The following is a 105,238-nucleotide window of genomic DNA, read 5'->3' on the forward strand; positions in this document are numbered from 1 at the left end:
TGCCCCCCCTCTGGCTCCCATTTTCCCGACACGGGAGTCCTTCAACCTAACTCAGTACCCAAATACACATCAGGGGCTAGCACTATGTGAAGTGTGACTAAAACACAGACCTTGCCCTCAAAGGCTCGGGCACAAGAGTCCTTTCTTGTCACTCTTTACAGGGACCTCTTGTTGGGGTCAGGAGGTAGCTGTTCTGTGAAGACAGGGCCTGCCTGCTCCCGTTGAATTTTCACCTGTTTCCCGCCACTCTGCCCTGAACTGTCAGCCCTGGCATTAGAAAAAGAAAGCTAGCTGTAGTAGTTCTGATATCATGCTGTGCCCTCTGCCTCGTTTCTTCCCGGTCTGCCTGGCCACCCCACTGAGACTCTCTACCTAGCTTCCAGGCTCTATGCCCATTTCTACTCATCTTTGCCACATTATGCTGTGATCTGTTCACATATCTTCTTCCTGTTTCTTTCCTTCTAAGCTTAGACTCAGGTGGCAGTCGGTTTCGGGCCCTGTGTGCCAGGACCCCTTGGTAGTGGCCGTGTTGAGGGGTCTAGGGCCCTGAGGGTTCAGAGGGGGTGGGGCAATGTCTGCGGCTGGACGAACTGGCCATTTGCAGATTCCCAGGGCCCTCAAGGACGCCTGGTGGATTTAGATGCCTCTTCCCGCTCCCCCAGAAGATCGAAAGCCTTGAATAGTGTCTACCTCCTTTCCTGCCGTTCATGTGAATGAATCAAAGGTGAATTCTTGTACTTTAAGTAAAAAAAAGAGAAGCCAGGCATTCTGGCCTCCCACCTACAGGTGTCGCCGCACAAGTGGCCATCTGCCTCGGTTGCTGCTGACACTATGGCTGAGGACTAAAACACATCCTGTACCCTTGCCTTCTGCGACTGTCCTCTCCCCTGGGCTGGGGAGTCTCTGCCCCTGTGGGCTGCAGCACTCTGAGGGGTCTTTCTGTACTCTCTGTCCTTCTGTACCCTCCACTGGTGACCTCACGCCCTGACCCTCAAATCCTGACTTCCTGGGTTTCAGAGCATCTGGCCAGCCCCCAGGCAACTTCAGCTCAACATCTGTTAGAGGCTGAATTGTGCCCCCACAAAATTCATATGCTGAAATACCTCCCAGTGGTACCGTATTTGGAGATAGGATTTTTTAAAAAAAATGTTTATTTATTTTTGAGAGAGACAGAGTGCAAGTTGTGGAGGGACAGAGAGAAAGGGAGACACGGAATCCGAAGCTGGTTCCAGGGCTCCAAGCTGTCAGCACAGAGCCCGATGTGGGGTTCAAATCGCGAGATCCACAACCTGAGCCGAAGTCGGACACTTAACCAACTGAGCCACCCAGGCACCCCTGGAGATAGGACCTTTAAAGAGGTAATTAAGATAAAGGCGTAGGGGTGAGTCCTATATGACTGGTGTCCTTGTAAGAGAAAATTAGGACACAGACAGGCACAGAGGGAAGACCATGTGAAAACGCCGGGAGAGGACAGCCATCTATAAAGCAAGGAGAGGAGCTTCAGAAGAAACCAATCCTGCTGAGAACTTTGATCTCGGACTTCCAGCCTCCAGAATCCTGAGAAAATGCATTTCTGTCGTGGAAGCCCCACCCCCAGTCTGTGGTACTTTGTATATGGCGGCCTTAGAAGACTAATTCAGTGTCGAAAGCGGAGTTCATCTCCAAATCTAAATGGAATAACGCGGAAGGACAGCATCTCATGCGGTCCAAGGCAGAAATCCAGTCATCCACAACTCTCTCCACGTGCCTCATCAACTGATCACTAAGTACTGGGATTCTGACCCCTTCTCTTCCCTGTCTCATTGCTCTGGTTGAGGCATTAACCACCACCTGGATTACAACAAACGCCTCTCTCCCTCCACCACGCTGTGCGTGGTAACCCGCCCCTCTCAGCACTAGTGACTTTCGGGCGAGACAATTCTTTGTTGAGGGGAGGTCTGTCCTGTGCTTTGTAGGATGTTGAGCAGCAGCCCTGCTGTCTACCCACGGCACGCCACAACCCCCCACCCCCAACCCCCCAGCTGGGACAGCCATAAAGGTCTTGCAACATCACCCCAGGTTGAGAACCACCGCTTTCAGGACAGCTTATCCCTGGGTGCTGGCCCTTGAGAGCCACCGAAGATTTTATACAGGAGAAAATTCAAACTCCTTTGCTGCCTGATGGGTTCCCTATAGCATCTAGAGTAATCCATGCTGTGTAGTGGGCGCTCAATACATATTCAAGAAAGAAAGGTAAAATCAAGGTCATTTACCGCCATCTTTTTTTCTAGCTTCCCCTTCTTCCGTCTCAAGTTTCAGCTACAAACTACTCAGTCCCTTGAATCTAATGTACCTGTGTTAACCCATAGCTTTTCTCCCTGTCTCTGCCTTGAACATCCCGCCCTCTCTCTATACCCCAACCCACCTTCAGTATCTGGCTCAAGTGCCAGTCCTTCCGGAAGCCTCCCCTTGGTGGAGCTGGGGCTTCCTGGCTCCTCTGGGCACACCGTGCACATTTCTCACCCCAATTGGACGGCTTTGGGCAAGAGGGAAGACTTCGAGAGGCAGCGGATGGGTAAGCAGGAGGACTAGTGCATTAACACCGAATGCCTACAAGAGGACTCGCGTCACGAACTCCAAAGGAACTAGAAGCCCTGGGAAGGTTCGCAGGTGAAGATGCAGGAAAGAGGCAAGAGTAACGAGCCTGGTCAAAAATCCCCAGGATCCTGCCTTCCACCTTAAAACTGGCAGACACATCAAAAAGGAAACAAAGTTACACCCCAGAGCAGTTGAATCTAAAAGGCTCTGGTGCCCAGTGGTTCAGGCCCAGTTCAGGGAATATGCAGGAACAGCATGGAAACCAGGCATTAGTGAGTAACAGCACCAGAGAGAGAGAGAGAGAAACAGCCAAGGCCTCCCTCCTGTCCCCTCTATACTTTCTTGAGGGCAGGTATTTTTTGTTAAACTTCTGATATGAGCTAGCTGCTTTGGAGGTGCTCTAAACTTCCCTGTCACTCAGGCTAATTCCTTTTAGCGTTGTTCTGGATCACCAGCAGGATAACCACCCTGCTCTCCAAGGACTCCACTTTCCACAGGGCTCCCGGGTTCTGGGTCAGTCACAAACGGAAGGTGGTGGTACCTGCCGGTGTAGACCCTGTGATGGCCAGGACCGGAGTCCATCTGCCGTGAGCTCCAGTAAAAATGCCTTCGAGAAAATCCCAGCTGAGTAAGGGGAATGCTTACTTTAGGCTCATGCTTTAAGTAGAGTACTTGTGAAGACTCTAAGTGCCTAGGGCACTTGGCTGGCTCAGTTGGTTGAGCATCTAACTCTTGATTTGGGCTCGGGTCATGGTCAGTCTCGGTTTGTGGGTTTGAGCCCCATGTTGGGCTCCATGCCGACAGTGCGGAGTCTGCTCGGGATTCTCTTTCTCTCTCTCTCTCTCTACCCTGCTCGCACGCCCTCTCAGGCTCTCAAAATAAATAAATTTAAAAAAAGACTCTTAAGTGCCTTTAAATTTCAGACCACAACTCCCCAGGCAAGAATTTCTCTACTTCTCCATCCTTAACCCACCAAGGACTCCCTAATTTGAAAGGAACCCAGGCAAGGTTCTCTCTGGGGACCCAGGGAAATGACTGTTTGGGGGTCGGTGGTGGGTGTTGGGGGAGGGGCATTGAATCCAGACACAGACTGAACAAAGATTCTTCCTGCATATTTTGAAAATCTACACAGAAAAGGGATATAGGAAGTGGGAAGAGAGAATGTGACTTACACTTATTCCAGTTTGGGGCCATGAGAGAAGGTAATGGCAGCTGCAGGTTTATCCAAATAAATTATCTAGTTTGTTCCGCCCACTTGTAACTGACTCACTTTATCTGGTCTCTCATCACAGGAGAGCCTCAGGGTTAGGTGTCCAACCCTCATTGGCCATTCTCCTTCCCAACGCCTGGGGCACTTGTAGGGGAAGAGAGGTCTCTCAACATGGTGGTTTGAACCAACAGAGGAAGAAGTGCCAGTATGTGTGAATTCATGTGTCCAGTGAGGGAAAAAGCAGGGAAAGAGTTAAAATATCTGCTCTTGGTTTCTGGATGAAGACACCGGCAGAGCAGGCTGGATGTACTTGCTGAACACAGACAGATCCAGGTCCTTGAATGGGCACTGGCCAGGTTTTTCTAACCTCCTTCCCTTCCTTCTATACCTTAACTTCACCTCTAACCCAAGCCCTTAAGTCCTTGAGGACCTTCACAAACAGACCCATTGCCTGGGACTGGTAATTTGCATAGGTCCACAGCCCCTATTAAGTACATGCAGCTTCACTGTAGGGGTCAAAGTCTTCCGGATCTGAGCACTGTGCTAACGAGTTGTAGGATACTAAACCGCTCCCAGGGATCAATCAAGCAAGGCTCATTGATGTTGGGGATTAGTTCCTAGGTTAACATTAATAAACTTGTCCCCTGAACCCAGAGCAAGGTCACTAAGTGACCCATTCAGGTAGCCCCAAGGCTCACTGGTGCCTAAAAAAAGCAGAGACACATCTGAGTGAAATGCTAGAAGTAAATGTTTGAAAATCAAAGCAGTTAGATTTAGGCCAAAAACACAGGTCCTACCCATCTGGGTGTGGGGGGGGCGGGGGCGGGGGGGGGGGTTGGGGACCGGGCTGGGTTCTCCTCAACGGTCTTGCCAGGGGCAGAACCTGGCCCCATGGAGATATCCCTCCTCTTCAGAGAATACATTTCTGCCTGGCTGAGATTTGTTAAGCACATTAAAGAGAAACCTCCTTGAACCTGGGCTGTGCTAGAAGGGTCCATCCAGTTTACTGCTTAGCTCCTGCCAGGCCCTTCTCCTGACTGATGCACTGATCTCTAAGACTTTATGTGGCTAGATCCTAGAACAATAAATAGTCCCTTTCTCAGCAGGGACCCCTTTGAAAATAAAAAATACAGTTTTTGCCTTAAAAGGCTCATAATCACTTTAAAAATTATTTCAGATGTTCACAGCCCCAGGCTAAAGACCCCCGTCTTTTGGAATGCTGGTTCTTGGACCCAGTGCCCTTATATGGCATCGGGGTAGAGCCCTAAATTGTAAGATGGCTGCTGCAGAATGGCCTGTGAATTCATGTGGATTCAACCTCTACTGCCCTCTGTTGGCCATGAGGAGGGAGGATAGGTTAAAACGCTGGATTCCTTCCTGGCATTGAGATGGAGACAGACGTTCTGCCCCAGAATGGCAGGGGGCACGGGTAAAGTTTCAGCAGCTTTCACCAGAACCTCTACAAGGCTTACCTTTCCTTGCGGTGGGCTGGGGATAAGGGGATACACAGGGAACCACCACATGAAGTCAAAGCACCACAGCACGGGTCCTGAGCCCCTGAACATTAGTCAGGTGGTCTGATTGCACGGGACAGCACCATCGTTCCTCCATTAGGCATTCCCCTGGCTGCAATCCCTAGAGGCAGAGGCCACCCTGGCCCTTAACTTAGAAGGGCAACAAGGCAGTTGGGAAAGTTAGTGAAGGCCCACAGCTGGGCAGAACTCCACATCACAGAGCTCCACATCACTTGAGACATTGATTGTATTTGTAGGGGGTTAGGGAAACAGTGGAACGAGAGACACAAAACCGGGGAGAGAGCCCAGGCGTTGCAGGTGCCGGGACCCCTAGAACTCCTCACTCTCGTCCTCGCCGTCCATAGACTCTGTTCCCACTTCTTCATAATCCTTCTCCAGGGCAGCCAGGTCTTCTCGGGCCTCAGAGAACTCTCCTTCCTCCATGCCCTCGCCCACGTACCAGTGCACAAATGCCCGTTTGGCATACATCAGGTCAAACTTGTGGTCGAGGCGGGCCCAGGCCTCGGCGATGGCCGTGGTGTTGCTCAGCATGCAGACTGCCCGCTGCACCTTGGCCAGGTCTCCCCCGGGCACCACGGTGGGCGGCTGGTAGTTAATGCCAACCTAAGAAGAAACAGCAAGTAGTGTAAGCCCTGGGTTCTGCGTTCCCTGGAAGGGGTTCCCATAACTGGGAAAGGGGCCGGTCAACCGGCGTGTGACATTTGCCAGGCTGCAAGAAGCACAGGGATAACGGAACAAGTTAACCACCACCAGAAAACAAATCCAGAATGTGGGACTTTCAAGATGGTAAGACTAGTCCCTTCAAAGTCAAAACATCAAGAAAAAGGGTGGATGTTTTACATTAAAAGATTTAAGAGATGGGGGTGCCTGTGTGGCTCAATTGGTTAAGCGTCCAACTTCGGCTCAGGTCGTGATCTCACAGTTTGTGAGTTCGAGCCCTGCGTCGGGCTCGGTGCTGACAGCTCAGAGCCTGGAGCACGCTTCAGATTCTGTGTTTCCCTTTCTCTCTGCCCCTTCCCTGCTTGTGCTCTGTCTCTCTCTCTCTCTCTCAAAAATAAACATTAAAAAAAAAAAAAAAAAAAAAGACTTAAGAGACAAATATAACGCCTAATCCTTGATTATACCCTGACTTTGAAACACTGACTATAGAGCACATTTGTGGAAATTGGGAAAGTTTGAATACTGACTAGGTATTCTTACTTTAGAGAAGTGTTATTAATTTTGTTAGACACAAAACAAACTTGTGTGTAATACCTATGAGTTTATATGGATCAGCAAAGCAAAAATAAAGGAAACCTAGCAGAGTCAGATGTTGAATCTAGGTAGTGGGTATATGGTTGTTAACTAATCTCTCCACTTTCCTATAGTTTAGAAAATAGTTTTAAAAAATAGAAAACCTTGGGAAAATCTACTTTAGACATTGCTCTATTCAGAACATATAAATACATTTCATATTCAGTGTTTGGGAAAAAAAAAAAAAAAAAAAAAAAAAAAGGTCAGCTTCCCCCTTAATGCCTCTAATGAGAGCAAGCTTACTATTTCCTGAAGGCGGTCTACTCTTCCTCTGAGTAGCTAAAGCTTTCCTAATATGGAGCTGGGAGAATCCGCCTCCCAGACTTCCTACCCCTGGTTTCTAGTTCTGAGCTATAGGACAGCTCTCAAAACTAGCAAGCAGCTATTATCTTTATGACCAGGAGTCCCTGCCTCGCCTCCAGTTGTGGTCACGTCTGCAACAGTGCAAGGAAGCTGTGTGTTTTTCTTAAATGCCTCAGCTGCCACCTTTAATCTTTCTAATCGCACACTGGAACAAAACCCATAAAACTTAAAACTAGGTCATATGCCCAGTACCCTCTGGGAATGTAGACTGACGAAAGAACGGGGCATATAAACAGATTCTTCCTCATTACTCCTCAAGAGATTGCATTCATAGACTTCTGACCCACGTCTTGCCCACTATCTCAATGGTAGGCTTTTCCGCGCTTCCAAAAGCACTCCCTTCCGAGGAGACGGATTCTGTGGGTATGTCCCTGGCACATGTCAACGACGGGTTCCCTGACCTGACTGGCAAACCTAGGGAGTGCCTATTTGCCAGGCTAAGAGACACGAAACCTACTTTTCCCTTTGTAAGGGCAAGCTTTCAAGTCAAATAAAAAAAGTCGTGATTTGCCCGATTCTCCCCATCCCTAGCACTTTTGTTTCCATGCTCTGGGGCTCTCTAGGAATCTCCCCTCTAGCAGGTACGCAGGCAGCATGTGAACCCCTCCTCCCCCGCTTCATTCCCGGCTTGCCTTGAAACCCGTGGGACACCAGTCCACAAACTGGATGGTGCGCTTGGTCTTGATCGTGGCAATAGCGGCGTTCACATCCTTGGGCACCACTTCTCCACGGTAGAGCATGCAGCAGGCCATGTATTTGCCGTGGCGAGGGTCACACTTGACCATCTGATTGGAGGGTTCAAAGCAGGCGTTGGTGATCTCTGCCACGGACAGCTGCTCGTGGTAGGCCTTCTCGGCTGAGACAATGGGGGAGTAGGTCACCAGGGGAAAGTGGATGCGGGGGTAGGGCACCAGGTTGGTCTGGAACTCTGTGAGGTCCACGTTGAGGGCACCATCGAAGCGCAGGGAAGCAGTGATGGAGGACACAATCTGGCCGATGAGCCGGTTGAGGTTGGTGTAGGTGGGGCGCTCGATGTCCAGGTTGCGGCGGCAGATGTCATAGATGGCCTCGTTGTCCACCATGAAGGCACAGTCTGAGTGCTCCAGGGTAGTGTGCGTGGTTAAAATAGAGTTGTAGGGTTCTACAACCGCTGTGGACACTTGGGGGGCGGGGTAGATGGCAAATTCCAACTTGGACTTCTTGCCATAGTCAACAGAAAGCCGCTCCATCAACAGGGAGGTGAAGCCTGAGCCAGTGCCACCCCCAAAGCTATGGAAGATCAGGAACCCCTGAAGCCCGGTGCACTGGTCTGTCTAGGGTAGGAGAGAACACTGTTAGGGTACAGACGGCCTATCACCCGCCCCCCCCCCCCTCCTTCTGACAACGCTCTTCTGTCTGCAAGGCTACTGTGATGCAACTACGACAGTATTCACTTCTATATTTAGAAGGAAAAAAAAAAACTCTGAAGCATAGCTTGTACTGAAGTGTATATATTTTATTGCATGTACAGTGAACGGTTTGACAAGTGTGTATACCTATACTACCAAACTAATCAAGATATAGAAATTTCCATGACTCCAGAAAGTTCTCTCATGCTCTTTTGCTTTGCCTCTGTAGAGGTGAGAAGAGAATACCTACAAGGGGTTTGGAGTTCGAGGGGACAGATGACCCAGAAGGACACTGCTGTGTGCATGTGGTGGCAAGTGAGGGGAGGGGGGAGGGGAGGCTCAGGTGGGACATAGGACTCGTAGTCAGAGAGCTGGGCCCTCTCAGCTCAGTAGCTCTGTCACCTGGCTGCAGGAGAGTGGGAGTTGGGGGCAGGCAGTGGTGGTATCCTGTTGAACATATAGGTTCCCAATCCCCTCACTTCCGAGTGGAACCCGGGAACCTGTAGGTTTAACAAGTACACACGGTAACTTCTGATATAGCTGGGCCTTGGACTAGAAGAGCATCAATCTATACCGGACACATGGGTATCGTAGCATAAAAAACTCTCCATTTATTTACAATATATACGTCTATCAGTTCATTACATAGTACACCTGAAACTAATGCTATGCCAATTACCTCTCAATAAAAATACATTAAAAGCAGGCTTTATGCAAACTGGTAACAAAAAACACCCCCCACCCCCACCCCGGAAAAACCCTTCAAGAAAATCCTAAGCCTAGGGAGTACTTTGCGTTAGAAAGCATGGAATCCCATTCCTCAAGTCAATGGAAGTCCTCAGTCTCGACTAGGGAGCAGCAGAGAGTATGTCTGAACAATCCCTCTAGAGGACCAGTGCCAAAGTGCTGGCTCCTAGTTGGCCTCACTCCTGGTTCTCAGTGCCTCAGGCAAGGGATGAGGTAAACTGGGAAGCGGTTAAAAACTAACCAGTAAGCAGGAGTCTCTCCCAGGCATAAAAGTACTGTTTAGGAATCTAAGAACAAGCCAGGCTGCCAAGGCAGCTTCCTCCTACCTGCTGGGGCTAGAGAGGGATCAAAGCTCAAAGAAGGCTTGGATTGGACAATTAGACCTGGCATAGCGAGGCACCAGCAGGCCGGAAGCCTGAGTCCACAGACTCAGGGTAGAACAGGTTATTCGGGCTGCTAGCCCTAGATCCACACCCAGGATACACAGCTCCCCCTAGGGGAAGCCAAGGTGACAGACAAGAGGAAGGAGCCGTAAGGACACGTGGGGTTCCTGTCAGAGCCACAGGCCTGTGGTTTCCGTTTCTTCCGCACACAGGCAGGCCTCCCAGGCCAGGAAGGGAGGGTAAAGACACATTGATCGCCTGCAGGTGCCAAGGGCACCTGGTCCGCTCACCAGTTTTCGGATTCGCTCCAGCACAAGATCGATGATCTCCTTCCCCACAGTGTAGTGGCCTCGGGCATAGTTGTTGGCAGCATCCTCCTTGCCAGATATCAGCTGCTCAGGGTGGAAGAGCTGCCTATAAATGCCAGTTCTTACCCCATCTTGAGGGGAAGAAAGAGGGCAAAGGTAAGAGATGCTGGTCTCATCCCCCACAAGGACACAGGCGCTAGGACCTAGGCTGCTAAGCTCCCCTGGGCGTAACCGCAAGACGGAGCGTGGACAGCAAACAGCCTTCCAGAGACCCACTTGCAAAGTCCTTACCTGGGCCTGTGAGGGGGTAGGTCAGGGGCGCCTTTAATAGTCCCTGCCCTCAGAGCAACTTGCACTTGCTGAGGGATCAGAGGATGTCTAAGAGAATCTCACCTTTTTTTTTTTTTTTTCTAAAGATTTATTTATCTTGAGAGAGAGCATGCAGAGGGGCAGAGAGAGAGAGGGAGGGAGAGAGAGAATCCCAAGCAGGCTCTGTGCTGTCAGCATAGAGCCCCGCGGAGAGGCGGGGAATGGACAGGAGATCGTGACCTGAGCTGAAACCAAGAGTGAGACGCTTAACCGACTGAGTCACCCTGGCGCCCCTCATTTGACTTTTGCTTGGGATAAGAACATAGACTAATGCAGAAAACCCAGTCCACAGTTTACCATCTACAAAGATGTCTTTAGAAAGATGGGAGGAGGGGGAAAGTTTTTAGGAATAGGAAACTGAGGAGATCCAGATGCAGAAAGGAAGAAGCAGAGAACCCCCTGGGAGCCAGCAACAGCCAAGTTCACATAGGTCCACATGCTATTAAGGGGCCCGGTTCAGTTAAAGTTTAGCAGGGGGCCATTAAGAATGTTCTCAGTGCCCAGTTCCTTAGGCAATATTATCCTCAAGAGTCTGTGGGTAGGAGAAAGGAAGTTTAAAGTTTCTGCTTTCATATCCACACTTTTCTGCAGTCTTCATTCTGGGTCTGGTCCCTGACTCAAACATCTGGCAGTCTCCGGGCAGAGAGAGAGAGGATTGACTGATATCCCCTCTCAGCACAGAAAGCCCCCAGGACCCCTCCTGAAGTCAGAGTCTAGACAAAAGCAACAGACTTCAGTGTTGTTCTTGGCAGGGCGTCGCCTGCATTTCAAGAGCTTTTCCCCCTAAGCAGAGCTCCCCACAGACTTTGGGGCTTGCAAAAAAAAACATGGGCCAGAGGAGGGGAACCCCCCACAGCACCCACTCACCTATGACAGCAGGCTCCAGGTCCACAAAGACAGCCCGGGGCACGTGCTTGCCAGCCCCTGTCTCACTGAAGAAGGTGTTGAAGGAGTCATCACCGCTGCCCAGTGCCTTGTCGCTGGGCATGGTGCCATTGGGCTGGATGTTGTGCTCCAGGCAGTAGAGCTCCCAGCAGGCATTGCCCATCTGCACCCCGGCCTGGCCCACATGGATGGAGATACACTCGCGCTGTTGGGGGAAGCAGAGCAGTGGTGTGAATGGAGGAGGGAGGGTGTGGGGTGGGGCTTGAAAAGGCCCTGGAAGCACCCTTTTATCTTTCCTCCCTGGAGACCGAGGCCTGGTCTGAAACCCAAAAGACTAGGTTCCCTTTCCAGACCTCCCCACACTGGGAGCCAAACTACCTCATTTTCTTTTCATTTTCTGAGGGCTTGAGAACAAAGGCAGCTAAGCCTAGGTCTTCAGGGGCAGGAACTAGAAAAAACTGATGCCAAGCAGCCAAATCCCACTGCCTCATGCCCTGTGTGCCGGCTGGGATGGCACAGGAAGGCCAGAGTCTCACACACCAAGATGGGCCCCCCCAGAAGCCTCTAGCGCTGGACCCCTAGGAGGAGGGGTCTCCCCCGGTGGGGACTCTGGGTCCTCCACACCCTGAAGGTGCTGAAGAGTATCAGGTCTGTTGTGGATTAACTGAGGAAGTGGCTCTGGAGTTACAGCCAATTTGAAAGTTTACCCAGAAACTCCCCTTTTGGGGGGCTATACCCCAACTCTGGACACTTGTCCTTGCCCACTGCAGTACAGAGTCCATCCAGAGAAGTACTGCTCAACAGTCACGGAGGCAGCTCACCCCACCTTTCAGCCCTCCTGAGATAACTCCTGCAAGGGACAGACTCTCCTGTCTTCTGGTCCTTCACCCCCAACCCTGCGTCTAGAGGATCTGTCTGAAAGGGCCACACACTTCCCAGACGCGGAGGGGGTCTTCTAAGACAGTCGGCAATAGTGTGGCAATTTCACCAGCTGTCCTGCAAGACGGCCCCAGGGCCTTTACACGGGCCCGGAACACAGGCGGGGATCAAGATTCCTGTGAGGCCCTGGGGCCTGTGTTCACACCCCGAGCTCTTCGATGTAACTGAGGGACTTCAGGGGCTTGGGCACCAGAAGCTCAGCAAAGGATTTTCCTCCTTAGGCACCAGAAGCTCACGGACACCCCCGGACAGGTCTGGGCCAAGGTCTGACTTCTGGCCGGAGTTGGGCCGCGCAAGACAAAGGCATTCAGGGAACAGTTCAGAACTGGAGAAACCTGCTGGAGTTTGCAGGTCCGCCCAGGTCCGGCCTCCAGCGCGGGAGTGTGACTTCACAGGTGGGCGGGGACTGCAGCTGGGGGCGGGCGCCTCTTTGTCCCGGGCCGCAGCGGGAGAAACCCGGGCGGGTCCAGGTTCCTGACTCCGCAGCGCGCTGCACCGCGGCGCCGGGGTTGGGGGCCCCAGGCTGAGCTCAGCGCGGGACGAGCCCCGCCCGCGCCCCGCCGACCCCGTGCCCCGGCGCCACCTCTCTCCGGTCCGCTGCTGGAGCGCGCACTTCTCCAGCTCGCATCCGCCTCTCCCGGGGAAGGGGGCGCAGAAAAGCAGCGCTTGGACGCCGCGGGCGTCCCGGGCTTTCCGCAGAGCCTCCACACCGTGGTCACCGTGAATCCCCGCCAAACTCTCCGAGAAGCCCCGCGCAGCCCCTCACATCCTGGGCTGCTTGGCGCCCCGGCCTCCCCTCTTTGCCGCACAGCCGGCCCCTACCGGGGACCCCCGGGCACCCCCAGCACGCTCTCCCGTGCAGTACCCCCTCACCGTGCACTCCGCGAGTGCCCCCAGCTCCCTCTCACCATGGTTGTTCCCGACAGGTGACCTTTGCGGAGGGTCGTTGACTGCGGACGCGTTACGAGTCTCCAGCAACACCACGAATCCCGGTGCGGAGCGGCTAGTGGGGGTCTTATATATCCCCGCCGAGCCGCCGGCCATGCCTCCCAGCGGCGCTCCCATTGGGCCGCGGCAGGACAGGGCCCGACTCCCTGCTCGTCTTTCATTGGGTCTTGTTCTCGCCGAGGCCCGCCCCCCTCTCCGTTATTGGGCGGGAGCTTATGAAATATCCCCGCCGCAGCCGGTCATTGGGCAGTTTGTAAAACCAAAGGGAGGGAAAGCCTCGGTCGTCCGAGTCCTCCAGGTCTGCTCGACCCTCTCTTTCTCTATGGGGCGTGTGCTGGATCTGAGAGGTTGGAGCTCTGGAGCAATACCCTTATTCCGTTGTTGCCTTAGGTCTTTACACGGGGAACGGGGCGGACCTAGTTCGAAAAGTGCATAAGCCTCGGACGGTGGCGCAGACTTGAGCTCAGCAACCGCTAGAGAAGGAAAGATGCTGTGATGAGAACCAGGTACGGGGAGGCTCTGAGGCGGGAGGAAATGCGGCTAGGGTGGGGGAGGGTTGGCCAGACAGGTGTGGGAGAGAACATTCCAGGCGCAGGTAATTGAAGTTTACTTCCCTTTGTGGCCAGCGCTCCAGGTCAGGTGACTCAGATTACCAAGAGAGCAAAGGGTCCAGGCTGGCTAAAGCAGATTGAGGAGGACTCGTGGGGGGAACATGGCAAAACAAGGTGGGGACTTGAATGTTACTCTGACGAGTTTGCACATAATTCCACTGGCTATGGGGTACCCTTGAGGATTATTGATCAGAGGGGTGATGTGATAAGCAGTATTTTAGGCAATACATAGATGTTACTGGTGTATTTCTTTTTTTCCTGGTGGTGGTTTCGTATGTTTCCCTGCTAAGGGGCATACACACAGTTTTTCCTCTCCCAAGCTGTTTCCTGGCTGTCTGAGATGGACGTTTTACTTCTAAATACCTGAGCAGAACAAATTAGTCCATTTCCTAGTTTGGGAGGATTAACTGGCATTCGGTTTTATCAAGTGACTGGACTCCCCGCAATGATTACCCTTAGTATATGTTCAGCACATTCCAGAGGAACCCGAAGCATCTATCATTTCCTATTCTCACCTCCCACTGGAAAAGTGACTGCACCCAGATTATGCCAGTCAGACCAGGAGACTCGAATTGTTGCTTTAGGAAAATCTGTAGCTGTAACGACTTTCTGTTGATAGAACCCAGAAAGACCCAAAGTTACTGTGTCACTCACCAGTGTGACATCAGATCAGCTGCCCCCTGGATTCCTGCACCTGTTTTTTTCCACAAGACTCTAGACATGTCATTCAGTACCCTGAAATATTTTGAAACTAAATGCTTGTTTAGGTGGCTTGGTGGTTTAAATCCTGGGTGCAAAGGTTAACTTCAAACTCTGAAGAGTGTTCTTTGATCTCAACCCTTGTGTTTTATGAGGCTGCCAGCTTTAGAGTGGATGTCTCTGGTCAAGGGATACAGTGAGTGTGGGTGAACATTCAAATAAGTACTTTGAAAATCCTTGTATATACAAAGCTAAGGCATGATTATTCATTGTCACTGCCCCAAGCAAAACAAGTCAAATGTTACATCCCACTGAATGTGGGCATATCAGTGATGAAAATGAAGCTATCTGGGCATAAACTCAAAAAAGTGATAAACTCAATACCATCTCTTCCTTGCCTTGCCCTACTAGGAATTCATTTCACCAGCTGGTCGTGTCTGCCAGTGAAAAATGCCCTTGGGGGCACCTGGGTGGCTCAGTCGGTTGGGCGTCTGACTTCAGCTCAGGTCATGATCTCATGGTTCGTGGGTTCGAGCTCCGGGTCTGGCTCTGTGCTGACAGCTCAGAGCCTGCACCCTGCTTCAGATTCTGTCTCCAGCTCTCTCTGCCCCTCCCCCACTTGTGCTCTGTCTCTAAAATAAATAAACATTAACAATAAATGAATAAATAAATGTCCTTGGAGGGGCACCTGGGTGGCTCAGTCAATTAAGTGTCTGACTCTTGATTTCCGCTCAGGTCATGATCTCACGGTCACATGACTGAGCCCTGAGTCAGGTTCCTCGCTGAGCATGGAGCCTGCTTGCTCTCCCTCTCTCTCTGCCCCTCCCCCGATCGTATGGTCTCTTGCTCTAAATAAATAAACACTTTTTTAAATGTCCATTTCTTTACTGAATAAAGTGGACTCTAACCCAAATATAAATATATTTGAAACAGTGATCCTCAGTGTTAATTGTGGAAATCACACAAACCAACGTTTCCTGGCAATATGCTTCTTTACAGTGCACAAATTAAAATTGGTCTCTTATAAGGTATTTGAATTTCTTTCATTTTAAATTTCTTTTCTTTTTTTTTTTTTTAATTTATTTTTGAGAGAGAGACAGAGATGGAGAGCGAATGGGGGAGGAGCAAAGAGAGAGAGAGGGAGACACAGAATCTGAAGCAGGCTCCAGGCTTTGAGCTGTCAGCACAGAGCCCGATGCAAGGCTCGAACCCACAAACCGTGAGATCACGACGGGAGCTGAAGTCGGAAGCTTAACCGACTGAGCCACCCAGTGACTCTCTCAGCAGTCACCCTGCTGATCTCAACTTTAGTGCCATTGCAGACACACCATTTTCACACAGTTCTTCAGGGATTTAAGATATTCTAACGTTTGGAGGGAAAGGCTATGGTCGCTTCTAGGTTTCAAGCCATCTAAAGATGCTTGATAAGCCTGCATTTTTCCCCATATGTACTCCCTCTGCCCTACCACGTAGAATCAAATGACAGTGAATTGAAAGGACAACTCCCGTCCGTCTGTGCAAGGGAGGGGCCGACAAGATGGAGAGGCTTTGTGGGAGCAAGAATGTCCTGTTCATGCAGTGGTGAAATCAGGGTAGACAGGAAGACACTAGGGCCATTCATTCTTGGGCTAGTGCCAATACCGTACAGGCAGTACCTGGCTTTCAAATGACTGAATTACTTAACAACTGATGGTCATGCTAGCAAAGTTGCTGAGGTTGGGTGCCTCCATGAGCTCAGTTTTTCCTCCCTATTATGTTGAAATTTACCTCCTCTTTGACTGGGGCAACAGCTCCCTAGGATGGAACCTCCATTTCCACCCAATCCCTATTTCACATCTCCTACCAGAAGCCATCCAGGACAAAGTGGGGAAGGGATAATGTATAAACCTACAGGAGTTGAGCATTCTCCCCTCACCTCCTTAGGACCGTAAGTGTTCCTAGCCCACATTGTCTCCTCACTGTTCCCCCAGGTCACGGCTCATCCTGGCCCCCAACCTGAAAAAAAGACTGTCTGGGGTCACCAGGTCTGGAATTTGGAGCACCCCGATCTAATCATAGCAGAGGACTTGTTCATGACATCCCAAATTAGAACTGCTTATTGAAATACTATGCTTTGGGTATGCATAGTTTTGTGTCACAGGCTACAAACTACTCATCGTGGATAACATTGTTTCTTTTTAAAAATTTTTAAATTTTATTATTTTTTATTTGAGAGCGAGAGCATGAGCTGCCGAGAGGGGCAGAGGGGGAGAATATCTTATTCAGTCTCCATGCTCAACATGGAGCCCAATGCGGGTCTCGATCTCATGACTCTGGGGTCATGACTGGAGCTGAAATCAAGAGTTGGAAGGTCAAACTCAAGAAGCTCAAGCTCAACCGACTGGGCCTCCCCCAGGTGCCTGGATGACATTGTTTCTATATGAGGCAAAGTGAATTCTAAGTTTGAATAGATTTGAAGTGAATTTGGTGGACCCTTACCACTTAACCTTAAATTCTGACATTAAAAAAAATGTTTTCTTAACGTTTATTTATTTTTTGAGAGACAGAGACAGAGCATGAGCTGGGGACAGAGAGAGGGGGAGTCACAGATTCTGAAGCAAGCTCCAGGCTCCGAGCTTTCAGCACAGAGCCCGACACGGGGCTCGAACTCATGAACCATGAGATTATGACCTGAGCCAAAGTCGGCCGCCTAACTGACTGAGCCACCCAGGCGCCCCATTAAATCCTGACATTTAGACACATATTCCAGGAATTTAATTCTCTAACCACTCTTGTGGTTAGAAAAGGATGACAAAAAATTAGAAAAAGAATCTAAACTTTGCAGCCTTCTAGATAATAGAAATAAATCCAAATACCTTACAAGAGAACCAGTTTTATTTTTATTTTTATTTTTTTAATTTTAATTTTTTTTAACGTTTATTTATTTTTGAGACAGAGAGAGACAGAGCATGAACGGGGGAGGGTCAGAGAGAGGGAGACACAGAATCTGAAACAGGCTCCAGGCTCTGAGCTGTCAGCACAGAGCCCGATGCGGGGCTCGAACTCACGGACCTCGAGATCATGACCTGAGCAGAAGTCGGCCGCTTAACCCACTGAGCCACCCAGGCACCCCCAAGAGAACCAATTTTAATTTGTGCGCGGGAAGGAAGCATATTGCCGAGAAAGGTTGGTTTGTGTAATTTCCACAAATAACACTGAAGATCACTATTTCAAATATATTTATATTTGGGTTAGAGTCCACTGTATTCAGTAAAGAAACCTTGGTCACAATGGACAGATTGGCACTACTGAAGTTAACACCTTTATTGTCTTACTCCATGCAGACTTAGACGAGGTCATGACCACGTAGATGTACTTACTCTGTACACGATCCTGTATCACATGTGTTTTCACGGTCTTTGTCAAAAAGCCTTGGAAAAAAGGCGCAGCACCTAATTTGTAATCCACTGTTATTCACTGCATCAGAAATATAATTCACTCTGATCCCTCCATTAAAAAACATCTGCATGAACCACTTTAAATTAGTCCCGCTAAAATGATATAGCATTTAGTGGAGTTTATTTTAAATTCCCTTAACGAGCATTCATCAAACTATTAAAATGTGGCAGACATGGGGCCAGGCACCGAGGGTAGAATAGTAAATAGGATATGCCTGGTCCCTACACTTCTAGAATTTATCTTCCTTAGAGGTAAGTAGAGTCAAGGGTTTCAGTATTACATGTGTATAGATCTAGGAGGTAACAGAAAAGAAATGCCATCCCATTCTGAAGGGAAGAACTAATGTTTAGGAAAGTAAGGGTTGGATAGGATCAGTTAGTTCCAATCTTTCAGAAGCTTTTTTGTTATGAGAATACAGCATATATTCAGAAAAGCTCACAAACGATGTATAGCTTACGAGTTCCTCACATAGCTGCCGTCCAGGTTAAAAGGAGATAGATAGAGCATTTCCAACATTGCAGGAGCCCTCCCCACACCACCCTGTAAGTCATCACCCCTGCCTTGGTCACAAATCAAGTAGCCACACGCACGGGTCTGTTTCTGAGCCTTTTTGTTCCGCTAGCCTGTTTGTTCATTCTTGTGACAAATAGAGGTCTATCCAGTAGAGAATTTCTCCCATTTTGTTTTTCTCCGTGACGGTCTTGGCTAGCCTCAGTCCTCTGCATTTTCATGTCACATTTAGAATCAGTTTGTTGAATTTCATGAAATGTTGGGTATTTCATTAGGATTTTATTAAACTTACACATCAGTTTGGAGAAAAGTTGGCGTCGTTACAAAATTAGTCAATACTTGGCAATCTTTTTTCTTTTAATTATTATTACTTTTTCATCTTTATTTATTTTTGAGAGAGAGAGAGAGAGAGAGAGAGAGAGAGAGAGAGAGAGAGAAAGCACGCACAGGGGAGGAACAGAGAGAGAGGGAGACATGGAATCCAAAGCAGTCTCTAGGCTCTGAGCTGTCAGCACAGAGCCCAATGCAGGACTCGAACCCATGAACTGAGAGATCATGACCTGAGCCAAAGTCGGACGTTTAACTGACTGAGCCACCCAGGTGCCCCTGGTAATCTTTTTTCTTAAAAGACTGGTTAATATTTTAGGCTTTGTGGGATAAGAAGTAAAATTGGGGATATTAGATAGATACTTATACAACCATTTAAAAAGGTAAAAAACATTCTTTTTTTAAAAAATTTTCTTTAATCTTCATTTATTTTTGAGAGAGAGGGACACAGAGCATGAGTGGGGGAGGGGCAGAGAGAGAGGGAGACACAGAATCCGAAGCAGGCTCCAGGCTCTGAGCTGTCAGCACAGAGCCCCATGTGAGGCTTGAACTCACGAGCTGTGAGATCATGACCTGAGCTGAAGTCAGCCACTTAACCCACTGAGCCACCCAGGTGCCCCGAAACCATTCTTAGGTGGCAGTCTCCTGACTGTCTATAAATCAGATGCTGTCTTGAGTGGACTTGGCCTGTGGGCTATAGTTTTCTGGCCCCTGTAAGTTTGTTTCCTTTTAGTATCTCTCAGTAATGTTGTATAACTGTGTTTAGGTCTTGCAGATCTGTTAGAAATATTCCGGGGTGCCTGGGTAGCTCAGTCAGTTTAGCATCCAACTTCGGCTCAGGGCATGATTTCGTGGTTCATGGGTTCGAGCCCCGCGTCGGGCTATGTGCTAACAGCCCAGCACGGATCCTGCTTTGGATTCTGTGTCTCCCTCTCTCTCTGCCCCTCCCTGCTCGTGCTCTGCCTCTCTCAAAAATAAATAAATGTTGAAAAGCAACAACAAATTATTCCTAGCTCCCAGTTTTCTAGTTCTCTCTTCGGCTGTGCATAATCTGCTGCTAAAAACTTCCACTGAATTCTTAATCTTGGTTATTGGATTTTTAAAAATTCTACAATTCGTATTTTTTCACGTGCCCAGGTATCTGTTGAAATTCCTCAAACTGGTTTATCTCCTCGAACAGAGTAAGCAATTATTTTATAGTGTTTGGTGGTTCCACTGTCTGCAGCCTCTGTGGGCCACTTTCCATGGTCTCTTATTTCACTGGTTTTCTTAATATCTTGACTCATATGCTTGGTTACATTTTATTGTGTTCAGGATATTGTATTAGCAAAATTACTTATAGAAACAAGTCGAAGTTTAGGATGATGGTATTTTCCTCCAGAGAGCGTTTTTGTTTGCTTATGCCAAGGGTGTGGGGAAACTACCACTTTGGGATCAACTTAATCTAATTTCAAGGATTGAGATCATTGGAAACCAAGCTGCAGTCCAGAGAGAGCCTTTCAATTTCCTCCTTCTGGTTCACTCCTATTCCTGGGGTGCAAAGGACTGAGGACCTCAACGCAAACTGAGGAACACTGACCGGGTCTACCACTCTTTGACCGGCACAGACCCCTACTTCCAAAAGCCGGTCACAATCACCCACCAGCCTCTGAAGTGCCCCCTTCACATTTGGCAAATGCCCCCAAGAGAGTGCTGGCCCTTAACACCAAGCCCACCTGCCAGGGTCACCTTCTTCTCAGTGGTCCTAGCCCAGTAATCCTTCAAACAAATGTTCTTTGATGCGTTTGGTTAGAGAGAGAGAGAGAGAGAGAGAGAGAAAACGAGCGAAGGAGAGGGGCAAAGGGAGAGAGCATGAGTGAGGGAGAAGGGCAGAGAGGGAAGGAGGGAGGGAGAAAGAGAGAGAGAGGGAGGGAGGGAGGGAGGGAGGGAGAATCTCAAGCAGGCTCCATGTTCAGTACAGAGCCCAACATGGGACTCAATCCCGTGACCCTGGGATCATGACCTGAGCTGAAATCAAGAGTCGGTCACTCAACCAACTGAACCACCCAGGCGCCCTGACTTTGGATGCTTTAAATATTTTGTCCAGCCTTTCTAACTGCCCTCGGTGGGATAGTGAGTCTAAATTACCTACCCACCAGGGGCACCTGGGTGGCTCAGTCAAGTGTCTGACTTGGTTTCAGTTCAGGTCACGATCTCACAGTTGCGTGGGTTGGAGCCCTGCATCGGGCTCTGCGCTGACAGCACAGAGTCTCCTCGGGAGGGATTCTCTCTGCCCCTCCCCCACTTGCTCTCTCTCAAAATAAATCAATAAATAAACTTAAAAAAATGTACCTGTCCACCATTATCGGGAACAAAAGTCCTCATTAGTTATATGTTAGAGTCACTTGAGTAGCCACATACGTGGCACAGGAACAATATGTAAAATGCCAGTACGCCACTGTCCAACTCTTTTGTTAGAAAAGAAATTTGTAGAAACAATTAGGCCTTGGAAAAATCCTTTGCTCTAACAGGAACTGCAGGTGTCTAAACTCCTAGCAGCAAGCATGGGTTACTTCCATCTACCTATGATAAAGCGATTAACGGATTTCCCAAGTCTTTACTGAGAGCCTATTATGTGTGAGGGACCAAAGAGATGACATTCCCATTTTATAGCAGACACTAAGTGATCAATTAATTAGTTGACAGACCTCACAATAAAGCCTGAGGTTCAGTTTTCAGCTCTCCTCTGCTTTTTCAAATTGTGTATTCTTCCCAAGGACATACAGGAATTTAATTTCTACTGTTTCAATGCCTTTATTCCTTTCAAATTATACCGAAAAGGCAGAATAACAATTTGATATTTTTGGCTACTGTGGTAACGTTTGACAATTTTCTAAAAAAAAAAAAAAAAAAAAAAAATACAAATGATCAGTATCTAAAAATTTCATTAAAAATACAAGAAATGCAAATTAAAACATGAGATACTACTTTTTCTGTTAAAGTGGCAAAATATCTTTTTCATAATACCCCGTGTTAGGAAGGTTTCAGAGAAATGAGTGCTCTTTTACACTGCTGGAGGGGGGTGAATTACAGCTGTTTCTGAAGAGTATGTGTCAACAGACACATACTCTTGAAAACATGCATACCTTGCAATTCTGCTTCTAATAATGTATGCCAAGGAAATAATTACGAATGTGTATACAGATTTAACTTTAAAGTTGTATGTTGTATCACACCGTTTATAAGAAACTGGAGACAATCTAATAGGGGATTGTTTAAATAGATTACAGAAATGACAATGGAATACTAAAAACAAGGGTGGCCATGGACGGTTATCTGTTAAAATGGGAAGTCAGTATTTTGTTAAATGGAAAAGGCAAGTTATAAAAGAGCACAGTATGATCTCATATCTGTTTTTAAAAACCATACATGTTTATATATACATATAGAAAAACACTGAGGATATATACCACATTACCACAGGCAATCTCTGGATGGTGGAAATAGGAGTGATTAAAAAAATCTTTATACCCATTTTTGTATTTATCTGCAACAAATGTGTACTATTTCTGTGATTAAAAAAAGGAAAGAAAAGTGAAAGCCTAATTTAAAAAACTGCCTTGCTTAGGTTTTGGCTTGTGGCAGGAGGGGCGACATGCCCCAGAGGCATCTACCTGGTTTTGTTCCTTCGGACCTGAGTGGGTAATTCTCACAGTTGTTTTTCTGCACATGCCGTAATCATGGACCTTTGACTGTCTAGAAAATTGTTCTCTCATTTTCAACTAGATCTCACCGAGGCTATGACTGGGGAAGGAAGCCACCTTTCTAGAGGAGTAGGTTGGTTGCAAAACCATGCCCAAGGCCCACACTTTAGTTGGGGAGCCCTTAGAAAAGTTCTGGGGAGAAAGAAGGCGGAAGCAAGCAGAAAACAGATACAGAAGGATGGGCTCTAAACTGGAAGGTTTCCGTTTAGTCCTTATGTCGATTCTAGGGTCTCCTCCATCTTCCAGGTAGGGCTGATGGGAGGATGCCCGAGATCTGGTCAGAGAGACTCCTTCTAAAGTTGAGTCACTTCAGAAGAGAGAGGACAGAACTGACAATCATATTGAAGAGTTAAACAAGTCTGCTAACACTGAACTATTAGAGCAACGCTACAGCTATAGAGATAGTGGCATTTGGATGGAAAGTTTGTTCTGGGTTGGTACAGACATTCCAAATGAACCAAAACTCTGTGAGGACCATGCTTAGTAGGTTCGGTAAATGACGACACTACCCATTAGATAGATGGATTCCTTTGCTAACAACAAAGGAAAAGTTACTTGTCCAAATAAGGCAAACCTATAAAGTCATGTATAATATGGCAAAGGCCTGTCCCTCCTATATCCCACATCCTCCACTGTGATTCTAAGCCAGGGCTGAGTTTTCCTTGGGGTGGCTGCCAGATAGGGTTGAAAATCTGATTCTCAACTCACAGGCTAATATAAAGAGAAACCATATCAAGATTTGAGGGGAAGAGGGGCCATATTCATCTTCACAATAAAAAGTCACTATCGGCCTAGAGGCTCAGCTGTCAAACATGGTATTAGAGGGGTGTCCAAAGTAACGTGTTTCTGATTAGTAGTTTAAATACTAATGTCTGTAAATGCTACACTTTTAAAAAGAATAAATTACTGTAGATACAGTTAGCCATACAACCAAGTCACTCGCAGACACTTGTATGCTTTCTTGAATGAGAGAGAAAAAGGTGGAGTTTCAGCTATCAGCACGGGCATCAGCTGTCATGTGTCATCTTGGACAACAGGATGAATGCTGCTGTTACAGAACACGAAACAAGGGAGCCCAGGGTCAGGGAGCCCGGGGCAGGACGCCAGGGATGAGAGCACATTTGTGGCCGTGTCCCAGTGTCCTGCAACTGGGGGAAAAGGAAGGTTAGGAGATGTTGGGATGCAGGATGAGTGATGCATGAGGCATGCACTTGAGGCTTTAAGGAAGCAGGATTAGCCCTCTGTTCAACCGGACATGTTGATACTCATAATTTACATTAGTACCGAGAAGGCGGCAGCAGGGCAATTACATCAGGTTAAATGCCAGTTCTTGAGGGGAGGAGCCTTTAGAGCTGGGGGTGGAGCTGAGTCCCCCTCCCCTCAGTTACTCATGGGAAACCCGTTCCAAGGCCACATAGAAACTGTTCTTGTCATCTAGGCAATGCCAGCCAATTGGTCCGATTTCACAGTCTGCGCACACCAGAAACTTGATGTTGCCCACGTCCTTGGTGAAGCCCACGTTCTCAAAGATGAACATGTCATCAACCAGCCAGTGCTCCTGGAGAAGCTCGCCGTCAGGATTGCTGCCATCAGCCAGAGCTGGTTTCTTTCTCATGGAGGGAAGGAAAAGCTGCAGTGGAAAAGAACACAAAGAATGCAAGAGCTGACTGGCCAGTCACGTCATCACCCCCATTCCACTCACACATTACACTGCTCCCTAGCACTTTCTCGGAATGAAAACAAAATGAGGAGCCCGATCATTGACGGATGAGGATGCTGGGCGGCTCCTCTGTTGCCTCTAGTCCGTGCCCTGATTCTTATGAGGCGTTAAAGAGGTAACATGCCGTTTTCAACTGGCTTCACTGCTATCCTTACCATGATCCATAAGGCCCTGCCTGTTCCTAATCTCCCTCCAGCCACACTGGCCTTGCCTTCTTCAAACAGGGTAAGTGTGCTCTGCCCTCAGATCCTGGCAAGGCCGGTTCCTTCGTGATATTCAGCTCAAACGTAACCTCTTCGGGAGGTCTTCTCTAACCAAACAATCTGAATTAGCTTCCCATACTGCCCACTATGTTTTATTTTATACTTTTCAAAGTTTACTTAACTATTTTGAGAGCGAGATCGAGTGGGAGAGGGCGGGAGAAGAGAGAGAATCTCAAGCAGGCTCCACACTGTCAGCATGGAGACCAATCGTGGGGCTTGAACTCACAAAGCGTGAGATGATGACCTAAGCTGAAACCAAGAGCTGGTCACTTAACCAACGGAGCCACCCAAGCGTCCCTATATTTTTTTATATGGCTTTACTGAGGTATAGTTGACACATATACTGCACAATACTTAAAGTATACAATTTGAAACATTTTGGCCCAGACATCTACCCATAAATCATTACCAGCAAGACACCAAGCATATTCATCACCCCCAAAGTCTCCTTATGCCACTACCTCTTTATTTTCTACTTACCATTCCCTGAACTTAATGTATTGGCTTATTTACCGTGGGTCTCCCTCCACTAAAATGTAAGCCCCAGGAAAGGAAGGAGCTTACCTTTCCTGTTCACTACTCTATCCCCAGTGCCTAGAGTAATAACTGGTATAGAGCAGGAACTCAAATATTTGTCAAAAGAATAAGTACAGGATACCTGGCTTTGCTCTATTCCATCACTGTAAGGTATGTGCTGGATTTATCTTACAAAAGAACATTAACAAGGAAAATCTAGTTCTAGAATTCGGAATAGCATCCCAAGGATCCTTGTACCCACAAATCAACATGCCTTCCCAATCACTACGAGAAAGCCTCTGGCACACGCGCATGTATGTACACACACACACACACACACACACACACCCCCTTTAATTTCTTCCATATGGTTAGTTCACACACCTTTAGCAGCCCCACAGTACTGCAAGATACATACAGCAAAGCTCGTTACTCCTCTGCTCTCATCGTCATGGCTACTGCCAATACACTTATTTTCCACCCTATGAAACACTTTTCAGTTCTTACTTTATTATGACTATGAAAATATTTGCTACAAAGCCAAGTAGTAGTCTATGGCTGTTTCTTTCTGGTAAGTTTTTTCTTCATAGGTAACAATTTACTTTTTTTTCCCCTCTTGCGTTAACTTTCAACGTACCTACTATCATTTTTTTTTAAATTTAAATCCAAGTTTGTTAACATATAGCGTATTAATGGTTTTAGGAATAGAATCTAGTGATTTATCACTTATACATAAAACCAAGTGCTCATCCCAACAAGTGCATTCCTTAATACCTATTGTCCATTTAACCCATCCCCCCCCCACCTGACACCCCACCAGCAACCCTCAGTTGTTCTCTGTATTTAAGAGTCTCTTATGGTTTGTCTCCCTGTTTTTATCTTTTCACTTCCCTTCCCCCATGTTCATCTGTTTTGTTTCTTAAATTCCACACATGTGTGAAATCATATGATATTTGTCTTTCTCTGACTAACTTATCTCACTTAGCACAATGCATTCTAGTTCCATCTACATTGTTGCAAATGGCAAGATTTCATTCTTTTTGATTGCTCAGTAATATTCCACACACACACACACACACACACACACACACACACACACACACCCCACACCCCCCACACCCCCCACATCTTCTTTATCCATTTGTCAGTCAATGGACATCTGGGATCTTTCCATAATTTGGCTATTGTGATAGTGCTGCTATAAACATTGGGGTGCAAGTGCCCCTTTGAATCAGCATTTTTGTATCCTTTGAATAAATGCCTAGTAGTGCAATTGCTGGGTAATAGGGTAGTTCTATTTTTAATTTTTGGAGAAACCTCCATACTGTTTTCCAGACTGGCTGCACCAGTTTACATTCCCACCAGCAGTGTAAAAGGGTTCCTCTTTCTCTGCACCCATGTTATGTTTCTAATGCAACCCCAAACTCTAATAACATAGGATGGCCTCAGTGAGCTAGTCTGGCATTAGCAATCAAAATAAAAGCAAAAAAAAAAAAAAATTATTTTTTGATGTTTTTGTTTTTTTTTAAGTAGGATTCACGACCAAGCGTGGAGCCCAATGTGAGGCTTGAACTCATGACCCTGAAATCAAGACCTCAGCTGAGATACAGTTGGATGCTTAACTGACTGAGCCGACCCAGGCCCTTCCCCCTGCACCAATTTTTTTAATTAAAAAAACAAAACAAAAACAAAAACAAACCCTAACTGGACTGACATTATTCCAAAATAAAAGGGAAATGCTTTGGTAGGGATGAGGAAGCCTCTCCTTGAATGCTAGTTAGGGAATCACAAGAGATGCTACCGTGTATTAAATACCCCAGAGTTTGCACTTCTGGCCATACTGTAGCCAGTAGGTGTCCCTAATAGGGAGGGGGGAGCACTGATGCAGAGCTTTTTTACTCCCCATCTTCCGAGCACCTGGTTTACTAAAACAGGTATCTGTGCAGTACCCTGCGCTGTGTCACCTGAGACATCAGCTGAGGACATCATAAAATAGAACAGTTCCTCCTCCTGTTACACTGTCATTCCAGTCACTCTTTTTGCCCATCTGATGTTTAAATGAACCCCCAAATGCTTTGTTTTACACTAAGTGAAAAACTGGAACAAGCAGAGGCGAAGAGGAATCAAAATTCAGAAACCAGGAAACCTGGATTCCAATCCTAGCGGTAGCTTTCTGTGGGCCTAAATTTCCCTAAAAATATTTCTGGGCCATATTGTAGGTGTGAAATCAACATCTTAACTAAATGTAAGGGGAGTGAAATGTTAAGGGGAGAAAAAGACTTGCTAAGCATTAGCCCTTAGGACACATCCAACAAAGGAGAACCAGCTTCCTTCCCACAGTTCCCATTTATAATGCAAAACAGCGCCTCAGCAGTCTTGATTAGTGATTTAAGGGAAATACTATTAACCATTCATTCAAGGGGTCCTACTGGGTGCTGGTCCCTCTCTTTCTCAACATTCCCATTTTTATTGAAATCCCGTACGTCAGATCCACAAGACTAGACCTACATATATGCACGCTGTATGTGTAGGTGTATGGAAGTCAACCCATTCACTGCAGTGCCCAGAGCTATTGCAGGGTCAAGTTTTGGAATGTAACATTTAGAATAGAATTAGGCTTTCTAGATAGACTACTGGGGTGAAAATCAAGGAATTAATGCCTAATTTGAGGCTGCTAGGTCAGCCGGTTGGGGGACAAAGTTGCCAGTTCCATCCCTGACCAGGTGGGTTAACTACTCCAGACTCCAGGCTGTACCCTAATCCTGGACTGGCTCCTCAGAGATAAGTAGAATACCACAACTCGGTGAGATTCTCAGTGGAACTCTTTGCTTTTTCAATAACTGTTAACAGTACCCTTTATTTTTTTAAGTTTACTTATTTTTTCTGAGAGAGTTCATGTGTGCAAGTGAGTGAGCGGGGGAGGGGCAGAAAGAGAGGGAGAGGAGAACCCCAAGCAGGCTTTGTGCTGTCAGCACAGAGCCCGATGTGGGGCTTGAACCCACAAACTGTGAGGTCATGACCTGAGCCAAAATCGAATGTGAAAGGGAGGGAGAGAGAGAGGCAGAGGGAGGGGGGGAGGGGGAGAGGGGGAGGGGGAGAGAGAGAGAGAGAGAGAGCAAGCCAGCAGGGGAGGAGCAGAGAGAGAGAATCTCAGGCAGCCCCACCCCCACCCCCCCTTGCTCCCCATCAGCACAGAGCCAGATGTGGGGCTCGAACCCACGGACTGCGAGATCACCACCTGAGCCGAAGTCGGATGCCCAACCGACTGAGCCACCAGGCGCCCCTTGTGGTGGTTTTAAAACATGTCCACAAATTATTTGTCAATCGTTCCAAGACATAGACTCCACGTCTCTCACCTTGGGTCTGGGCGAGCCACCGTGACGGCCTCAGTGGAATCAAGTGCGGTGGAAGTGACAGGCTAGGTCAGAAAAGGCCATGCCGTTTTGGCTGGTTTCTCTGGGTACACTTGCTCTAGGAGCCTTCAGCTACTATATGAGAATTCCAGCTACTCTGACTACCTCCGGGTACCCTCCAGGCATCACATGGAAAGACCTTGGGGAGAGAGCCACCGAAAGACCAACGTGCCCCCAGAGCCTATTTCAGTGCTCAGGTGTCTGAGTCTTCCCAGGCCACAAGCAGACACGTGACGGTAGAGAGCGTTTCAAATGACCCTTCTGACTGCACATGAAAGACCCCAAATGAGAACTGTCTAGCTAGGCCCCGCCAAGTTGAACTTTGCAGTTCTTCACACATACTGCGCTTTCTCTAACAACACTGAAACATCACACTGCTGTCCCCTCCACCTCTGTTCAGCTTCATTATAAATTCCTCTGTCACAGACTTCAGGTAAGATTTCAAGAAGTACCGAGCTAAAGGGTATGAACGTTTTATATGGGAAACCAATTGTAGGCCTTTTTAACACATGCTGCACCAACAGTGACATACTAATCCATTCCACCCATGCTAACCCATTATTTACACTGGGCTAATAGCTTTTGTTCACTGATTTACTTACATCTAAGTATCTATTAAGTTCTTACTTATGGGCACAATCTAAGTGTAGGAGATACAGAAGTGGATAGGACCTAGGACCTCATAGGCCAGTGGTAGAAATACTAATAATTTCATAAGATCAACTGAGATTTTAGATGTGAGTGTGCTTTGCAGTCTTTAGGCCATGATTTCCGTCTTGGTACTGCTGACCTACTGGGATGGAGAAGAAGTCTGTTGCAGGACCAGGGGACGGGGGTTGCTGTCTAATGCATTGCAGGATGCTAAGCCGCATCCCTGGCTTCTACCTTACTAGATGCCAGTAGCACCCTGTTATAGACTGTGTTCCTCCCAAATTCTTATGTTGAAACCTAATTCCCAATATGATAGGTCATGAGAACACAGCATATTTTTGGAGACAATTTTGAGTGAGGGTATGCACATGGCTGAAATGAGATTACACTTTGCACTTTCCTGAGGTTATTGTTACACCTCAAGAAAAAGTTTAGTGAAATAAAAAAAAAAATGTCTTCAACTTTCCCCTTTTGGGGTGATGGCAGCATGAAGAATATAAAAATATCTAACTTGAAGGAAATAAAAGATTAAAATAAAAATGAAATCTCCCTTCAAAAATGATTTCAGGACTTGAGCGGTCTGTCCCACTGGAAATCTGATTCGTTGGAGAAACTGCGTTCCACCCAGTACCTTGGTAAAGCGTGTAGGTTACGAGAGTCATCTGTCACATCCCCTACACTAAAGTCGGTTCTGGAGCTCTTTTGGGGGCGGCGAAGAGCCCATCAGAAAGGACACCGGTGAGAGCGGTGTGATGCGGGCCAGTCCGCAGGGTGGAGCTGGAAGGGCTGCCCGTGTCCCGAGGCGCCGGGCCCTAGGAAGCCGGCGCCTTGCCGCAGCCCTGCACCGCACGCGGAGGAGCAGCGTCCAGCGCGCCCCGCGCCCGCGGCGACCGGGTGACTAGCCGGCCCAGACCTAGGGCGGGGCTGGGGCCGGGGGCCGGGGGCCGGGGGCCGGGGGCCGGGGGCCGGGGGCCAGGGGCCGGGTCCCGGCAGCGCTCCCGCCGCCCAACTCCGGCGGGGGCAGCCTCAGGCGGAGCCTGGACGCGACGAGGGGCGCGGCCTCCGGAAACGCGCGCGGGGTCTGGGACACGAGCCACCTCGGCCCCCTGGGAAAGCGTGCGGGGGTGAACCGCCTCCAACCTGCCTCCCTACCTGTCGGCGGGAGAAGAGAGCGGTCCCTGGCTGCAGCACTCGGGAGCCACAGCGTTGGCACAGCACCGCCTTCCGGTTTCGGCCCTCGGCTGACACTAACTCGTTCGGCGGCTCAGCTGGTTCCATCGCCGCTACCGCCACAGCTTCCTCGGCCACGACCGCGCAGGCGCTGTCTCTGCGGGCTTTTTCGGAACTGCGCGGGCGCGGCTTTCAGAGACGGGGTGGGGAGCGCACGGTCACTAACCCCTCCCCCCCCCCCTGCGCATGCGTCCTTCCCCCCTCGCTCGCTCTGGGTTCTACTGCGCAAGCGCCTCATTCATTACTTGAGTGGTTAGGTGTCCGCTGGCTTTGTGACAGGGTCACTCACTGGGACGTGACAAATCCTCTCTCTTCATACTCACCTGGTCTTTGGGCTTCCCTTAAATATTGAGTAAAATCTGGGTAAATAAGCCATTAAAGTTGACCATACCATGTAGTTTGCTGAGATTTGACTTTGGTCTTCTGAATGAACGGGAACATTTCTGGAGGCAATGCGAAGGGAATCTGGGCCAGGCTATATACATCAGCAAGTTTTATCTACATTAGTTACTTCAACAAGAGACTACTTAAAGGGACATGTACCTTTTTGGTGTTGGAAAAAGATGCTTCCAGACTTTAATTGCTATCTGTTCTAATCATTGCAACTATTTACTATGTGGCAAATACCGTGTTTGAGTGCTTTAGAAACAAACCTATTGAATCATCACAATTCCCTTATGTGGTTGTCACTGATTACTCCCAGTGCACAACTGAGGAAGGTCAAGATCAGAGGCTAGTTTCCAGGGTCCATAGATCCAGGCCTGGCTCTAAAGCCACTGTCCTTCGTCATTATACTTTTCACTCCATTAGATTGATCTTTAGATCTCTAGCTTATCAGTTCTAGTGCATTAGGCCATGGATATCCTGAAATGGCAAGGGAAGCAGAATATGAAGGGGAACCAAGTTACTTAAATAGGTAATGTCTAATCTACCCATCATCCCCATCTGCAGGTTTTTCTTCTTCCTCTTTGTCCTTCAGTAATTCAACATTTAGTAATTATGTAATATAACTAAACCCTGAGGATACAATGATAATAGGCACTTTGTATTTGAGCACACAGTCTAAACAGGAAGACATACCCAACACAAATGACATGTGATAAAGACAACCATGGGAACAAAGTGAATGGAAGCCAGGAATAGGGAATAATTCCATCTGGGGAGTTAGAAAAGGCTTTACCTAGGTGACATTTTAATTAGGCATCAAAATGTGACTAGGATTTTGTCTGAAAAGCAAGACTATGTCAGAAGAACAGTATAATACATGAACAAAGGTGAGAACACACTTAAGAATGGTTAGTAGTCCACTGAAGGACATTACACCTGAGGGAAGAGAAAACAGTGGGGGGGTGGGGGGGAGATCAAAATGGTAGAGTGGGCCCAGAGCACCATGGGTCTAAAGCCATGCTAAGGAATTTGAACTTCATAATGTGGGAAATGGGAATCTATGGAATTTTAGGCCAGAAATAACTGTTCCAATATTCACTGAAAATTTGCTGTATGTTAGGCACTGTAATGATGCTACATGTAATTGAGGAAGAACATTGATAACTAAATGGAGGGGCTAGACTGGAAGACAGGAAAAGAGCAGAGGTGAGGCTATCAGGAGGCTATTACTCCATGAGTCTGTGTAAGAGATAAAGGCTTGAACTAAGTGGTAGCAGAGGGAATACAGTTATAAGAATATATTTGGAACTATTAAAGATAATGTCATGTACAAGCCAGAAATGAATTGCATGTCTGTATTGTAATGGGGGTAACACAAGATAAATGAGTTTTCCGAGGTGGGATAACTAAGTGGCTGGTTGCCAGCGCAGAGAGCTAGAAAAACAGGAGGAACCCCCATATCAGGCATACCTCTGTGTAGGTGTATGAGAAGAGTATGCAAGATTGGAAGAGTGGAAAGACAGCAATGAGTTTTAGATGTTTTATGCAGAATATTCAGTTGTGGCTGCCATATAAGAACTCTTAAGTCAGCAGTAGAGATAGTTTAGGAGGCATCAGTTCTGAACCCCCACTTTTCCACCTCCCCTGGATTTCTTCCTGAGAAAGGATGAGTCATATGTTTCATAGCTGTGGTTTGATCAGCAGGCACAATCCATCTGCTGAGGAAAGGTTGGCAGGGCTTCTTTAGTGAAAATAACTTCCTCTTTGGCTCCCCCTTCCCTTGGCTCTGGGAATGTCAGGATTTCTGCAGTTGTGCAGGCCTTCCGCATGGCTGTTTACATCAGGTGCCATAAATCAAAGCAAACAGAGAAAGGAATGGAGTGACTAAAGACCCTAAAATTCAAGTGGGTACTAAGTGAGCTCAAGATTGACTCCTCTTTATTCTGTTTGCTTTTCAAGTAAACTCCCAGTGTGAGAGGAGTCAATAAATACACAAATTCACGTAAATATTTTACTGCTGAGAAGCTCCACAAGGGTAAAGGGGCCACCTCTTACCCATGTCTAGCAAAGAAACATAGTAGGGCCAGTTGGCAAACACATAAGGTGAAGAGGTTGAAGAGACAGGATCATACAGCTGATCTCTGCCTGGTCCCCCCCACCCCTCCCCAAGTATCTGCAAGACAGTGTTGGTTAGCCACAAACTCTCTTATAGGCACTTGAGACCACTGATTTTTAATATTTTCTTAAAAAAATACAAAGGAAATGAACTCTTTACGCCAATACAACTCGGGGAAAGAGGAAAAAAATGGAATTTTAGAATAAAGGGAAAGTGCATCCTTGTTTAGGTTACCACATCCCCACACTCCCAATACCCACAAAGCCAAGAATTTCACTCCGTAACACAGGGGAGCCTTGAATAGTGGCTCAGAAATTCAGAAATGGTGGTACCAAGTACTGGAACTAACAAAAGAGTTTTGGTTGCCTTGATTATTCTGTCCCAGGAAGAATAAAATCCACTCTAAGGACAGGTCAGGGAACCTCATAGTAGGAAAAGGACTAATTGTACCAAACACAGCAGTAAAAACCACTCCTTAGCAGAAGTGTGCCCTTAAAAGAACAGGGCAGTAATCAGGTAGCTGAATTTCTACGCTGCTGCCACCCCCACCCCACCCCCAAATAAATAGTAATGAAGTATAATAGTGTAGTAGTATTTGAGTCAACACAGACAGACAGTGTCTCACCGACTCAAGGCAAACCTTGCCATGGAGAGATGAGCCCTGGCGGCAAATAAGACGATTGTAAAATCACAAGTACTTCTAGTTTGTTCCCAGGCATACCAAACTCCCACCTTTATTCCATCTCTGCTCATCCCAACAGTTGTTCATTCTTACTCTGTCAATGCCAAGATGCGCACCCAGAAAGATCATGGGGAAATTAAAAGATCCTTCCAATAACACACCCTTTGAAGTCTTCCAGGTTATACCTCAGCCGTGTTCTAGGTTTACTCACATCCCATCAAATTCTGTTTACTTCCCTTATTCTAAACCCGGTTCTGATACACCAACCTTGTCCCTTAAGGCAATGCCAGGTCTCTCCCCAAGCCCCCCAAGTTTTGATAGGGGGCTTTCCCCTCTATTATCCTCCAGAACGGAACTGTGTTGCCCCTAGTTACCTGCAGACTAGGAAAGGTATTTATTCCTGGAAAACAAGACTTGGATTTTACCCAGCTTACTCAAGCTGGTATCCTTCCAATCATACGCTGGATGCTGTCCACATCTAGTAGGTCATACTCACCTTAATTCTCTGCAATACACGAGGCACAACATATATATGGATTCTCCCAAGCACATGACAGTGCTCTCTGGACAAGGAGAGATGGTCTGGCCTCTCAGATCCATTCAGTGTGCATTGTCTTCCCTTGAGTGTCTGTTACCCACCCTCCTCAGGGAGAACTACCAGCACAAAGTGGAGTGTGTGTCAAATAAGTACAATCATCACCACACTGGTGCTTGTAATCACCCTGTGCACACGATGAGAAATAGATATTCTGGAAAGGATCCTTGACGCTCCCGTAAACTGTCCCTTGGACTGGTCACTAGCTCTGGATGGTGCTCCAACGATGGTCACTTCTCTCGAAGAACACACACGCCAGCATCACAGCGCTGGGTTCCCATGGATGTCACTACTTCCCAACTGTCGATGATAGGGTCATAGCACTCGATGCTACTCAGCAGGGAATTCCCATCGTATCTGAGTGGGGAAGAAGCAAAAGAAGAAAATGAACTTTCTATTCCTCTCCGTACAGTCCTACATTAAAGTTTGCCACTGGAGATGTCTCCCCCAACCCAAACCCTGTCTCGATCCAAAAATTCGGAATGGATCATGTTGTCCTGGATGCACGACGACTCTAGCCTGGCTTCCAAATCCTTACCCCGCAATAGCATAAAGTCTCCCACGAAGCACTGTGGCCCCTACATAGCATCGTGGAGTGGTCATACTAGTGACAGTTGTCCAGGAATCGGTGCGAATGTTGTATGCTTCAACAGAAGAAAGGTGGGCTGTACCATCAAATCCCCCCACCACATAAATATGGTCATTCAGCAGGGCTACTCCTGCACCTTGGGGGGAAAAAGGCATAGTAAATCAATACTACCAAGCTTAGGAGAAGAATTCTAAAAACAAAACATGATCACTGGTGGCCAGCTGAGTTCTAGAGTAGCTGAGGGATGTGGACTAGAGCCAGACAGGCTTAGAATAATCTAGTTGTCTTTATTTTCATTATGTTTAGAGAAAAGACAGGCAAAGAGGAGAATGAAACCAGACTTATGTTTTACATGAGTGAAGTGTACGGTGAAGAAAGAAATACAACTCTGATTTGTTGATACCCTCTTTGACTCCACCACCACTGCGTATGTAAAGATTTGTCAGCACAGTCGACTGTCCTCTCCTTTAGATATGAGTGGTCTTACCAGAGCGCTTAGTGGCCATTGGTGTAACATTAGTCCAATGTCCTGTGTGGGGATCATATTTCTCAACTGAATTTAAGATATTCAAGCCATCATATCCTCCTGAAAACCAAAGCAGAGACCATTTCAGACAGACTGGTAAACCCTCATGCCCATTCCCAGTGTGCCTCTCTCAGAGTGTTTCAACTAATTGTTATAGTTTCAGTTCTCCTTCAAGAGTTCCAATAATCCAAAGAAAAATCTGATAGTACCTAATTTCTGCTTCCATGAGAAAGATAACCTCAGTTAACAGAAAAGATATTGGGATAGACTAGGGTTTTAGTTGAAAAAGGTCTATGAACTTCATTTTGGTAAAAAGGGGTCCCCACCCATTGAGTTCCCTCATCTTCGCCTCCCAGACTGAATACCTAGGCAGTAGATCACTCCGCTGGCCACAACTAGTCCAGCACCCTCCCGGGCGGTTTGCATATCTCCCAGCATGCTCCACTGGTCAATGTTTGGGTCATACCGCTCCATACTGGTATGACGCCTACTTCCATCAAAGCCTCCAGACACGTAGATCATATCTGCTCAGAATGAATGAATCACAGACTATTAGAGGATGAGAGATTTCTTCTTTAGTTTTTTATGCTTATTTATTTTAAGGTGGGGGAGGGGCAAGAGAGGGAGAGCCAGAATCCCCAGCAGGCTCCATGCTGTCAGCACAGAGCCCGATGTGGGCCTGAACTCACAAACTGTGAGGTCATGACCTGAGTCGACAGCAAGAGTCGGGCACTTAACTGAGTGAGCCACCCAGGCACCACGAGGATGAGAGATTTCTATTCATTCTTCTCCTTACAAATTCCCCACAAGTCCTTTAAATGTTTGGGAACAAAAACAAAGTGTTTTTTCATGAGATAAGTCAATTAAGTCTTAGAGATAAGGAAGACATCAGAGTTAAGACATCTAAAAAGAACGGGGTAAGATGGAATCCTTGAAAGCACTCAAAGACTTCAAAGGTGGAGTATGCAAAAATATAACCAGTGCCAATTCTCCACTCGGCACGCTGGAACTTGATTTACCAACTCTGTGGTCAGTGTTGAAACATTCATGAATACTGAAAAGCTTGGGTAACATTAATATTTCCCAAAGCAAAAAGGAATATTTGACCTCATGCTCCTGCCACACAACAGGAGAGTTATGAACCCTGATCCAGCCCCAACAAAACGGAAACACTGCCCTGCACACCAAGCATACCTCCTAGGGTGGTGGCTCCAGCAAGGCCTCGTCGGACATTCATAGGGGCTACAGAATACCAGACCCCATCCTCATCTGCTGTGTAGTCTAGACATTCCACCGAACTAAGGCGGGAACGGCCATCATAGCCACCAATTACATAGATCCGGTCATGTAGGGACACTGAGGCCACGTAACGTCTCTTACGAGTGATGCTCTACGGATTTAGGAGAGAAGAGGTACAAATATTTCAGTCATGCAAATCTTAGGCCTTATCTGCTGCTAACCTTCCTGTTTTTATCTATGTACCTCTCCTTCTTCACTTGTCACTGTGAACCCCTGGGGCAGTAGTTCACCCTCAAGTGGCCTCCAAACCCTCTTGCTTGTTGTGATGCTTTTAAAGATGCAACCCTTATCCACATCTGCCTCTCTCCAAGGCTTCCAAAAAGTTTAATGTCTTTCCATTATCCAGTGTCTGATTTCTTCCTGTTCCACTGGGCTAAAGACTGTTATCTTTCTATAAAGTAGAAAAGTAGCCCCAACTGCTAATCAAAGGGCCAGGATTCCAATATCCTAAAAGTTAGGAGGACTGATTAAAAGATTTCCATGTTCTCAGAACTATTATTGTTCATCCAGCACTGAAACAGAGACATACAAAGGGAGAAAGATATAAACTTCAGACTTCAAGTGAACATTAGTTCAATTTAACATAATTTAACAGAGTTCAGCTTAACAGAGCATGACAATGGAGCATGCTGGGAGTGACACGGACAGCTCAGGAAGGTGCTGAAATAGTGGTGGGTCAGGTAAGTTTAATTTCACACAGGGCCATTGATATTTCTCCTCTTTTGGAACGGGGGGCATTGATATTTCTGAAGTCTAATCTTCTAATCAAATGGTCAGTAACGATGGCTTGATTAATTGATTTTGAACCTACCATGTACATGACACTATTGTAAGGAGCATCTTACTATTACTAGGCTTTGCTACTTTTAGGGCTGGATTACATATGATCTAGAGTCAGGGACTGAGGACATTTAAACTCTTTCCCAATGACTGGCTCCACCATTACTCACTGGCAAAAAGCTCCACTCCTGAGTCTTGGGGTCATATTTCTCTACCACGTCGATGGGAGACTGCTGGCTTCCAAAGCCCCCAACCACCAGAAGCACTTCATTGGCTCCTGAGGACAAAGAGAGAAAAAGATAGGTTACGTCACCATCCCAAGCTGGGAAACTACTCATAGGGAAACATAAGTAGAAACAGTTGTAGGATTTTGTTTTATGTGGCCCAGAGAAGCAATCTGAAATAGGACACTCATCATAAGGCTACCTAACAGGAAATTACTTCTTTCTGAGGCTCTAGCTCTTGAGGATCTGGACCTCTGAAATTAAAATTTCAGGACAACATTAAATTCCAGAAGGCAGAGGCGCCTGGGTGGCTCAATTGGTTGAGCGCCGACTTCGGCTCAGGTCACGATCTCGCGGTCCGTGAGTTCGAGCCCCGCATCGGGCCCCTGTGCTGACAGCTCAGAGCCCGGAGCCTGTTTCAGATTCTGTGTCTCCCTCTCTCTGACCCTCCCCCATTCATGCTCTGTCTCTCTCTGTCTCAAAAATAAATAAACGTTAAAAAAAAAAAAATTAAAAAAAAACTCCAGAAGGCAAACTTGAACACACCACACCATTCCAACCTATCTACATGCCTCTGGCTGACATAATAAATGAGGTTCTGAGTGCAGGCAGGGGGCTAAAGGAGCTCCCTGCCCTTCTCAGGCTGTAAAACTCAAAATGGGAGTTTTTTGCAATGGGGAAATAACATTCTCCTACTAACCTTGTCTCAAGAAAGTGGAAAGTTGTGGTTTAAGGACCAAGTGGTAGGCTTTTTTTTGTAATTTTAAAAATGTTTTTATTTTTGGGAGACAGAGCATGAGTGGGGAGGGGCAGAGACAGAGGGAGACACAGAATGTGAAGCAGGCTCCAGGCTTTGAGCTGTCAGCACAGAGCCCGACACGGGGCTGGAACTCATGAACCATGAGATCATGACCTGAGCCGAAGTCAGACGCTTAACCTACTGAGCCACCCAGGTGCCCTCCAAGTAATAGATTTTTAAAATTCTCTTCCATGAACTTTTATTTTTCCAATGTAGCCAACTATATGACCATGTTCCCTACTAATTCATCACAACTGCCAGGGAATCGTAACAGGTTTTTTTCCCCCTTAAATGTTTGTTTCTTTATTTTGAAAGACAGAGAGTGAGCAGGGGAGAGGCAGACAGAATCCCAAGCAGGCTCCACACTGTCAGTGCAGAGCCCAATGTGGGGCTCGAAGCCACAAACTGTGAGATCATGACCTGAGCCGAAATCAAGAGTCAGACACTTAACTGACCAAGCCACCCAGGTGCACCATCATAACAGCAGGCTTTTAAAGAAAGTCTTTTTCTCTGTTTTCCCAAAGAAGATATTTTGATGTCCTTTATATCTTACTCTCTCCCGTAAAGTCTTCTTGTATTAAATATCTCCTCCTTTGCCTCTTTTCAAAGAGCAAAGTCTTTTGAGAAAATCCTCTGTAAATGTGCCCTACTGAAGTGCATGGAAAGAATGGAGCGTTTTGTATGATTCAATTACTAGGAAGACATTTGAGAGCCCAAGGCACTATTATAAATAACTGGACTTTAAAGAGTAAATGGAATACATTTCTTTCTTTTTAAAAAATGTATTTAGAGAGAGAGAGAGAGAGAGAATATGTGTGTACACATGAGCAGGGAAGGGGAAAAAAGAAAGGGAGAGAGAGAGAATTCCAAGCAGGCTCCAGGCTGATGGCGCAGGGCTCCAACCTACGAACTGCAAGATCATGGGCCAAATCAAGAGTCGAATATTTAACCAACTAAGCCATCCAGGCGTCCCACAAATGGAGTGCCTTTAAACTGCCAAAAACAGATGCATCCCTGATGAAGTAATGGCTCTGACAATTATCATCAGTGGCTGCTGTAATCATTAGGTGAAAGCAAAAATACTACTTTATAATGCTAAATAGGAAGTATACAACCATCACCTATGAAGTATTCTTCCTAAAAAACTGAACCCAAATCTTGAAACTTACCAAGATTCTAGTGTAATCACCAGTTTACAGATAATACAGGGGACAGAAGAACACACTAAATGACACTACATGGATACAATCAGCAAAATCCAGAATGTGGGAAATTCTAGAAGCCCAACATCTTGGTTTCTTAAATAAATTACAAGGAAAAACCAAAGTAGGAGGGAAAAGCCTATGGATTAAAAGAGACTAGGGGCGCCTGGGTGGCTCAGTCGCTTAAGCGGCTGACTTCAGCTCAGGTCATGATCTCACAGTTTGTGAGTTCAAGCCCCGCATCGGGCTCTGTGCTGATGGCTCGGAGCCTGGAGCCTGCTTCAGATTCTGTGTCTCTCTCCCTCTCTGCCCCTCCCCCTCTCGCAATCTGTGTCTGTCTCTCAAAAATAAAACAAGCGTTAAAAAAAATTTTTTTAAGAGATAAAGAGAGACAAGAACTCAATGTAACATGTGGACCTTGTCTGGATCCTGATTGGAGAAACTTAAGTGTTCAAAAGCAAAAACTAGGGAAATACTAACAGGTATTTTTATCTGATGAAAATAAAGAACTGGTTGTGTTTAAGGGTGATAATGGTGTTTTAGATACATCTAAAATTTTTTTTAATGTTTATTTATATTTTTGAGGGCGGGAGGAGGGAAGGAGGGGCAGAGAGAGACAGACACAGAACCCAGGCAGGCTCCAGGCTCTGAACTGTCAGCACAGAGCCTGATGCGGGGCTCGAACTCATAAGCGGTGAGATCATGACCTGAGCTGAAGTCTGACACCTAACTGACTGAGCCACCCAGGAGCCCCGATATATTTTTAAAAAGCTCCTTCTTTCAGTGATACGTATAAAAGCATAATATAGGGGCGCCTGGGTGGCGCAGTCGGTTAAGCGTCCGACTTCAGCCAGGTCACGATCTCGCGGTCCGTGAGTTCGAGCCCCGCGTCAGGCTCTGGGCTGATGGCTCGGAGCCTGGAGCCTGTTTCCGATTCTGTGTCTCCCTCTCTCTCTGCCCCTCCCCCGTTCATGCTCTGTCTCTCTCTGTCCCAAAAATAAATTAAAAAAAAACAAAAAAACAAAAAAACAAAAAACGTTGAAAAAAAAAAAAAAGCATAATATATATGGATGGAATTATATCCTGAGATTTCTTTCAAAATAGGCCATGAGTTGATAACTGTTGAAACTGGGTGATGGGTACAGAAAATCATTATATTTTTGTTTCTGTATATGTTTGAAATTTTTCTTACTATCCCACACATAAACCATGAAGTTTAACCTCATTTAAGAGGACACCTGTCTTGTATACTTGCCAAATAAAGTTAAATGGACCCTTTTCCAAGGTGAGCCAGTAAGCAAGTCTCAGCAGTCAGCTCCTTTCAGAAAATCAAAGCCTTTGAACAAAGAGTCTTTTCATATTATGCTTATTTTATTTGTGCATAAAATTCCTTCAAGCTGGAAGAGGCCAGGACCACAAAGTATTTGTTTCTTCCTTGGCAGCACTATTCCCCTATTTACCCCTTTCTTACAGTACTGCTTCTCTCCCTCTGATTTGAATAGAGAAGGCAAAAACAATTCTATTCACACACGTTTCCCTCTGTAGGTAAATAGGATACTAGTGGATGACATCTGTATGGCTAACACAATGAACATACTCCACAACAACTGAGAGGCATTTTCTATGCTTTGCGCATTTAAAAAATTCCCACTGATTTTCAGCTGTAATTCCTGTTGCTTTATGTAATTCCCAGAAACAAAGAAAACAAAAGCCTAGTATTATGCTAAATGAAATAAGTCAGGCAAAACAGATACCATATGTTTTCACTCATATGTGGACCCTGAGAAACTTAACAGAAGACCATGGTCGGGGGGTGGGGGGAGTTACAGAGAGGGAAGGAGGCAAACCATAAGCATCTCTTTAAGCACTGAAAACAAACTGAGGGTTGGTGGGAGAGGGTTGCTGATGGGGGAGAGGAGAAAGTGGGTGATGGGCACAGAGGGCACCTGTTGGGATGAGCACTGGGTGTTGTATGGAAACCAATTTGACAACAAATTATGTATTTTAAAAAAAGGCATTTTTAAACAAAGAACATACTCATAAAAATGAGTTCTGAGTTTCATTAAATTCTAAGTTCCTCAAATGCTTAAAAAAAAAAAAAAGCCTAGGGGAAAAAACCACTTCCTTGATAATATTTCACTCAGGCAGCTTCTGAAGGATGGGACATAGAAACAGGTAAGAAATACTTAGATTATGTTACAAAACCCAGAAAATTGACAGTGCTTCCTCTTAGCTGAAAGTTTCTCCATAAACATGCTGGGAACTATATGTTTACAGTGGAACTTGGACAAATATATCAGCAAGAGGCACTCAGGGATTTTATGGTTCTAAATGTCTGGGGTCCTAGACCATTGGTTCCAAACGTCTTTGTCATGAAGGACTCTTCATTATTTTCCCATGACAGCTCTTGTGTGTGTGTGTGTTTTAAATGTTTTTATTTATTTTTGAGACAGAGAGAAACAGAGCATGAGCAGGGGAGGCACAGAGAGAGAGGGAGACACAGAATCTGAAGCAGGCTCCAGGCTCCGAACCGTCAGCACAGAGCCCAACACAGGGCTCAAACTCACGGACTGTGAGATCACGATCTGAGCTGAAGTTGGATGCCCAACCAACTGAGCCACCCAGGAACCCCTGGGTTTGTTGTTTTCTTTAATGTTTATTTATTTTTGAGACAGAGAGAGACAGAGCATGAGTGGGGGGGGTGGAGAGAGAGAGAGACAGACAGACAGACAGACAGACAGAATCGGAAGCAGGCTCCAGGCTCCGAGCTGTCAGCACAGAGCCCAATGTGGGGCTCGAACTCATGGACCATGAGATCATGACCTGAGCCAAGTCGGACGCTTAACCCACTAAGCCACCCAGGCGCCCCAGGTCTTGTGGTTTGAAACACTGTCTACACCAAGCTGCATCTAAGTAATGAACTTGCTGGTACTGCTGGAGTTACATGTAAGTACCAACAGAGCTTTGGTAAGTATGAGAGCACCAGTGTTTTCACACTGAACAGATATAATCTTAATTTTTTTTTAATGTTTATTTTTGAGAGAGAGAGAGAGAGAGAGAGAGAGAGAGAGAGAGAGAGAGAGGCAGAGTGTGAACAGGGGAGGAGTAGGGAGAGAGGGAGGCACAGAATCCGAAGCAGGCTCCAGGCTCTGAGCTGTCAGCACAGAGCCCAACGTGGGGCTCAACTCACAAAGCATGAGATCATGACCTGAGCTGAAGTCGGATACTCAACTGACTGAGCCACCCAGGCGCCCCTGAACAGATAGGAGTTTAGTCTTTATTTAGACTGTGTAGCTTTTTTTTTTTTTCCAAAAAAAAAATGTTTATTTTTATTTTTGAGAGAGGGAAAGACAGAGTGCATGTGTGAGCAGGGGAGAGGCAGAGAGAGAGAGAGAGAAAATGAATCCCAAGTAGGCTCTGCACTGTCAGCTCTGAGCCCAACTCAGGGCTTGATCCCTCGAACTGTGAGACCATCACCTGATCTGAAACCAAGACTTGTTCACTTAACCAACAGAGCCATGCAGGTGCCCCGAAATGCCAGTTTTCTTTCTTTTTTTAATGTTTACTCATTTTTGAAAGGCAGAGAGAGATAAGAGCACAAGCATGGGTGGGGCAGAGAGGGGGACACAGAATCTGAAGCAGGCACCAGGCTCTAAGTTGTCAGCACAGAGCCTGATGCAGGGCTCGAACCCACGAACTGTGAGATCATGACCCGAGCCAAAGTCAGACGCTTAACTGACTGAGCCACCCAGGTGCCCCGCCAGTTCTTTTCTTTTTTTTTTTAAACTAATGTTTATTTATTTTTGAGAGGGAAAGAAAGAGAGTGAGAGCAGGGGAGGGGCAGAGAGAGAGGGAGACACAGAATCCCAAGCAGGTTCCAGGCTCTGAGCTGTCAGCACAGAGCCCGACATGGGGCTTGAACCCAGGAGCCGTGAAATCATGCCCTGAGCCAAAGTCAGATGCTCAACCAACTGAGCCACTCAGGCACCCCCAGTTATTTTCTTAATACAGCATTGGGAGGTTGCTAGAGTGAAGAACATGAACTTAAAAAAAAAAAAAAAAAAAAAAAAAAAAAAACCTTTTAATAAAAATTATAAAATTACTTTCTGAGGCTTAAAACAATTTATATGGCCACCAACATATAAGGCCAATTCATATATATGCCAATTCATTCTACTTTCTGTAGCTGGATATTGTTTTTTTTTTTAATCTCTGGTGCTATGGTAGGCAAAAAATTGTATTTATTGTTTTAATTCTTACTTTATTACTAATAAGACTCTATTAGTGATTATGTCGCATTTCCCCCCTTATATTTAGTAGTCAATTGTACCTCCCCCTCTGTAAACTGAACACTCAAGTCTTTAGCGTTCCTCCCATGCATTTTTACTGAGCTCTTCACATACAAATAAATTTAACCCTTTGCTGTGGTTGTAGCAAATCTATTTTCCTAATGTGTCTTATAATGTTGCGCATTTTCATTTAGTCAAATACACTACCTTTTCCTTTGTGGTTTCTTGTATTGCTTTTGCCTAGAAAGTCTTCCTCTCCTGGAAGAACTCCAGTGTTCTAATGTCTTCGGACCCTAACTTGGGGACCACTACTTTAACAATCTAACTAATGTGAAAAGAGCTAGTCTAAGGATTGACTGGAAAAAAGCCTGTTTGTTCTTTGCCAATGAATGGGGGTGGGAGGGACTTGTTAGATTTTTATCTTTCCAACGAGGAAGATAGGTCTAAAACACCTGACAGGGAGTGCCTGGCTGGTGCCTGGCTGCTCTTGGTTTTGGCTCAGGTCATGGTCTCACAGTCTGTGAAGTTGAGCCCCATGTCAGGCTCCGTGCTGACAGCACAGAGCCTGCTTGGGATTATCTCTCCCTCTCTGTCCGTACTCGGTTCACGCTCTCTCTCAAAATCAATACATAATCAATCAATCAATCAATAAAACACCTGACAGAAACAGTGTGAAAAAGCACATTAGTAAAACTGAGGCATCTTGACAATGCCATGGTCATTATTTGTGGGGGGAGGGATTAGGAGTTGTGTGTGTGCTGTGGTGTGATGTTAGAGGAATACAGCAGACAGACTGCAAGCTTGCTAAAATAACACGGTTCAGAGACTACACTGCCATACGTATTGATCTTTAGCTCAGAAAAGGAGACTGTGACAAATTAGGAATTGCAATTTCCATTATGTCTTCTGTGAGAAAGTAATGGCTAAGAGGTAAATAACTAAAAGAGAATCCTCACACATGATTTGGCAAGCTATTTTTATGTAGCTGTAAATTTAATTTCCTTATGCTGTATGCAGAAGAGTTATCCTGGTAGCTGGTTTAGCAACCTCTATGAATAGAGATGGGCAGAAGACATGATAGGCAGGAACAATTTACTTCCTAAGGCGCTGATAAGGAGATGCTAAAATAAGAAGAGGGGCTCGTGGGTGGCTCAGTCGGTTAAGCATCCGAGTCTTGAGTTCGGCTCAGGTCATGGTCTCAGTTTCTGGGATCAAGCCCTGAGTCGGGCTCTGAGCTGACAGTGCAGAGCCTGCTCGGGATTCTCTTTCTTCCTGCCTCTCTGCCCTTCCCCCACTCGTGTGTGTGTGTGTGTGTGTGTGTGTGCACGCGCGTGCGCACACGCGCTCTTAAAAATAAATTAAAAAAAAAAAAAGAATCTAGTTGGAGTGCCTGGGTGGCTCAGTTGGTTAAGCGGCCAACTCTTGGTTTTGGCTCAGGTCATGATCTCACGGTTCATGCGTCTGAGCCCTGATAGGGCTCTACACTGACAGCACGGAGCTGCTTGGGATTCTCTCTCTCCTGTCTCTCTGCCTCTCTTCTTTCTTGCTATCAAACTAAATAAATAAACATTAAAAAAAAAAAAGGGAATTGGAAATGGCTTCAGAATTTCTTTTCTGGAACTTCTGAAAAATAACCTCAAAATTATAAGGGCATGTAGAATCCTAATCTTTCAAGATCAGGGCAATAAGCAAGTTCTCTAAGCAGGCGGGCACCTTCTCCTGCCAGTACAGAGAAATGCAGAAAATGTATCTCCAAAAAGTCTTCTGGTTTGCTGGTTCACACAAATTTTCATTGGCTTTAGTTCAATTTAACAAGCAGCTAGGAAGTGCTATTGAGTACTCTCTGGGACACTTCTGGCTCTGCAAAAAAGAAATGTTATCTTCTGTATTGGAAAGAACCTCAGTGGTTTGAATTTAACTCCCCTGATATACAGAAGAAATGGTAATCCAGAGAAGTTAAAGGACTTGTCCAGATTCAAAAAGCAAGTTACTAGAGTAATAGCATTGGGAGTCGAAATCAAAGGAAGCAAAGTGTCTTTTCTTTGTACCAGATGATTTCCACTATATACTGGCTCACATAATATTGAAAGAATATCTATTTTTATTATTTTTTAAATAACAAAGGTAACCACACATGGCAATAACACAGAAGTATATAAATAAAGCAACGGTAAAAATATTCCCCTGCAATCCCATCTTGTTAAAGGTGTTTATCCTTGCATACATATCCTTTGTTTATAATCATGAAAACATATACATATATAGTACATATACAGGAGTTTTTGCCTTTTTTTCCCCAATGAAAAGTACCCCCAACTTAGTATATACCCAGTTACTCTGTCCAGCTACACATGTCTGACTCAATGCTTTTAATAGTTTCATAATATTCTATGCTTCAGTTGTGCTATAATTCAGTCAACCATTCATTCTTCTTCAGATGGAATTCAGGTTGTTTCCCTTTTTTCCTGGAAATATTTCTTTTTTTTTTTTTTTTTTTTTTAAAAAACGTTTTATTTATTTTTGAGAGAGAGAGAGAGAGAGAGAGAGAGAGAATGTGAGCTGGGGAGGGGCAGAGAGAGGGGGACACAGAATCCGAAGCAGGCTGCAGGCTCCGAGATGTCAGCACAGAGCCTGATGCAGAGCTTTAACTCACAAGCAGAGAGATCATGATCTCAACAGAAGTTGGATGCACCAGAAGCTGGATGCTTAACCAACTGAGCCACCCATCCTGGAAATATTTCTATAGTACAGATTCCCAGATGGGACATAAAGAGTATTCACTTTAAAAAAAAAAAAGTTTATTTTGAGAGACAGAGAGAGAGAGAGAGAGAGAGAGAGAGAGAGAGAGAGAGGAAGGGAGGGACAGAGAATCCCAAGCTGGGGGGGGAATAGGTTCTACTCACATAAATGGGTTAGAAAAGAGCTTAGGGTGGAAAGTCACCACCACAGGGTGAAAGCGCCTAAGGTTAGCTAGCAAGATTCTGTAATGGGATCAGGAGCAGCTTGTTATATCACCTGCAGGAAATTACTTCCCATCTAGTGCCAATGTACCTTGCTAACAAACTCCACTTGCTCCCCCAGACCCTTTGCTTCTTACCCACACAAGCTAATGATTACTATCTGATTGTTTTCTTCACGTTCACCACGTGCAAGATCTTGAGCGCTCAATAAATACGGAGATGAAAGCCCTGTTAGGGGCTCTTGTCTCCTCCCGGGCAATAGCCTCTTTTGTATTCAATTCTGCATCCGCTCTCTTGCTGGAAAAGAGAGAACTCCAGACTCATAGTTTGCAACACCAAGCAGGCTCTGCACTCTCAGTGCAGCCCGATGTAGGGCTCAATCCCACGAACTTTGAGATCATGACCTGAGCCAAAATTAAGAGTCAGATACTCCAGTGACTGAGCCACTCGGGCGCCCGGAAATATTTTTAATATCTTCCACTTCAATAAATATCTTATTCTAAGGGGCGCCTGGGTGGCTCAGTCAGTTAAGTGCTGACTTCAGCTCAGGTCATGATCTCATGGTTCATGACTTCGAGCCCCGAATGGGGCTCTCTGCTGTCAGCACACAGCCCGCTTTGGACCTTCTGTGCCCTTCTTTCTCTGCCCCTTCCCTGCTTGCACTCTCTGTCTCCCTCAAAAATAAACAAACAAACAGACTTAAAAAATACCTTGTTCTAACCTTCATTTCTAGACCTGGTAATGAACTATATTTTCAAATGTTCATTGTTCGCTTGTATTTCAGCTTCAGTGGGCTACTAGAAGTCTTTCATGCCAATTTTCTATTGTGTTGGTTTTTTTCTTATTGATTTATATGGTTCCTGGGGTGTTTTTTTTTTTTTTTTTTTTGGTTTTTTTTTTTTTTATTTTTTTTTTTTTTGAGGACAGTTCACACACAATGCTACATGAGTTTCAGGTGCACAAATAGTGATTTGACAACTCTATCTATACATTATGCTGCACTCACCACAAGCACGGCTACCATCTGGGTATGGACTTTTTAGTTTTGTAAGATGAAAAGAGTTCTAGAGATTGGTTGTAGAACAATGTGAAAAAATATATATATACATTAAACGTTTATTTATTTTTGAGAGGGGGCAGGGGCAGAGAGAGAGGGAGAGAATCCCAAGCAGGTTCTGCAGATCAGCAAAGAGCCCGATGCAAGGCTCAAACCCATAAACTGTGAGATCATGACCTGAACCAAAATCAAGAGTTGGACACCTAACCGACTGAGCCCCCCAGGCATCACTGAACTGTACACTTGAAAATGGTTAAGATGGTAAATTTTACCACAACTAAAAATAGAAAAAAAAAAAAAGGCTCCCACCCAAAAGTTATACAAATATTTTCCTCTAACTTCTAATATTACCATGGTTTTTCATGCTTAGTCCTTCAATCTGTCTTGTTGATTAGTACGTATCCCTGTATATAGTATGAGATACAGACCACATGTTGTTATCCTGCAGGAATTAGAACAGTATCATTTACTACTTCTTCTCTGAGTCCCCTTAAAAAAAAACAAAACAAAACCCCAAACAAAGCAACATCTCTGGGTGGTAGGATTATGGATGATTTTTATTTATTTTTTGCTTCTCTGTGTTTCTAAAATTTCTATGTTGACATATGGTACTTATGCCATCAAAAATATAGGGGACGTTGAAACATTATTACAAGATGTTAACTAACTTGGATTTAAATTAAAAGCATATGTATAGGAGACAAATCATCATTCTACTTAAAGCAATCAGTGAACAGCTTAATTATAATTTAATACCTTGGCAGGCCTGAGTCCACAGTCAGGGGAAAAACAGAAAGCAACAAAAACAAAATGCCACCCCATATATCATTTATAACCTACAACAGCAAAATAGGGAGGATAGGAAACAGAAATAAGGTGATATCTGAGTCCTACCACCCGTCGGCTAAAATGTCAGGCATCTTACATACACTATCCTGTTTAATCTCCGTCACAACAGTGAGGTAAGATGCTCGGACCCTCACTTTAGAGGCAGAAGCACAGGCTCAGACAAACTGATACCTTACCCAAGGCCATACAGCCTGTCATTGGTGGGGCTGAGATCTGCACCTAAGCCTCCTTGCTAAAACAACAGCTAATGTGCACAGCGCTTGTTATGTGCCAAGAACTCTTTTAACCCTTTTACGTCCATTACTTCATTTACTCTTCAGAACGACCTCTGAGGCGGGAGCTGTGATGATGCCCACTTTACAGAGGAGGCAACTGACGCACAGGGAGGTTAAGTTTCTTGCCAAAGTTAATACACCTAGTAAGTGGTAAGCTGGGATCTGCACCCACACCGGCTCCGGAGTCCAGGCTCCAGGTCCTTAAGTACTACATGTCACTCCTGAACTTTATACTATGCTGCTGCCTTTCCTTCCTCTTTTCATCCAGAATGAGAAAACTACTACTTGGTATTTGAAATAATTTCTAATTCACAAGACTCCAAATATCTTGAAATCATAACCTGCATAATATTTGACAATTTAGAAGGTGCTTTTACACACTCGATTCCATTTAATCCTCCAAATAGTTACGGGAAATAGATAGGGAAGGTATCCTTGGTTTATAGTAGAGCTCAGGGTGGCAAAGTGACTTGTCCAAGGTGACACTCTTTCTAAAAGGTTAAAAACAGGTCTTTGTATTTCTTACAGAATGTTCTTTTCAACTACATCATGCCACCTGGCAAGGGGTAGCTGAAAAATATCCCTCCTTCTGCCAAGATGCCAGCTTACCTAGACGAGCCCTCGTCCTGGGTCCCTGCATCTGACTTCGCAGTTCAGGTCTCAGATGAAACTTCTTTGCTTCATCAACTAGATCCCTGCACTGTAAACTACAGCGGATGAAAGGCTGAAATACAGCAGGCAGTAAAGTGAGCCACAGGGGTCACGTCTTTAATATTACGAGTATAAATGGCACACATAAGAATTCACTTCTTGATATAGAAAACCAGTTTCTAAAGCCCTGTGGTTCCAAGAGGGCTGCTGGTAATAACTACGCTGCTGGTTTCCAGAAATGATTAAAAAAAAATTTTTAATAGACAGTATATTATTACATGGTTCAAAAATCAAACGACATAAAAAGATATACTGAGAAGTATTCCCTATCTACCTCGGCACTGGGCAGTAACTATTTTAATTAGTTTGTCTGTACATCCTTCCAGTGATTACACAAACACAAGTATGTAATAGCTAACAAAAATTTTAAGGGAAAACCAGAAGGCTACTGTTAATTCCTGGGATGACAGGAAGAAGTAAATCTTGTCTGAAATAATTTCCCAAATGTTCACAACACTGTCACGATGCCTAGGTCTCCCCTGATGGAGCTCTGTACTGGGCAGCTCTCCTTCGTATCCTAATTTACTCCACATCCTTCTTCACTCTACTCTCTGGCTTAGAAGACTGGCCTACGTGAACTACGTCGTAGGGTCCCCATGCCCTCTGACTTCTGGCTCGGCTCAGCCAGTGAGGAGCCCTAGAGGAGCTCAGAGGGAGAAGGGGAGTGAGGCCAGGTTCCCCCACTCCAGGGTGAGTGGTGAATATAGGATTTCAGTCTCCTGAATCTGACTCGAGAGGCTGGGCTGTGAACCACAAAATAAGGAAATAGACACAACGGCAATATGAATTGTTAGAAAGAAATTACAAATATGAGAAAGTGAGTTTGACATGTGACACTAATCAGCCTGCAACTTTTCTAATGTGAACTGGAAAACTGTGTTTGTAGTTAACTCCCAAAGAGGTCTGAGGCTGGGCCAGAGGAAGGAATGCATTCACTGACCTGGGCTTTACCTATGTGCTAAACAGCAGTGTTTGCCCAAAGTACAGTCTAGGTAAACAGGTGATACATACGGTGAAAACATACCACACACAAAGAGCTTGGGTTGGAGAAACGCTTTTATAAATAAACACCGTAAAAAAACAAACAAATAAATAAATAAAAATAAATAAATACACACAGTATAACCTAAATTCATATAAGAATGCATCAAATTACTTTGGTGTTGGGTTTCACAGGAGGTCAAAAATAAAGACATTTGATAAGCAAAGCATCTTTTTCGGGGCAATTTGGAACAATTTATGTTTGATGGAGAAGGGGACAACATTTGTCATCTGATGTTGCTTACGTGAAACACAGGGGCACAGCAAACAAAAAGACAAGAAAACAGAAAATTAAACCATAGATTTTCATTTCCAGAAGGATAACTTGCCAACCAATTATCTGGAGACCACCTAGCACCATCCTCTCTGGCACTCCTAGAGACGCTAACCAGGAGACTCTGTGCCTACGGTGAATAACCAATTTGAAGTACGTAATACTAAGCTACAAGAGATACTCATGGTTTTCGATCCCGTGTGTTTTGCCTGACTTACCTCAGCATCTATGACGTCTGTGATGTACCTGGGGGTCAGCAGGGGCATCCGGACGTACTGCAGCAGGTCAGGTAAGGATTCTTCTCGCTCCTTTTTGGCGTGCTTCACCCAGTTGATGACAGCTTCAAAGACTGGCTCCTCAGAATCCACCTATAAACGTGTAATTACACATCATGGAACTGACTCTGCCTTTCCAATTTTCTCACAATTTCAAAAAGTAACCGTGCTTACTTTCTCCTTCCTGCTCCCCATCCCCTACCACCATTATTTCCTCTCTTCCAGAAACAGCTAAGCTCTTGGGAAGACAATCCTTTTCAGACACGACTCATTAAGACCAGCAAAAGAACTGCAGTCAAACTGGGTTTAAAAAAAAAAAAAAAAAAAAAAAAAAAATCAGATCGTGCCTAATAAACCATCAGTTACAAGTGGGCTTTTACTTCAGAATTGTTTCCATCCATTCCTGAATCTTTTTTTTTTTAATTTGCGAGACAGAGAGAGAGAGAGAGAGAGAGAGAGAGAGAGAGAGAGAGAGAATCTTAAGCAGGCTCCAGGCTTAGTGTGGAGCCCAACACAGGACTCAATCTCACGACCCTGGGATCATGACCTGAGCTGATATCCAAGAGCTGGACGCTCAACTGACTGAGCCACCTACGTGCCCCCTTTCTGGTCATTTTTGAAAATTTGCAGGGGGAGGAGGAATCTGTTGCCCTATTCAAAATTTGCTATATATTTTTTAAAATACGCTCTATGCTCAACGTGGGGCTTGAACTCACAACCCTGAGATAGAGTTGCATGCTCTACTGACTGAACCAGCCAGGCACCCCCAAAATTTCCTCTTTTTTTTTTTATTTTTTTTTTCCATCAAAGCAGCTTTTATTTTTTATTTTTTTAATATATGAAATTTATTGTCAAATCGGTTTCCATACAATACCCAGTGTTCATCCCAAAAGGTGCCCTCTTCAATACCCATCACCCACCCTCCCCTCCCTCCCACCCCCCATCAACCCTCAGTTTGTTCTCAGTTTTTAACAGTCTCTTATGCTTTGGCTCTCTCCCACTCTAACCTCTTTTTTTTTTTTTTTTTCCCTTCCCCTCCCCCATGGGTTTCTGTTAAGTTTCTCAGGATCCACATAAGAGTGAAACCATATGGTATCTGTCTTTCTCTGTATGGCTTATTTCACTTAGCATCACACTCTCCAGTTCCATCCACGTTGCTACAAAAGGCCATATTTCATTTTTTCTCATTGCCACGTAGTATTCCATTGTGTATATAAACCACAATTTCTTTATCCATTCATCAGTTGATGGACATTTAGGCTCTTTCCATAAAAAATTTCCTCTTAAAACAACTTGTGTTTATAAGTGTTGTCTAACGACCTCCAGGATTGCTCCCCAACACCTCCACCCAAGCCTGTGAAGCAGAAACTTCTCTTATATCATTATGCTATAATGCTGCAGTTTCCAAAGAATTGTCAATTAGCATCTGAACAAATACTATTTATATATATATAAATATATAATTATATTTCTATATGTATAAATATATATAGAAATATATAATATATATAATATAAACATTATTTACCAGGCACAATGCTTTGAGATGATATATGTAATTAATCATTTGGGGAACTTAGGTCTAAGCTTACATGTAACAAATTGCATAAGGCACAGCCTAAAAAACCTACATTGTATCCCTGCAAGAGCACTACATCTACTAACACCTAAGACCTCCCCAAGACAGACACCTACATATAGGTCCTGTGCCTCCTCCACCAGCGCCTAGAACGCATCTGTTCTGAGACCTTTCAGAATGTGACAGTGCCCAGACAGAGACACCATTCTGTGAACTTTTCCCAAGAACTGAAAATGCAGACGTTTCAGAAGGTTCATTCACTGGATGTACCAAAAACCTACTACGCGCCAGGCCCAGTGCTGGAAGCTGGTTATACACTGGTAACAAATGAGACATGAACCTTGCTTTTAAGTGGGGAGATAACAGGTAAGTTGGAAAAACGAACAATGCCACTTTGTCATTCTGTACTATGTAGGAAAAGTACAGGGGCTATGAGACAGAATAACATGAGATTTCCTAATTTAGGTTGATGGGTCAGAAAAGGCCTCCCTGCAGAAGAAACAGATTTCAATATGATGGGTGAGTAGCAATTAGCCACGAAGAGTTAAGAGAGTGCTCCAAGGCAAGCAGGAGAGCACATGCTGAAACCCTAAAGCTGTACTGTCCAATATGGTAGCCACCAGCTACGTATGGAGATTTATAATTACATTAATTAAAATTAAGTGAAGGGGTGCCTGGGTGGCTCAGTTGGTTGAGTGTTCAACTCTTGATTTCAGTTCAGGTCATGATCCCAGGGTCGTGGGATGGAGCCTGGTGTTGGGCTCCGTGCCCTTCTGCTCCACTCCCCTGCTTGCTCTGTTAAAAAAAAAAAAAATTAAGAGGGGCGCCTGGGTAGCTCAGTCAGTTAAGCGTCTGACTTCAGCTCAGCTCATGATCTCACAGCTTGTGAGTTCAAGTCCCGCATCGGGCTCTGTGCTGACAGCTTGGAGCCTGGAGCCCGCTTCGGATTCTGTGTCTCCCTCTCTCTCTTCCTCCCCTGCTCATATTCCGTCTCTCTCTCAAAAATTAAATAAACGTTAGGGGCGCCTGGGTGGTTCAGTCAGTTGGGCGGCCGACTTCGGCTCAGGTCATGATCTCACGGTCCGTGAGTTCGAGCCCTGCGTCGGGCTCTGTGCTGACAGCTCAGAGCCTGAAGCCTGTTTCAGATTCTGTGTCTCCCTCTCTCTGACCCTCCCCCATTCATGCTCTGTCTCTCTCTGTCTCAAAAATAAAAATAAACGTTAAAAAAAAAAATTAAATAAACGTTAAAAAAAATTTAAGTTAAATTAAAAACTCAGCTGCTCAGTCACACCAGCCACATTTGAAGTGCTCAACAGCCATGTGTGCCTAGCAAACTGGACAACACAATCTTAGAGCAAAAAGGAACACAGTTTGAGAAGTGATACAAGGCTGGTGTAGTAGAAGGAATGAGGCAGGGGAAGAATGGTAAAAGATCAAACTGGAGAGGTAAACAAGGGCCAGATCAGAGAGAGCGTTAGAAGACTGGAATTTACTCTAACAGCAATGGGAACCCATGAAAAGGTTTCAAGCAAGCTTGGGATATGATCATATCAATGTTCTGTAAAGATCACCCTGACTAGCATGGGTAGAACAGATTAGAAGGGCCGAGAGCTGGGACACCAGCTGGCACATTAGGCAAATGGTGATGGGTACTTAAGCCATAGCAGTGGTGACTGAAATTTATGCACCAAATTTATAGGAGGTGAAACTAACCCAGCCTGCTGATGGATTAGAGGCAGGGAAGTACACAGAAGGGTGCCCACAATTTAAAAAAAAAAGAAAAAAAAATCTTTTTAAAGACAAGAATGACAAGCTAACAGTTGTAAACAGCTCCATGCTAGGCTCTAACACATTCTAGGTTTAAATTAGATACATCAGTTTATAATGGGGTTTTTCAATCATGAGCAGCGACCCTTGATCTTACTGAAGAGAGAATAAACTAGACTTGCAGAGAAACAGCTAAACTGGGAGGAAAAAACCTTCACATTAATGTTTCACTATGGAGAAAAATTTCCCCATAATAAATTTTCAGAGAACTATTTTATGTATCAGGCACTGATATTCTTTTTTTTTTTTTTTAATTTTTTTTTAACGTTTATTTATTTTTGAGACAGAGAGAGACACAGGGGAAAGGTCAGAGAGGGAGACACAGAATCTGAAACAGGCTCCAGGCTCTGAGCTGTCAGCACAGAGCCCGATGCGGGGCTCGAACTCACAGACCATGAGCAGAAGTCGGACACGTAACCGACTGAGCCACCCAGGCGCCCCAAGGCAATGATATTCTTAATTTAATGATCAGAATGACCTCATGCACTAAGTAGGACTATTATCTACAGAAGAGGAAACTGAAGATTAGTGGTTAGGTTAACACGTGCCACACAGCCAAAATAAACCCCACCCTGATTCTAAAGCCCATGTTGTTTTAACCAGTACAACATACTGCTTCTGTGTTAAGTAGGATCGTTTTATATAATTAAGAAGAAGTATTAGCTGGGGAGTCAGACATCTGGTTCCTCTTTCTGGCTGGAATACAGAAGAGAAACAATGTGCCACTTGCTGTCTTTCCAGAAAAAAAAGACAGTCTTTACAGACACTGAGGGAAGAGTTCTCAAACTCTTTTCATCTGAGTTTCTGAATAAAAAAGTTTTTTGCTCTCCCTATTCCATTTAGTTTTATTCCAAAGTATATATAGTTCTATGACTACATAGGACTTCTGTAACTGCTTGCTGATTTGGTCAATTAGAAACTAACTAGGCAACCAGCTCATAGTTTCATGGAACAGAACAGAATCTGGAGCCAGACTGCTCAGATAGGAGGCCTGGCTCTGCCACTTATTAGCTCCAGTATGACGCTTACCCTCGAAGCATCAGTTTCTTTCTCCGAAAAATGGGGACAGTTTTGACAACTACATAAGATAAAATATACCAAGAATGGTGCCATTAAAATGAAAAGTCCAGAGTATAGTAATTTTTTATCTGTTGTGTTCACAATTGGATTGCTGGCACCCGGAACCGTTCTGGGCACAAAGTGCCCAATAAATATTTAATAAAGGAAACCAATAGTAAATGCTGAGTAAGTTTTAGCAATTTTGTTATGTGCAGTGAACTTTAAGTCTATATTGTTCACGCTATTTACTGCATTTCCTAATGCATGGTTAAATCAAGAAAAATCAAGATATTCTAGCAAATTACCAACTTCCCAAGTCTGAAGAATGTGCCATTTGTCTACACCTGGCATTTCAGTGGATGGACACAATGTTCCACCACAGCAAGAGTGAGAACAAAACTTTAGCAAATATTTGTCTCAGTAACACTTGTAACACCAGCTTCTCTGGGCTAATAGGTCAAACTGGAAAAATGATTCCTCTTTATTTTGAAAACAATGTCACCAATGTACCTTAATAAATTTTCCCTCAGAAGTCAGTAGGGGAAGGCAAAAAGAAAAAGTTGGCTAAAATGTGATAAATATTCTTAAGATCTTATTATAGTACATGAAAATTCTAGTTTTAACAAAATAAATCAGAGAGCTATCATTTGGTTTATGAAAGTAAATTATAGGATTTCTTTAGCAAATTTCTTCTACATCATTTATTTTTTTAATTTTTATTTATTTATTTTAATGTTTATTTAGTTTTTTTTTTTTTATTTTTTAAACATTTATTTATTTTTGAGACAGAGAGAGACAGAGCATGAACGGGGGAGGGGCAGAGAGAGAGGGAGACACAGAATCTGAAGCAGGCTCCAGGCTCTGAGCCGTCAGCCCAGAGCCCGACGCGAGGCTTGAACTCACGGACCGCGAGATAGTGACCTGAGTTGAAGTCGGACGCTTAACCGACTGAGCCACCCAGGCGCCCCAATGTTTATTTAGTTTAGAGAGAGAGACACACACACACACAGAGTATGAGCAGGGGAGGGGTAGAGAGAGAGAGGCAGAGACAGAATCTGAAGCAGGCTCCAGGCTCTGAGCTGTCAGCACAAGCTTGCCACAGGGCTCGAACTCACAAACTGTGAGATCATGACCTAAGCCGAAGTCCGATGCTTAACCAACTGAGCCACCTAGGCACCCCCAGCTTCTATAGCATTTAGAATATTAATCAGATTTTGATTCCTTCCCAATATATCTCTTGTTTAAATTGAGGTGCCACTAACTTCCGGGAATCCATTAATTCAAAATTTATCTGAGCAGAGTGGGAGGAAAACAAATGAACTCTTAGCCTTCCTAGAGAAGTGAATTTCTCCTGACGAGGGGGAACAATTGTCACTCTAATTGTTAGCCTAACTACAGACCTCTGTGCAATAAAAACTCTGCTGGCTACTGGCACTATGACTTAGCATCAGGATTACCTAAGATCCTTCTTGCTGGGCCAAGTGACTGAACCCTTGCCTGTGCCCAGGTGGCTTCCCCTCTGCTGGGTGAAACACAACTCCTTCAAGACGCAGTTCATATGTTCCTTCTCCCCACTCCCTCATTACCCCCCCCCCCCATTAGGCACTTATGATCTGCCTCCTGTTTACGGTCTCCAACCTTTTTTTCACTTCCTTTGATCCACTTCCTTTTTGGTCTAATTTAAATGTAAAAGGTTTATTCTTCTTTCTTCTAATTTCTTCACTTTGAATAACCTCATTATTCTCACTATATTCTATTAAGTTTTGTCCTTCTCTGTCTCTACCACTATGTTGTGAATTACTGAAAACAAGGACTGTATCTTACTCACTCTTGGAGCCATAGCACCTGCCACAGATAGTTTATTCAGAATATCTACTGCTGTAGAGTAGATATTCTCTGTAAATGTTTGTAAAATGAGTGAATGAGTAATACAGAAGTGCTCTATAGAAATCTCTTTACTTCAAATTTCTGCTTATTCCACACCACTGTCTCTTCGATAGTGACTCTTAACCATTGGGATTGTATATTGAGGAAGGTGGCTAACTCCTTCCCATAACTCCCTCCCATAAATTTGGCATAAAATTTCAGGGGTATTTAATGAAACCTTTGGAGCCAATATTGACACTTGATTAAGATGCCCTGCTACAGAAACACAGTAAATCCACCTTGCTTTTTCCTAGTTTTGTTTGTGTTTGTTTTCTTTTAGTAGGTTCCACACCCAACCCAGAGCCCAACACGGGGCTTTAACTCACGACTTGAGATCAAGACCTGAGCTGAGATCAAGAGTCAGACGTTCAACCGAGTCACCCGAGTGCCCCCCCTTTCCCAAGTTTTGTAATGTTCCAGTCTTGAAGAAACCCCAATACCAAGCCAAATTTGTACCTGAATTTCATCGCACTTGATTAGCTTTTCCACTTCTCCTTGACTTAGAAGAATGAATTCTTCATGCTGTACCACTTCCGGAAAATGCTTCTGACTAAAAACCTCAGCTGCTTGCATCAGGTCAACACAATTGTGAGTTTCAGCAAAATCCCTGATACCCAGGCAATTAGAGGGGTCCAACTGACTTTCTAAGAACTCGCAGCAGGCTTGCTTCACACCTAGGACAAACACAGACAATGAACACTTCAGGGTACTTGACCAGGTGTGAACTGGTTGGTCTACATTCTTGGAAGGAGACATCTTCTCTACAAGGTAACAGACGAATCCTGGCTCAACACGGGTAAGGATCAAATTAGAAATTTTATGCTTAAGGAATTCAAATCCAATTTCTGTCTTGTGTGTCGTGCGACCTTCAAGCAAGGTCTTGTGTGTCTCTGTTTCAGCTTTAGAAATAAGTATAGCAAGACAAATTGCTTCTATGGACACTGGCACAATTAAACAAAACATACTCCTGGGAACCAAGCTTTTATAAAACCAATCATAATTTAACATAATGTACCTAATTTCTACTCCCTATGAAAACTTGACTGAAAGACTCTTGCCAAGGAAAAATAAGAGCTACTAACGACAACCCCTTATTTCTCTAATTGCAAAGTTCAGAGTATAAACCTAATTTGTGCACTAATGCGAAAGCTTCAATACTGTTTTTCAATCATGTATTAAAAGCAGAAAACTTTCAACCAGGCATTTAGAAATACTAAAAATAACAGAAACATCAATGCAGGTTAAGAAAGACAGTCTGGAAATAGGAAGGGGGACCACCCCATATCCTGTGAAAACATTATATACTTTCATTTTTGTGTGCCAATTTAAATTTCCAATACATAATTTACATGGCTCAAAATTAAAAGTACTAAAGAGTTTACCATGAATAACCCCCCAGCCTCCCTTTCCACCTGGCCATCTAGTTCCCTTCCATATAGGCGATGAATAGTATCAGTTTCTTGTGTCTCCTTGTAGAGCTAGTATGTACATACATGTAAGAAAATGTGTCTGTTATCCCCTCTTTCATTTTTTTAAAAACAGAAAAGGCGTAAATGCTCTTCTAAAGAGCCAAATGGCCACATATGGAGAGGTTCTTTGACGTTGTGATTGAAACCTGATCTTCTGTGCCGCAGGCGGTAAACAAGAGCGTCCACAGTCTGTCTCCATAATTTCCGTGATTAAGTTTACCTGATTAATTCTAAACATTTCCAAGGCTACCGTGGCATGAGCAATAGCAACTTTATCATCTGTACCTTTCAGCTGAAGCAGACAGGCTGCAGGAAGCAGTTCTTGTACATTCTCCACCGTCACATGTACGGTTTCAGTGTACACGAAGTCCAACAGAATCTCCATGGTAGAAGCAGTTAAGCCTTGAATGTCAACATAAGGTTTCCCCTTCTCTGAAAGCTGAAAATTCAAAGGGTATGAAATAACAGTGGTTATGATTCCACGAGATAAAGGCAGAATCTCATATCCGAGAGCTTGAAGGGATGTTAGTATTAATGCCCGTCTTTAAAAAATTATGGTCGGGGCGCCTGGGTGGCTCAGTCGGTTAAGCGGCGGACATCGGTTAAGCGGCCGACTTCAGCTCAGGTCATGATCTCGCGGTCCGTGAGTTCGAGCCCCGCGTCGGACTCTGTGCTAACAGCTCAGAGCCTGGAGCCTGTTTCAGATTCTGTGTCTCCCTCTCTCTGACCCTCCCCCGTTCATGCTGTGTCTCTCCCTGTCTCAAAAATAAATAAAACGTTAAAAAAAAAAAAAAAACCAAAAAAAAAAAAAAATAAAAAATTATGGTCTAATTTGTTTGATTTGTATGAAGCAAATATGGTATGTATTTGTAGCTTGTCCAACTTGGGGCAGCTGCATGCTACTCAAGAGCACACCGGGAGGTGACACCCTGGAATATTAATTTCACCAGTGAATAATTTAAAACACTGCTTTTGTAATAAAACAAACATAGATTTATTACAGGACTGAATCCAAAAGTTCTGTGAACATAGTACTAGTGTCCATGAGCTTTTAAGATAAAACACAAAATTTCAATGAGATTTCACGCTTGTAGAGAACTCTGTGGCTTACAGCTCCAGACTCATGACTACTCATTATTGTTCTATTCTTCGAGTACTTTTTTTTTTTCCTCCACTGTTTATTTATGAGAGAGAGAAAGAGAGAGCACAATCGGGGGAGGGGCAGAGAGAGAGGGAGCTACGGAATCTGAAGCAGGTTGTCAGCACAGAGCCTGACGCACGGCTCAAACTCATGAACCGTGAGACCATGACCTGAAACAAAGTCAGACAGATGCTTAACTGATTAAGCCACCCAGGCGCCCCCGAGTACATTTAGTAATGACCAAATATTCAGGTCATCTTAAGGGGCACTCTACTGTGACACTGGATATAATTGAATTGGTACTTTTTCTAAAGATCAGATTGACTATTTTGGCTATATTGGCTATTTTGACTATTTTCACTAATTGTTTAGTGGTATATTTAGTCCCAGAACGCATCATTGCAATTATGAGTATTGAAGAGGCCTGGATAATCATAGAAAATTGTTCGGCTAAGGGTATAAATCTTTAATTTTACAGGACAGTAAACTATCTAAAAATCGATTACCTTATGAAACTCTTACTACAACTTAACCTTAGTTGGAAATTCGAATTACTCACAAAATTCCGGTGCATTTCCATTATGAACTACACATCTTTATCATCTTTGATTCCGCCATCAGCCCAAAAGAATAATCAAAAAGTATTCTCTACCAAAGCCAAGAACAAAATCAATCCCTAACATTAAAAATAGCACTCGTAAGCAGGGCACCTGGGTGGCTCAGTCGGTTAAGCATCCAACTTTGGCTCAGGTCATGATCTCACGGTCCACGAGTTTGAGCCCCACATCAGGCTCTCCGCTGTCAGCACAGAACCCACTTGGGATCCTCTGCGTCCCTCTCTCTGCCCCTCCCCCACTCTCTCTCTCTCTCTCTCTCTCTCTCTCTCTCAAAGATAAACACACACAAAAAATGTCACTAGAACATTGTTTTGTAAAAACATTTGTTAACTCTGCACATAGTATGTATACAAGCAGCAGAAATATATAAGTACATTTATTCCTAAAACTTCTTATTCAATAAACTATTTTCCCATCAAATAACTTAAATATGAAAATATTTCACTATCTATGAACTCAGAGCAATTTATAGTATCATTTCACACTAATATTTGCTTTACAATTTTTCAGAGTGCTTCTTACTTACTATTATTTCACCTGATTCTCACAGCAACCTGGCAAAGTAGTTAGAGGTCTGATATTATTGCCGTTTATGACAAAAAGGATCTAAGGTTCAAAGAAGTTATGTGACTTAACCAAGGTCTCTTAACTAGCAAGAGACAGATAAAACTCAGGTCCTCTTGCCTCACTCAAATGACACTTTAATTGGACCACATTTGAAGAGCATTTCAGGGCGGGAAGAGAAAAATGAAATCATCTAGTTCAACTACTTTATTTTAAAGATCAACCCAGTGAAGTTAAATGGCTGCCAGAGTTCACACAGCATTGTTAAGAGAATTGAGCCTAGGACCCAGGTCTCTGAACCCTCTCCTTTATGTCAATTACTCTTAAAAAATAAAGACACAACCATCTGGCATTTTCTTGCCTAATACCAGTTTTTAAAGAAAAATGGTCCCTGGTGAGAAAAAAGAGAGAATTCTTTCAGAGAACTCCTTACCACTCTGAATGTGCAGAGAGAGCAAAGACAGACTATTTTCCTCCAGCTCACAGAGAACAGGATGCACGCTATATAATTAGCAGTCAGCAGTCCTGATCCATTAGTACCTTCATGCTCAGCAGCTGCTGACAGAACCGTCCTTACCCAGTTAAATGCCAACTGCTTCTGATGCTCTTGGGCAGATATTCTTTCTGGAGGACAATATGGGATAGGGATCTGTGATGTTATATTACACAAGAGCATTTTAAAATTAGCCTGAAGTAGCTGGAATGATCTGTCAGGTTTCCATGTTTTTCCTACCAGCCATGTGACCGAGCACTGGCTCAGAGAACCATAAACTATTTTGGCTTTGAAACTGGAGAATATAAAAACCCATATATCAGAGGCTAAGGAAGCACAGTAGTTAAAATGTGTATAAAGCAAGTAAGTAAGATCTGTATAGAGCAATACAGCATGTTTGTAGCTTTTCGGATACAGCATATATTGTATGGGTTTAGAGTAAGAAAATTTAGGATTAAACCCCATCTCTGTCATTTATAAGCCATGTGATCTTGGGCAAGTCATTTAATATATAAGACCTTGTTTATTCATTTGTAAAATGAGATGGTAACATCTAACCCTACGGTGAATAACATACAGCAATCACCCAACACAGTACCTGCCCCATAAAAGGTAGTTATTGTTATTATTATGTTACCACCTCTCTTATTCCCATCCAACAGCAACATCTTCACTAAGATGATGAGATTAACTTAAAAAAAAAAATACTGGTGGTTAAAAAGATTTTTAAAAAAGTGTTGATACAATGAGATATTTCAGGTGTATTTAAGTATAAGTATGTGATATAATACACATTGGTGTACTCATCACTCAAGGTTAAAAAATTCAAGATAAATTATTTAAAATTTAAAAATCAGACTTGAGATTTTGAAAAATAAAAAAAGTTGTGGTGCTTTCTGCTGTTCAGCTAAGAGTAATTCACAATATATTCAATAGCCTTATTCTATGTTTTAAAAGTTCTGTCAATTACTAAAGCAGTCTTTCTTTGTTTATTTTTATTTTTGAGAGAGAGGGGAAGAGAGGGTGCATGAGCAGGGAGGGACAGAGAGATTGGGGGACAGAGGATCTGAAGTGGACTCCACACTGACAGCAGAGAGCCCAACGTGGGGCTCAAACTCACGAGCCATGAGATCATGACCTGAGCCAAAGTCAGATGCTTAACCAACTGAGCCACCCAAGTGCCCCAAGCAGTCTTTCTTAATACCTGTAAGCACAACCTTTTTTCTTGTCAAGCCAACCTTTTCCTTATTCTCTTTTACTGCTTACACTCCATAGTCAGCATTTTTTCCCCAAGTTATACTGCATATACCCATGCAGTCATTGAGTTGTTTTTTTTTATTAAATTTTTTTTTTAACGTTTATTTATTTTTGAGACAGAGAGAGAGACAGAGCATGAACAGGGGAGGGTCAGAGAGAGAGAGACACAGAATCTGAAACAGGCTCCAGGCTCTGAGCTGTCAGCACAGAGCCCGACGCGGGGCTCGAACTCACGGACCACGAGATCATGACCTGAGCCGAAGTCGGACGCTTAACCGACCGAGCCACCCAGGCGCCCCCATTGACTTATTTGTTAAGTCCTCTTCCTCTCATTTGAAATTACACTAAACTCTACATTGGTAGAATGAATACTGATTTTCTTCATATGCTGTTAGGTGGATGAGGACTGAATCCTACACTCCTCTTTCTTTCCCTCTCCCTTATCATCCTAGTATTCACTTTAAAATATTAGATTTTGGGGGCGCCTAGGTGGCTCAGTTCGTTGAGCACCTGACTCTTGATTTCAGCTCAGGTCATGATCTTGCAGTTCATGAAATCAAGCCCCACGTCCAACTCCATGCTGACAGCACAGAGCCTGCTTTCTCCCTCTGACCTTCTCCTGCTCGCCATGCGCATGCAAGCATGCACTCTCTCTCAAGATAAATAAATAAACTATAAAAAATAAGTAGAATAAATAAAATATTAGACTTTGGAAGGAGAAAAATAGGAAACCAAATTTTAAAAGTAAAATCTGGGGCGCCTGGGTGGCTCAGTCGGTTAAGCGTCCGACCTCGGCTCGGTCATGATCTCGCGGCTTGTGAGTTCGAGCCCCGCGTTGGGCTCTGTGCTGGCAGCTCAGAGCCTAGAGCCTGCTTTGGATTCTGTGTCTCCCTCTGTCTGCCTCTTCCCCAGCTCACACTCTGTCTCTGTCTCTCTCTCTCCCCAAAAACAAACATTAAAAAAAATAAAAATAAAAATAAAAATAAGAAAGTAAGTAAAATCCGGGGCACCTGGGTGGCTTAGTCAGTTAAAAGTCTGACTTCAGCTCAGGTCATGATTTTGTGGTCCACGGGTTCAAGCCCCGCGTTGGGCTCTGTGCTGACAGCTCAAAGCCTGGAGCCTGCTTCAGATTCTGTGTCTCCCTCTTGCCCTCTACCCTCCCCCACTCGTGCTCTGTCTCTCTCTCTCTCAAAAACAGACATTAAAAATAAATAAATAAATAAACAATAAGTAAAATCCAGTAGCTGACATTTGTGTTTTACCACATGCCAGATGCTGTTCTAAGCACTTCGCATGTGATTTTCTCAAATAACGGTCACAATAACCGTATGTGATTGCACATCGCTGTGATTCCTAATTTGGAGATGGGGAAACTAAGACACAGTCAAAAGGCAGATCTTGACCAGAGTCTGTGCGCTGAACCACCACACCACAGAAATTCACTATTCTATCAAACTTCTATCATTTTATTCACTGAAATGAGACAACTAAAAGGTTACATGTGTGACTTTCATTTGTAAGGTGATAACTTACCACTTACCTCACTAGTGAACATAGCACAGAAGTAATCGCTACAGGCGGCCAACACAATCCGATGGGCAGGGAAGTCTTTCTGCTCTACTCTCAGTGTCACATCACAGAGGGTATTGCTCTTCCGGAGGGAGTTCATTGAATTGAGGATGGATTTAGCATGAGTATTTGTCATTATGTCTTTGGGGGCCATAATGCCTCCCATCAAGCAATGTGGAGAAAGAACGAAAGGGGTCCTTGGATTCTGCAACAAGAGAAAAAGAAAATAAACCCAGAACATACTTGAAGGACTAGGACAACTAAAAATGTTCAATTATCAACACAAGTTAAGGAGCCTTCCTCAGATATTAAGTAGAGAGCATTCCTATTACTGGTCTTACCACCACAATCTAGCCACTAATAATCCCAAATAACAACGATTCTTCCTCTGAATTCCAGTATCGAGAGCCCCTACCACTCAACACTATAATCAATACTCAACTGTACTCGAAATATAAAGAAACCACACATATATCATATGTCTTCACAGTGCTGTTATCTCACATGATAAAATGAGAAGATAAAATCTCTTAAAGGTGCGATATCATTATTATTTAAAGAATAAGGAGATAAGTACTTAGAAGGTAGGATCTTGTTTTATATATTTTTCATATATTTATATATATTTTTTCCTGTTTATATAGTTTTCCTATTCTGGCAGGTGTACAGAATGTTTAGAAATTACAAGCAAGAAAAGAAAAATTGTGTATTCACCTTACAGCAATAAAGGCCAGTCAGTGAAAATGAACTCTTTCTAAAGAAGTATGCAAAGAATTATTTATGACTTCCAAATATATCTGGATTTCTTCTTAAAATGACATTTCAAATGAGGACCAATACCTACCCTGAATAATGGAAACACTGCAAGCTTATCTATGGATTTTCATGTGATTAAATTTTTTATTTTAAAATGTGTAGCATGCCAGCGGGGAAGGGACAGTGAGAGAGAAGAGAGAGAATCCCAAGCAGGCTCCATGTTGTCAGAGCAGAGCCCAATGCCGGGGCAGGACTCCAACTCAGGAACATTGAGATCCTGACCTAAGCCCAAATCAGGAGTTGGAAGCTTAACCAACTGAGCCACCCAAGTGCCTCTCATGTGATTAAGTTATTGAAGCTCTTCTATTGAAGGGTCTTCCTACTCTACATTATTAGCAACCGTCCAGTAGTAATTCTTCTATACTAAAACCAAGAGCCTAATTATTAGGATAGAAACCTATTAAAACTCCACTACTAATTTTACGGCCATAAGCAGTCACTTGCAAAGTTCACTCGTATGCATCAAATAAACTAAGTACATTAAAAAATGTACTTTTTACTTTTTTGATTGTTAACAAGCTTTAGTGACACTCTTTGCTTCAAGGAAAATTTCTGGGGAATGAAATGGCAGGGTTATTAAGACAGTCTTACTGGAATCTATAACTTTCTGAAATGATCCAAGAAAAAAAAAAATCAAGCTACAATCTTCAAGAGTCCACAACTCACGACCATAATTTTTGACTGGCACAAACAAGATCCTAAATTCTCATCTGCTCCTATGTACAGTTAGCATATTATTTTATAAGTACTCTAGAAAATCCCTCCAAAAACCCTGCAAGATCCATTTTACAGAAAAGGAGGTGATTCATCAAAGCATACAAAGTTTTTCAAAAAGAGTTTCCTTAAGTCAACTTACTTCCAACTCTGGAGATGTAAGAAAAGTCTGAACAGATACCAACTTACTGTTAACCACAGGGCTCAGCCTAGGACTGGACTTTACGGTGTCAGTGTCAAAACTGACAGCAACCCTAATGCACTGTACTCTTCCTCCTTGGGGATTCCTGCCTCATCAGGCAAAACCTCAGCCACATCACTCTCATCTTTTTGAGGTTACCTATTCGGGAACTTCCGTGAACATCTGAATAGAGGAACTGCACCCTGGAAGACTCGGGGAGGGGGTGAGAGCGAAAAGGTGTCAAATTTTGGAAAGGCTAAATTTCAGGTAGGAGAAGAGAAGGAAGGGCAGTCCCCCCCCCCGCCCCGCTGACAACACGGGAACAGTGCCGGCAGCTCCAAGGGTAGGTCCTGGAAGGGCGCGGTCAGGGCGAAGTTGCGAGGGGGGCGCCCCAGCCCCACAGACCTCCCTTCTCTCCCTTCGTCTCTCCGTTGCAACCCGGAGGGAGACGATGGTTGGGGGCAGGGCCGTAAGCTGGAATCGGGGGCTAGGAAAGGAAGGGCTGCCTGCCACCACCACCGTGCAACTCACCTCCGCTCGCGGGCCCACCCAGCGGCGCCGAGTCCGTTCCCAGCTCGAGGGGATCGGGTGGGGCGCGGGGCCAGCAGGCGGCTCAGGAGGAGCCCAAGCGCCGCCGCCGCCGCCGCCGCCCCGACCCGGAGGCTCTGGAGCCGTCAAGGTGGTAGTCCCGGCTCTAGTCTCCGCGGCCGCGCGACGTGATGACGTAATGCAGCTCGAGGCCCGCCCCCTCCCTGCCCTGGGTCTGCGTCACGTGAGGCGTCACGTGACCCGCAGGTACGCTGGGCGCGGTCTTCGGCCCGCTTAGAGGAAGGCGGAAAGAAAGGGTGGGGCTGGGTGGGGTCGTGCAGCGAGGGGCGGGGTGTATAGCCCTCTTGCCCGGTGATTGGCTGAGGCCAGACTCTCCCTGAGTCTCCCTAGAAAGGGCATATTGATAGGATTCCACATTTCTTTTTTTTTTTCTTAATTTTTAAAAATGTTTTTACTTATCTTTGAGAGACAGAGCATGAGGCATGAGTGGGGTAGGGGCAGAGAGAGAAGGAGACAGAGAATGGAAGCAGACTCCAGGCTCTGAGCTGTCAGCACAGAGCCCGACTTGGGCTCGAACCCACGTACCGAAAGATCGTGACCCGAGCCGAAGCCGGTCGTTCAACAGACTGAGCCACCCAGGCGCCCCCGGGATTCCACGTTTCTAAACCGAGGAGCTGGTTACAGGGAGTATGTTTTACCTGCCAGGTATTCAGGAACCCTCTTACATCGAGAAAACCCGCGGGGGCTTCACATTTCTTCACGTCTATTGCCCACAATGGCCTTTTCCAGCGGACCATCGCTGTGGGGAGAATCCTCTGAGCCCTGGGCTCCACACACCTCAACATTCTCTGCATCATAATGGGGCCTATCATCACCCTCGAGGCGGTTCTCCTCCGCTTCGTGCACTTCAGGACAATCAAATGGAAGGAACTTGTCCCTAGACGCTGGACGTTGTGAGGGAAATTGCAAAGGGTCGTATTAGAAATCCCAGGAGTCCTCATCTCCCCTGTTGCTGTTTTGCTGACTTTTCACCAGCTCCTGGGTGCTGAGTGTTCAGTTTAGGAATGTTGCTTCTAGCTGATTTTGGCACTTACCTTAGTGGTTCAGAGGGCAGTGAGGTCCCTTAATTCAACTTCTGTGAATGTCCAAAGTAATTATGTTTCATTATACAGTAGTTCCCTCTTATCCTTGGGGAATATGTTCCAAGGCCCCTGGTGGATGCCTGAAACCACGGATAATACTGAACGCTATATATATACTGTGTTTTTTCCTATAGTAGGTATGAAGTTTAATTGCTAAATTAAGCATAGTAAGAGAATAACAACAATAACTAATAATAAAACAGTCTATAACAATATATTACAATGAAAGTTGTGTGAATGTAGTCTCCAGAAATATTGTACGGTACCCACCCTTCTTGTGATGACGTGTGAAAATAAAATTTCTACGTGATGAGATGAAGTGACGTGAATGACATAGACACTGCGACATAGCGTTAGGCTGCCACCAAGCTGGCAATATGTGCACCCAATCATCTGCCTTCAGATAATGGTGACGACTGGTAACTGAAATTGTGGAGAAGGGAGAACTGTACTGTTTTCCTCCGTGGTGCCTTTGAGTCTTTACAGATAAAACGATAGCCTAGAGAGCAGCGATCTGATTTTACATAGTATTTCCATCTTTCGTATTATATCTCTTTGATCTAGAAGTATCCTTTAGATAGAGGATTGGTACAAGTTCTGTTGGGGGCATTTGGGAAAAGTGCACCAAAATGATGAATGAAGATAACTTTAACTAAGGGATTTTCATAAATTTATCCTTCCGATGTACTCATGCACATGCAAAGTGATATGTGTGCCAGGTTGTTTGTAAATTAGATCGAAAACAAACTTAATATCCATCAGTAGGGAAGTGGCTCAATAAAGTGTGGTCTATCCATACAATCCAATACCAAGAAGCCGTGAACAGTGGGTATAGGTTGATATTAATTGTGTAAAAGTTTGGGGAAATTTTAATATTCACATTTGCCTGTATATGTATAAAACGCATCTGGGAAGACACAAAATGTTGGTTTCTTTGGAGAGACGAACTGGTTGGTTGTGAGACAGCGTGGGAAAGAGATTTCCCCTCTATATCTTTTTGTGGCTTTTGAACTTGTCATCATGGGGGATTAAAAATATGTACAATTTGGAGCACGTGTGGGCTCAGTCAGTTGAGTGTCTAACTTTGGCTCAGGTCATGATCTCAGGGTTCGTGGGTTCAAGCCCCGCATCAGGCTACGCGCTGACCGTGCAGAGCCTGCCCGGGATTCTCTGTCTCTGTCTCTGTCTCAAAATAAATAAATAAGCTTGGGGTGCCTGGGTAGCTCACTTGGTTGGGCATCCGATTTGGCTCAGGTCATGATCTCACAGCCCATGGAATCGAGCGAGCCCTGCATCGGGCTCTGTACTGACCTCAGAGCCTGGAGCCTGCTTCTGATTCTGTATCTCCCTCTCTCTCTGCACCTCCCCCACTCTCACTCTGTCTCTCTCTCTCTCTCAAAATTAAATAAATTTGGTTTTAAGAATTAAAAATAATAAAGTTAAAAAAATATGTACAATTTATTTATTTAAAATTTTTTTTTCACATTTATTTATTTTTGAGACAGAGAGAGACAGAGCATGAACGGGGGAGGGTCAGAGAGGGAGACACAGAATCTGAAACAGGCTCCAGGCTCTGAGCTGTCAGCACAGAGCCCGACGCGGGGCTCGAGCTCACGAACTGTGAGATCGTGACCTGAGCCGAAGTCGGACGCTTAACCAACTGAGCTACCCAGGCGCCCCCAAAATATGTACAATTTAAATAAAAAGTAAAAATAGGGGTGCCTGACTGGCCCAGTCAGCAGAGTGTGAAACTCTTGATCTTGGGGTTGTTGAGTTTGAGTCCCACATTGGGTGTAGAGACTACTTAAAAATAAAGTCTTAAAAAAAAAAAGTAACAATAATCCCATGTCTTCTGGATGCAAAATGGCACTTTAATGATACTGCCTAATTCCTCTCTGCTAAACTGAGTTTTTTCATAATGTGAGAGTTTTAGGTCTTTAAGTCATGGGGATACTCTCCTTCCTACACAGTATATTTCCAGTCATTTGGATATCTGACCCAATATCCTACAGCCCAAACTTATTCTGACTTTTTTTAGGCCCATTCTGGAAGGCGGGGGCTGGGTAAGGTAAGTCAGTCTGGTTTCATACATCATCCTGCGTTTATGGTTTTGATATTTATATTAAAGGGTTTCAGTAACAGAAAACAAGGAATTGACCTTGGAACTCTAGATCAAGCACACAGAGTATAGGGTGAATCGCTAAAACCAGCTAGGCAGAATACATTGCATTTTTGCCCCACTAGAGCATGGCAGACCAGAAAACGTACCTCTTAAATTACTCACTGAATGTAATCAAAGCAGGGCCCCGCTGCTGGTTTGGATTTCATCACTGAATCTGCACCCAGGCCCAGGTCATGTCTCCCAAGGGCTGATTACTGGGTATGGGAGATGTGCTAAGGTAGACCCTTTCTAGGGTAAAAGGGACTGTTTGTCAGTGGACTTTGGATCAAGGACTTCTCCCAAACAAAGGGCTTTGCTGAGCCTTTCTTAGATTGCAAGGCAGTTCTAGGACACTTCTTTCAACCTTCTCTCCCTCTTTTCTTCAAGGGGGCTCAGACCTGCATCACAGCCTAATGGTTCTCCCTACCTTCTATGACTCCGTTTATGTTTTCTTTTACGTATAAGCATTTCCCCTAATAAAATCTTTGCATACTTAATTTCATCTTGGTGAATGCTTCTGTAAGGACCAGACTAACAGAGCATTCAATGATTTCTTTAGATTTTATCTGTAGTAATTTAAGAGTTGGCTACTGCTCGGGGCACCTGGGTGGCTCAGTCGGTTAAGTGCCTGACTTCGGCTCAGGTCATGATCTCACAGTTTGTGAGTTTGAGCCCCGCATCGGGCTCTGTACTGACAGGTCAGAGCCTGGAGCCTGCTTTGGATTCTCTCTCTCTCTCTCTCTCTCTCTCTCTCTCTCTCTCTCTCAGAAATAAAGAAACAAAAAAATTTTAAGAGTTGGCTACTGCTCCCAAAGTTCCATGTTTAATTTGAAAATGGATGTTCTAAAGATAGAGATAAGTTAGCCTCACTCCTAATTTTTAATTTATTTATAGGGAAGGGGTAGAGCCCGATTCTTAGCTTTTATTCTTGGCCTTTCTTTAATCACAGTTTGACAGTGTTTTGCCATCATTTACTTGTTCTCCTCTAGTGCCTGCTATACGGCAGGTCCTGAACAAGTATTCAGGAAGTGAATGAACCATATGTATTCAGCTACAGAAAGAAGGTATTATTATTCACTTGCTACTAGTTAGCAGTTCTGATAAAGGCAAGGAAAGATACTGAAATCAGGATAAGTGATTTTTAAAATGATCTTGGGCTTTAGGGGTGCCTGGGTGGCTCAGTCGGTTAAGCGTCCACCTTCAGCTCAGGTCATGATCTCACACTCTGTGAGTTCAAGCCCTGCGTCAGGTTCTGTGCTAACAGCTCAGAGCCTGGAGCCTGCTTTGGATTCTGTGTCTCCTTCTCTCTCTGCCCCTCCCCTGCTCATGCTCTGTCTTTCTCTGTCTCAAAAATAAATAAAAACATTAAAATTTTTTTTTAAATGATCTTGTTCTAAAGCATGGGGTTTTAAGTCAGCATGATCTGCATTCAGATACTGACTCCAATCCCGCCCATCATCTTGGAAAAAAGTCTTGGTCTTTTGGGACCTTAAGTTTTTCATCTGTGGAATGGGATAATACTACCTACTTCACAGGGTTAAAGATAAAAAAAAAAAAAAGATATAAAATAACATAGGAAAAGTACAAAGATGCTTAGTAAATGTTCTCAGATCCTCTTTCCCGGGTTCTACTACTGACAAATGAGCAAACATCAACACACTAGGGTTCACCACGTGCTCTGGGTCTCCGTATGTCCTCACGTACAAAACGGAGGCAGTTGGCTAGGAATTTACCCAAGGGATACAGGAGTGCTGATGCATAGGGGCACTTGTACCCCAATGTTTTTGCAGCACTTTCAACAATAGCCAAATTATGGAAAGAGCCTAAATGTCCATCAGCTGATGAATGGATAAAGAAGTTGTGGTTTATATATACAGTGGAATACTACTTGGCAACGAGAAGGAATGAAATATGGCCTTTTGTAGCAACGTGGATGGAACTGGAGAGTGTGATGCTAAGTGAAATAAGTCATACAGAGAAAGACAGATACCATATGTTTTCACTCTTATGTGGATCCTGAGAAACTTAACGGAAGACCGTGGGGGAGGGGAAGGGGGAAAAAAAGTTAGAGAGGGAGGGAGGCAAACCATAAGAGACTCTTAAAAACTGAGAACATTCTGAGGGTTGATGGGGGGGTGGGAGGGAGGGGAGAGTGGGTGATGGGCATGAGGAGGGCACCTGTTGGGACGAGCACTGGGTGTTGTATGGAAACCAATTTTTGACAATAAATTTCATATTAAACACAACAAAACAAAACCCCAAACGGATGCAGTTGGAGCAGATGTGGCCTGTCCCCTCCCCGTGCTACACTAGTGGTTGGAAACTCAGATGCCCACAGGAGCTGGGCCGGCGACTCCAATGAGAGACATCAGTGCACTGAGAGCACGAGCCCTCTATAAAGGACCTAGCTGCTCTTGTGCTGCAGTTGGTCGTTCCCCAACCTGTGGGCCAAACGAAGCATGTCTGTGGAGGTCTGGGCCTGCAGGTCACTCTGTGACTTGTGCTATCCAGCTCTTTAAGTACTTTTTAAATTTTCAATTGTTGCGTACCAAAGAGATAGAGTTCCTGCACGTAGGCAAGAAAAATAATCATGGTGTGAGCAACACCCAGGAACCCACCACCTAATTGGAAAGAAAAGAATGTAAGCTTTCCTTTAGACATGTTCTGTGTGCCCCTCTGTTCTAATCCTGTTCTTAGCCCTTCAGAGGTAACCGTTTTCCTTTTCTTTTTTTTAAAGTTATTTATTTAGAGAGGGAGAAAAAGTGTGAGCGGGGGAGGGGCAGGGAGAGAGAGGGAGAGAGAGAATCCCATGCAGACTCCACACTCCGTGCAGTCTGATGTGGGGCTCGATCTCATGACCGTGAGATCATGACCTGAGCCAGTATCAAGAGCCAATATAGAAGACCCTTAACTGACTGAGCCACCCAGGCACCCCGAGATAACCATTCTTCTGAATTAACCTTTGTTTTTTAAAGTTTTTAGTGTCTATATCCCTAAACTATCTTTAGTGTTACAAATTAATAGCTTTAGATAAACACAGTCATACCAAATATATTCTGTGAGTTGCTTCCCTCCCTCCTCTCATCTTTTTCTCCCCCCCCCCCCAAATCTTATTTCAGAGTCAGCCATGTTGTGGCTTGTCACTGAAACCGTCACTGCTAAATAGTGGTTCATTACATGAGAAAACCACGATGTATTTTTCCACTCTACAGTTTTGGACATTTGGCTTGCTTGCAGTCTGTTGCTACCAGATACAGCTGCAGTCAATCTTTTCATCCAAGTTTCTCAAGGGCAGTGTTTTTCAAAGTGCGAGTTGTGACCCATTCATTTAGTGGGTCAGAAGGAGCATTTTTAAAAAAAATCAAGTGATCTAGGATAGGCATCTCATGTTGTAAAGTGTTGTTTCATAAAACGTTTGAATGTCGTAGCATGTATATATGCTCTATGCACATCCACAGTCATCCTACCAAAACAGTTTCACCAGCAGCGTCTGGTCTGCTCCACATCTATACCAACACTTAACATTAGGATCTTTAATTTGTGCCAATCCAGTGGGACTTGGATGGTTTATCACTTGGGTTTTAATTTACATTTCCCTCATTACCACTTGAGCTTGAGAAACTTCCTGTGCGTTGGCCTAGTTGGATTATTTTTTAAAAGAACCATTTGTTCTCCCAGTTGTACAAACCTGACTGTTGAGGTGAACCCAACTTTGTAACTCAAGAAGGTTCCCGTCTAACTGCCTACAGTTGGTGATTACTGGACCTTATGCTATCTAATGAATACAGCACATGTCAGATTGCGTGCAATTCACAAAGGCACAGAAAAGCATGGAATAACCCCTTGATGAGACAACCTGAAGCAAGGCAGTTTTAAAAGAACCAAACTCTAGAGGCGCCTTGGTGGCTCAGTTGGTTAAGCGTCCAACTTCGGCTCAGGTCATGATCTCGTGGTCCATGAGTTCGAGCCCCCCGTCGGGCTCTGTGCTGACAGCTCAGAGCCTGGAACCTGTTTTGGATTCTGTCTCCCTCTCTCTCTGACCCTCCCCTGCTCACGCTCTGTCTCTGTCTCAAAAATAAATAAACGTTAAACAAAAAAATTTAAAAGAACCAAACTCTAAAGTAATATGTAGTAGAGCTTTGATCACAAGGGATATATTCCTAGCACCTTTCAGAATCTTCTAATCATTGAACACTACTACAGCAAACCGAACTCTGTAGTAAAATTTCCGTGTGGTAAGTAGAAAAAAAATAAAGCTGTATTGACGAGCTGATGCTAGGAATTCAATTAGACTCATTCATTGGCTCGCATGTGCCTGTCAATTACCTGCGATTCACATTTGTATCTCAGCAGAATCTGAAACTATTTAACTGGTATTAATCCTTTGGAGTTGTGTACAAATAGTTGAGACCACACATGTCAGATCTTTGAATGCCAAATGTCTTCTGTACTTTCTTTTATTATCATCATAGTCTTTGCATCAAGATACATAGCAATGATAGCAGGTTTCTTTTTAAAGCTTAGTATTAAATATTAAATATCTTTCCCCATTTTAATTTTACATTACTCTGCCAAGAAAAAAACAAAATTAAAAGTCAAGTTACTTGAAGCCTGGACACACTTCCATGATTAGCCGGGCTATGTAAAAGTTGGTGGCTGTGTTCTTCCTGCTGTAAAAGCAGATCCAGGCCCTAGAAAGATGGGACCAGGTTCTAATTGTTTTTGAAAAGTGTGCTACAAAAATGGATGGCCTGTTATAAGCCAGGTTACAAAGTAAGGATGGGGGTAAGGAAGGGACATTTTCCTCCAGAAACAGGATTTCTGAAGAGTCCCAGTCCATCATTTTTTCCCAAAATGGCTGGAGGAGGGGTAAAATCTCAACATGAGCTTCGAAGTACTGTCTCTGTGAGGGGACGGTAGTTGCTTTGCCAACGAGGGGGACTGCTGAGGCGGGGCATGTCTGAGTCGGACCATCCCCACCCTCCTCAGCTAGGGAAATGGAGAGTCTGTTGCCCAGTGGGTGTGAAAGTGGGCTGAAGCTTGGTTGGTACTGAATTCTCTACGAGGTTTCTTCTAGAAACAGACAACTCAGACTCTTCCTCTCACATCAACAAAGAAGTTATTTTTAAAAGCACTTGGGAAGTTCCTCCTCCACCCCTCAGGTGGGAAGGCTCAGAGAAGGGAGTCATCAGTACAGCCCCCCTCCAGGCCGTAACGGAATTCTTGAAGGTTGGAGACCCCGTAGAAGTGGACAAAGGCTGCTGCCACCACCAGGACATGGAAAATCTGATGAGACTGGAACTGCAAGGGTAACAAGAGAAGAGCCTTTAGGACAGCGGCAAGGAGAGATTAGAAGTAAGTAGCAGAAAGCAGTCTCCTCCTTGAAAACATTTTTTTTTTGAATCATAAAAGTGGTATTTGCGTTGCAGAAAAATTTTAAAAATCTTATCGGCGATATGTCAAAATGGTAACCTTGGTTATTTCCCTGCCACGTACATATATGCACCCCCAAACACTACCCGATCTCCGTGTCTCTCACCGCCTTTTACTCAGACCTGTAACTGTGGCTGCTCTCATTCACCATCACAGGCCCTTCTGGAAGAGTCATCTCTTACCCATATGTCAAATTTTCCAGGAAAGAAGCGCTCGGGAATTCGAGCAGCATAAAGGCCAGCTCCGGTGATGTACATCACAGCCATGAGGAAGAACCAGCCCATCTGGCCCACTGTGGTGGCCTTGACAAAGCCCTCAGCAATAGTAAAGTGCATGGTGGGCACAACACCGCTCAAGCCAAGTCCCAGGAACACCCCTGAATAAAGCAGAGAGACGACCGTCAAGCAAGGAAGCATCCACTACACGGAAGGCACTGTTGTCTTTCTCCGGAATTCAGATGTTTAGTATGACAATTAGCTATCTTCCATGTTTAGGAAATTGAGCCCCTTGATGGATAACAGCAGACATTTCGTCAACATCCAGAATGGGAAGAAGGCTGTGTAAGTGCTAACATCGTTATTACCTTGTAAGGAGCACCAAGAGAAAATATTCCCCGTTCTTTACTATTTGTTAAGAAATGTGAAGCCTTACCAAAAAAAAAAAAAAAAAAAAAAAGAGAGAGAGAGAGAGAAGAGAGAGAGGGAGAGAGCGAGAGAGAGCAAAGGCCATATCTATTAAAGCCCTCTGATGGCTGACTCAGACACAGAGCCTAAATGGCAAGGCTTCAGGCAGATGGCTTGCAAGTCAGAGGGAAGTTGGGCACGTTTTCCATTAAGATCATAAAAGATTTAAGTAACAGAACTCTGACCTCCTGGGTAGACAGACACACCCAGATCGGAAGTTGTCAAGGCTGCAGGGACACACGAGTAGGTTAAGAGGAAGGGAAGAATGGGTGTTTGTCTCCACACCACCACACTACACATAACTGGAGGGCAGGGACGACCTTCTGCGTTTCTGTGGATGCCCTTGTTAAAGCACGGTGCCTTATTCTTTAACTTCTTTAACTTATTCTTTTAACTGAAGGTTAAAACACAGCAGACATGAAGTCCAAAGGGCCTAAAAACTAGCGGCAACTCGTGTGTTGCTTCCAGAATAAAGCTTAAAAGGGGTGTCCAGATGAGCCAACACAAAGATGTGTATGCTGACGGCTGCTACAGACGTTGTGACCAGTGTTTACGCTCAAGGTACTTTTTCGTTCACCAAACCCAGTCTTCCATTCCCTCAGGAAAAATAACTCCAGGTGTTTGAATTTTAATCCCTTGGTTTGAGTGCTTAGGACTCAGGTCATTAAAATGACCATGCTCTGTGCATCTTTTAGCTTTCTGAAACCAAATTTAGGAGTAGTCATTTTTATACTTGCAGTGGATCGATCAGCTTGGTGACCAGGTGTCCTGTTAGCTAGCATGCCACTGAAATAGTCTGAAACATGGGGGAGAACTGAACTTTGAAAATCCACGGTGTTCTGAAGGTTAAACACAAGTCCGGGTTCAGCTGGGCTCCCCAAACTGCAAACCACAGGGCCCAGGGTTGAGCCTATTAGGCCCAAGGCCCAAATACAAATGAGGTTTACACTAGGGCTTCCTACCCACCTGCTCTTGTCTGCCGGTGCTTAGGAGTGGCAAACCGGTCCCACTGTGCCACAATGATGGCAGAGATGCCCAGGACACAGACGATGGAGAGGTAGATGAGCCGTGGCTGTGGGGAGCAGTAGAAGGAGTAATAGAGCCAGGGGACAAAGCTCCCCATAATCAGTAGAGCAATCCCTGAATAATCCAGTCTAAAAAAGAGCCACAAAAATGAAATGAATCAGTGGGAGAAAGGAAGACATCCTATGGCTTGTTTAACTTGTTCTTTCTGTTCACCTGCTCCCAGATCTGACCATTCTGTCTCCCTCATTTCCCATACAATCCCATACATACATTTCCCATACAATCCTATATCCTGGATCAAACACCCACCAGGTCAAGCACGTCTGTTTTGCAATGGAAAAGTTTCTACGAACCCCTGATCACAGGACTTCATCCCTTCCCTCAGTTGTGGGCAGCCATATCTCCCCCTAGTGGATACTTCGATTTAGGAGTTCTGTCACAATTCCCTGATTCCCAGCTTTCCATTCACAAAGGGCTCTGAACGTCCTCCCTTCAGTTCTGATTAAGTTGAGTTCCTAAAACAAAACCCTTAAATTGGGAGTATTCTTAAGAGGTACTGTTTTGACTTAGTCGACTTTTTTAACGATAAAAATGTATACCAGTGTTACAGGAAAAACAAAACAACCCACCATCACAACCAAAACCACCACCACCACCAAGCAAATAAACAGAACTCCGGGGGGCGCCTGGGTGGCTCAGTCGGTTGAGGGTCCAACTTCGGCTCAGGTCATGATCTCGGGGGTTCGTGAGTTCGAGCCCCATGTCGCGGGCTCTGTGCTGACAGCTCAGAGCCCGGAGCCTGCTTGGGATTCTGTGTCTCCCTCTCTCTCTGCCTCTCCCCCGCTCACGCTGTCTCTCTCTGTCTCTCAAAAATGAATAAACATTGAAAAAAAATTAAAAACACAAAAACAACAAACAGAACTCCGGGCGCAGCGTGGGGGAATATGAAAAGCGTTAGATGAGGGGCATCTGGGGCTGCCAGAGTGCCTGGGCAGCACAGATAAGCTTAACTTGACTGGTGGGTAGGAACGCTGGCAGAATGAAGCATGGAACACTGCCACACCCTGCCGGGCCAACAGGAAGGCCAGATAGTACTGGGCATGTGCTCGAAGAGCAGCCCACTGGCACCCCAAGTTTACAAAAGGACAGTGCTGCACGGGTAAAAAATATGTTCCACACTCGGGTTCTATCAGTTGCGGAGGCTGTGGGGCATTTTTCCATGAAGGATTTAAGAGAAAAACTGTACCACCTTACTATGCCCACAAAATAGAAAGCCTTTCCTCTGGCCCGTCAATCAGGGAACCTTCAGGAGTTATTGGCGTTTCCACTACCCAGTCAGCCCTCCAGTCACAACATGTTGACAGTCGCATGTGGTCTTTCCCTCCTGACGTTCTTTCAACTCACTTGGAAAAAGTCCGAGAGACTTTCTCTGAATGACAATAGACGGTGTGAAAGAGCCAGGAGAAGCTGAGACAGAGCACTGCACCCAAAAAGAACATCCCAAAAACCACCTTCTCCTGTAGAGGGGCCATGAAGTACATATTTGGTCTGAGCATGGTCAAGATTCCCAAAAAGAGAAACAGCACAAAACCTGCAGGAGGGAAAAGAAAAAAAAAAAAAAAAGCCTAAGGAAAAAGAGAGTACGTGCACTTTTGACAGTTGATGGCATTAAATCAGTACTAAAGCTACAAGGGTTGAGCTGTGGGAACCGCAGTCTAAAATTTCAAGAGAAAATGGCAACAGTCGTAGAAACCCTGACTAAAAGAGCACTTTTTTTTTTTTTTGAAATACCAGCATTTTGTTTTGACAGCAGGAATTTATGAAGTCGAAGGGTCTGCCTCCATCGAGGACAGTTCTGCCAGGGATCACATGAGAACATCTGGTTCTAATTTCTTTTCCGGGTTCTAGGCCTTCCTCCTCTCGTCTCAGAGATCATGATCGAGGATCAATCCATCAGAACAGCTTTGCCCTTTTTCCGACCCATGGACAAAGGCTATACAATCCCTTGAGATTTGAGAAGACAAAAACAATGGGTATTTCCCCCACCCAGATCACTCACCAAGCAGATGGGTCCAGATGTTGCCAGTTTCTGTATGGATGCGGAAAATGCTCTTGAAGCAAGCCCGGAAGGAGGGCATCGGCGGTCTGTGGCCATGTAGCAGGTAGTCATTGTCCTTCAGCCAGTCGGGGAGTACGTCATATGGGATGACCCTCCAGCGTCCCTCCCAGACCTGGAATACATACACACTCTCTGAGAAGGGTCCCAAAGGAGGCCAGTCTCTCCAGGCACAAGGGGCGAAGGACAGCCAGTCTAGGAGAGTGTCAAGCATGCTTTGGGTGGTCCTAGGTAACAGGGAATCAGCCAAGACAGAGTGTCAATGAGGCTATCACAGTACTGTGTATCTCGACCAATTTTTGTTAATGCCTTTGTTCTTCGTTCTGTTAGTTTATCTGGATGTGGTTTAGATTAAGCGTATCTCAATCTTTAAAATTTCAAAATTAATACAGTGAGTGAAAACAAAGAAATAGAAATGAAATATATGGTTTCAAAAAACATACTTTTTTTGCCCTCCTCTGCTCCTCTGCTCCAGGGGATTCTGGTTGACCCCTGCTCGATCCTTTCCCCCCAGTAGATTCTAAGTCCTCCTTAGGTTGAGACTGTGTCTTTTTAGAGCAGTGATTCTTAACCCAGGGCACATGGACAATGGACAGAATGCAGGGAGTGGATGGAAATTTGGATGGGAAGAAATTATTTTTATTTTCACTCACTCTAACTGAAATCTAACGTTTCTTTCAATTATAAATGTGGACAACAAAGCCCAGTAGTTCTAGACCTTTTGACTGTCACCCACAGAAATCATAGATATTTTCATACATTAGCTTTGCAGATACCAAAATATTGTTATTCTTCACTGCTTAGAAATTATAAATTTAAATAAAATACGTTATCATTTTCCATGAATGCATATTTAATGTGTTCGTAAAGGAGGCCCACATGAAAATTTTAAGTTTTAAAAATTAAAAAATTCTGATGACTGCCAAAGGGATCCATGGCCAAAAAAAAAAAAAAAAAAAAAGAAGCAGCTAAGAACTTCTGTTTTAGAATATATTTTGAACAACGTCTAACATGGTAGGCAATACAGATTCAGGCATAAAAGTTCTTCAATCCAATGCATGTTTGCCAGCTGGGAGCATCCCCAGGAAGCCTGCCGTCCTTCTCCTTCCAGAACAGAAGCCAGCGGGCTGTACCTTATACACAAACTCCTCCATCTTCTCCATGGCGTGGTGGGCTTGCAGGGGAAGTGTCAGTACCCGCACTTCCTCCTCCTCTTCCTGGGGCACTGGGCATGCTTGCTCTTCTTCAGCCTGTAGGGGGAAAAAAAAAACCAAAACCCCCAAAAACAATCCTAAGAGTCATCTCATAAATGGTGCTATTCCAGATCAGAAAGATCCAGAGAAACCCAAGCTGAACGCTTTCTGCCTAGCTTCTCTCCTATACATAGGGCCTTGCGGCTTTTTTCTCTAAAAACATGACAGTGAGTTTATAACACTACAGTTCAAGCTTTATTAATACTTGGTACAGGCTGGGTGGATGCTCAATTCAGCAGGCAGAAGACAGACTGATGGGGACTGACATCAAAGCGATATCGGATTGGCACGTCAGTCCTACCTGTTCTTTAAGTCGGGACAGCCCATCCTTACCTCTTGGACAGTGGTTCCCAACTGTCCCCCATTTCCCAAATGTTTCTCTATTCCAGACCACTGAATTCTCAAAACAATGGAAAAGACAGAGTCGCAGAGATTCCCTTAACAATTTAAATCTGTTCCTAGTTCCCTGTGCACTGACTCTGGGGATTATATCATGACGGAAACTTTGTATTCCTAGCAGCTCCCAGAGGTATCAGGGCCTTCAAACTTGGTTCTGTAGAAAGCAGCAGCACTGAGTCCTGTACCCCAAGGAAGCTTGACATAAAACGTGCACACGGGTGAGCACTCCCCTATCAGGGAGAGAGACTTTTCTCTCAGTCCCAAGGCTCCAAACCATGGAGATGGAAAGCCTGGAGGTTCAGCTCCTTCTCTGGGCTATTCTTTCTCTCTCCTGTTGATGGGCCCTGGGAAACAAATGGTCCCTCTTAAACTTTGTGATGTAGATTCCTGTTTGCCTACCCCAATGTCCATTCTCTCTCTCTTCCTCAGTAAAAAGGTCCTTGGTTTTACGCAGGGTGGCAATGTTACTGTGATTTTACTCGGCCGAGTGAAGAGGTCTAAAGTCCAGTGAGGCTGAATAGAATGATGTAACTAAGATCTGGCCTATGGGCTGTAAATGGAAGGGTTGTGAGGTACTTCCAGAAAGGGTGGGCCCTCCTCCTCTTTCCCCTTATTCATTTTTTTTTTTTAAATTTTTTTTCAACGTTTTTTATTTATTTTTGGGACAGAGAGAGACAGAGCATGAACGGGGGAGGGGCAGAGAGAGAGGGAGACACAGAATCGGAAACAGGCTCCAGGCTCTGAGCCATCAGCCCAGAGCCCGACGCGGGGCTCGAACTCACGGACCGCGAGATCGTGACCTGGCCGAAGTCGGACACTTAACCGACTGCGCCACCCAGGCGCCCCTCCCCTTATTCATTTTTGAGAGTAGTGAGCAAGAGAGTGAGTAGGGGAGGGGCAGAGAGAGAAGGAGATAGAGAATCCCAAGCAGGCTCCGCGTGGTCAGCGCAGAGTCCTATGTGGGACTTGAACTCACTACTGTGAGATCACGACCTGAGCCGAAATCAAGAATCGGACGCTTAACTGACCGAGCCACCCAGGCGCCCCCTTCCCCCTTCCTCTTTTGTAGTGGCTCATAGGTGGATGTGATGGGTAACATTAAGAATGAAGGAGGAGCGGGGCACCTGGGTGGCTCAGTCGGTTGGGCGTCCGACTTTGGCTCAGGTCGTGATCTCACGGTTCGTGGGTTCGAGCCCCGCATCGGGCTCTGTGCTGACAGCTCGGAGCCTGGAGCCTGCTTCAGATTCTGTGCCTCCCTCTCTCTCTGCCCCAACCCACTCGCATTCTGTCTCTGTCTCTCTCAAAAATAAATAAACATTAAAAAAAAAAAAAGATACGGATAATACAGTATGATAAGGACTGGGATAGAGATACTCCCAGGGTGCTATGGTTCCGCCTTTGGGGAGAGAGGGGAGATCGTAAAAAAGTGGAGACTGACACAGGCCTAATGAGAGGTTCTGATCAAAAGAATGACTCCTGGGAAGACAACTTACTTTGGTTGGGTTGGCAATGGCCCGTTTGCCCTTCTCTTCTAGCAGGGGTCCCAGTTCAGCCAGCTCCACTGTGTCCGTTTCCCTGTTACTGGCAGGAGCCCCATTGCCCTGTGCCACCACAGATCCTTTGTGAGAAGACATCTGGCCGGTACCTCAGTCCCCTGCAGCTTCAGCTTGGGGATAGGTTGGGGTCTCTCAGCCCCAGGGGGCAGAGATCTCCCTGTGGTGGTAAACACTAAAAGCAAACACAAACACGAAGGGTATTGAGAATTGATTCCTCTTACAGTTTCATATCCGCGAGTCGACACTGAGTAAGACACAGCTAATCAACGCACATCCTGTCTCCAATTCTGAAGGCCAGTTAACTGCTAAATTCAAATCCATCCCTTGTTCTCCCTCTTTAATATTAGTCTTTACTCAGAACTTCACTAATCTGACAGATAAGGTTGAAAATGTAACATCTGGTTGCTTGTCTTCAAAGGATCTGTGGTTATGGTACCAAACTGTCACCAGGAAAATCAGCTACTCACCTGCAACCCCCTCTCCCAAGTGTGGAGCCCATTTAGTGAGGAGAGTCTAGCCTACCATTCCCAAAGCAATTCTGCCCAAGAAACACTTGGTTCTGAGAATGAGGAGCAAAAATATGAAGCCAGCCCCTTGAACAACACGGGTTTGAACTGCATGGGTCCACTTATATGCAGATGTTCCTCAGTACATATATGTACAGTAATGTGAATGTAAATATATTTTCTCTTCCTCATGATTGTCTTAATACCATTTTCTTCTTTCCAGCTTACTATATTGCAAGAATACAGCATATACTACATATAACATACAAAATATGTGTTAATCAACTGTTTATATTATTGGTAAGACTTCTGGTCAACAGTAGGCTATTAGTAGTTAACTTCTGGGGAAGTCAAAAGTTATTATGTGTATTTTCAACTGTGCAGGGGTCAGTGCCCCTAACCTCTGTGTTGTTCAAGGGTCATTTATACTTCAAGACCACCTGAGCCGTAGAAATAAATTAAATGCCAACTGAACTCAGTTGGGCTTTATCTACAAATGCTCTGACAAACGTGCCTTGCATGCAGAAGGAACTTGGTTGAGAGCTAGATGCCCGGGGGTTAATTTCTCTGCAATGTCTACTAATTCCATTGTAGGATTATAGCCTGGGTTCAACATTTGTATAACAAGCTTTCATCACAATCTCTCCTTAAAGCAAGCAATAACTTACCTGGAAGCAGGAAGTTGAAGACAAGGAGGCAGCCCCAGCCTTGCCCTTTGCCACACACATACCAAACAACCGGCTCAGCAAGAGCTTGTCCCCACCACCACTGCTCATCATCTAAGCGCCACTCAAATTAGTCTTTCAGAAACTAGAGACAGGCACACAAATCCTTAACCAGAGAAACCTAGAACTCAGTTTTCTAGGAAAAACTTCAAACACTTGAGGTTCTCCTGAGTTGGACTTCAGGGAGTAGTCTTTCAATCAGGCCTCAGGGAGATGAAAATATGAAAATGATATCGAAAAAGAGAGGAAAAGTGCCCAAAGATGTCCGTCATCTTGTAAATTACTAGTCGAACCCCTCCCCCCACAACAAAGGAGTTTATTACTCCTAGCAATAGTAATGACCAGCATATTCGCATTTTTATGCACTGGTTATCCAAACCCAATAACCACAGGGCCAAACAATACCTGCACAGGGAGTGGGCTGCACTACCAGAGAGGAAATTTAAGCTTAGGGAATCCAACCCTTTTATAATAGGCAGTAAGTAATCACCACTGCTTGTGAGAGACATTGTATCTATCTCCCACCGCTGTTCACTATATAAACATCTTTGATATCTTTTTTTGTTTCAAGTTTTTATTTAAATCCCTGTGTGTGTGTGTGTGTGTGTGTGTGTGTGTGTGTGTGTGTGTGGTGTGTTTTTAAACATCTTTGATATCTGTACCAGTTCTCTTTTCATCCAACACCGATTATAGTTCCTTCTCGGGGATTACAATTGGATATATGTAGTCAGATGAGGGCAGTCCTCAGGTTTCAAAAGTCATGCTATGCTCAACTCACAAGCACAGCTGACAGCAACAGGCAAATCGAGTTCAAGAGAGCAAACAGTAACTCACTGTACAGCAGACCTTTATATGGTGTCAACACATAGACAGTTTTTCTTCCATGAAATGCGCAAGATTCTGACAAGACTGACGCCAGCCCGCAGCCATAGTGAACAACTGAGCCCAAGGTGAACAGGAAACTGAAGGCCCCTGAAAACCTCAGGAAATAGGCAATCCACATAAGAAACACTGGGAAATCTTTTTCAATAGGTTGACCGCAAAACATATTTCCTCAGAGTGAATAAACAGCTTTCCTCAGAAATAATTTATGCAAGAGGAAAAAAAAAAGTTTTGGGCCCTTTGGAGAGGTCTGAATAGGGGAATACACTTAGCTTAAAACACTGCTGCCAGCACTTTAGAGACAGGCCACAAGGCGAAAGAAAGAAAGAAAGAAAGAAAGAAAGAAAGAAAGAAAGAAAGAAAGAAAGAAAGAAAGAAAGAAAGAAAGAAAGAAATTAAGAAAATACTCAGGTTCTGTGATATGTAACCTTGATTTTGGTCAGACCCTATACAGTATTTCAAAATGAATGAATGAATAGGGCAGCTTTCTAGTCGGCAAGCATATGACTTATTAGCTTCTTGTCATTAGTTAAGGGTTTATGTACTTTTTCTTGTGCTTGTGGGGCTTTCTCCTTTTCCTCAGAGTAAGCCAATACATTCACTGAATATTTAACAAATATATTTAGCACTAGCACCCTAAGGTATTCTAAGGTACTGTGCAAAATACCCAGTTGAACAAGTGTCTTCAAAGAGCCTTTAACCAGATGGCACAAGGTCATTTGTGACATGTACGAAATCAGCGATACAATTTCACTGTTCCAGGAGGGCAGTGGAGGGAGAGAACACATAACCTAGGATGGCCACACACTAAATTCAGTTATTTCAAATGCTGTGTAACTATTTCACTTGAGGCAATGAGAATAATATAGGCAAACGTTTAAGTTGGGCAGGTAGGGTGAGAGACCCAATGCAGAATCCAGCTTGATATTCATTTCTTCATTTGATCTGCAAAGTTTTTATACCCTCAAGTCTAATGGTCTCCTAGGATGATCTCTGTCTCTTGGCCATCATTAGTCTTCTCGCTTTCAGCCCAAATCACTCTCTGCTAATTCTTCTGATTTCCCTCTAGCTCCTCTATCACTAGCTCCTACACCTCCCCTCAGCGTGGTCTTCTAGGCCCAGAGTCACTAAACGTAACAGACATCCTAGTTAACTCACAAACCAGCCAGCAGCGGCAACTCATCACACAAGGTACGGCATCATGCATCATGTAAAGTACATACAATGGAGGTCAATGGAGATCACATCATCATAGTGAGCAAAGTCCATTGTCCGGTTTGGTCTTCTAAACTGTAGCAACACAGAGACAGGAAAGGGAGAGATAGGGATCGGAGGTCTGGCAAGAGAGGAGAGCAAATAACACGAGGACCTGGAAATATAACTTCTGATAGGGTGACCACTCATGAACAACCGGGGATGGTTACAAGCAAGTGTTTTTGTCTCTATTGTATAAAACCAGCATAAACCCTTAAGGTCTTAGGACTGATTCTGAGAACACTCACGTGCATCAAATATACTTCAGCTTTCTGCCAGCTTTCTACATCCTTATGTATTTTAGAGGAAATACATTTCCCCTCAAACTCGCCACACCCAATATAGCAAATTATAACTGGGCCTAACTCCACTGAGTGCATTTTTGATGGGATTTCTTCAATTCAAGCTAATAAAATCTTTACCACTAAGCTTTCCAACTGGATAAACCTATGATATTAGAGAATAAAGCTGTGGAGGCAGGGAGGTGTTTGTGCTCCTATAAATAAGATAATCCTGTGCCACACTTGGGAAAGAACTGATTCTTAATCACCGGCCAGTTCTAGCTACAGTTTGTGTCCCTCACAGTTTCTGGAGACATTTATTCTGTGAGCCAGTTCTGTGAACCAGTTTCCCTCCTTCCCTGGAGTCAAAGGCATAAAGCTTCTTCTGGAAATTTTTAATCTAGAGTCCCCGGACCCTTAGAAATTCTGTGGCTAGGCATGGGTAGGCTCTATCTACGTCTGCCCGACTCTACTGTTCTAAAGCAAGATTACTCTAGCAGTAAAGTCAAAGAACACAGCCATCTTCTCGATGCACGCCTCTGTTAGAGGTGGTTTCACAACCGTTGGGGGAAAAGTGAGTCAAGGCCAAGGCCTATGTTTGAAAATCACCAGAGTGCAGTAATGGTGCCGTGGCTTTCTCACGGGAGGCTAAGTGTCACTGACTTAGAGTCTGAAGTGGAACATCACAATCTAACTTCCTTTGTAGCTGTTCTCCAGCTAGCCCAACAGAAGGAGTCTTTTTGATCCCAAACAGAGACAGAGAACCTTTTTCAAATGCCATGACAAAAAAAAAAAAAAAAAAAAAAACAAAAAAAAAACACACAGGCTTATGGAGTTGTATGCCAGTCCCTGTTTTTAATACCTGGCTTTCAGATACATGGTCGATACAGTTATACATCACAGCAGTCACTTTACAAGGTGTGTCTCGGAAGCCCCAACCTAGATGCATGCCTAAAAGTCAATCAGTCGGAACTGGTTTGCCTACAGGGCACGTTCAAGGATCCTTTCAATCTAAGATAACTACAAACTTTACAAACATTAATCATGCCAACGTTTCTGAACAGGAGAAGGGGGTTAACTCTGAGCACAGTGAGAGGAGCAAAATCCGGTGGGCAACATTAGAGATAAACGGACATTAAGGGAAAAATGTAATGACTCTGATGAGTATCCGTACTAGGAAAAAAACAAACAAACAAAAACAAACACCATAATTAATAAAGCTTCTGGGTTTAAGGATGACTGTTTAGTTCACCAGTGTGATTACAGGTAGATGGGACAGGATAATATAGCAAGAGTGTTAAAGAGTTTCAGTGTGGCTTTATAGCATAGGAGTCAAAGGAAATTTCCTAGGCAAACAGAGAACGAACTTAACTGGCCTAGAAAGAAGCACAAACTCTATTCTTTCTCCATCTGACAATATCTATTGATTATTTACAATGTACACGGCACTGTGGCTACAGAGATAAGGCAAAGGAGCATTAGAGGCCTAGCATGGTTGCTGACCTCTATTTTAAGAGGGGGCAATAATTTTTGTTTTCTACCAACATCCCTACAAGGCCAAACGTCAGTAAATGCTGGAGGAGAAGTTCAGAAGAAAAGTTCAACTTTAGTTGGAACGATCAGGAAAGGTTTTGTGGAAGATTTTAAGGAAGTATCTTGATAGGTAAAGATGGGACTAGTGGCCATTCCAGAAGCACACCTGGTATGAACCAAAGCAGGCTCGAAAGAACATAGTGCCCAGGGCAGTGAATAATCCATTTTTCTATAAGGGAATCTTCCAAAGGCAAAATGAGGCCAGACTGAAAAAACTGAAGATAGCCTAAAAGCCTACTTAAGGTGGTGCACTTTACCCATTCGCAATGGCGAGCCTAGTGATCCTTTCCTACTTGCAGGCAGAGTGGTCATTTATTTTTTAAATCCCTTCAGAATCATGTAAATTTTTTGGCCACTGAGAACAGAAGGCTTTCAGATTCTACTCTGCAAGTAGGTATATTCTGTGGAGGTCTACCTTAAAACCAAAGCTTTGAAGACCTAAAATCTCAAACATGAGATGGCATACATCGATGTGAGATTTCTGAGGTAATAAAATTCCGTTTTCCCCCAGTTTGGATTTTGCTCACATTTCAGCTTTTAGGATTACCTTAAATAAAGGTAAATTGTCCACTAATCTCCCTTTCTCTCCCAAGTCGAGGTGGGGACACTGTTACGGTTCGATCTGCCAAGGACTTGTGGTCGAGGACCCTGGGGGCTGCCCCTGCCACCAAAGGCTGAGAGAGGTGGTTCTGCGACCCGAGCCCGCACCCCCCACTCCCCACTTGCCTGGCGCAGCGGCCTTGGGAGCCGGCTTAGCTCTGGCCTGGCCCGTCTCGATACAGGGCCGGAATCCAGACGTCTCGACCTCCCACCGGGGCTGGGAAGACTCGGCACTCACCGGGACTGTGGCAGTCGGGAGAAAGTCGGAGGACGAGCAGCCCACCCGCCCTTAAATTGTAGTGGAGGCCGCCTCGGAGGCGGCGCGAAGTGGGAGGGGCCGGAAATGTTTACAACCCCGACCGCAGAGTAGCCGGGAGGCGCGGCCGGCTCCTGGGTGGGGGTCTCGAGACCCTTGGGGCGTCTGGGCAAGTCAGTCCCAAGGGCTGTCCCAGCCTCAGGCCTGCGCCGAGGCTCCCGGGGGTTCCTGAGCTGCGGCCGGTCCCCGCACACCCGCTCGCCGCAGCAGCCGGGGGGAACTTACGGCCGGCAGGCGGGCTCTGCTGGGGGCCGCGATCCCCGGCGCTACATCCCGCGGCGCTGGAGGCGGCTGCAGCCGAGCGGCCCCGGATCTTCAGCGCCTTCCCCGCGCCGGAAGGGGCGCGCGACCACTCGGCGTCACCTCCGTGGCCGCGTCACCTCCTCTCGGGTGCTCCCTCCTCCTCCTGACAGGCATTCCTCCCGCTTTTCCAATCACAGGCCCGGTCCCCTCGGCCACGCCTCCCGCTCGCGGGGTGCCACCCCATCCGACCTGGCCCCGCCCCCTACGCGGTAGGCCCCACCTGCGAGGCCCTGTTTCCCGCGGCAGGCCCCGCCCCCTCGCTCCGCTCCAATCATGAACTCCTCCTCTAAAAGGACCACACCTCCAAGTCACTAACTGGAGCACGCGATAGAGAAGGAATTTCAGGGAATTAGACCGAGCCCTGCGAAGGAATGCCAAATTCCCTACCGTGCACCTTGTTCACTAAATTGGGAAAGTCCCTCCATTTCATCTGTTACCGATGCCAGTCATTTTATCTCCGAAAACACTTAATTCCTTCTTCAATCTCATGGTCCCTCCCTCCAATCCACAAATATTTATTGAAGCGCTTATCATGTGCTAGCACTGGGCTAGACTTAATTTTGGTTAGTTATTTCTGTTTGGAAACAGCGGAATTGTTTCTAAATAGTCTTGCTTGACGGCTCCCTGCTCCAGCTCCGTGTTCTCATATTGCAGCCAGAGTGGTGGCGCCAGAATGCATGTCGGGAGACTATTGGATGGTGCAGCCCTCATCTGAATCACAGAACGCAGAAACTTTGACGAGCTGTAAGTCAGTTCTTTCAATTCTCCCAAGGATAGTACATAGCTGGTGCTATTCTAGATGCTAAGAGAGAAGGTAATTTATTATAACCTTACATGGATGCCTAAAGCCAGTGGGATGAAATCTTTCGGTGCTGGTAAAAGCATGGGCTCAGGAGTCGGATAGAACCAAGTTTCGGGCCCTGACCAGCTTATGATCTTTAGAATGTTACTGAACCCCTCCAAATAAGAATGATCTCATCTGGAAAATGGCAATAAAATAGTGCTATTTCAGGGGCGCCTGGCTGGCTCAGTCAGTGGAGCACACAACTCTTGATCTCTGGGTTGTGAGTTCAAGCCCCGCATTGGCTGTAGAGATTACTTAAAAAAAAAAAAAAATCTTAAAAACATAGTGCTTTGTCACTGGCTCTTGGATAGGATTAAACAAGATAATTTATGGAGGCTCTTAGTGTGATTCCTGGCAAAAGGTGAATGCTTCATAAATGTTAGCTATGTGTTGCCCACTGTATAAAACCTCAGAAACTTCCATTGTTCACAGGATTTTTTTTAAGTTTATTTATTTTTGAGGGAGAGAGAATCCAAAGCAGGCTCCATGCTCTCAGCACAGAGCCTGACAAGGGGCTTGATACCACCAATCATGAGACCCGGACCTGAGCTGAAGTCCAGAGCCAGCCGCCCCCACAGCATTGAGTTTTAAATCTCTTCCTGGTAGTGTTACAAAGGCCTTTCTCAGCTGGCTCTCACCTACTCTCAGAACTCTTCCTCCTCTATTTTCCTTCTGGCATTTAGGCCTCAAAGAACTTCTCCTAGTTCTCCAAATGTGAACTTCTCTTTCATTCCTCCAGCCTTTTTCAAATGCTGATCCTTCTGCTAGATTGCCCTTCCCCCCATTCTCTGCTGCAAGATCCAAGCAATTTACAATGCTCAGTTCTGGGTTTGGCTTTGGACTGAGACAATCCTAGGTTCACATTCTGGCTCTGCCAGCCACTGACCGACTTCATGACTTTTGGCAAATCCTTAATCTTAGACTCACAGGATTATCATAAGGATTAAATTATACAGACAAGTACTTTGCACAGTATCTGTTACATGGCTAACTCAAAAATGTCTCTCTTTCTTCTCTGAATCTTTTCCAAAACCTTCCCATCTGCACCTTGTATCTCTACTATGCTATTAATCACACTGCACACAGTGTTATAATTGTTTATCACTTGCCTATCTTACTCTAGACTGAGTTCTTTGGGGATCGAAGACCAGTGTTGGTCATAATTGTGTCCTCAGGAACAAGCACAGTGCTTAGAAGGTGGCAGGTCCTTAGAATACATCCTGTTTGTATGTCGAGTGAATGAGGCAGAAACCCACGTAAGACAAGAAATGGTGAGCTTCTGTGTGGGAAATGCTCTTTGCTGGACTGCTTCACTATTTGAGCCTAACAATCCCTGTGCAAGATCTTTCTTTTTGGAAGTGAGGTGGCCAGGTGTATCCCACAGAGAACAGTGGCATACACATACGAGTTGATCGAGAAATGTTTGATGGAATACTCGTAACAATTTATTGACAACTCTGCTATATGGAGGGGTGAATTCTGGGGGTCCCACAAGCCTTTCTTTTGGGGCCCCAGGGAAAGCAACACATAGTTCCACGCAGAGAAACAGTGCTGACCTTCCTCTTGAGGCCATTTCATTGTTCTATCCCAATGGGACTAACAAAGAAGATCTGAAGAAGCTGCCCTAGTCTAAACCTGGGAGAAGTGGGTGGATTGTCAGAGCAGAGGAGAAGGGCAGTTAGGACAGATGGGCCTGGGGGTGGCCAAGCCTATCCAGGCACCAACAAGTCTGGCTGGGGCTGGTGATATCAGGTTACTTTTTAAAGGGGAAAAGCTTCTCGTCCAAACAGAAAGACAATACTTTCATTTGTTTGCCAGGTACCCTGAAGGGTAAGTTTGGCGAAGGGAGGGCCAAGAGAAGGAAGGGAAAGAGTGGCCAAACCAAGGGACCACTGTGATCGTACCTGGGCTCAAAAAGCATCCCCTCTAACTTTGGTTCTCCTCCCCCTCCCTTAGAAGCCTCCAGGGAGAAGTTGAGCTCCTGCCTCTGCTGAGACAGCTGTTAAGTGATCACTGAGTTTGTGGCCAGGTCAAATTTCAGCACATGGTACCACTCCTCAAAGGTTCTCTGGAAGACCTGGGAGGAATTCTGTGCTGGGAAATCCTTCCTCCCCAGATTCTCAGACATGAAAAGCCTTAGGAACAAGGACCCCAGACACAACAACCCCATAGGTTTAACACGGGGGCCTTAGCCCCATTTATTTGCATAGCCAGAGGTCTCTGCCACAAGCAGCAGTCTTAGACTGTGGGTAGCCATTTCCTTCCAGCCTGGGCAGGGGCTGGGAAAGACAGACACACAAATACATATTTCAGATTCCCTTCTCTGATGTCTGAAGAAATCATTTTCTCCTTTCCTGCAATCTTGAGGAGACCACCTCTGTGAGGCTGCTCAACTTGCGCTCACTAACACACACACAGAATCTGCTGTGGGTTAAGCACCGAATATTAAGTAAAACCCATTACATAGATTGTTCCTTTCATCACAGACACAGAGTGTGATGCTATCAAGGAACTAGTCAGTACAAGCAGCGAAGGTACATGCTTCCTTCTTTCTGACCCATGGAAGAGATGTCTCCACGGGCCTGACCTGGGCCTTCTATCACAGGGAGATTTGGGGGGCCCTTTCAGGGAACGACTCAGCTTTAGCCCTCTTCCATGGCTACAAGGATGTCATTCCTGCAGGTATCCTCCAGATTTCAGCTCCAGAGTAAGACAAAAAGGCTGACAGTGCCAGGAAAGGAATCTAGGGCTTATAGCACTTGAGTACTGGCTGAGGACAGTTGCAAGGAACAGGACCAGGGACACAGGCCCACGGAGCAGGAAGCTCAGTAGGTGAATCGCATCTTTTGTGAGTAGCCCAGTTTGTCCAAGTTGGGATGGCAGGCCAGCTGCACCATGGGGGGTGGCCCGCAGAGCAGCAGCAGCACGCCATCCCCTGGGGCGGGCAGGTGTTCCCGGATCATGTCAGCAGTCACAAACCCCTTGCTGTAGGCCCAATCTGCAGTACAGAGGAGAAGAGAGAGCAGACATTCCAGACCAGACCCGAGCTGACAAGGGGCAGAGTACCATGAGGCAGGGAGGAGGGGGGGCCCCAGAGAGCCTCCAGAGAAGGTCTCAAGTTGTAGCAGCAGTTAGACGGGGAGACTCAGCCTGCTTCAGCTTCACAGCCATGCCTGCCACCCACCCGGAAAACAGGAACCAGAAGGAAAGGGCCCAGGAGATCACCATGTCTGTTGCACTCACACTTGGGAGTGTGGCAGTACCAGGGAGGGTTTGTTTCATTGAAATCAGAACCCCCAGTGCAGGAAGTCCCTGATTTGGGGGTGTCCAGGAACGGGGAGGGTACCTTCTGGGGGGTGATCCAGAGTGAACCAGAGCTTAAAGCGACTGGGATATCGGGCCTGCAGTTCCTCCAGCTCCTCTCGCAAGATTATGTCCTTTTCAGTCTGAAATGAACGGGGAAGCAAAGGTTCTAGGAACCTCATGAGGCCCACGTACAAAAAGTTCGCCGCTCTGACAACTTTCCAACCGGGACAAAATTAGAGAGCCAAAGTTCTAGGGAATAATCAGGGCTTTTAGAGAGTTAGCGTGAGGGGAAAGAGAGGCGAACAGCCTTTATTTACACAGTATGGAGGAATAAAGATGAAATATTTCACAAAGGAAACCCAAGGAGCAACTTTTTACGCTTAGGACTCGGTTCCTTAAATGTGTCCTTTTCATGTTTCCTTGGGGGCCAGGGAAGGAATTTGGCCCCATGCTCTGTCCTCCTTGCGGTAGTAGAGGGTCCTCTACCTTGCAGGGGGGACCTTGGACAAAGGCTACAACAGGCTCTGGACTAGCTCTGCCTGCCGGTGCCACATCTCTCAGGCTGCCTGCACAATAGCTTTAAAGACCCAGGCGTGAGAAAAGTAAACCAACCTGGTTGGCAAAAAGCAGAGAGCACTGGGTCGGATCTTCAGGGTCCTTCAGGATGGCCCGAATCAGCTGCAGCATTGGGGTGATTCCTGCAAAAAGGCAGCCCACCATGAGACAGGATGGCCGCAGACCCTCCCCTGTCCCAGCTCCTGAGCTGACCAACCTCTCATCTTAATTCTTTCTACCCATTCACCACGCCGCTCCATTTTTCCTTTAGTATCCTGATCCTCGAATCCTCTCCTGTGTCCTGGAGCACTGACATTCCTGGACAGAGATGCCCTTGACCCCACCCTCAACATCATGTCTGGTAGGTGCACTGTGGTCATGCTCCATATTCGCATAAGATCATACAGTCAACAAATGGAGGGTTGATGGGGGGTGGGAGGGAGGGGAGAGTAGGTGATGGGCATTGAAGAGGGCATCTTTTGGGATGAGCACTGGGTGTTGTATGGAAACCAATTTGACAATAAATTTCATATATTAAAAAAAAAAGATCATACGGTTGAAATCCTTCTAAGGAACCAATCTAAGACCCTTCCTCTGAAAGTATGTTGGAGGCTTGGACTCAAATGTCACAGATAACTGTAAGTACCTACTGATTCAGTGATGAGGGTTCTGGAACACTGGACTTGAGGGTTAAGTGCATGTGCTTTGGAAGTGGACAGAGTTAGAAACTAACCTTACCTCTGATCATTACTGTTTACCCTGTGGAAACCCTTCAACTTCTCGCAACCTCCGTTTTTTCATCTGTAAAAGGGGAAGACTAGTATCTACTTCATAGATACACACATAAAGTGACTAGCATAGTGTCTAATATTTAGAAATGTTCACTGTTTGTTCATTTTCTTCCTTCTTGCCTATCCTATTTCTAGCTGCTTCTCCATTCTCACCTAAAAATTATTAGATTCATTCCATTTGAGGTCTTAGGAGAACCCACATGATTTATTTCTCTCATTCTATTAGTTAAAAAAAAAATTCCTTATTTATTTATTTTTTTTGGTTTCTACCTGATTATGATTTTGTTTTTCAGATATCAGGGAGTTCTAAGCATCACCAGGAATCCCCTAACAGCTTGGCTATGATTACCAAACCTTCTGAGGGTCACTTGGGCGTTTTCATGGCAACAACCAATAATGGTGGCAGAGAATGGCCCCTCAAGTGATATACACCTGTTCCGCCGGCAATCATTCCCAGTTTCTTCGCCACTTGGGGTTCTGGCGGAGATTTTTTGTTGGGCTGAATGCTAAAATTCCCTGAAAAGTCAAGTTAAGAGAGGGGTGGAAGAAAAAAGTCAATATGGGGGACTAAGAAAACAAATACAGAACTGAAGATGTGTCCCAGGCCGGTTTAGCAGCTGCAGTGAAATCTGATCCTGGAGCTTGGGTGGAGGTTTGAGTTGAGCCAGCCTTGACAATGATACACTTGAGGGACAATGGGGCCAGGACTATCCGTCCCATATTATTAAGTACCAGTCAGTTTAGGGCCACACAGTGAGTCATTAGCTGCCTCTGGCAGACCGTCACTCCCTGGTGAGGGAGACAGGCATGGGGCCAGGTGTGAATCTATTTTCCCAAGTGGCACAGAGCAGCTCCAGAGGCTTGCTAATGCACACAGCTGTTCCCATGGGCAGGGATGAAAGCTGTGTCTGGCTGTCTAAACTGCTCAACTTGAGAAGCGTTCGGGGGAGGGAAAGAGAGACATAGGTTTGCTTTAGGCATCTCCACAGCAGTCATGGCTGGTGAGCTCCAGTGGGTAGGGAGCTGATCCCTGTGGCAAACGGAACTGAGAAATATGCCTTTCCAAAATATCAGCGCTATGTTTAAAGGGCAGGTCTGGCCCTTACCCACGTACTCACATACATGCACACGCACAGCCACAGTGTGCCAAGTGGACTACGCGTACTGGAGAAGTGGGAGACAGGCTCAGGGAGAAGAGGGGCCATTACCTTTCCCAGTGTAAGTGAGCAAACCACTTGGCCCTCGAAATTCCACCACATCCCCAATCTTCAGGCTGTTTAGGTACTGAGACATCTTCCCTCCCTCAGGAAATTTGGGGTGCACACCTTTCAGGTACACCTGGTAAGACAGAATGGAAAACACTTTATCTGGAATGTCACTGGCTTCTGAGCTGAAGCTAGCGCAGGAACTACGCATGTGCTATCGTCCCCAGTCCACATACTTTCTTCATATGCCCTAAGGACACATGTCTCCTGCTATCAAACAAATCTTGGAAGTTTACAAATTCCAGAAAGAGAGGGATAAGGAGCTCCTGGGGTTCCTTCCTACCCACTTACCTTGATGACAAGATCCACGTAGCCTTGGTCCTCGTCACTGGTGACAGGAGTATATGGCCTGATGACCAGGCTGCCATCGATCCGGGCAGAGAGGTAGACATGTTTGCCTGGGGACCATGTGTAGAGCTACATAAGGGCTGCTGGTGGACGTGTAGCCTTCCTGTCACCTTTCAAAATACTCAAGGAGTTTTGAGAACAAGGATGTCTTGCTTCCTAGAGTGGTTCCAATGAGATAGCAGGCAGGGAGGGCCCCTTAGGGCCCTCAGAAGCCCCCCATTGGAGAAACTCTTGTCAACCACTGCCAGGACCTTAGCAGTAGCAGGAGAATTGAGGGTCTGGGCAATGAGGAAAAAATAAATGTTTGCTCAGGGGGAAATACAAACAAATCCTGCAGGGAGGAGGAAGAACTAGTGAGTGTCAACGATGTCTGGGGGCACAGAAGCCACACCCTGGAGGGGCCCAGTGGTCAGTGATATCTCACCAATCCAAGCTGGGTAGGGAAGGGGAATCACCCTCTTAGGATACCAGGGAAAGAAGCCCACTCCACACTTTCCTTACCCACAGGCAGCCCCAGAACGTGGTGGGCGGTGGGCAGGGCAAAGCGGAACCTCTTGGTGTTGTGGCTCACAGTCTGGAGGATGGACGACACACACGTTTCACCAGGCAGGTCTGGTGCTGCAAAGTGCTTGGGGGCATCCCAACCACAGTGGATGGTCCCTCCTCTACCCGGGCTTTCCTCTACAACTTACCGTCTTGTCTAGCAGTCGCAGCAGGTACTTCTCATTGGGGTCCAGGAGAGTGACCTTTGGCCGGCGGGACTTTCGAACCAAGTACGAGCCCAGAGCCAGGCCAAGCACAGTCAGCAGCCCCACCCCCAGGGAGGCCAGCAGGACTGGGCTCTGTGGATAGAGAAGGCAGCGTGACCATCATGCTGGGGAAGAACCCGGGGAGTGGGTGGTGACTGTCCCATACGACCAGCCGCCCCAGGGATGGCTTTCCCGAGCTCCAGCGCGAGAGCCTTTCACGGCCAGAAAGGTAACCGGGGAAGGGTCCCAAGTACTGTGCGGTACCGGGACCCCGGATTCCAGGGCAGGTGTAGAGCCCTGCGGAGCGGGGTGGGCGGCGAGAGCCCCAGGTCCGGAGCTGAGTGCCCAGAACGAGATGGGGCGGAGTCCCCTGGTGCAGGACGCGGAGCAAGGGTCTCACCGGTTGGAAGCCCATGACCGAGCACCTCGTCCTCCACCGCCAGGCCCGCGGACGGATCCCACAATGCGCCGCGGGGCGGGCAGGAGGCGGGGCGGGCAGGAGGCGGGGCGGGCAGGAGGCGGGGCGGGCAGGAGGCGGGGCGGGCAGGAGGCGGGGCGGGCAGGAGGCGGGGCGGGCAGGAGGCGGGGGCGGGCAGGAGGCGGGGCCTGGCGAGGGTGGGGCTGGCGGGCTGAGTGGCTCTGCGCCCCACCCCTTTGCTCTCAGACTTGGTGGCTAAGGGCCCCAGGAACCTCCGGACTGATCCAAGATCCTTGAAGACCGAAGCTCCAGGCCTCCTTCCCGTCCCCAGCCTCCTATTCCCGCCACTTCGATCCGCTTACCCCGAACAAGAGGGGAGTCCTGTCAAATGTAGAACCACACCAAGTTGGGGGACTAGAAATCTGAGTCTGGAATACGAAACAGAAGGCTGTCTGACATTGAGCCAGTTGAGCAGGAAAGGCTGAAATTAATCATTTTAGAGTCACCTTAGTTTTTCAACAGGCTGAACTGCAACAGCATTGAACAGTCTGGCGGGGTCTTCTTTAGGAATGAGGAGTGTGGCATGGCAACTTCATTTCCCGGTCCCATTTGGTTTTGCATACAGCACCAGGCCTTCGGTACCACTCAGTAGCTTCCTATGGGTCCAAATCAAGCTTCTTGTCCTGATCTGGGTTCTCCTACCCTCAGGGTCAAAGACCTGGGCTTTGGAGGCAGACTGTACAGAATAAGAATCTCGCCTCCAGCACTTACTGGCTCTGTGACCTTAACTTTTCTGCAATTCCTCATCTATAAATGGATATATATTATCTTGTGTCTAGTCCATAGGGGTGTTGTGAGGCTTAAATGATATGTGTAATGTGCCTAGTGTACTGTCTGTCAGAGCAAAACACTCAATAGATGTCAGCGACTAAAATGGCTCAGAAGATAGCGCCAACAGTTAGGGTTTTAGAACTGAGCTCTGTTGGCAGCAAAATGGGACAAAGGGAGTCAGAAATAGACACTGACAGCCATTGAGGCTACACATTTGCCAAGATGGCTGTTCTTTCTCATACACAGCTTCCCAGCCAGATTGACATTTGTGTTTGATTTCTTCTGAGGTCTCTTGCCTTTGCTTACAGACATCTTTTTATATTTTTACATGGTCTTCTACATCTGTGTGTTTGTGCCCTAATCTCCTTATAAGTTCACTAGTCATATTGGACTAGGGACCACCCTAATGACCTCTTTAAAATTTTTTTTTTCAACGTTTTTTATTTATTTTTGGGACAGAGAGAGACAGAGCATGAACAGGGGAGGGGCAGAGAGAGAGGGAGACACAGAATCGGAAACAGGCTCCAGGCTCCGAGCCATCAGCCCAGAGCCTGATGCGGGGCTCGAACTCACGGACCGCGAGATCGTGACCTGGCTGAAGTCGGACGCTTAACCGACTGCGCCACCCAGGCGCCCCTCTAATGACCTCTTTAAAGACTCTGTCTCCAAGGGAGCCTGGGTGGCTCATTCAGTTGAATGTCCAACTCTTGATTTTGGTTCAGGTCATGATCCCAGGGTCATAGGATTGAGCCCCATGTTGGGATCCACGCTGAGCATGGAGCCTGCTTAAGATATTCTCTCTCTCTCTCTCTCTCTCTCTCTCTCTCTCTCTCTCTCCCCCCTCCTTCTTCTCCTCCCTCTGCCCCTCTCCCCTGCTCACAGTCTTTCTCTCTCTCTCAAAAAAAAAAAAAAAAAAAAGAGTTAAAGACTAACTCCAAATACAGTTACATTCTGAGGCTACGGGCTAGGATTTCAGTATATGAATTTGAGGGGGGAGATGTGACACAATTCAGGCCATAATGGAGGGGTGCTATTTTAAATGCTATTGTTCTTAAAGTTTTGATTTCTACTTGTACTTTATTATACAGCAATAGGTTGATTTCTCTATGTTGACCTTGTATTCTGTGATCTTGCTAAACTCATTCACTAGTTCTAAGAGGTTTATTTTGTTTGTTTTTGGTAGATTTCTTGGAATTTTCTATACAGACAATCATGTCATCTGTGAATAGGAATAGTTTTTTTCCTTTCCAGTCCATATGCCTTTTCTTTGACTTGCCTTATTGCACAAGCTAGTACTTCCAGTACGAGTACTGCCTCATTCCCATCTAAGGGAGAAAGCATTCAGTTTTTCACCAGGAAGTGTGATGTTAGCTATAAGTGTGTGTTTTGTAGCTGCCCTTTATCGGGTTGAGGAAGTTCCCTTCTATTCCTAGGTTTCTCAGAGTTTTTATGTTGCATGGATACTGAAGTCTATCAAATGTTTTATTCTGCATCAATTGTTATGATCTTCTTTACACTATAATATAGTGGATTATGTTTGTTGTTGTTGTTGTTGTTGTTGTTGTTAATACTGAGCCAGTGTTGCTTTCCTGGGAATAAGCCCCACTTGGTTCTGGTGTATCATTCTTTTTACATATTACTGTATTTGATTAATATTTTGTTGATAGTTTTCACAACCATATTCTTGAGAGATAGTGCTCTATAGCTTTCTACTTTCTGTACTGTCTTTGTCTGGTTTACATTGTAAATGCATTGTTTGAATCAGGATCCAAATAAAGTCCGTCCATCGAGATTTGTTTGTCTCTTAGGTGTTTTTAAAGTATAGATTTCCCCTCCATCTCTCTCTTGCCTTTTTTTCTCCCTTACAAATTTTATTTACTGAAAAATTGAGAAGGCTGCACTCCTAACCACTACAATAAGCTGCTTGTAGAAATTATTTGGGGCCCAGTGTCCAAAGGGCACAGCAATTTATGTTTATAGATAGTCCTGGGTGAAGTAATTCCTAGGGGTCCTACTGATAAGTAGGAGGGTGGGTAGTTGTTATCAGGGAGTTCTGATTCTCCTCCTGAGATGGGGGGCTCTGTCTGGGTGGAAAACTATAGTTCAGGATGGTAGAGGGAGCATCTCTTACTTTTAGAGTGTAGATCAAAGAAGGATATATGAGCATTCAGTGTGGGTATTGAAGTCAGGAGGTCAGGCGATGGATTTCAACAGGGGTACTAACAAAAGTTTCTGAGGCAGGCAGGAGCAGCTGGATTATGAAATGAGGGGGAATCCAAGAAATAGAAAGTGGGAAAAACGATCACAGAACACATTTGCTGAGTGCTTATAATGTTTCAGGCACTATTTCAGGCACTGGGGATATAGAATTCAACAAGACACAGACCAGCTTTAGGGGAATTAATAATCTGGGCCTCCAATCCATTAAAAAAACCCAAAAACCCCATTCTTAGCTCCCCATTGTTCTTAGAATAAACATCAGACATAGCCTCCAGACTCCCTAAAAGTGGTCCCTCTCTAGCTTTTCTTCCTCACATGACGACAGACTCCATTTGCTTTCTTCCCTTCAGTGACCCTCTTTTCCATTTTCTTGAACAATCATGTTATTAGGGTCTTCGTAGTCTTTGCAAGTTCCAGTCCTTTTGCCTGGAACATTCGTCTCCCATCCTTCCACCCACCCTTCACCTAGGTTTTTCTAACTTATTCGGAGATTGTTATAGGCACAGTTCTAAGATGGCTCCCAAGATTATCCCCGATAACCCAATCTCATTAGACATCCTGACTCTGCACTGCTTTTTGTTAGCACTTATCACAATGGTTATGTCTGAACCATCTTGTAGTCAGTTATTTTCTGTTTCCTGCCTAAAATTTCAGCTCCGTGGGGTAGGGACCGACATATTTCCAGCACCTTACAAAGTGTTGTCATACATTAGGGGTTCAATAAATATTTGGGGATTATACACTGTTCTGATATTACAGACAGCACAAGAAAGGAAAATTGTTTACTCTGTATGAACATAAATATAAAATTCATGAATAAAATATTAGCAAATGATATCCAACAATTAATTAAAAAAATAAGCCACAATCATGTTGGGTTTACCTCAGGGATGGAAAGAGAGGAAATCTCTATATAAAATTCTTTGCATTAATGGATTCATGGAAAATGATCACATGATCATATCATTAGTTGCCAAAAAACATTTAATAAAGCTCAACCCCATAAGTTTTTTAAAATTATTTTTAAGGCTTTTGAAAACGTTTTACTTATTTTGAGAGAGAGAGAATGAGAGAGAGGGAATGCGTGCATGAGTGCGGGTGGAGGAGCAGAGAGAAAGGGACAGAGAGAATCTCGAGCAGGCTGTGTGCTGCTTGTTTGGTCCCATGAACCGTGAGATCATGACCTTAGCCGAAATCAAGAGTTGGGCGCCCAACCAACTGAGTCACACAGGAACCCCCAAACCCATAATTCTTAGGAAGCTAGGAATAGATGAGAACTTTCTTAATTTGATAAAGATCATATACCAACAGTCTACTTCAAATATCATACTTTAGATACATTTCCTTTAGTCAGGAACGAAGCTAGAATATCTGTCATCAATGCTATTATTTAACATGGTATTGGAAATCCTTGCCCAGCAGTTGGCAAACTTTTTCTGTTTGGGTTGAATAATAACTATTTTAGGACATACAGTCTGTGTTGCAATTATTCTACTGTGCTGTTGTAGCATGAAAGCAGTCATAGGTAATACATGAATGAATGAAAGTGACTATGTTCCATTAAAACTTTATTTACAAAAACTGGCTGGGGTGCCTGGGTGGTTCAGTCAGTTAAGTGTCTGACTCTTGATTTCAGCCCAGGTCGTGATCCCAGGGTCGTGGGATTGAGCCTTGTGTCGGGCTTTGTGCTGACTGAACGTGAAGCCTGCTTAAGAGTCTCTCTCTCTCTCTGTCTCTCTCTCTCTCTCTCTCTTTCTCCCTCTGCCCTTCTCCCCCCAGCTTGAGCACTCTCTCTCTCTCTCTCTCTCTCTCTCTCCCTAAGTAACAAATAAATAAACAAAACAAAAAGAAAAACTTTATTTACAGAAACAGGTAATAGGAAATATTTGGCATGTAGGCCATAGTTTGCCAATCTCTGTTCCAGCCAGTGCAACAAGGTAAGAAGAATAAGTGAGGAATAAGAACTGAAAGTGACAAAATAGTCATTACTGGCATATAGTGCACGAGAGTTCAAGAGAATCAATGAGCTCACTATTATAAATAACAAGAAAATTCAAGATGATTTCTGGATACAAGATCAAACTAAAATATTAAATTGTCCACTACATTACAATTGATGAATATAAAATAAAATATTATAGTAATAGTTTAATATATTAATATCATTATAATATGTAATATATAATATTATATATTATATATTATATGTATATATGTATTATATTACATATAATAATATATATGTTATATATAATATAGTATATATAACATATATAAAATATAATATATTATATAATATATCAATTATAATATATTATATTATATATTATATAATACTATAATATACTACATAGTATATATGTTATATATATTATATTATATATAATATATAACATATAATATATATTAATGATATATATATCATGATATATATATAATATATAACATATAATATATATTAATGATATATAATATTAAACATAATTATATTATTATAATAATTATATTATAATATAATAATAGTAATATTATTATATTATAATACAACAAAATAATAATATACCATAATATATATTATATTATATATAATACCATTAATATATAACATATACTATATTAATATAATATTAATATATTAACATCAACAGAAAATATGGACTATGTAGGAATAAATGTAATGAAGGAGGTGCAAGGCCCTGATGAGAAAATTACCAAACTTCCTAAAAAGGCATATAAAAAATTCTTTCCCATTTCAGTGGAGGGCAGCTCCATCTTTCCAGTCATTTGGTCAAACACTTTGGAGTTATTATTACTGTTTTCTCAAACCCTAAAACCAATCATTCAGGAAATTCTCTTGGATCAATTTTCAAAATACAGTAAAAACTTGGTTTGTGAGCATAATTCGTCCAGGAAACACGCTCCTAATCCAAAGCACTTGTGCATCAAAGTGAATTTTAAGAACCATTGGCTCAGTTGTGATCATGTGACCTTTGGCATCACGTACTACTCCTATGGCAAGGCATCGCTCAGTTTATTAAGTTAAAATTTATTAGAAATGTTTGCTCATCTTGCGGAACACTCACAGAACAAGTCACTCGCAGTCCAAGGTTTTACTGTACGTTAAAAATATGACCACTTCCACTGCCACCACTCTGGTCTAAACCATCTTGTGCCTGCAGAAGCATCCTAATGAACCCAGTCTCCACCCTTGTTTCTCTATAATCTATTTGCTACATAGCAGCCAGAGTAATTCTTTTACAACTTTGGTCAGATCATGTCACTCTTGTACTCAAACCCCCGCAATCTCTTCTGCCTCACATTTATTCTGTTCATTGCCTCTCCCACTTTAGTATATGTGCCCCAAGGCGGGAGCCATCTTGGTCTGCTTACCGATGCGTCCTGAGTGCCTACAACAGTGCAAGTAATACAAGAGATGACCGCTAGCTCCAGGGAAAACTTACACATGAAAGAAAATATAATCACGGATCGCTACGGTAAAATCAAGCCATCAAGCAATCCCTGAGCACAGTGTAGCTGCTAGGCTGTCTTGCCACACTTCCATAAATCCAGTTGCTGAGGAAACAAAGACGCCGTTATTACCCATGACACAGCAGGTTGCCTGGACTTCATGCTGCGATAATTCCCTTTGCTCCCTGCCCCCAGTTCTTCTTGGGAAGAACAGTGGATCTGTGTCACACCTGAGAAATGCTAATCTTAGGAAACTCTCAATCTTATAAGGGGACTGCTAGCAAACCCGACCAAACTTTGCTCCTCAGGGAGAGGTTATCTTTATTATCCTGCTGAGGAAACATCTTCTCGGAGGACAGAAGGTCTCTGCAGTGTCTCTGGAGTACTACATCTCTAAATCTCTCCAGAGAGAGAGAGAGAGAGAGAGAGAGAGAGAGAGAGAGAGTGTTACTGTCTTTTAAAACAAATCTGCCCTCTGCGGTGGTAGAAGACACTAGCTCTAGGTTCTAAGCCTGTTTGCTGTACAAACATCCTTGAAAAGAGAGCCAGAGTTGTGTAGAAATGCCTTGGACAATTGCCTGCCACCGACTTGTTCAGCAGTGAATACTTGACAAAAGCATGAGAATGTGATCGTCAAGAAAACTCTATTGGAAGAATGGGGGAAGGAGAAGGGCCTATTTGTGGAGTAGCATAAAAGGGCTAATCCCTTGGCTGTTATGGCAAGGAATTGTATACAAAACTAATCAAAAAATGGTAGTGTAGGTATATGGTGATATGGACTCAAACGAACACCCGAAGAACACTTAAGAGAGCTGAAAGTAGTTATGTCATGTTGCACTTGCTTGGTTTCCCTCCTACCTCTATAGCGACCCTTTCCCACTGACCCTTGGTGCCTCCCCTTCATCGACTCCATGTCTTCGTGTTGAAATGATCCAGGGCTCCGTCCTTGGAAACCTCGTGGCTTCATATGCTGACAGATTTCAAAATTTGCAACGAGGAGGTCATTAGCAATCTTGACAAAGAGCACTTTTGGTTGGGTGTAGGCACAAAATCCTGACTGGAGAGGGTTTGAGAAATTCATAAAGAATGGATATCCTCCCTTTGAGGATTCAGATCATCTTTCTATTACAAATCCCAAGTAAAACCTGATATTTAACAAAAGACACACAGTTCAAATGTAAAGAATCGTAAAAAGTTACAAGAAATCCTAGCAGAAATTCCTTAAAACTTCACACTCATAAATTTTGTTTTTTATAGACATTTTTCTAGATAGATTTTATGCATGCCGTGACTTACTTACTGAACTAGTGGTTTTGCCTTTCGTGGATAAAACATTTTTTGTTTGCTCCTTCTGCTATGTGATAATTCTATTTTCTCCTTACGTGATTTGGACAATTTCATCCAAAAATTTTGAAAAATTATTTAAAAGTTGTGACATCCTGTCATGTATGCTGCTG

General features: G+C 44.9%; 5 protein-coding genes and 1 long non-coding RNA gene across 11 annotated transcripts; 1 reads left to right on the forward strand and 5 right to left on the reverse strand.

Annotated features, from left to right (window-relative positions):
• Window positions 1–5,530: 5,530 nt before the first annotated feature.
• Window positions 5,531–13,106, reverse strand: LOC102951399 (tubulin alpha-8 chain). The gene is made up of 5 exons (XM_007086470.3): window positions 12,906–13,106; window positions 11,041–11,263; window positions 9,787–9,935; window positions 7,611–8,291; window positions 5,531–5,925 (listed from the first exon to the last, which is right to left on the reverse strand). The coding sequence occupies exons 1-5, from the start codon at window positions 13,104–13,106 to the stop codon at window positions 5,632–5,634; spliced, it is 1,548 nt and encodes a 515-aa protein (XP_007086532.2). The 3' UTR covers window positions 5,531–5,631.
• A 103-nt stretch (window positions 13,107–13,209) lies between these two features.
• LOC107180051 lies at window positions 13,210–14,741 on the forward strand. Its single transcript, XR_006213838.1, has 3 exons — window positions 13,210–13,243; window positions 13,336–13,451; window positions 14,667–14,741. It is a non-coding gene; the product is annotated as an uncharacterized LOC107180051 (long non-coding RNA).
• Window positions 14,742–23,513: 8,772 nt separating this feature from the next.
• RABIF (RAB interacting factor) lies at window positions 23,514–30,269 on the reverse strand. The gene is made up of 2 exons (XM_042976482.1): window positions 29,989–30,269; window positions 23,514–23,903 (listed from the first exon to the last, which is right to left on the reverse strand). Exons 1-2 carry the CDS (start codon window positions 30,112–30,114, stop codon window positions 23,658–23,660), a joined length of 372 nt encoding a protein of 123 aa, XP_042832416.1. The 5' UTR covers window positions 30,115–30,269; the 3' UTR covers window positions 23,514–23,657.
• A 3,670-nt stretch (window positions 30,270–33,939) lies between these two features.
• Window positions 33,940–67,574, reverse strand: KLHL12 (kelch like family member 12). 4 transcript variants are annotated; one of them, XM_042976059.1, is made up of 12 exons: window positions 67,456–67,574; window positions 64,469–64,702; window positions 59,142–59,295; window positions 57,844–58,061; window positions 50,940–51,089; window positions 49,305–49,419; window positions 37,211–37,317; window positions 36,156–36,351; window positions 35,327–35,485; window positions 34,923–35,021; window positions 34,385–34,571; window positions 33,940–34,203 (listed from the first exon to the last, which is right to left on the reverse strand). In XM_042976059.1, the coding sequence occupies exons 1-12, from the start codon at window positions 67,552–67,554 to the stop codon at window positions 34,077–34,079; spliced, it is 1,845 nt and encodes a 614-aa protein (XP_042831993.1). In that variant the 5' UTR covers window positions 67,555–67,574; the 3' UTR covers window positions 33,940–34,076. The 4 variants fall into 4 exon arrangements, with proteins under 4 accessions (XP_042831993.1, XP_042831994.1, XP_042831995.1 ...); XM_042976060.1 differs by lacking the exon at window positions 67,456–67,574 and adding an exon at window positions 66,740–66,852; XM_042976061.1 differs by lacking the exon at window positions 67,456–67,574 and adding an exon at window positions 66,368–66,390.
• A 6,910-nt stretch (window positions 67,575–74,484) lies between these two features.
• On the reverse strand, window positions 74,485–89,082 carry ADIPOR1 (adiponectin receptor 1). 3 transcript variants are annotated; one of them, XM_042976075.1, is made up of 8 exons: window positions 88,909–89,082; window positions 82,464–82,698; window positions 80,452–80,568; window positions 79,262–79,433; window positions 78,607–78,793; window positions 77,143–77,330; window positions 75,676–75,869; window positions 74,485–75,361 (listed from the first exon to the last, which is right to left on the reverse strand). In XM_042976075.1, exons 2-8 carry the CDS (start codon window positions 82,602–82,604, stop codon window positions 75,233–75,235), a joined length of 1,128 nt encoding a protein of 375 aa, XP_042832009.1. In that variant the 5' UTR covers window positions 82,605–82,698; window positions 88,909–89,082; the 3' UTR covers window positions 74,485–75,232. The 3 variants fall into 3 exon arrangements, with proteins under 3 accessions (XP_042832009.1, XP_042832010.1, XP_042832011.1); XM_042976076.1 differs by lacking the exon at window positions 88,909–89,082 and adding an exon at window positions 88,606–88,898; XM_042976077.1 differs by lacking the exon at window positions 75,676–75,869.
• Window positions 89,083–91,999: 2,917 nt separating this feature from the next.
• LOC102952263 (NADH-cytochrome b5 reductase 1) lies at window positions 92,000–97,310 on the reverse strand. The gene is made up of 9 exons (XM_007086473.2): window positions 97,245–97,310; window positions 96,788–96,937; window positions 96,597–96,669; window positions 96,039–96,145; window positions 95,691–95,820; window positions 94,915–94,998; window positions 93,749–93,834; window positions 93,177–93,276; window positions 92,000–92,828 (listed from the first exon to the last, which is right to left on the reverse strand). The coding sequence occupies exons 1-9, from the start codon at window positions 97,257–97,259 to the stop codon at window positions 92,656–92,658; spliced, it is 918 nt and encodes a 305-aa protein (XP_007086535.1). The 5' UTR covers window positions 97,260–97,310; the 3' UTR covers window positions 92,000–92,655.
• Between the last annotated feature and the right edge of the window lie 7,928 nt (window positions 97,311–105,238).

This window comes from Panthera tigris, chromosome F3, assembly GCF_018350195.1.
Source record: "Panthera tigris isolate Pti1 chromosome F3, P.tigris_Pti1_mat1.1, whole genome shotgun sequence".
Lineage (NCBI taxonomy): Eukaryota > Metazoa > Chordata > Mammalia > Carnivora > Felidae > Panthera > Panthera tigris.

Bases quoted from the DNA above. Each gene is read 5' to 3' on its own strand.
- LOC102951399 (XM_007086470.3), bottom strand. From the start codon at position 13,106: ATGAAAGACGAGCAGGGAGTCGGGCCCTGTCCTGCCGCGGCCCAATGG. The intron at 11,264-12,905 runs GTGAGAGGGAGC...TTCCCCCAACAG, and splicing joins ACCTGTCGGGAACAACCATG to CGCGAGTGTATCTCCATCCA. The intron at 5,926-7,610 runs GCAAGCCGGGAA...GTTTCTTCTTAG, and splicing joins GGTGTCCCACGGGTTTCAAG to GTTGGCATTAACTACCAGCC.
- LOC102952263 (XM_007086473.2), bottom strand. The intron at 95,821-96,038 runs GTAAGTGGGTAG...CTGTCTTACCAG, and splicing joins ACGTGGATCTTGTCATCAAG to GTGTACCTGAAAGGTGTGCA. The intron at 94,999-95,690 runs GTAATGGCCCCT...TTGACTTTTCAG, and splicing joins GCTCACTTACACTGGGAAAG to GGAATTTTAGCATTCAGCCC.
- KLHL12 (XM_042976059.1), bottom strand. From the start codon at position 67,554: ATGGTCCGCTGGAAAAGGCCATTGTGGGCAATAGACGTGAAGAAATGT. The intron at 51,090-57,843 runs GTACAAATTTGG...ACACGTTTATAG, and splicing joins TCAAGTGCGATGAAATTCAG to GTGGATTCTGAGGAGCCAGT. The intron at 34,572-34,922 runs GTAAGACCACTC...TTTCCCCCCAAG, and splicing joins AATGGCCACTAAGCGCTCTG to GTGCAGGAGTAGCCCTGCTG.
- ADIPOR1 (XM_042976075.1), bottom strand. From the start codon at position 82,604: ATGTCTTCTCACAAAGGATCTGTGGTGGCACAGGGCAATGGGGCTCCT. The intron at 79,434-80,451 runs GTACAGCCCGCT...TATGTATTCCAG, and splicing joins TGGAGGAGTTTGTGTATAAG to GTCTGGGAGGGACGCTGGAG. The intron at 77,331-78,606 runs GTGAGTTGAAAG...GCTCTTTTTTAG, and splicing joins GTCTCTCGGACTTTTTCCAA to ACTGGATTATTCAGGGATTG.
- RABIF (XM_042976482.1), bottom strand. From the start codon at position 30,114: ATGGAACCAGCTGAGCCGCCGAACGAGTTAGTGTCAGCCGAGGGCCGA. The intron at 23,904-29,988 runs GTAGGGAGGCAG...TTTCCACTGCAG, and splicing joins CTCTCTTCTCCCGCCGACAG to CTTTTCCTTCCCTCCATGAG.